This window comes from Lycium barbarum, chromosome 7 (assembly GCF_019175385.1).
Source record: "Lycium barbarum isolate Lr01 chromosome 7, ASM1917538v2, whole genome shotgun sequence".
NCBI classification, from domain to species: domain Eukaryota; kingdom Viridiplantae; phylum Streptophyta; class Magnoliopsida; order Solanales; family Solanaceae; genus Lycium; species Lycium barbarum.
Window position 1 is genome coordinate 128,772,253 of NC_083343.1, and position 144,179 is coordinate 128,916,431.

Sequence of the window (144,179 nt, forward strand, 5' to 3'; positions counted from 1 at the left end):
GAGAGAAAAGTTATTAACCAGAAACCCCAACGAGAAGAACAATAAGAAGGATAGCTAGTGTAGGAGAGAAGCACTTGTTAGCCATATTAATCTCACTACTTTGAATAATAAGTAAAAGTGAATGGGAAAGTGCACTATCTTCCTCCATGAAAGGTCATATATATACACTCACATTGATGGTAGTGTAGTTGATTCAGAATTTAAAATTTATGAGTTTGAAATATGATTGAAAATTTATCGTCGTCATTTGAGTTACCAAATTCAAAATTTAATGTTTATACATATACTAAGTTTGAGAAAAAAAAATATTCCTATTTGTTATAAACAGCTTGTAGATATTGTCCGCTTTGGAGCCTTAGCCCCTTACGGCTTTAAAATACGTCTACAAGTAAAGGCTTCAGGCCCAGCTTATAAGCATGCACACAATCCCGTGTGCGAGCGATGTGGGAACTTCAAGTTCACAACACACCCTCCATCGCGAGCATCGTGCTGATAACGTGTTATAAACAGCTTGTAGATATTGTCCGCTTTGAAGCCTCAGCCCCTCACGGATTTAAAACGCGTTTACAAGTAAAGACTTCAGGCCCAGCTTATAAGCACGCACACAATCCTGTGTGCGAACGACGTGGGAACTTCAAGTTCACAACACTATTAGATTTGTCTAAACTCATAATTTGATTGTGCATCCGCCCCACACAACATATAATTAATGCTTGTACGTTGGAGTAATTTGAAATTAATACTCCCTCCAACACAAATATTTTTGTGGCATAGTTCAAATTTTAAGTCACATTTTTTAATTTTGATCGTAAATTCAGACATAAATTTTTTTATTTTTAAATATAAAATATATATTTAAAAATTATGTAAAAAATACTATAAGTCACAATAATTAATAACTTAAAATATTTAGAAAATATATGAAAAAATTGTGATGAAAGAATGAATTATTTGGCGCATATAATTGGAAATAAAGGAGTATAAAACAGGAAAAGGTGCGTAGCAGGAGATGTGTCAACGTCAAATGCTAGAGAGGGATATCTGCATCACATGGGTGATGTGACAACACATATTTTCCGTAGACATGTAACTTTTTCTATCCTTTTAAAATGTTCACTATTTTAGTCTTTAGATAGTTTATTTAGGTTTATTAATTTTTTAGTTTCATTTTATTAAATTTATTTACGCGAAAATGGAAAACCTACAAAAATACTCACAAATTTAGGGCCCGTTTATTTATAGATATAATTTTTTTTTAATTTTGGAGTTAGAGTTGTATTTGGCCATAATTTTTAAAATTGTAGTTTTTGGTGAAATGTAATTGTAAAAATGTGAAAAAAAAATTGAATAATAAGTTTTTTGAGTTTTTGGTATTCTGTAATACAACTCAAGTTGTATTCGGAATTCTCATGGCGAAACGCTGATTCCGGAAAAAAGTGAAAAAAATCCGAAATAAAGTGAATATTTCTTATGGCCAAACGGAGGCTTAGAGTACATGTCTTGTTTTCATTTTTCAAATTTATTGAAAAAAAATGTTTCCTCTTAGTTTAGTTTTAATTTGGCTTAATGCCTAGATAGTTGTTTAAATTTGACATGTTATGTAAGGTAGACACTCACACTTAACTAGTGACCAGATAGACAATTAAACCTGATAAAAGTGTGTCTTTTAAACACAAGAATCACATGTGGCAAATCACGTGCTTCACAAACAGCTTTCCACGCGTGAGTATGCTTTTCTTATTTTTTTTTCTTTTTTGTTTTATCTAAAAATAAGCCTTAAAAATTCAAGAATCTCAAAAAATGGATACTCTGACATGAACTCGTCTCCTGAAAACGAAGCCAGACAAAATGAAGATAAAATTGCCGTCTATCTTCTTCACGTCGCCGGTGAGCATATAACCGAAAGAAATGGTCATTCCAGTCTAAATTAGTAGAATAGTGCCATTACCATTGAATTCCTTTGATTCTGCCCTCTCCTATGCACAAAAAATCATCAAACCCACTCATCCCGTCCAGAGGCGGATCAGGAATTTTAAGACTCCGGGGCACTAACACCAACAAAATTTTTATATATATATACATAATCTCCCACCATTACATACATGTAGGTCCGCCTCTTTATTCCCGTCTCCATCATCACTAAAATCTTATCCGCTTTGTTGCAATTGGGCTTGCATCGGAAAAGTTACTCTGCCGGGAATGACTTATTTAAAGCAAAAATACAAATTCAAAAAAATAAAATTAATCAAGAATAGAGCTAAAAATTAAGACATGAAAAAGACACGATAATTATGAAGTGAAGGAGGCCTCTGGTTTGAGAAATGGATTAACGGTCTAGGGGATGGGAATATGGAGGGGATTGGAATATGGCGTAGGTGGGTGGGGTGGGGTGGGGTTGTATTTCTTTTTTCATATTGTACTTTAGTTTATGTTTTAGTTATACTAATAGAAAAAATTAATTACACGTTTTATTTTGTAATTGATCTATCAAACACATTAGACGCACTTGATCTTATATATAAAGGTGTTTAAAAGACACACTTTTGTCAAGTTTAAGTGTCTATCTGGTCACTAGCTAATTTTAAATGTCTATTTTACAAAACATGTCATATAAGCCACATACTGAGTTTGAGAAAAAAAAATTAGATTTGTCTAAACTCATAATTTGATTGTGCATCCGCCCCACACAACATATAATTAATGCTTGTACGTTGGAGTAATTTGAAATTAATACTCCCTCCAACACAAATATTTTTGTGGCATAGTTCGAATTTTGAGTCACATTTTTTAATTTTGATCGTGAATTCAAACATAAATTTTTTAATTTTTAAATATAAAATACATATTTGAAAACTATGTAAAAAATACTATAAGTCACAATAATTAATAACTTAAAATATTTTAAAAATATATGACAAAATTGTGATGAAAGAATGAATTATTTGGCGCATATAATTGGGAATAAGGGAGTATAAAACAGGAAAAGGTGCGTAGTAGGAGATGTGTCAACGTCAAATGTTAAAGAGGGATATTTGCATCACATGGGTGATGTAACAAAACATATTTTCCGTAGACATGTGACTTTTTCTACCCTTTTAAAATGTTCACTATTTTAGTCTTTAGATAGTTTATTTAGGTTTATTAATTTTTTAGTTTCATTTTATTAAATTTATTTACGCAAAAATGGAAAAACTACAAAAATACTCTCAAATTTAGAGTACAGGTCTTGTTTTCATTTTTCAAATTTACAAAAAAAAAAAAATGTTTCCTCTTAGTTTAGTTTTAATTTTTAGTATATACATGAATATAAACATAATATACATAATCAGTGTATATGTTTTGTATATTTTGGTTAGCGCTCATAATTAATTTCAGCCGAAGGACCAAAAATGAAAAAGTCCTTTTTTCAACTTGAATCGGAGAACCTAAGTACTCTCTTTCAGATTCAGGAAATAATTCTCCGAAAGTCATTTTTAATTATCTTAAAAAAAAATGACCAATAAAAAGTCGACACCTAGCTTAGATGCTCTTCTATCAAAATGGACAATTAAAAGGAAAAAAACTATATTTAGCATAGCAGCCAAATAATATGAAATAGAGGGAGGTAATTTAGTAATATACACCCTAATATAAATTTTTTTAAGGAGTGTGTCAAATCAATACAAGCGTGAAATGAAGGGAGTGATTCACCATAACACTTTTTTCCCCCTTGATAATAAGACAAAGGTCAATTTTACAGCAATTATAATAAATAGATGGTTCAAATATCCAGAAAGAATCTTTATTAAATGCCATATTTCTATTACTCACCTAATTATTACAGAGTACACAACAAGCTTTTCAAACTGGCAAATTGAAGCTTTAGCTTTCCTATGCTAAGTTTGTTATTACGAACATGTATGCTAATAGATCCTCAACATGAGATATACATCTTTCAAATTAAATTAATTTTATGGTATTAATTTCTTCTATCTTTCAGATCAAATTATAATTGTTATCATCTCTAGAATTAAATAATTATCGTGTTCATTCTATTTTCAGCCCAAATTAGATTTTTGTATTGATCCTTAAGATTTCAATAAAGCATGACATAGAGCCTGTTTGGATGGGCCTAAAAAAAGCAGCTTATAAGCTGAAAATAACTTATAAGCTGCTTTAAATAAGTTAAGTCAAACGAGTTCAATTATTTTTTTGGACTTATTTTAAGCACAAAATGACTTATAAGCTGACCAGCCAATCACTCAAAAAAACTGAAAACAGCTTATAAGCTGTTTTCAGCAACTTATAAGCCAATCCAAACGGGCTCATAATCAATTTAGTCAACAACATTTCAACATCACGAGATTATACAGTCAAACCTCTTTATACCATCTTTGGTGGGTTCGAAATTTTTCAGCTGTTATACACCTATAACAGCATTGACATTTAAATAATATTTCGCTAGCATAGGCAAAAAAGATGTATAAAATCTAATTTTCATTTTTAATTGCCAAATTCTAAGCTTAATCACACATGGTATAATGAAGGAAAATCGTTTAATGATGAAAATATATATATTCTTATGCTATTTTTTTTTTGTTATAAATAGTGTATTAAATGATCAAATATTTGATCAAATTCTCTACACTTATTATTGATAATCATAAATATTCTATTTATATAAAGATGGTTAATTATTATATTACCAAAAAAAGAAGATAACTGTTATATGGGAGGTAATTTTACAAAGAGCGTACTGTTATAAAGTTGGTTGTTGCTGTTATAGGTGAAATGTTGTTAAAGAGAAGTAAAATATAACATAAAAAATGAGTTCCGAAAAAATTTGATTGTTATAGAGAGGTGATGTTATATGCGGGTGCCGTTATAGAGAGGCCTTGTATATAGGACAATGTCACATAAAATAAACCATTACAATTTATTCGGTTATACAACTCTTTTAGACATGCTCACAAGATTAAGAAATGATCAGCGTTATATGTGTCACAATGAGAGTATGAGACCCAGTCATTTACAGTAATTACAATAATCAATAAGTACGTAGGTGGTTCAACAACCTAAAATCTATATATAATATAAAGCTAGATATAGATAAGGTGATGTGACATCTCTCTATGATCACTATCCCTATTTATCTTTTATTTCCTTTTTTGACTTTTTATCCCTTTTATTTTAATTTATAAAAATTAATATTACCAACTGCAGAATATGCATGCCAATAAAAAAGTACGTACTTAATGCAAACATGGCTGTTACGGTTGCAACTCCTATACTCCCAAAAGAAAAATGTTTGGGAGAAGGCAGAGCATCAAGGGCTTGGAAGACAAAGAGGCATTTTCTATGGTTCCTTAATGCAATTAAATACCGACATTCAACATATGGTTCCTTTTCTAGACATTGAAGATAAATCACATTGTGCTTTGTCCAATAGTCTCTCATACGGGAAGCATACAATGGTTTACTTAGAGGACAAAACTGAATTTTGTAGCCATGGCTGGAAGTAAAACAAGAAAATTGAGGTTGTAAGTTTTCAATTTTTGTGGTTTTGCCACGTACGTTGTCCCTGTTTCTTGAGTTTAAACTAATTTAGAATGATTTAAATGTACTGAAATATTTCAGATTTGATATTTGCTAATCTTACTAGAGTTTTCTGTGACATTTCATTTGTGAAGGTACGATCATTTCTTTCTTTCTTTCCATGTATTAATACTATTTTGGTGTATGTGCTTAATGTAACATAGTAGCAACGGGTAAGAAGTTCTCATTCTTATTATTGAGTACTAACAATGTCAACTTTATAAACTACCTCAATTTTTGTACTCAAAATTTATCTTCGGTAGCAATATATGAAGCCGTGGAAGGACCAATAATTCAATTATTGAATCTCCGCTTTGGTGTGAAAAAATTGTAAAATTTCACCTTAAGTTTTATTTTATTGTTGTTTTTACTATCTCAATTAACCATTCAAATACTATTCTTGGTATTACTTCTATAACAGTCCTGAACTAACACTAATTTTTCTGTTTATTTTTTTTGTGGGTGTAGAGGCTATCAGAAAATGTAAATTGGGGTCAAATTAATCAAGCCTGTCAAAGCGCTTCTATGAAAGGTAATGTGATACATCTGATCGACCATGAAACACAATTATTATTATTATTTTGGATTTTCCCTATCTTTTTCTTATATATATGTGTGTGTATGTGTGTGTGTGAGATATGAAAAAGAAAATCAAGAGTCACGCATATGACTCTCTTGATAGTGTTAAATGTGTTGTGTCAAAAAAGTTTGATTTTTTTTTTTTATCTCTCTTAATTATGCTGAAATTCTAACAAGTTGGGGACCTTTTCATATTCTAAAAACTTCTCATTCTAATGTCAACCTTTTCGATATCTATTTTGTTGTTTCAAAAACGTGTAGATTATTGTCACTGGGAGAGAAAGAGAGGAACAATGCCACACGTTGTTAACGGATACTTTTGCATGCTCACATTGGGATATTTTTAACATAAAAATAATTTACTCGATAATTTGTAGAAAATTAAGTGAATTAAAATCAGTTTATTTCATTCCTTTTTACCCCTTAAATATTAATTATACGTTACTAATGACTCCAAAAGTCACTTCGTATGAATTTAATATTTGATGAATGCGATATTCATCTGAAATGTGAAATGTAATTTTTATTCTCTGTATATATCAATCAAACTAGAGAATAAATACAAGGAATTGCAGCTATCTTTTTTGCAGTTCTTGCATAGTTCATTTGATTACCCTCTTTCACGTGCCTCTCCTTTTTTTTTTTTTTTTTTAATATTTTTTCACTTATTTTAATTATTTTTATTACAAAGGGGTAGAGGAAGGGGAAAAGGGAAAGGGAATTACAATGTGCGGATTCGAATCCTCACCAACAAGGTGAGAGTTCAGGTAGCTAACCAACTGAACTACTAGATCCCTATGTGCCTCTCCTTCTCACTTAGTAGCTAACTTCCTTTTGTCGTTCGTTTTTTTAAAAATAATTTTTCATTTTTTTTCTTGATCGCTAATTATTTTATTTCTTCTTTAATGATTCTGATATGATAGTTTAAAATTTAAGTTGATGAACGGAAGAAAATGAGAAAGTAAAAAGTGATGAAAATAGAGAACTAAGTTATTGGATCAAAGAGTAAAAATACACCTTAGTTTGTATGGATTAATTTAGAATAATAATTCGCTCACAAATGTAACTTTCTCTTTCCTTTTCTCCTTTTCTCCTTTTATAGCCTTTATTACTCATAGAATCTCGTTTTAAGCTCTTATGACTCTCATCAAGGTCATCCCCTTCTGATCATGTCGTATATATGTTTATTCATGTCGTATGTTTATGGTAGAAACTTTCAAAAGTAATTGACATTTTTTTAATTGCGCAAAATTTAAATAAATTGGTAGTGAAGTATGAAAGCTAGAAAATTGTTTTCTTTTATTTTGGCTTCTTTTAAATTTTAAACAAAAATAAAATTATGAAAGTACTCAAATTTGACTCCATAACAAAACTAAAAACTAAAAAACTAACTACTTATATGCATATAAAATCTAATTACTCCGATATGCAGTGATCATTCTTCTTAAAATTATTTTCTTTCTTTACATTCTTAAGGGAAAAAGGTTTTGGCTTCACCTATATTAATAATACAAAAAAATAAAATAAGATAAGAACATATAACGAAGTGTTAATCTAATGCATTTGAAGTTGAAGAACAAAAAATATTTCAAATATTCAAATTTAAAAATAGTTGTAATACTTTAGTATTGTAAAAAAAAAAATTGTCACCTAATGAGGTTTCTTTGCGCGGACGAGTTTACTAGTGAATCTTTATAAACTAATATCAACTTGATAAATTTTCCACTTAAACCACTTGCCAATTTCTACAACTCATTTAATATTACAGAGTACACAACAAGCTTTTGAAAGTGGCAAAATGAGGCTTTAGCTTCCTATATGCTATAAGTTATCTTAATAAATTGCTATAAGTATACCGGAAATACAAAGAAATACCCAAAGATGAGTTCATAGATTAAGAGATCAATCCTTAATCTTCCTCAAGATGTTATGTCAAACATACTATCAAGATTACCAGTTAAATATCTCTTACAATTCAAGTGTGTGTCCAAAACTTGGCTATCTTTAATTTCAGATGAAGAATTTATCAAACTTCATCTTTCTCAAGCTATTTTTGACCCAAAGATTTTAACTATGTCACCCTTTAAGTCCTTGGACTATGAATCTCCATCATCACTTGAAGATCATGTCGATGATGGCCATGACGACGCCATTGTAGATTTGTGGTATCCATCCATGGAGGAAGAACTCGAATCCAATACTGTTGAAATTATTGGTTCTTGTAATGGATTGATTTGTTTGTTACCATATGACACTAATAAAATTTCTCTGTGGAATCCCTCTACTAGAGTCTCCAGGGACTTGCCAAGTCTACCTTATGATTTTCCTGATGATTGTCCCATTTTCAATGGATTTGGTTATGATTCGGTTAACGACGAGTACAAGGTAGTCAGAGGTACATCAGATGGAATAGTCGAGGTTTTTTCTACATGTGGCGAAAGATGGAGAAAGATTCAAGGTCTTAAGTGCATTTTTATTTTAGAAGAAGAAGGGGTTTTCTTTAATGGATCTCCTCATTGGTTGGGCTATAGTTGTTCACCCCGAATTTGGGAAAGCAATTGAATTTGTACGCGGGTATAGGATATGCGCTTGGACCTTGATGTATATTTAATAGTGTAAAATATGCGTGTGAATATGTAGTGAGAGAACGACTAACAATGATAATCTCTTTAATATTTGATGGAATAAACGCTATATAAATGGTAACAAAAGGCCTTGGCCGAATCAGATATTGAGAGAGAGATTGTATGTATGAACTCTTTTATTATGAATGTTCTTGGTAAGTCATGGAGCCAACCCCCTTAAAGGAGGAGGATATACCCTATTTATAGTAGTGAGCCCATGGGCCTCATACAATATGAACTAATAAAATAGCAATAAAAAGGACAGCCCCTGCACGGATTTGGTGGGATTGGACTGACGGCGCCGTCTGACACACGCATAGTTGGTAGCCGACCATGATGCGTTTCAGCAACGGTCATAACGGACCAACGGACACATGGACAAACGGTTGTCCGGATCAACGATGACGAACCCTCGGGAAGAGTCCCCGAACCATCGGTGGCACAGAGACCGGGCCAAATGGCGTTTCTGCTCAGTTTCGATTGAAGCTCTTGTCCGGAAAGGTATGATGCCCCTCGTGCGAACCCCCGGCAGTTTTCTTCCTTCGATCCATAGTCTCCCCGGATTAACTCATATCCGGTTTTTACCGTATACAGATAGCCCCCACACTTCCCGGACCGACGATCCATCGGAGTAACGGGAAGTGAATGAATCATACAATCGTCAGCCCGGATGGCCTATCCTTATCTCCTTATTTGGCGGGAATAGTTGCGTCACGTCTTCCCCTTTGCCGGCCACGCATCCTGCTCCGGATGGTCCGCTCCTGTCAACCGCCTTTTGCACGTCGTTTCGGGTCGCTTCACATTAATGATGGGACACGTGGCGACCCCCGATTGGCCTTCCTCGATAACCGTTCCCCTCCTTATGCCTATATAAAGCCCCTCATTTCCTCATTTTTTTCACTTTTACGATCTGCTCTTTCGTTTCTTCTCTCCTCTGCGTTCTATTTTCATCCTTTCTACAGCAAATCTGTTACCAAACCTTCGCTTGTTTTTATGTGAAAGGGAGATTAACTTTGTCACCATTCTTGCCCACTGCTTTTTGCTCCAGTTGCTCTTCAGATCACCATTTCCTTCGTTTCCTTTGCATTATTTTCCGAAATCCTTTCCCCTTCATTCTTACAACATGTCTGAAACCACTTCTCCCGAAATTCCCTCGGTTTCATCCCCTAGGGCCGAGGCTGTGTCTCCGGCTAAACAAAGGAGTAACCCCGATACTACGGCCTCGGATATTATACCGGCTAAATTTAACTTCAATAAAGACCTCGAGGCGGAAAAGCCCTCTGCCATCTCAGACCGGGGGTACGACGTGAGGCGATATCCTTCCTCCATAACCGAGGATAAGCTCGACGTAGTCCGAGCAGATTGTGGATGGAACACACGCCCAGTGAGGGTGTTTGCACCCGGGCCGGACGAATCCATTACCGACCACCGGGAAGGGTTCTTGTACGTGTACACTTATCCCTTTACCCTTAAACTCGATCCCCCAATTGATCCAGTCATACTAGACATGTGCCGGACCTATGGCGTGACTTTGGCACAGGTCGGCCCAATCGTTTGGAGGGTCGTTGCTTGCCTCCGGTTGCTGGCCAACAGAGCTGAGAAGGAGTTCTCACTGGGCCATCTAATACGCCTGTACTCTCCGAGAATATTCCGGGGCGGTGTCATAAAACTAACCAAGCGCAGCCGGAATCCGTTCTTCTCGAAGATGGACGAAGACCGGGACAGGGGATGGCTAGAACGCTATGTCTGGGTAAAGACCGAAGACATAATCCCGGCCGCCCATCTACCTTTTCCAGAGAAATAGAACGACAAGCGTAAGTTCGATCCTTTGAGCAATCGTTCTTACTCGTTCAGCCGCTTTCAGTATTGTTTTCTCACTGCCCTTTTTTTTTTGTAGCAAACGGATTTGCTCCCCCGGTAATTCGCAATCTGAGTGAATGGGTCACGACACTCCTCGGCCAGCTTCCCTATGAGGACCGAACGTGGGCCCATTTGTCACGTGGTCGATGGATCGCTCAAAATCATGGTAATGTTTGACTTCCCTTCATTTCTGCTGCATCCTTAGCCATTCGTGGTCGTCAGCTTTCTCAATCCTGCCTATGTCTTTGTTGTTCAGGTTTGCCGAAGGGCTCGGTGGCATCCAGATCGGAGTCGGGGGCCGCTTCCCCTGCACCGGCATCCGCGTTCGACACAGCGGGTTCTTCCCGTGTTCTTGCCGAAGCTGCCAAAAGGAAGCGGCCCTCCGAAAAGAGGGAACCGCCCAAGTGGAAGAAAGCAAGAAGTGTTGCCCGGCCCCCGAGAGAGGAAGCGGAGCCCGACATCATAGTTCGGAGGGTCGACCCGGCTCCGTCAACGGCTACAGTACCCGAGGGGACTGCCCACGTTCCGCCTTTGACTTCTGTCAACGAAGGTCTCTTGATTTCCGTTCTTCCTTCAGTTGCAGAAGAAATCCTTTCCCCGGCTCCTCTCCGGTCGGTTGACTTCGTCGATATTTCAGGTGAATCTTCTCCGGAAGATGCTCCCCTGCAGAGGAGAAAGGGACCGGGGGAAACGGCTGTCACTGCAGCTGATCAAAGGACCGCGCCAGTTCCGGAGACCGGAGCCCCCATTCACGCTCATCCGTCTCCCGACCATGAACCTGTTTCTACTGCGGAGCCCCCGGTCTTTTCCAGAAACATTGAGTCCACGCCAAGTTCATCTACCCTGGCTTCGAGGGCTGAGGATTTTGAAGATATGTTTTCAACCACTCCTCCTGCTACCGGTGAAACTGCGGGTTTCGTCCATCTTCCAATTCCTCGGGTCACGAGGTCGGCTAACCGACAATCAGAATCTGGTTCTAGATATAACCTGGTGACCATCTTCCCAGCCCCGAGCGTAGAACCAAGAAGAACCAGATCGGCCGTAATCACCGTCCCCGAGGATTGCGGCTTTCTATCGCGCCTGGTGGGAGTGGCAAGCTATTTATGGCCTCTTGTCTCCGACTCGGACAAACGTAAAATGACCGAGGTCACCTGGCAGTGCCTTATGAACGAAGGCATGCATGCGGGCAACCGGGTAAGACCCTCAGCCACCCTTGTATATCAGTAGGCTTTATGCTCACTTTATTTGATTGTTCATGTTTGTTTTTCTTGCAGAGTGTGGTACTGGTCAATAAGGCCTTCATCCGTGCCCAACACGAGATGGACGATCTTCGGGGCCAACTAGATGCCCAAGGCCGAGAAACGGAGGAATATAAGCATCTTCTCCAAGAGAAAGAGGAAGAGTTGGGTCGGGCGGCTGTTCTCGCCAACCTTCATCCCGAGCTCGATGCGGCCAAGGACGAAAATCGTCGTTTGAAGAGTGAATTGGCCGCCATGACCGATTATAATCGAAGCCTCGAGACTGAGAAGATTGGCCTTAGCCGAGACAAAGCCCAATTTTCATCGAGGCTGGACGAGCTGGAGACCACCGTATCCCAACTCCGGGGGGAACTGGATTTGGTGAAGGCCGATGCAATGGGCCTAGCCGAGAGGAACCGGCTACTGGAATCCGACACCGCTCTGTACGAAGAACGTATGAGAGTTTTCGAAGGGAAAACCGAGGAGCGGTCTCGGATATGTGAGGGCTTAAAAGCCGAGCTGGAGGAGGCGGTGAGTGCCAACGATGTTCTTAAGGCCGAGCTAGAAGCTGTTGTTCACATGAGTAATATTGCTGTGGCAAACCGGGCCGAGCTGGAGACCAAGTTAGCTAAAGTCGAGGCTGATTTGGAGGAAGCCTGGAAAGGCGTGGAGGCGGCCGAGGCTCAAATCGCCATCGTTGCCGAGTACGAGAAGTGGAAGTCTCGGCGGCTCACCCTCGAAGAAGTCGAGCGCGGATTCTCCGATCTTCCGGCCTTGATAAACCAGGCCAAAGAGATGGAGGAGGAGGCAAACCACGCCCTCGGGTCCGACTCAGATGATTCCAAAAGAACCGAGTCCGATCATTCTGCCTCCAGTCATCTAACATAGGATTTTTACTTGGCTTTTGCTTTTTGCCTTTGCTGGCCTTTTGACCTTTGATGTAAAAGTATTCTTTGTAAAAGTACCTTTTGTATGTATGGAAGTTGCACTTTTCTTGTTTCTTCATTTGAGCGCTTGTTTTTATTTTGCTTTGAATTACTGGTCCGTTTTTGGACAAGATGACCTGTAGTCATTGGTTAATTCTGCCCGTAGGACTTACTAGATGTTTTGTGACTTCGGATCTTTCCGTGCCCGTGATAGGCGCTTCTTTAGGACCGGCATTTTTTGTGGCCAGCTCGAATTTCGACCACAGTGCCCGGTATAGGGCGTATAAATTGAACAATGCCGAAATACGACCTTTGCAATGGCTTTTGTATTGTAAGTGTTTGTACATATGATAATTTTTATTTCTTGTATCTTTGCCGTAGGAAACACTAAATGGGACATGATTCATTATGATCGTTTGGTCCTTACATCGAAGGAGATGACCGGTGGCCAGCCTTTGTTTTTGCCGTGGCAAATGCTGAATGGGACACGATTCATTATGATCGTTTGGTCCTTACATCGAAGGCGATGACCGGTGGCCAGCCTTTGTTTTTGCCATGGCAAATGCTGAATGGGACATGATTCATTATGATCGTTTGGTCCTTACATCGAAGGCGATGACCGGTGGCCAGCCTTTGTTTTTGTCGTGGCAAATGCCGAGCTTCTTCGTTTCTCTCTATCTTAGCATGCTTCGATGTGGGCACCGTGTCCCCTAACACTTATCCGAGCTTCGAGGTCGGGTGAGTGTTATCAAGCCCCCCACTCGGAAGGCGTGACCTCGGGTGTCCGGGTGCTAGTCCTTTATCTTTGTTGCGTAGCACGTTGTACTTGTTGCCTCATTAAAAACCTCGTCGGAAAACCCATTTTGGGATAAAACCGCACTAAGGAAAAGAGTGCAACACGTGCTTTCAGTCCTAAATTCTAATTTTATGCTGTCCTTGATTTCCTGCAAAAGAAATATACGGTTAACAAAAAGTATGTGGGAAGATCATACCTTAGCAGTAGTATCTTTTTAGATGGGCTACGTTCCAGTTGTTGCGTAGGCATTGCCCATCCATGGACTCCAGCTGGTATGATCCTTTGCCCGTTACACCGGTTACCTTGTACGGTCCTTCCCAGTTCGGTCCTAGCTTTCCCTCGTTGGGGTTCTTTGTATGTAGGGTGACTTTTCGAAGCACCAAGTCCCCCACTTGGAAATGCCGAAAATTGGCTCTTCGGTTGTAATATCTTTCCATCCTCTGTTTTTGGGCCGCTATGCGGATCGACGCTCCTTCGCGTAGCTCATCCGCGAGGTCGGGCTTCACGGCCATAGCCTCCCCGTTCGATTCTTCGGTGGCATATCTGAAACGGAGGGTCGGTTCGCCAACCTCCACGGGGATGAGGGCTTCGGCTCCGTAGACCAATGAGAACGGGGTTTCCCCCATGCTCGATTTGGATGTGGTTCTGTAAGCCCAGAGCACCTCCGGGAGTATTTCCCTCCAATTATGCTTTGATGCCTCAAGCCTTTTCCTCAGATTTTGGATTATCGTTTTGTTCGTTGATTCTGCTTGCCCGTTTGCACACGGGTGATACGGGGTTGACACGATTTTCTTGATCTTCAACCCTTCGAGGAAACTGTTGACCTTGTTACCCACGAACTGGGGGCCATTATCACAGGTTATCTCAGACGGGATGCCGAAACGGTAGACGATGTGGTCCCATATGAAGTCGATGACTTCCTTTTCTCTTATCTTTTCGAAGGCCTGCGCTTCAACCCACTTAGAAAAATAGTCAGTCATAAACAAAATGAAACGGGCCTTACCTGGTGCCCGAGGTAACGGACCAACAATGTCCATTCCCCACTTCATGAAAGGCCAAGGCGAGATGACCGAATGTAGCAACTCCCCGGGCCGGTGAATCATCGGAGCATGCTTCTGACACCCGTCACATTTTTGGACGAAATTTTTCGTGTCCTCGTCCATCCGGTTCCAGTAATAACCGGCCCTGACGATTTTTCGAACCAAAGCTTCTGCACCGGAGTGGTTGCCGCAGGTTCCCTCGTGCACCTCTCTTATCACATATTCCGTTTCACCGGGGCCCAAACACTTAGCTAAAGGACCTAGGAAGGAGCATCGATACAGTTGATCGTCCACCAAGCAAAAGCGGGCAGCCTTGGTCCGTAGCGATCGTGACTCCTTCGGGTCCTTTGGGAGCTTCCCATCACGCAAGTAGTCGATGTACTTATTGCGCCAATCCCAGGTCAAGCCCATTGTGTATATTTCGGCGTGCCCGGTTTCTATGGCCGTGTTTGATAAGTGCACCGTTGCCCCGAGGTTGATTTCCTCCTCCTCGACCGAGGATCCCAAGTTTGCTAATGCATCAGCCTCGCTATTCTGCTCCCTCGGTATGTGCTGCATGGTCCACTCTTTAAATTGATGAAGTACCACCTATGTTTTTTCAAGGTACCGCTGCATCCGCTCGTCCTTTACCTCGAATACGCCGTTTACCTGGTTCACGACCAGAAGCGAGTCGCACTTTGCCTCGATTGTTTCGGTTCCCATGCTTCGAGCCAATTCCAAACATGCAATCATAGCCTCATACTCGGCTTCATTGTTAGTCAACCTAGCAGTTCTAATGAACTGTCGGATTGCCTCCCCGGCCGAGGTCCTAAGGACGATCCCTAGGCCGGAACCTCTAAGATTCGAGGCCCCGTCCATATGTAGAGACCAAATGCCCCCGGTCTTTCCCGAGGTCAGCAAAAGTTCCTTCTCGACCTCGGGGACCATGGCCGGGGTAAAGTCTGCCACAAAATCGGCCACGATTTGGGATTTGATGGCCGTCCGAGGCTTGTACTCGATATCGTAATCGCTAACTTCTATAGCCCATTTTGTTAACCTACCGGATAACTCAGGCTTATGCATGATGTTTTTTAAAGGGTAAGTGGTTACCACACATATGGGGTGGGATTGAAAATAAGGTTTGAGTTTTCTAGAAGCGCTTACCAATGCTAATGCCAGTTTTTCCAAATGGGGATAACGGGTCTCTACATCCCCCAAAGTTCTACTTACATAATAGATAGGGAATTGCGTACCTGATTCTTCTCGGACCAAAACGCCGCTTACCGCCATTTCGGAGACTGCTAAATAGAGGAAGAGTGGCTCATCGGACCTCGGTGTGTGCAGCAACGGGGGGCTGGATAAATACTTCTTCAATTCCCTTAGGGCTTCTTGGCACTCCGGTGTCCAAACGAAGTTGTTCTTCTTTCGGAGCAAAGAGAAGAAACGGTGACTCCTGTCCGAGGACCTCGAAATGAAGCGACTCAGTGCCGCTATCCGCCCGGTGAGCTTCTATACCCCTTTTATGTTGTTCACGACCTCGATGTCCTCGATGGCCTTGATCTTGTCCGGGTTGATTTCAATTCCTCGGTTTGACACCATGAATCCCAGAAATTTACCAGACCTGACGCCGAAGGCACACTTCTCCGGGTTGAGCTTCATGTTGTATCTGCGGAGTACATCGAAGGTTTCCTGCAAATGCTTTAAATGGTCCTCTGTTTCCAGGGACTTAACAACCATATCGTCAACATAAACTTCCATCGTTTTCCCTATTTGTTCTTCGAACATCCCATTAACTAGGCGTTGGTAAGTTGGACCCTCGTTTTTTAATTCGAAAGGCATGACGTTATAACAATAAGTCCCGTAACGGGTAATGAAGGATGTTTTCTCTTGGTCCTCCGGGTGCATCCGGATCTGGTTGTACCCGGAGTAAGCATCGAGAAAACTCAACATTTCATGCCCGACCGTCGCATCGATCATTCTGTCGATGTGAGGCAATGGAAATGAATCCTTCGGGCATGCCTTGTTTAAATCCTTATAATCGACACACATTCGAAATTTGTTACCTTTTTTGGGAACCACCACCACGTTAGCAAGCCAATCCGGGTATTTCACCTCCCGGATGGAACCTATATTCAAAACCTTCGTTACCTCGTCTTTTACGAAGGCGTGCTTTGACTCTGACATGGGCCTTCTTTTTTGCTTGACCGGGAGAAACTTCCCATCCAAGATGAGTTTGTGTGATGCTATTTCCGGTGATATACCTGTCATATCTATATGCGACCATGCAAAGCAATCGGCGTTAGCTCGAAGAAATTCAATTAATTTACGCCTGATCCCCGGGGTGAGCCCCGTGCCCAGGTATACCTTTCTGTCCGGTAAAAACTCGAACAAGATGATCTGCTCCAGCTCCTCCACGGTTGACTTGGTCGCGTCCGAGTCATTCGGTGTGACGAAGGATCTGGGCATCCCGAAGTCCTCCTCCTCGTGCACTGGATCCGATCCAGTATACTTTAGTTGCTATTGGGGGGCTTCCCCTCCGGTTGTACCCTTCTCTTCCCGAGCCGGCTTCTCGGGCCAGGGAGTTGCCTCATCTACTGCGAACATTTCCTTTGCTGCGGGCTGCTCGCCCCAGATGGTTTTCTCCCCCTCCGGAGTGGGGAATTTCAGCAGCTGATGCAGTGTTGAAGGAACTGCCTTCATACCATGTATCCAGGGTCTGCCCTATAATGCATTATATTTCATGTCCCCTTCGATCACATAGAACATCGTTTGCTGAATGGTGTCATCCACGTTTACAGGCAACGAGATCTCTCCATTCAAGGTTTCACTTGCCATATTGAACCCGCTTAGTACTCGGGCCACTGGTACGATCTGATTGAGCAGTCCCAACTGTTCAACCACTCTCCACCGGATGATGTTGGCCGAGCTACCTGGGTCAATCAAAATACGTTTGACCTTAGTTTTAAGGACAAGTATAGAAATTACCAACACATCATTGTGGGGTTGGGTGATGCCCTCCGCGTCTTCGTCATTAAAGAAGATAGATCCCTCGGTCGAATGACCCCGAATGCGCTTTTCACGAACAATAGAAATTTTCGTCCGCTTCATTACCGGCCCTCGAGGGGCGTCAATGCCCCCCACTATCATGTTGATTGTATGCTGGGGTTCGACAGGTTCGGGCCTTTGGTAAGATTCTCTTTCCTTATAATGATTTTTGGCCCGCTCGCTCAGCAGGTCTCGGAGGTGACCATTTTTCAATAACCGGGCTACCTCCTCTCTCAATTGGCGGCAATCTTCGGTCCTATGACCGTGGGTTCCGTGATATTCACACACTACGCTCGGATCCCGCTGACCCGGGTCCGACCTCCATGGTTTAGGCCATCTTACATCGGGGACACGTCCAATAGCCGAGACAAGTCTCAAAGTACTAACTTTGAAGTTGTACTCCGAAATTTTTGGCGGAACTCTATTACTGGCGGAACCTTCGGCGTCACTCCTAAATGAGAGTCCCCGACTGTTCGACGGGCGTTCAACCCGCTTGCTGGCCCGTCCAGAGGAATGGCTTGGACTCTCGATTAATTTTTCCGACCTGAAACTTTGTCTCTCCGAATGGGGATATGGCAGAAACCTCTCTTTCGATGATTCGGACTTCGTTTCGTATCCCTTCCTCGGTGCCTCGAAACCTCTATTTACTTTGACCCTTACCGGTGGGAGCTCGACTTGATCATCCTCCACCCGAATTTTCGACTCATACCGATTGTGGACGTCGGCCCATGTTACGGCCTCGTATTCTAGCAAACTTTCTTTCAACTTGGCTGAGGCGACTGAACTTAGCATGTTGAGCCCTTTTGTGAAAGCTTGTGCGGCCCATTCTTCTGGCACCGGGGGGAGTTCCATCCGTTCCCTCTGGAACCGGGTGACGAACTCCCGTAGCAGCTCATCGTCCCTTTGAGTTATCCGGAAGATATCGGCCTTAGGGGCCTGCACCTTTATCGCACCGGCATGTGCCTTTACGAACGCATCGGCGAGCATTTCGAAAGAAGTGATAGAATGCTAGGGTAGATGGTCATATCACGTCAACGCTCCCTTCGACAGAGTTTCCCCAAATTTCTTCAACAACACCGACTCGATCTCATCTTCTTCCATATCATTGCCTTTTATGGCACAAGTATATGAGGTCACGTGCTCGTGTGGGTCTGTGGTGCCGTCATACTTCTGTATGTCGGGCATTTTGAACCTTTTCGGGATCAGTTTCGGGGCCGCACTTGGTGGAAAAGGCCTTTGGATGTACCTCTTCGAATTCGGCCCCTTCAGTAGAGGTGGAGCCCCCGGTATCTGGTCCACCCGAGAATTGTACGTCTCGACCCTCTTCTCGGTCGAATCCACCCGTTTCGCCAAGGTCTCGAGCATTTTTAGGACCTCAGTTGAGGAGCTGGCCCCGGAGCCGTCGCTCTCGATCATTCGTTCTCCGTTTCTTCCGGTTTCAACCGTACCCTTTGACTTTACTGGCCCTGCTTCACCCTTTCCGCTCTGCAGTTGAGCAATCGCTTGCCCTTACTCGGCGATTGCCGCCCTTTGTTCCTGTAGCATTTCAAAGATTAAACGCAAGTTACTGCCGTCGTTTGGTGCGTCCGATTCTCTCCGGACCCGATCCCGGGATAACGTAACGGAATGGTGAGTGTTTAGAGGATCGGTGGCCGGTGGAACGACATTCTCTTGATCTACGGTATTTTGCCAGTTGAGTCCTTCCCTTGAATCAACGGGGTTCGGATCAGCGGGGTTCGGCAATGCCCGCAGTCCGCTCCCTTCGTTTTCCGCCACGATCTCGGTATTATTGACATGACCGGATTGTTTGACGTCAGCCATTTGGACCGTTTTCACAGAGATGGGGAGGGAGTTTTTGGTTTCGATGAATATGGTAGAAGTCAAGGCCAAAGCCATTATTATCCTAGCCCCACGGTGGGCGCCAAACTGTTCACCCCGAATTTTTGAAAGCAATTGAATTTGTACGCGGGTATAGGATATGCGCTTGGACCTTGATGTATATTTAATAGTGTAAAATATGCGTGTGAATATGTAGTGAGAGAACGACTAACAATGATAATCTCTTTAATATTTGATGGAATAAACGCTATATAAATGGTAACAAAAGGCCTTGGCCGAATCAGATATTGAGAGAGAGATTGTATGTATGAACTCTTTTATTATGAATGTTCTTGGTAAGTCATGGAGCCAACCCCCTTAAAGGAGGAGGATATACCCTATTTATAGTAGTGAGCCCGTGGGCCTCATACAATATGAACTAATAAAATAGCAATAAAAAGGACAGCCCCTGCACGGATTTGGTGTGATTGGACTGACGGTGCCGTCTGACACACGCATAGTTGGTAGCCGACCATGATGTGACACCACTGATGCGCTTCAGCAACGGTCATAACGGACCAATGGACACACGGACAAACGGTTGTCCGGATCAATGATGACGAACCCTCGGGAAGAGTCCCCGAACCATCGGTGGCATAGAGACTGGGCCAAATGGCGTTTCTGCTCAGTTTCGATTGAAGCTCTTGTCCGGAAAGGTATGATGCCCCTCGTGCGAACCCCCGGCAGTTTTCTTCCTTCGATCCATAGTCTCCCCGGATTAACTCATATCCGGTTTTTACCGTATACAATAGTGACATTAATGGGACAAAGAAGAAAAAATTGATTGTAACACTTGACTTAGGACAAGAGACATTTGGAGTAATGACACAACCTATGTTGGAAGATGATGAGAATGTCAATTTTCATAATCTTGGTGTTTTACAAGGATGTTTATCATTGATTAACAAAGGTAATGGACTTTATTGTGAAATTTGGGTGATGAAGGAGTATGGTGTTACCTCATCATGGACTAAATTATTTGCCTTGAACATTAATGATTTTGAATATATTGGATATGTTGATGCAATTTGTTTCACAAAAAATGGAGCTCATAGTTGACAATGAGGGGTGGAAATTGGTGAGGTACAATATTGAAAAGAATCGCAATGATGAGTGGTTGTGTATTTACAGAGTCTTGTTTCACCATATGATAAGCATAGGGTTATCTAGATGAGAATTTGACATGTACTTCATACTAATTTATCATGTTTAATATATAAACTAAGGTGAGAAAGTGTATTAATTAACTAGTATTATTTAGTGTTGATTGTATTTGGAAGGTATATGTCATGTGCTTATTGATTTGGTATAAATATCGGATGCAAATAAATTTTTAATTTTTAACCCTTTTTTCTAAAATATTCATGTCTTTAATTTGTTATTTTTAACTACTCGTGAGACAATTTAAATTAGATAGAGAGAAAAACAAAACCACAAGTTATTTTTCAATATACAGCTGTATATCTTCCAATTTTACGTCATTCAATTTTCAATTCACTAGTATCGCCGCGGTATACCAAACTAGTTATTTCCTTCCAACACTAGTGTCATTTTCTAGTAATATATTTATGCCTATTAAATCATAAGAAAAAAAAAGCAAAATAAAATTCTTATAATATTCCAAAAGAAGGAAAAAGAAAGGTCACATTTACTCATATATTCGAAATTGAGCAAATTTGACCTCCGTTAAATTTTTGGCACACATAGTTATTGTTTGAAAAATAACTATGTATTGCTACTTATTGCGCATTTATTTTGTATTTTTCTATTTGCTGCCATATTTTTTGTATGTGCTTCAAATTCCTTCTCTTTTATTTCTCTTTCCCAATTTTTTTTTTTCTTTTGAGCCGAGCGTCTTTCGGAAACAATCTCTCTACCCCACAAAGATAGAGGTAAGGTCTGCGTACATCCTACCCTCCCCGGACCTCACTAATTGTGAGATTACATTGGATATATATATATATATACCATCCACCCAGACTTTCACCTCCCGTGGTGGTGAAGGGTTTTGGCATGGACCACTACCTCGTTATATATCACAACAAAAAACAAGAAAAAGGAGGGGACATAAAAACAAAACCTCCAAAAACCAGAACGAAACAACACACACACACACAAAAAAAAAAAAAAAAAACCGGGTACGTGAAGGGAACCCATGGAAGCCAAAGATTCTATCTTTGTTCCCAGACCTCAATCTACAATCCTGTACTCCCCAAATTGCAAAAAGAAGAGTCAGCCCAAGAGAGAGCAATTAGCAAAGATGCCTATTTAAGTCTAATATTTCTACAAGAACTTACAATTAGATCAAATGTTGTACAGAGGAGTGGTTATGAGCGAAGAAAGTCTTATTGACTTTGCATCTTAAAGCAGGTACCTGTAGCCTGTCCAATCGGTAAGGTCCGATAGCTTTTCTGGGAAGATCACTGGAATGGTAAATAATCGTATCTTGAACTATGTGGCTCCATTTGGATAGAGCATCCACTGTTTGATTTGCTTTTCGGTAGCAATGTTGGAAAATGCATTGTTGGAGGTGGCTCAAATCTTTGATCTCCCTGATGATGTCTTCTAAATGCCATGTAGGTTTATTATTGCCGTGGATCACATCATTCATTAACTTTGAGTCACTTTCAAGCACGATTATGTGATAGCCATTTTCATAGCACCATTTTAAGCCAAAAAGTGCCGCAGTTGCCTCGGCCAGGTTCTTAGAGCAGTTTCCCAGCACTTGAACGCAGTGGCGGAGCCAGAATTTTTGCCGAGGAGATTCAAAATATAAAAAAGTAAATATACGAGAAAGCCTAAGGGAGTTTAACATCTACTATATATACATAAAAAATAATTTTAACCTTGTAAAAACAGTATTTTTTTCCGCCGAGGGAGTTCGGATGAACATCCTCGGCTCTATGTGGCTCCGCCACTGCTTGAACGAAGGCCACTGGATATGTTGTTTGAAAAATTATTTTCGGGACTTACATTACCGACCACACATGGAGTGCTCACACGAGACAAAAAAACTCAACGAACGAATATTTCACCTATAATGATATTATTTCCACGAAACATGCAATGTATAATCTCTAATTAAGTACTAATATGTGTGATGAACCAAATTTTCCAAACCTTACATTACATTAATTAATAATACAAATTAATGCAAATGTACTTCAAGGCAATTTTTCCCCCCTTTAATATCTTTTTTCCCCTAGATCTACCAATTACAAATTCAATCATGTGCCTCCACTTTCACCTTCGTCTTCAACCATTCAACAATATGCTCTCCTTTCATTTCCATGCATGCAAAATATTTTCCCATTTCTCTGTAGAAAATATTTTCCTCTAGAAATGCCATTTTCCCTTTGATTGAATATTTATTTTCTCCATCCTCTCTTTTCGATTGCAAAAAATCCATTGAAATTAAATAAAAAGTATCGATCGATGGGACAACAAACGTTGATTTATAGCTTCGTCGCCCGGGGAACGATAATTCTGGCTGAGTACAGCGAATTTACGGGAAATTTTAACAGCATTGCCTCTCAATGCCTGCAGAAGCTGCCTGCATCTAATAACAAATTCTCATATAATTGTGATGATCACACCTTCAATTTCCTCTCCGATAATGGATTCAGTCAGTTTCTTCTTATTCCTATATTCATGATATATATTTTTTTAAATTTCCCTATATGTTATGATCAATTGAATCTATCTATTTGATAAAATTGATTTTTTAGCGTTAATTTTTTTTATCGAATCAAATGTGCATCGCTTGCTTTATTAGAGTTTCTTTTTGAACCTGATGAAAGCATCGAATGGTATTTGTTTTCTAATATAAAAGAATGTATAACATTTCTAGAAGATATTGGTAAGTTGAGGGTTTGTATTATAAGATTGTGAGTTATGATTTGTACCTAAGGGTGTGGGTGTGGGCTATAAGGTGAGAGGAGAACTGTGAGACATCAGGTTCATATTCTAGCATAGGCAAAAAATATTAATCGGTGATTTTTTTCCTATTTGCCTAAAGCCTTGATGAGCAGAGTTATCCCATACTATATTGATGGGAGGTATCAGCACAAATGCACTAAAATTCATTTCTTGAATTCTCATTGTTTCATTGAGAAATTGCTGATCCAACAATGGGTTCGCTCACTCGGAAGAAATCAATGCTTTATCTCAAACTCTCTGTATGTATATATGCCGGAAGCAAGTATCAAAAGAATCAGATATACATTTCAAAACACACTCCCTCAAATCAGAAAGCACAACATTTAAATTCTGAATCCACCACGGATTTGCTACTAAGTTCACATGTTGAAGGGGTACTACTTAATTATTGAACCTCATATATATTTTTATGCTACAGCCTACTGTGTGGTGGCTACTGAATCTGCAGGCAGGGAAATTCCCCTAGCCTTCTTGGATAGAGTGAAGGATGATTTTAGCAAAAGATATGCTGGAGGCAAAGCTGCAACAGCTAGTGCTAAAAGCCTCAATAGGGAATTTGGGTACCTTAATTTTCATTTTTATTACATGTACATTATACTTTTATATAGTCATTAAAAAAATAATTGGTCTCACTTGCTATCATAGGTCAAAATTAAAAGAGCACATGAAATACTGTTGTGATCATCCTGAAGAAATCAGTAAGCTTTCTAAGGTCAAGGCTCAAGTTTCTGAAGTCAAGGGAGTGATGATGGAAAACATTGAGAAGGTGATTTTTTACTTGGGTCATAGTTTTTTCAAACTTCAGCTAACAGGTGTCATATTTGGGAGTGATAGACAGTGATGGAGCCAGGACTTTCACTATGGGAATTCAAAATATAAACCATTAAACACATGAAAAAGTCAAGGAGATTCAACATCTATTATATGTATCAAAATATAATTTTAACCTTGTATATACAATCTAATTTTTCGATGACCCCTTAGTTCTTCCTTGCTCTATCACCGGAGATACCCCACTACAAGAAGTGTCGATGTTATCTGACATTGCTTTGGTAAAAAAAAAAAAAAAGCACTATGTTATAGATATATAATAGATCGACACTGCTTAAAAAGAATGTGACGTGCACATCAATTTGGGACAATAAGTAAAGACTAAGAGCCTCTACTACCTTAGTGCTAAACTACCATATAATCTGAGTTGTTATAATAGGCCGATACTGCTTATGCAAGATCCTGCATATGCTATTGACATAATGTTCATGTTTTAGTGATATATTACTTTACTCTACGTTGAATGTAGTTTGAATTTGCTTTAATTTTTTCTTAATATCAGGTTCTTGACCGCGGTGAGAAGATTGAGCTTCTAGTCGATAAAACAGAGAATCTTCGATCACAGGTTAGCTTAAAATGCAGCATGAGCATGGTTTAATTAACTTTAACTGCATGATTAATGTGTCCACTTGACTTTGGGGTTTCATTTCTTCAATTTTAAGAGCAAAAATTAGTCATGGTAGTTTGTAATCACCAACCAGGATTGTGGTGAGTAGTAAGTACCCCTTAGCCCTTAATCAAAGGTCTCGGGTTTGAATCGTGGATGTGAAATCGCCTTTATGAGGGAGTGCTTTACCCCTAATATAGATACCGGACTCTGCAAAAAGAAATAGCTTGTAATCTCATCTTTGTGATTTTCAGGCTCAGGACTTCAGACAACAGGGAACGAAGATAAGGAGGAAGATGTGGTATGAAAATATGAAGATAAAACTCGTTGTTTTTGCTATCATCGTGGTCCTGCTTCTCATTATCATTTTATCTGTGTGCCCTGGCTTCAAATGCACTTCTTGATAGGTTCAACCTTAAGGTTCTTAGCGCTGAACTCATTTTATTTGTAAAATTATGAGTTCAGAATTTAACATTCGTTGAAACCTTAGCGGTTTTTCAGACATATGTCTATGTTTCGTGTCAAAAATGCTGCATTCAGTTAAACCAAATGGTCATAGGTACCATCCGTTTATTGGAGTTTAGCTCATGAAGAGCTGGATTGGCTTGTATTTTGATGTGATGTATAGGAAAATTAGAGTTAGTTTATTCCCCGTCTCTTTCTTTAGGTATTGTTTCTAAATGTTTTGTCCTATTTGACTGTTTCTGTTACTGATGCTTTCCAATTTGATACGGTAAATATTTGTTTAACTTGTGATAAGTGCCAGTGCATCCTAAAGTCAATAAGGTGTTGGAATTTCAAAACAAAGAAGATAGGTACTTACTAATGATTTATGCTTGAATCAATGTTGTGAATCAAAAGATAAACTACTAAGTTTTTCCATTGGCAACAATAGTGACGGAGCCAGGAATCCTAATGAGGAGATTCAAATAAATGCAAAAATGCTATACCTAGAAGCTTCCCTTATGTTATATATATACCAAAAAAATGTAATTTTACCCTATTTACACCGGGTAATTTCCGGGTGAGGGGAATCCGATTGAACCTCCTTCCTTACCTTTAGTTCTGCCACCCCCGAGCTGGTAAAGGGAAGAGTGTAAGTCCAGGTATAAGTTTATTGTTTCCCTACAAATGACCTTCTGATTTATAAACATTCATTCTAGCATAGAAGAGGCATAAGTTTCTGAACATTGCAGGGAGTAAAAAGCGTTCAATGAAAGAGGTGCAATATTTCATCTATAATCATAATAAGCAAACGAGGTTTGTACATGCATCAACTCACTCTAGTTTCATATATGAAATAGTGAACCAACTAGGTATAGATACCTCTAGTTTGACCATTAGGTCAAGGGCCATATGTAGATGAATTTGAATCGATCTATAAAACAGCACTAGTGGAAGGTAAGATGACTCCTCTCTTCTTTATTCTGGTCGAAATTCCATTCCTTGAATGATGGGGATGCCGTTTCCATAGAGACGCCAAATCTCCGTCAATCGCGTTTCAACAACTCCATCCTCTCCGGTCTCATTGAAAAAGTTTCCGATTGCTATTTCCCTCCATCCATCAACTCTTCTCCGGGTATGGGGTCGCTTCTCCTGAGGTCCTTCTTTGGTTGAAACACGCACAACACTAGCTCGTTTCTCTGCTTCATTTTCACTCTCATAATCAACAAATCTAACATATACACTAGCAGTTTCAAGGCTGTAAAACCCGTCTTCCAATTTGAACACTAGAAAAGCAACATATTTGGTTCTTTTCGACAGTATTTGAGTTTCAATCTTGCCTCGGATATCAAGCCACTGACCCCACTTTAGTTTAGCCACTTCTGAGAATCTGCAAAAAGTTCATCTTGCTCAAATAATTATGTTTCTGAATATATACATGTGAAATGAATGGAGAAAATATTAAAAACTGGAGCCGGGGTGAGATAGCCAATCCCAATATTGTAGGGTATCACCCCATGAAATAGCAAGTTCCCTTGCTGCCACCATAAAGCTTTTCTTCCCATTCTTGCCAGTGAAAAGCTCTTTTTAACATATCAAACCACAAATACACAACACATCAGGAATTAAAAAAACATTAAAGAACGAAAAAAGAATCCTAGACCATATCTACAAGACTACAACAACATGAAAGGTAGGCTTGGAGCCAGACCACCCAACGCCCCTTATGAACGGATCAGGATGGTCACTAGTCCATTTTTACCCGGTAAGGTTGGGCTGGTCCCGGGCTGGACCCGCTCACTTGACATGACTAACTACAAGCGCGGGCCCATTCCGACGCATATATGCAATATTTTTTTTGCATTTATATAACTCAAGGAAAAAGAATGAATAGAAGTTCTTACATAAACAATATCACATAGTAATCACAAAGTTCATCAATTAACAATCCAGCAAAATCTGAGACCCATTTCAATCAGATTTTACAAAGACCAACATAAATTACTTTAATTGCTCAGGCAAAACATAATCTTTTCATGAAACACAGACCAAGCAAGCAAAAACTAATATAAAATGAAGAGGCAGATATTTTACCAGTTTGCCTCCATCAAGAAGAATGGGAGAGTTAGAAAGACTGAAGTAAAGTTCTTTCTTGGAAGCAGAAATCATGAAAGAGTCTGATCTAGAGATGATATCTTTATAATCAGACGGCAAAAATTTCTCCCAAACTATGTCGGATTCTGCAGCAGACATAAATGTTTGCGAGACAGCTGAAGACCTAGCAACATCTTTCGGCAACGTTAAAGAGAGAATTTCCGATATGCAACCTTCTGGCAGAGACAGAAAATACTCCATAGGAAAAATCAATTGATAAAAATTGCTGAATTTGGACTGTATATATAGAAGATGAATGCATGCAAGCTTCGAAAACTTCTCCCTATATTTGTTTTACATGATTGCTAAATTTAACTAAGTTTTAAGTTTTATGTCACTGTCAGGTTATATCTATGCAAACTAAGATAACTGAATCAAGTTTATCTCTCCATTCCACTTTGTTTGACACTACTTCCTGATTAGTCTGTTCCCAAAAAGAAGGTGCATCCCTATATTTTCTTAATTTGAAGCTTTTACGACCACATAACATGTTTAAGATCACAAGTTTCAAAAGTTTTACAGCACACAAATGTTACTATATATTTGAGACCATAAGTTTCAAAAGTAATCCTTTTTTATTAAGCTTTTTGTCAAATCAAACTATGACAAAGTGAAACAGAGGTAGTATATCCATGATGTACTTCTAGGAAATAACCAACAGTCATTTAAGATCATTAAACTAAAAGGAACTTGATCTCCTTTCTTCCTTGCTAAAAGGAACAGTGTAAGTCAAGGCATAACTTTATGGTTTCCTTATAATGACTTTCTGATTTAATGTCACTCTAGTAGTACTTAGGCCCTTCAGAACATTTTAGGGAGTACAAAGAGTTGAATAAAACAGTGCAGGAATTGATGCTATAAAACAGGTATCATATTTCATTTACAATTTAAATAAGCAAATGAGGTTTGAGTATAGATCAACAACAACAACATACCCAGTATAACCCCACCATGTGGGGTTTGGGGAGGGTAAAGCGTAACCCCACAAGGTAGGGAGGCTATTTCCGATAGACCCTCAGCTCAAGAAGAGAATCAACTCACTCTTGAATCATACATTAAAATAGTGAATATACTATATAGATAACTCGAGTTCGACCATTTGTTGAAAAGGGCCATATTCAGAAGCAATCCAAAAAAGAAGGAATCTTGGCAAGGCATGGTAAAAGGATTCTTCTCTTCTTCATTCTGGTCGAAACTCCATCCCTTGAACAATGAGGCCACCTTTCGCAAAGAGACGTCTAATCTCCATCAATCTCGCTTCAACGTCTCCATCCTCTCCAGCATCATTGAAGAAATTTCCCATTTCTATTTCCATCCATCCATCAACTCTTCTCTTGGATCGCTTCTCACTAGGTCCTTCTCGTCTTGAAAGACTAACAACACTAGCTCGTCGCTCAGCTTCATTGTCACTCTCGCAATCAACAAATCTTACAAATGCATTAGCAGTTTCAAGGCCATAAAATCCATCAGCCAGTTTGAACACTAGATAAACAACATATCTTGTTCTTTTTGATAGTAATCGAGTTTCAATCTTGCCTCGCATATCAAGCCAACAAACGAACCGAAGATTAGCCACTTCTGAGAATCTGCATAAAATTATCATGATCGATATTTATACGTATTTGATTAAGTAACTTCTGTCTAATTTATACAGGAAATGGACAGAGAAAATATAATACCTGGAGTCTGGGTGAGATGACCATGCCCAATAATGTGGTGTATCACCCCATGATATAGCAAGTTCCCTTGCTGCCACCATAAAACATTTCTTCCCAGTCTTCTTATCCAATGAAAAACTCTATTTAGCAGATACATAACACATCAGTAATACAAAACAAAAAGAAAGAAAAGGTCCTAGACTATATCTAAAACTACATGAAGGGAGGCCGGGACCCAAACAATCCAACGCTCCTTCCGGATGGGTCAGGTCGGTCACCAGCCTATTTTTACCCTCGGGCTGGGACGGTCACAGGCCGACCCTGCTCCCTTGACATGACTAACTACAAGCGCTAGCTAGCCCATTTCCACCCATAAATCATCGCTATGACAAATAACTACATCTCCACCTAAAATATAAGTAAAACTATACACTTCAAGACCATTTCCAAAAATCTAATTTAGGTTGTGAATACTATATGTCATATGTACAGCAAGAATTTTGGGGTCCTTGTAAAGCTGTAAAAATCTATCAAAGATTTCAATAAAAGTACTAATATAAACACCAGCATATTACATATTAATCACAAAATGCATGAATTAACAATCCGGGAAAATCTACTACCAAAATAATACTCTTAATCGGGTTTTAAAAGACCAAAACAAATTACTCGCTCCGTCCCAATTTAAGTTTCTTACTTTCATTTTTGATATGTTTCAAAAATAGTGCTTCTTTCTATATATTATAAGTTAGACAATTCAAACATCATACCTGACATGTTTTAAACTACAAGATTCAAAGAACATTTTAGTACATTAAGCACATCTTTCCATTAGGACCACAAGATTCAAAAGTTTCTTTTTATTCCTTAAACTTTATGATCAGTCAAACTAAGACAATTGAGATGGAGCGAGTAGCATATTACATAGTAATCACAAAGTTCATAAATTAACAATCCATAGTACAACACAAATAATAGTACAACACGAAAATAAGATAAAGACATAATTACCAGTTTGCTTCCATGTGTGAGAATTGGTGAATCACAAAGACTAAAGTAAAGTTCTTTCTTTGAAGTATAACTCAATAAAGAGTTTGATTTAGAAATAATATGTTTATAATCAGATGGCAAGAATTTGTCCCAAACAACGTCGGATTGAGCAGCATACTTGAATCCTAAGGAGCTAACAGATAACCTAACAGTATCTTTCGGTGAAGTTAAGGACAGTATTTCTGATAAAACACCTTCTGGCAGCAACCCAAAATAATCCATAGGAAAAATAATAATTCAATTGATTAAAGTTGTTGAAATTTGACGGTATATATAGAAACAGAAAATGAATATAAGCTTTGAAAACTTCTTTGCACAGTGATTATATTCGAATAAAAATGGAATGGCTAAAGTCAACTAAAGTCTTAATAAAACCGATTAAACTAAACCTTTTTTTATTTTTATTTTGAGATAATGATAACAAAAACATACAATAAAACCGATAAAACTAAACCCTTCTTATTTTTATTTTTGAGATAATGATAATAAAAACATACATAAATTATCACATTTTTAGAGTTTTCTGCCTGAATAATAAGGTGATTGCATTTTCTATCTCAATAAGCACTAATTATTTTTGTCAAAACACATCTTGAAGCTGACGAGACCAAGTTATATGACAACTTAATTTGTCCATAAAATTGCGTCCACATGATAGCTATTTCTTAATTTCGAGGCGTGTTTTGATAAATAGTTGATAATAATTCAGATAGAAAATGAAAACACTTAATAATTCAAATAGAAAACTCCCAAAAAAATAATACTTCATTCGATATCAAGTACTCAATTAAGAAATCTATGATCCAAGGTCGAAGGGGCATATTTACAGCCCCACAAATTAAATTGGTACTCCGTCCGTCCCAAAAAAATTATTCTTTTTTTACTTGACACAAAGTTTAAGAAATAAAAGAAGACTTTTGAAATGTGTGGTCCAAAACGAGTCGTAGATATTTGTGTGACTGTAAATCATCTCATAAAGTTAAATTATTTCTAAATATAAAAAGAGGACAATCTTTTTGAGACAGACTAAAAAGGAAAGGAGAACAATTTTTTTAGGAGAGAGAGAATAGTAATTACTAAACTGTATAAATATTATCTTAGAATCCAAATAACCTAATAATGACATGTTTGTTTATAAGGTAATTATTAAACTGTAGAAATATTATCTGAGAATTCAGATTCTCCCAAACGACGTCGGATTCAGCAGCAGACTTGAATCCTTGGGAGATAGCAGATAACCTAGTAGTATCTTTTGGTGAAGTTAAGGACATAATTTCCGGTAAGATGCCTTCTGACAACAACCCAAAATAGTTCATCCGAAAAAATAATTCAATTGATTAAAGTTGTTGAAATTTGGAAGGTGTATATATATATAGAAAAAGAAAATGAATATAAGCTTTGAAAACTTCTTTTCACTTTGTATTGTTCGTCCACTAAAATGGTTACTTACTATATTCAACAATAATGGGACGGCTAATCCTCTGTTCGGCCAAGTCGTTAAAATTTATTTATTTTGAGATTTTTTTTTTTAATTGTTAAAAGAGCATTTTAAAAAGGGATATTTTACGGCTTTTAAGAATATTTACGCCACGCAGCCTAATACAGGGGTGGAGCCAGCTAGAGCCCGGGGGTTCATGAACCTCTTTCAGCGGAAAATTACGTTGTTTATGCATTGTTAATTTTTTTTATGTATATATAGTGAATATTAAACCCCCTTTGATTTTTTTGTGTATTTACTTCTTTATATTGTGAACCCCTTAATTAAAATTTTGGCTCAACCACTGATCTAATATATAATATTAACAACATTATACACCGTTGGAAAGCATTATACATAATGTATCAACATTGTATAAAATTATAATAGTGTATAAAAGGTGTTTATACACAAATATGTTGAAAATTGATTGTTTATACACAAAGTATGGACTATGTGTAAATATTTCAAAAATAGACATAGAGCATAATTTTCTCGTTTAAAAAAATATTTTTGGAGAGTCAAAATGTATATTTGGCTAATTAATTTAGAAAGTATTTTTGTCAATGCTAAAGCATTGATTTGTGTTTGGTGGGGTTTTCAAAATGGTTTGTGAGAAAAATTACTTTTCAGCTTCTCAAAAATAGTTTATGCTACTACTATACTTATTCTTTTCCTAAAAACTTCGCCAAATACTTCAATTTTTTTAATTTAGTTTTAAATAAAATATGCAATTTAAGTTTTCTAAAAATTTGGTCAAACATGTTATAAGTCAACTAAAGTCTTAAGGAAAAACCGTAAAGGAGAATTTCATGGGTGTGTTTGGACACTACTAATTACTCCATTACCTTGGCAATGACAAATTCCTAATAATTAGGCAATATAGTAAATTTAAAGATATATTTATTTCTCATCATGTAATTACATAATAATTTTCAATATCATGTTTGTTTGTATAAGTAATAATTACTTTCTCCATTCTCTTTTACTAGTCTAATATTCTAAAAATAAAAAATTTCCTTTACTTATTGATTTTAACAAATCAAAAGAGATTTTTTTGGGAAAAGGGTCAAATATACCCTCTACTTTAGCTTAATAGTTAAATATACCGCCTGTTAGTCAAAGTAGATATATATACCCTTTTCGTTAGTTAAATTAGATAAATACACCCCTTCCGTTAAGAAAGTACACAAATATACCCCTTAGTTGACAAAATTCCCAATTCCACCATTAATTATCCGATTTAACTTAAACAAACCATGCCCCACCCGCAAATTAAATTCTTTCTACCCAAATATACTCACCACCACTACAACCGACACAACACAACCACCACCATCACAACCAGTAAATTCTTCATAACCATCCTTAACCATGTCCTCGGACATCACTGAACAAAACAAAAAAGATTATTCGATCTCAGTAAATACATTAAATCCTTAATACAGTATTGAATATCATATGCAAAATACCAGAGAAAGCATGATTGTCATCAGTCAAACATGATTATTATAATATTTCACACTTCATAAAATACTTAGGTATCCAACAAAGAGCTTTGGCTTGGAGCAAACTGAGATAAATTTCTTCAAGTATCATTATATCACATATTTAGGTCGCTAGCAACATTAAAATCAATAAAAATGAAAGCTTTAGGCTAAAAAAGGCTAGAAAATCCCAGCCACAAGCCTCCTTTCTAAGCAACGGTCCTCCAATTTAAAATTAAAAACTAAAAATCAACAATCTCTTGAAATTTTAGGCACAAGCCAATTGGGGTTGTGGTTAAGGATGGTTATGAAGAATGTGGTGGTGGTGGTGGTTGTGTTGGGTTGGTTATAGTGGTGGTGGGTATATTTGGGTGAAAAGAATTTAATTTTCGGGTCGGGACGGGGCGGGTATGAGTTTTTTTAAGTTAAATCGGGTAATTAATGATGGAATTGGGAATGTTGTCGAATGAGGGGTATATTTGTGTACTTTCTTAACGGAAGGAGTATATTTATCTATTTTGACTAATAAAATGGGTATATTTATCTACTTTGACTAATGGAGGATATATTTAACAATTAAACTAAAGTAGAGGGGTATATTTAACCCTTTTTCCTTCTTCTTTTTTTCCAATTGTATCCTTATTATGTATTTTAAAAAAAATTCAGAGTACTAATTATCAAATTTAGATTTGTAAAACATAATAAATACCAACAACTTAATAAAACAAATATTAAATATATAATTTTTAAAACAAACATTGAACTAGTAAAATGGAACGAAGGGAGTACATTATAAGACAATTTTTTAATGTTTACAATAAGAAGTATTATATAATTAAATAAGAGAACTAGATGTCTTCATTGCTCTCTTTCTCGCGTTTGGACATAAGAATTGTAAAATTTGAAAAAACAAATAGTACGTATTTATTTTTAAATTGAAAATTATATTTGAAAATTAGAGTTGTGTTTAGATATAAATATAAATTAGAGTTGTTTTTAAATTTTTGTAAGTGATTTGGCCCTAAAATTATGAAAACAGTTTTTTGGAGTTTTTCAAATTCTGAAAATTATAACAATTTTAGGTCCAAATAATTTTCCAAAATAAAAGTTTGGAAAGAAGTGAAAACTATCTATAGTCAAACGGGCACGTAGTAATGCTAGAGCATAAAAGGGGGGAAAAGCTCTTGCATTGTCAGCTGCTTTTCAGTATTTTCTGCCCAAGTTGTTGATTACTACCTAACCTCACATGGGACTAAAGGTGGCAACCGGTTCCAACCGGAACCGGTTATGGAACCGGTTAAGGAATCGGCCGGTTCTGGTTAAAAAACCGGAACCGGTTAACCGGTTCCGGTTTACCGGTTTTAAACCTCAAACCGGAACCGGTCCGGTTCGGAGTGGTTAAAATCTATTTTTTTTTGTTTTTTGTATTATATATATATATATATATATATATTATAGTATTTATTTGTATATTGTAGCTATATTTTCATATGTTATACAACTTTATAATTAAAGTTTAAATATTTACTGACTAACAGCCTAACAGCAAGTCAGCAATACAGAATAGTGTTTTTCGTATACATATATATGTATAACTTACATATACTTATATATATGTATAACTTAATATATATATATATATACTAAATATATGTATAACTTAATATATATACTTATGTATAACTTATTATATATACTATATATATGTATAACTTAATATATATACTAAATATACATATCTACTATATATACTATATATACTTAATATATACGTACTATATACTAAATATATGTATAACTTAATATATATACTATATATATGTATATATATGTATAACTTAATATATATACTAAATATATGTATAACTTAATATATATGTATATATATGTACTATATACTATATATACTTATATATATGTATAACTTAATATATATACTATATATATGTATATATATGTATAACTTAATATATATACTAAATACTATATATACATATCTACTATATATAATATATATACTTAATATATATATACATATCTACTATATATAATATATATACTTAATATATATATACATATCTACTATATCTACTATATCTACTATATATAATATATATACTTAATATATATATACATATCTACTATATATAATATATATACTTAATATATATATACATATCTACTATATATACTATATATACTTAATATATATGTACTATATACTATATATACTTATATATATATATATGTATATATATGTACTATATACTATATATACTTATATATATGTATAACTTAATATATATATATTATATATACATATCTACTATATATACTTAATATATATACTATATATACTTATATATATGTACTATATACTATATATACTTAATATATATACATATATGTACTATATACTATATATACTTAATATATATACATATATGTACTATATACTATATATACTTACTTATATACTTTAGTTTTTTTTTTTTTTAATTTTTTACCGGTTTAACCGGTCCGGTTCCGGTTTTACCGGTTTAACCGGTTCCGATTTTCAAAATATTGGAACCGGACCGGTAAACCATTAAACGGTTAACTGGAACCGGTTAACCGGTTCTACCGGTTTCGGTTCCGGTTCCGATTTAACCGGTCCGGTTACTGGTTAAAACCGGTAAGGCCAAACCGGTTGCCACCTCTACACGGGACGACCCATGTGGAGTGATTCTCCCCAAAAAAGAACTCGACATGCGATATTTCAAAAACATAAACATGCCATTTAGTAAATTAGACTAGATAAACAATTTTAGAGCATCATATAAACACAACAACAATGGCAGCAGGAGCTGGCACAAATGGTTGTTCATCTGGCAAATCTATTGATGATGGAGGGTTATTTATTAAATAAAGGGATGGGTATTAATTAAAACAGAGTGCAGAAAATTGATACTACAAATAGGTGACATATTTCATTTATATAATTATAACAATCAAAGGGTAGGAATAAGGTCTGCGTATACTTTATTCTTCCCAGACCCACTTAATGAGATTTTACTGGTATGTTGTTGTTGTATAATCATAACAATCAAATGACGTTTGTGTATGCATCAACTCACTCTGCTACTAGATCTTGCAAAATCATAGTATCAAATATTTAACGATACTTTCTATACCTCGCTAAAGAATCGATCCTTAATTCTAGACGAAACTCCACTCCTTGAACAATGAGGCCACTTTTTTCGACCAAGATGCAAATTTTCCATTAATCGCGCATCAACAACTCCGTCTTCTCCTGTATCGTTGTAAAAGTTTCCCATTTTTATTTCCATCCATTCATCATCTCTTCTCCTGGGTCGCATCGCTATAGATCCTAGTCCTCATAAACTCACATCACTAGCTCGTTGCTCCGCTTCATTGTAACTCTCAAAATCAACAAATCTAACAACCGCCTTAGCACGTCCAAGGCCATGAGAAGACTCTTCCAATTTGAACACTAGATAAGCAACATATTTGGTTCTTTTCGATAGTATTCGAGTTTCAATTTTGCCTCGAATATCAAGCCAAAAAACCCGCTTGAGTTTAGCCACTTTTGAGAATCTACACCCAAAAAAAAAAAAAGAAAAAACCTTTGCTTAATAATTATGTTTAATGAATTAATTTCTTTCAAAAATTTATAGTACATGTAAAGTAATCGCAAAAATATAAAACTTGGAGTCTGGGTGGGATAACCATTCCCAATACTTTGGTGTATCACCCCATGCAATACCAAGTTCCCTTGCTGCTACCATAAAACATTTCTTCCCAGTCTTCTCATCCAGCGAAAAGCTATATTTCACGGATCAAATCACATACACAAAACATCACCGAAAAAAAAAACCAAAAAAGGTTGTCTAGAACTACATGAAAGGGAAGCCTATTTTTACTATCTTTGATTGAGCTCATAAGGGGGCAATTCGGCTCACTTGACATGACTAGCTACAACACGCTGCACATTCCACCATACACAGTACACATCAATAGCCATAAGTTTAAGGCCCTTATTCTTTGTACAATTAGTCTTTTGTAACCCCTCCCTAGGACCCTAGGAGCTTCCTCTTTTTGCTCTCTTGATAGCACGAACTCAAAACCTTAAAGTTGGAGGTGAAGGGTGCTTACCATCTGAGTAACTCCTCTTGCCTTGCACAATTAGTTGAAATCTCATGTATTCATGAAAATAACTACCTGAAAGGTGGCCTGAACCCAAACTGCCCAATAATCCTTATGAATGGGGCAGGCCAGTCATTGGCCTATTCTTATCAAGCCGGGTTAGGCTGGTCTCGATAGAGGCAGATTCAGTATTTAAATTCTATGGTTCTAATCTTTAAGGTTTTTAGAATTGAACATATTATATTTTTAAAGTTAAAGAATTCATATCTTTTATTTGTTGCAATTTTAGTGAATTGTTACGCATAAAATTTATGCTTCGCTTCGAAAGTATTGAGTTTAGATGAACCCCAATATCGTAACATTTTTCCGCCCTTGAGTCACAAGCTGACCGTGCCCACTTGACATGACTTCCCCAATTCCACCATACACAATACACAATCATAGACATCGACCCTTTTTCATTGACAACTGGTGGAATGTACTTGTATTCACGAAAGTAACACATTTACAACTAGAATCGAAACTTTAAAAGGAAAAGTTGATGCACTTTTGATCCTAACTCCTTTGGATGAAGATCGTGTTCGTGGTCCTTGTGATATCTAGTTAAACACATCTAACTTTTAGTTGGATAAATGCACACTTCAAACTCTTTTTTTTTTTTTTTTTTTTTTTTTTATAACGGGGAATTTTTTAGGCAACTGACATACAAGTTGGAAACTAGGTAGTAATAAACACAAAAAGGAGAAAAAAGAAGAACCAAACATAGATAGAGAATCAGAAATCATTCCAATTTGCCTCCATCAAGAAGTATTGGAGAGTTAGATAGACTGAGGTAAAGTTATTTCTTGGAAGGAGAAACCAGTAAAGAGTCTGATCTAGAAAGAATTTGCTGATAATCAGAGGGCAAAAATGGTTGGGAATAAAATAGACCCGCAAAAATAATATTCACGGTATTAGTGATAAACGTGAAACACTAAGTTATGGTTAAATCAACAAGAATAAAATGCAGCAATAATGACACCAAGATTTTACGTGGAAACTCTTCTGAATAAGGGAAAAACCACGGCCAAGAGGAGCAGCTGATATCATAGTAAGGAATTTTACACTGTGTAATCACGAGTATAAATACTCCAAAGACCACTACACACTAAAAAAGAAAACACTCTTTTGATTTTCCACCTCACTATAATATCACTCACTCTATTTTTCTTCACAGACTATTTTTTTACAGTCTATGGAATACCTCATTTTGCTCTCACTCAGATGTATTGTCTGAGATTTTGGGGTGTTACAAATGAACCATAAGCTGCCTATTTATAGGAATGAATTTCCTATGATGAGGTAAGCGCTTACATCACGACTATAATGAGGTAAGCGCTTACATCACGAAAATGTGAATAAAAGAATTGACTTGTTGGCCAATTCCACAATTGCTACTAATGTGATTTTATCAAAGGAATAAAAATCTTCCTTTCTTCGAATATGGGATAGGGGACTGGACCCACAAAAATGTCTCCCAAAACGTTGGATTCAACAGCAGACATGAATGTTCTCGATACAGGAAGATCTGGCAACATCTTTCGGCGACGTTAACGAGAGAATTTCCGATATGCAACCTTCCGGCAGAGACAGAAAATAGTCCATGGGAAAATCAATTGATTAAAGTTGCTGAATTTTTTACTGTCTATGTAGAAGTAAAAGAAGATTACAAGCTTTTGAAACTTCTATGACGGGGATAGCTAAAGTTAACCAAAGTCTTTTTAGAAACTTTGAAGAAGTCATATATTGGGACAGATAATAAATCAAACAAAGTCTTCTCAGAAACCAATAGAATTAAACATATCCCAAGTGGAATATTTTTTAATCAGCTAATTATCACATACTCATAGCAATGGTTTACTTCTTAATATACCACATGTATTTTGGGGAAAAGGCACAAACACCCCATTGAACTATTGCCATTTGCCAGACTTCCAGTTACACACAAAAAAGTTCAGAGGGGTAAAATGCGCTGCAAAATAAAGTGTGCAACTGAAAATCCAAGGTTTTAAATTAACTCCTTGGAGGATAGAACGAAATAAATTGTTCTCTAATAGCGGTAATTCAAATTACAAAAACTTAGGCGAACTCAAAGAACTGACACTTTTATTTTGAAAACAATGTAGAGAAAAAGGGAGAGATTTTCAGAATATTGCATTTATTACAATAGACCCTTGCGGTCCGGCTCTTCTTCGGACTCCGCGCATAACGAAAGCTTAGTGCACCAAACTTTTCCCCTTTTTATTTGTGTGTGTGAGTGTGTAGAATCTGAGGCACGCGAAAATCAATGAAATGATCTAGCTAAATATCAATATAGTACAGGAATCTAATCTCCTGTTTCTTGTTGATGTTGAACAAACAACCTTATAGTAGTACATGGAACAATTACATCTGCAGCAAGCGCCACAAGAAACTGACACATTGTTTAACCAAATCCAATACTCTCTCGATACGTTTCTTGAGAAGGGCCAAAATATAAAAGTATATGAATCAATCAAAATGAGTCCAAAACATAAAAGCATAGTAAGATGAGTATTCTTCTCTTCTTCATTCTGGACGAAACTCCACTCCCTGAACAATGAGGCCACCTTTCCAACCAAGATCCCTAATCTCCATTAATCGCGCATCAACAGCTCCGTCTTCTCCGGTATCGTTAAAAAAGTTTCCCAGTTCTACTTCCATCCATCCATCATCTCTGCTCAAGGGTAGCGTCGCTCTAGGTCCTTGTCCTGATAAACGCACAACACTAGCTCGTTGCTCCGCATCACTGTCACTCTCAGAATCAACAAATCTAACAACGGCATTAGCATTTCCAAGGCCATGGAATCTATCTTCCAATTTGAATACTAGATAAGCAAAATATTTGGTCCTTTTCGACAACATCCGAGTTTCAATCTTGCCTCGGATATCAAGCCAACAGACCCAATTAAGTTTAGCCACTTCTGAGAATCTACAAATTTTTTACACTTGCTCAGTAATTACAATTCATAAAGTAATTTTTTCAAAATTTTTAGTACATGGAAAGGAACCGCGGAAATATAAAACCTGGAGTCCGAGTGAGATAACCATTCCCAATACACTGGTGTATCACCCCATGTAATGCCAAGTTCTCTTGCTGCTACCATAAAACACTTCTTCCCAGTCTTTTTATCCAGCGATAAACTCTATTTGACATATCAAATCACAAACACAATACCTCAACAATTAAAAACAAATAAAAAAAAAGGGTCCTAGACCATATAGAGAACTACACGATAGGGAAGCCTCTGGAACCACACCACTCAACACCCTGAGCGGAATCAGGATTTGAAAGCAGCGGGGCCATTATCTTTAACATAGACATGTCATTTACAGAGTTAATTGCTACAAAATTTAGCGTGTAACTCTCAAAACTCAAGAAAAAAACAAACGAAAAATAAAAATTTGTCCGAGACTACAAACATGCCCCCTTTTTTTTTTGTTGATAAAAGCTGGAGTGGGAATGGAATACAAGTCAGCGCCTTAAAGGTAAATCTGTGCACCCCAATACAACTATGGTAGCTGCCTAATCTTCGTGTATCAACTTTTCCTTTTAAACGTCAATATCTAGGTATACATTTGCTCTCTGTTAATAACTGAGCCTTTCTTTGCCCTCCCGTTACAAAAGTGCCAGACATTTGCCCTTGTATATCTTCTTTTAGAATCACAATTGCCTTTTGAGGTAACATAATCTTGAAAAGAAACAATGAAAAATCCGATTAAAAGTGTTCTATCTTGTACAGTTTAGGGGCAATTTTGGCCCTTTCAGTTCTCTCGACCTACTCTTTTTCTTTTCCTTTTCCTTTCTCTTTCTTCTTTGCTGTCTTTCTTTCAGCTAAACTGAATCTGAAAGAAGCTGTGTTTTGAAGTTTTTCAGGCTTTACGATGGAGATGAAGGTGGATAAATTTTAAGGGTCAATTGGCACACAATTTGAAACTAGGTAGTTAATGGACTTGTTCCTCTACCCTTATTCTGGTTAACTAAGATGAGTTAATATTAAGAGACCAAGAGAAATCATACCAGTCTGCCTCCATCAAGGAGAATTGGAGAGTCACAGAGGCTGAGGTAAAGTTGTTTCTTGGAAGGAGAAACCATTAAAGAGTCTGATCTAGAGATAATATCTTCATAATCAGACGGAAGAAATTTCTCCCAAACTATGTCGGATTCTGCGGCAGACAGGAATGTTCGCGATACAGCTGAGAATCTAGCAGCATCTTTTGGCGATGTTAAGGAGAGAATTTCCGATATACAACCTTCCGGCAGAAACCGGAAATAGTCCACTGGAACATGGGAAGAACTCCAAAAGAATGTCATCGGCTCTTGATTGTCCCTAGCTCAAGTTCTAAGTCAAAGCATTCAAATTTATTTATTAAAGTTGCCGAATCTTCAAACTGTCTTATATAGGGGAAAAGATGCAAGCTTTTAAAACGTGTTTAATGGGACAGGTAAGTCAACCAAAGTCTCTTTTAGAAACTTGTCGAGTAAGTTCTATGGGACAGCTAATAAATCAAACGAAGTCCTTTTCAATAAGCAAAATATCAAATCTCTAGCCTGTGTGGCCAAGTTTCTCAGAAGTAAAAGTGCTTATTTTAAGAAGTTAGTAGTAGTTTGGCCGGTAATCAAAATTATTCTGAAATTATAATTTTGGGATTAATTTATTTTATTTTTTGGGATTATTTTATACTAATTAAAAAATAATATAAAATAATTCCGGGATTAATGGATAAGAAGGGATATCCCACCTTTGGGATTATGCTTCATTTTGTACCGTGTTTGGTAGGAGGTATAAATTTATCCAAGATAAATTTATACTTCCTATCAAATACGGTACAAAAAATCAGTGCTGGGATATCTCAGCCTATATCATGCACCAAACGACCCCTTAGTATTTGATCAAGTTTTTACGAAAAAATAATTACTCCCTCCGTCCTAATTTAAGTGTTTTAATTTGATTAGGTACGAAATTTAAGAAACAAATGAAGATTTTGAATCTTGTGGTCTTAAATTAAAAATTTGTGTAATTCTTTAAATCTTGCAATCTTAAACTTACCGTGTAGAATGTTTGAATTTGAAAATTATTAAATATAGAAAGACACTTTTTTAGGACCGTTAAATTGGGATGGAGGGAGTACCTTTTACTCCCTCCGTCCATTTTTACTTGTCACGTATTAACTTGAGACGCCTATTAATGAGCCAAAAATAGAATGCCAATTTTACTCTATCACCTCTAATTATTACTAAGTCATCTAATGATTGAAATCAACAAAATATACTTTAAAAGCTGTGCAGCCACTAAGAATTCCTTGAACTTTTCAACCTAATAATTAATAATAAGAGTAAAATAGATATAAAATGATGAATTATTTCTTGATTTTCCAAACTAGACAAGTAAAAATGGACAACTATGTTTAGTATACAAGACAAGTAAAAATGGAAGGAAAGAATAATAGCAAAAGTATTTTTAGAAGCAAAAAAAAAAAGTTTTCCTCACTAGCACTTATGGAACTACACAAATTACTATTCTAATATTGATAAAAATATTTGTTAAATTGATTAGTGAAGCACGAATTGTTACTCTCTAAAGAATACTTTTATGGACAAAGCATCTGACAAAAATAAGTAAATTTCGAAATTGGCCAAACAAGCTATTTTTCTTAGCACCATACAGATGTTCCTGGTTCCTAGCAAGCATCATCATATGTCGGATTGTTTGATTTTTCTTGTTTAATACCAAATCTCAAATATATGTCGATTTGATTGGGTCTTTTAGTTTGGTTTGATTGTTCAGTAACTCATACGAGTTTTAGTTGTACGTCACAATCAGCTTACGTCTACACAAATCAATGACGGAGCCAGAATTTTATCGAACGGTGTTCAAACTTCGAAGAGGTAAATAAAATAAAAAAAAAATTGGTGATTTGGTGCAAAAAAATGAAGTCAAGCTACATAATATTTAGTTAAGTCATGAAAACACTTATTATAGTACTAAAAGTTGTATAAACTTAAACTAAACATAAAAGATGGGGAAAACAAATTCTTCTAGTGAAAGCATAATCCAAATATATTATTGAATCCTACTCGAGAAGATTTATATCTTGAAATATTCTTATAATAGCCTCATTAAAAACTATACTAAATATCTCTTTTGTACATCAGCCACTACAAAATCGCCTAAAATTTCATCATTTATTGTAGAGCATTTTAATTTGTATAAGATGAATCTTTTGGTGTTTAAAATATTTTTTCTATTCTAATTGGAAAAATAACTACAAGACACAATATAATAATCCAAACCAAAAAAAAAAAAAATGCAAAACGTAGCTAAGACACTAAGTAATTGTCACCAAAATATTTAAGAATAATGAAAAAGGTTGTCTACGCATTGTGACTAGTTTTGTGATTCCTATAACTGAAATCCTTTTAAATTTATGTGACACTTTTTGGTTCTCGAGATTCAAATTGACTAATTTTAAAGTTAAATTGAATTAAATCAACTCAATATTCTAAAATTAAAATTTAGATATTTAAAAATTATATGAATAAGTACTATAAGTTGAAATTCTTCTTATGTCAATATGATTAAAAATATCATATAAGTTGAAGCATTATTGCAATAATAACACAAGACTTAACAACAATACTTACCTTCTTTATATGAGAGAATATTTGCAAGAGTTGGTGAACCGCTCCATTAGTTGTTCTATTTTGCCTACAAAAATAGAAGTAGGCAAAAGTTAGCAGCCGCATGGATTTGAACCCGTGTGTCTTTTGATGAGCTGAACACCTTGACCGCTGCACTATCACTGCTGGATGTGTCAAGGGTGTTCAGGGTTAAGTAATTATCCGATAACAACGATATTTGACCTACACATACGATGGAATTTTCCGGCGAAGGGTGTTCATCTGACCACCCTTCCAAGGTAGTAGCTCCGCCCCTGGCACAAACTTTCTCTTTGTATTGTTATAATTTTGATGTGTCATTTTGTATTATATTTTACTGTATTGTATTTTATCGTTTGAGGATATAATATTTGTGTAGATTGTATTGTCTCTTAATTCTTATAATTTAATATTTTTGGTGTTTCATTTGACTTTATTGTCTCATATAATGACTGATAAGTTTATTCAAATTCCTCAACTGATGTATGTACTTATCAAAATTATTTATACAAATAATTGAATTTCGTAGTTTACCATCAGTTATGTCATGAAAAAAAATAGAAAATGACTTTTGTACGATAAACTTCACAATCGGATGACGTTTATGTGATAAAAACAAAATAGAAAAGTGACATTTTTGTGAGAATGTAACAAACCAAATTCTCAACACGGCTAACAACTTGTATTAATCCAAACGCAGTAGCAATACAATAGGGATTCTGGAAATAACAAAAGAAATCTGACTGAAATACAAAGGATAGAAAGAAGAGATGAGAATCAGAGATAATGAAAATGGGGATGAGGAGAAACAGACTTTTGAATTTAGACTAAACAATATTCGCATAACTGTTATTCGAACTCTTCGTCCTCCTTTTAACGAGTAGTTGCTAAATGGGCCTGAATCCCAAATCAGCCTTTGTGAAAGCCTTTTGACCCTATTACTTCATGGCCCAATAGTTGTTAGTGTGGGTTGGGGTAGATTCATAACAGAGAAACCCAAAATTGGATAACCGCCAGGTGAAATTTACTCTAAATTGGCTCATTTTATGTCGGCTGTCAGCATACTGCGAGCACACACATAGCACCATAAATAAATAGTATCAAAAAAGGCATAGTAAGGATTCTTCTCTTCTTCATTCTGGACGAAACTCCATCCTTTGAACAATAAGGCCACTTTTTCCACCAAGACACCTAATCTCCATTAATCGTGCATCAACAACTCCGTCTTCTGCTGTATCGTTGAAAAAGTTTCCCAGTTTTATTTCCATCCATCCATCATCTCTTCTCAAGGGCAGCGTCGCTCTAAGTCCTCGTCCTGATACACGCACAACAATAGCTCGTTGCTCCGCTTCATTGTCACTCTCAGAATCAACAAATCTAACAACTGCATTAGCATTTCCAAGACCATGGGATCTATCTTCCAATTTGAAGACTAGATAAGGAACATATTTGGTTCTTTTCGATAGTATTTGAGTTTCAATTTTGCCTCGGATATCAAGCCAACAGACCCACTTAAGTGTAGCCACTTCTGAGAATCTACAAAATTTTTGCAATTGATCAATTCTTATATTTAATAAAGTAATTTCTTCCAAAATTTATAGTACATGGAGAGAAAACACACAAAAATAAAACCTGGAGTCCGGGCGAGATAACCATTCCCAATACTGTGGTGTGTTATCCCAAGCAATACCGAGTTCCCGTGCTGCTACCATAAAACATTTCTTCCCTCTCTTCTTATCTAGCGAAAAGCTCTATATGACAGATCAAAGCACATACACAAAATGTTAGGAACTAAAAACAGACCAAAAGTGACAAGAAAGGTCACTTATGAATGGACCAAACTAGTAACTGGTAATTGCACGGTTTTCCCTTCAAATGGATTGGTCTTTAATTTTTGTCCTTCAAATGAACTGGTCTTTAATTTTTGCCCTTCAAAATCAAAATTATGTTTAGAGAGGCATAAGTTACGCATCATAATATTCACAAGTTATACCAGCGCCATTAAAAATCTTATGGCCCACCAGGCATAAGTTCGAGTTTGAAGGGAAAGAATTGAAGACCAGCCCATTTGAAGGGCAAACCGTGCAATTACTTCGCCTATTCTTAATGTGTTTGATTGGGCTTGTCACGGGCCAACCCCTCTCACTTGACATGATTAGCTACAACCAGTCACACATTCCACCATACATAATACACATCTGTAACATCAGGCCTTCTTCATTGTATAATTAGTTGAATTCTTTGGTGTACTTAAACCACCTAACAGCCCTTATGAATGGGGCAAGCCAGTCATTGGCCTATTCGTATCTGGTCGGGCTTGGCTTGTCACGGGCAGACCCTGCCCTCTTGGCAAGACTCCCACAATTCCACACATTACGCAGTACACAATCATAGATATTGGGCCTTTTTCATTGACGATTAGTCGAATATTCTTGTACCCGGGAAAATAATGCAGTTACAACTAGAAGAAAAACTTTAAATCAAAAGTTGATACACTTCGGATTGAAAATTAATCGACTATTCTTTTAGAATCACATTTGCCCTTTCAGCTTACAGAATCCTAAAAAAAGATCCAAAAGTTCTTACACAAAGGGGTAAAAGCGTTCTATTCCGTATAGTTTAGGGGCAATTTTGGCCCATTTCAGTTCTCTCATCCAACTCTTTTTTTTAATTTTCTTTTTCTTTTCCTTTATTTTTTTCGCGATCTTCCTTTCAGCTAATTCCATTGGAAAGAAGTTCTGTTTTCAAATAGATTATACTAAATTGAATTCTGTTTTGATAACTAAGCATTTTCAAGGGTCAACTTGTCATGCCCCCAACCATGGCCTGGGTGTAACACGACACTTGGTGTCTGTCTGCATGTGACCGAGCGAACCAACTGGCTGGTTAAGTCAATATGTGATATCAAACATACTAAATGTAGGTATAACATTGACACATGCTAATCTACTAAAAGTCTGACTGAAATATCATAAATGTAGAAATACTGCATAAGTCTGAATAAGTAGCCGACAGGGCTAACACCAAAAGTTGCTAAACATCTGACTGATTAGACTATAGTCTACGAAGCCTCTAAAAAGTATTGAACTACTAACTGTTTACCGGGACAAGGTACCCAGCATACCTCACTGACAGAACTACTATAAAGACTGAAAAGTATGATAACGCCTCGAGGAAACTAGGGCTCACCAAGCAACTGATACGAGAAGGTCCTAGCAAGGAGAATCGTCAACCTGTAAATCGTTACCTGCATCGCGAGATGTAGGCCCCGGGCAAAAGGGACGTTAACATATTTGAATTGCACTGGTATGTAAAGCAACTAAAAGAAAGAATCGTAAATACTAAAACTGAACTAATAAATGATAACTAAACTGAAATAAGGAAGTAAAGATATGAATACTCCCTATTCTGAATGACGAACCACTTGTTTATCCGAGTAAATAATCTGTGGCCTTAGGCCCAATATATATGTGCACAAACTGCGGCCTCAGGCCCAAGTATACGTATACATAACTGCGGCCTTAGGCCCAATAACACATGTGTTCATCATTAAACAATTTACATAAAAGAACTGAGAATCATGCTAAGAGATATGACACTGACATACTAGGCAACGATTCACTCAGACGTGTATTCATGAACTGATTATGAGAACTGAAGCTTTAACTATTTATAAATTCTAGACTAAGACTCATGGGTATCAAACACGAGTCTATATCGATTACGTACTGAGATCACAACGTTTCGGAATGAAAGTCATGAATGAATTATGAAACTAGAGAATAGAAGTTTTGCAATTATTCAAGGAACTAAGCTTAACTATATTTCTGAGGCAATTAGTAACGTTATAAATTAACGTGCCGTAGGGAGTATCATTAACATTCCCAAACGTAAAGAGTTAGCCTCACATATCTTAATTCCGATCTTTGAGTGTAATACAACATTCATCAACCCTTTCAACTTTAATCTATAGCAACACAAGTCAAAGGTATTCCATATTAGCAATAATATCCATGCTTTGGTCGCCTAAGCATTTTATCAAACACTTAGTAGGCATAAAGCTCCACAACCTTCATTAATGGTGTTTTCTTCACCCAATTCCCATTCTATTACTTCTAGGTGATTCTACAATCTCAATTTGATGAAAATAACATCTTTTTTCATCACCCATATGACTACAACAATCCTAAGTTAATAATCCAAAACCCTAGCATAGTTCATATGATACTCTCTATCAAACCCATTTACGATTCTCCCAAGAGCTCATCAATTCACAATTATAAGTGATTAGAGAGTAGAAGTATTACCTTTTTGAAGTTCAATCCTCTTGAATGATGTAATAATCAATGGGTTTTGAGTAGGAACTCACTTTGGATGCTTTGTGGAAGCCATAGGGTGTTTTCTCTCTAAAAAGACAGTTGAGAATGAAGTGGGAAAAGTTTTTCGGAGTTGGGTATATATAAAATTCGAAAAAGGACGTTTAAGGCATAATTTGGCCTGGTGCATCGCCTTGGGCGTCGCCCAGGGCGGGGAACTAGGCCTATATTACAGGCCCTCATGAAATACATTTTATGTGATTTTGTCTTGGCGCAGCGCCCTGGGCATCGTCCAAGGCGGCGCCCTAGGCCATTTCTGACAGCATTCGGTAAAATGGACATAACTCTTAGCACAAAGCTCCGTTTGGGATCCACAATATACCATTGGAAAGCTATTTCAAAGGGATACAACGTTAGTATTTTAAGTTTTCTCAAATTGTCAACTGATTTCCACGAAATTTGGTTGGAAGGAAGACATATTGAAAACTAAGCCAATTCTATCGAATCTTAAGCGCCTTACTATTACCCATCTAGAGATGATCATATCTCCTTGATCTGATAGGCCTATTCCTTATATGATTGAAAAGGTATTTCTACGTACTACAACTTTTATTAAGGGTACTTTTCCAAATTCCCAACTAATAAAGGGGTTATGGTTTCCCGAAGTAGGCCTTAGTTTTTCCACTAAAACTCTAATGATACGAGTCTAACCTTAGTTCTAAGATACGGGGTGTTACATAATGCTACACCCCATATCTTAGAACTAATGTTAGACTCGTATCGTTAGAGTTTTAGTGGAAAAACTAAAGGTTTGAATGTTTTCCGAAAATGGTTAATAGGCCTACTTCGGGAAACCATAACCCCTTGAGTAGTTGGGAATTTGGGAAAGTACCCTTAATTAAAGTTGTAGTACGTAGAAATACCTTTCCAACCATATAAGAAACAGGCCTATCAGAGATCGGAGTTGGGAGATATGATCACCTCAGGATGGCTAATAGTAAGGAGCTTAAGATTCGATAGAATCGGCTAAGTTTTCGATATGTCTTCCTTCCATCCAATTTCATAAAAATCCGCTGAGAATTTAAGAAAACTTAAAACATAAAAGTTATAGCCCTTTGAAATAGATTTCCAACGGTATATTGTGGAGTTCAAACGGAGCTTTGTGCTGGGAGTTATACCCATTTTACAGAATGCTATCTAAAAGTTTGCCCATAAGTATGCTGGAACCGGCATAAACTTGTGAAGCAATTACCAAAGTTATGCCGGACCCGGCATACTTATGCCAAATCTGCCCATAAGGGATAAGTATATCGGGTCCGGCATAACTTTGATAATTCCTTAAGAAGTGTATACCAGTGGGAGCATAACGAAATTTAAACTCTGCCTTATGAATTTTTTTAAAATTTTTGACTGACTGGGGGTTCAAACCTGGAACCCATGAGTTTTAGCCGAAGGGCAAAATTTAAAGATTTTAAATATGAGGGGCAAAATTTAAAGACCACCCCAAAAGAAGGGCAATTCTGCGAACCAATGCTAAGGGCAGGCCTAGAATCGTGGCCCAAAATGATCTTTTCCTTAAAATTTTCTAAGTATCACGCGATAATATACATGATATACCACTGATATAGGGCAAAACCCATGAAGGGCATACCCTCTATACGCCTCAATATACACTATATACTCAGCTGATATCAACTTCCAAATACCACAATTAAACCACACAGAAAACTTCAAATCTACCCATCAAATACCACAAGTTCAAACTCAAGTATCTAGTTACCAGTTAAGACTAAACAAACAATCAAAAACTCTCATAATGGCCAGTTATCAACAAATTCAAGAGCAAAAGTGTCACAGAGTAATTCAACCATCACAGGAGGAAAAACCATGCAGTCTCAAGCAGGCAAGTCATTCATATGCCAAGTTCTAAACTGGTGTTAATGTAAGAAGATAGCATAGAGAGGAATCACCACCTAAACTAAAACCAGCATATTGCAAATTCAAACAAAAGTGAAACAGTACCAATTTGGCCTAAATATACTTTCAGTTTTCAAGGTTTTTAAAATCACACTTGAACAGGTTTTGAAAGTCAACAGAAGTCTCAAAGTAAAGGTGCCAACTTATTGTTGTTGAAAATCCATATGGAATTAGTAATAAGTAGCACTTTTTTTTTTTTTTTTTTGATTTGTTACCAATTTTGAATGTAACCCATGTTAAATAGTTGTAATTTAGTATTAGGGTCAGGTTTTTTTTTCTTTGATAAAGTGATGGATTGTCCTTGTTCTTGAGAATTACTTGGGATTAGTAATAAGTAGTTTTTGTTGTTTTGATTTGCATTTTAGCAAATTTGAATGTAAAATAGCTCAAATTTAGGGTTAGGGTTAGTGTTTTCTTGGTTGATACAGTGATGGAAATGGAGGGACCGTTCGATAGATCAAGATTGGAACCAGGACCTAAAAAACCAAGATTAATCGAAACTCGAATGGGCGAAGCTTCGTTCCTCAACGAGGGGCTGCAAATTCGAGGATTCGAGACATGGAAACCAATGATTCGATTCGTGGGACTTACCAACAACAACAGGTGCAGCATCAGGAGCTAGTGAGTCAGTATAAGACGGTGTTAGCTGATAATAACGAATTTGACTATTACCCGCAAGGATGGCTCAGTTGTTTGAGCATGGGGCTTTCATAATGGAGGTCTCAGGTTCGAAACCCCCTGCCTATGACAGTAGGGGATTTGCCTTCTGAGTCGAGTCGAGCTCGTCGCATGGGGCTTGCCTAGTGCGAGTTACCTCTCCTGTGTGGTTTGCGAGCTATTGCACAGGAGCTGGGTTTACCCTGTGCGCACTCGAAGGGTAGCGGCTGCTGGTTTCCATGTCATAAAAAAAAAATAACGGATTTGACTATTATTGCTGGTGAGAATTTGCAAGCTGCTGAGGCGATTGCTGCTACTATATGCAACAACATTATTGCCGGTTTTAAATGCCTACTGTGTTGTCAATGTTGTTGATTTCGTTTCAATTTAGTGTTTAATTACTACTTGATTGTTGTACAGAAGAGAAGTGTGATAAAGAAGGTAAAGTTAGATTTTTGATTCATTAGATTAGTTAAGCGCTTTACAGCTGAAAATAGAGTAAGATATTTCTTGGTTAGTAAGAAAGTTGGTGGATTTGGAAGAAATTTGGCCTCTTTATGAAATTACGTATATAGTTGTTTTGCTATGGTGATGGAGATGTCATGATTATAACTTTAAATGTTAGAATTGTCCATTGAAAGTTCTCCGAAAAGCGTTGTGATATTCCGGTTTTAAATTTACTATGTCAATGTTGTTGACTTTGTTCAATATTACGTACTTGATTGTACAGAAGAGATATCTGATAAAGGAGGTAAATTTAGTTTCTTGATTCATTAGATTAGTGCAGCTGGTATAATCTGAGTGTTATAGCTGAAAATAGAGTAAAGATTTTGCAAAAAGTTTCTTGGTTAGTGAGAAAGTTGGTGGATTTGGAAGAAATTTGGTCTCTTTATAAATTTATGTAGTTGGTTTGCTATTTTAATGGAGATGTCGTGATTATAACTTTAGCTGTTAGAATTGTCCATTGAAAGTTCTCCGAAAAGCATTGTGGAACACTTCCAATGTGCAGTCACAGTTTTTCCGCAGCATTAATGAGAATGATTATGTGAGCCATTTGGGAAACACTTGTCTATTCAATTTATAGCTTTTCTTCTGGATGTATCTCAAAAGCATCATATTGCTTCAATAAAGAAATGACTCGTGCAGTTGCTATTTTTGGCTGGTTAATGTCTGGCCAATACAGACTCATTTTACATTTCTTTTTAGGTTTCGGAACAGCTAACTCCAATTTTGCTATATTTTGAATGGCTAAGGGATGGTTTATTGCTAGGCAGTTTATTAACATGCACCTAACCTATACTTGTGGTGATTGAATTTGTCGGGCACACGTCTATGGCATAATTCAGATACTCAGGATCGTCGAAGTTCACTATTATCCATTTGTTGTCAGATGAAGGATGTATCCTGTTATCTTATTTTATTCTCTGCGAAAATATTCTAGTCTTCAAGACATGTAAAGTTCAAGACGTTCTGTTACACTGAATCTTGCTTCCACAGTTTTAGGATATACTGATCTTGAGCCTTTGCTTCTGGGATAATCAGACATCGAAGGTCTGGCTACCCCTAGATTATTCTTATCAAATAACTTATCCGTATTGTGCATTTTTAACTAGTGGATGCCTGTGATTCACTTAAACAAACTGCAAGTAATTCCAAAGTGATAGAGAAAGAATCACATACACAGTATGTTATGTGAATTGTGATATTCATATCGGAAACCATTTAACTTATTTATGTCCAAATGAAAATCTGAACCAAGTTGCAAATGCTTTTGTTTAAATGGATAAAGGAAAGACCTCTCTTCACCTCTCTTTGATAGTTTTTCGTCCTTATATCTGAGTGGTTTTGTTATTTGTACAATATATAATTTTGCTATGGTAAAGTGAAGGTTGTCAACGACATACTTGTTTTAGGATATCAGTTCATGCGATACAGGTATAATTGATGTTTACAACAACAACAACAACCCAGTGGAATCCCACAACGTGGGGTCTGGGGAGGGTAGAGTGTACGCAGACCTTACTCCCACCAAGGTAGGACGGCTGTTTCCGAAAGACCCTCGGCTTAATAAAAAACATAAAAAGAGGTCAGATAAGTATAATTGATGTTTATTTTGTCAAATAATTTGCTTGTATAGAGAGAAGGTGATGAATGAGTAGTGCAGTGCAAATAATTAACTGAACTGGTTTATTCTACATTTTGAAATTGTTTACTAGCTTTGCCAAAGATGATTCCGTGTTGATACTAAGATGATTCCGTGTTGATACTTCTACGACCCAGTTTAGTATTCAGTTTGTTTGCTGAATATTTAAGTAAGTATTCCGAAACTGCATTGCATGTGCTCTCATGGTTTGCAAAGATGTCAGATTTTATGGTGCATATAGTCTTTGCTTTGCTGCTTTGAGTAATGTTTCTATCTCGATTTTCTTCCCATTTAGATTTTTTTTTTTTTTTGGCTTTGTTCCAGTGGCATACAGTTTGCATCAAATAGTGTCTATGGCTCTTGCAAACACATTCTAATCTAGCCTGGAAATCATTCGCAGGTTCCTACTGAGCAAAAGCTTCCATCACTATATCGTTTGGACAGTATTGTGAAGAACATCGGGCCGGATCATATTAAGTATTTTGCCACCAGGCTACCTGAGGTCAAATTTGGATTTATATCTAGTTTGTTGTGATCATGATTCTTTGCATCCTTTGCATTTTCTCATGTGTTTCCTTTTCCTAGAGGAAAAAAGAAACTCTGTAACATACTTTGCTCAGCTGTTGTTACCATTGGCATCCTCTGGATTCATTTGGAAGAGATCTTCTCATTTTACTTAAAAAAACTCTATTAAAATTTTTTCTCTTTTTTCCTGTCCTGTGAATGTGACATCCATCTGGGTGGATGATGATGTGGAACACTGAAATCCTATCTTACCTTGAGTATTCAATTTTAGTTGGGTTTACGTTTTTAGTTGATGGAGCTAGCTGCATCATTGCAAGCTACTTCAAACTTGATTGTTATTGGTCTTTTTTCCATGTTAGGTTTTCTGCAAAGCTTATAGACAGGTTGAACCTTCTACTCATCCTGGGATGCGGCATCTTTTTGGAACTTGGAAAGGAGTATTCCCCCCTCAACAACTCCAATTAATTGAGAGGGAGCTAGGATTTACAACTGGTGTCAATGGCTCTTCATCAAGGACATCCAGGCCTGATCCACAGGCTCAAAGACCCGGACATAGCATTCATGTAAATCCCAAATATCTGGAGGCACGGCAACGCCAACAGCAGTCAACCAGGGTAAGTGAGTAGCCATTTTGGTGCTCTCTTTTGAATCTATTTTCTTGTGCACCTTATATGGTGCTGCTACTAAGTCACATTTCCCATTTTTTCATCATCTCAAATGCAGAGTTTATCCCAGTTCTTTCTCAGCTATTAAAGTTTTTTCTAGCTGGAAAATTAAAGCATTATTGCTCTCTTAATACAAACACATATAGTACTGCCCTTTGTTTTAAGCTTAGCCGGGGTTCGGGGATACTGCACATCTGGAATGGTCTCACTATTGGAGACTTCTCAGTAATGGGTGAATCTTCAATGTAATGGTTTATGACACAACCCGCCACGTCGTCTTATTCTCAGGGGTTAGTGTTTGTGCCTTGGCCTTTTTTTTTTTTTTTGTGGTGATGTTCTTGGTCCTCCTCTTGAGCTGGCGTGAACTAATTCATCTAAAATCATTCTTCAGAGAAGGGATACTCGAATTTTTTTCTTGGGTCAATTGTGTGGAAATATTTTGTCGATGGGTGATGGTGGGACTTGAACCTAGACCTTTATTGAATTATGTGATAGAGAAGGAACACTTATCTTTAGTCATTGTCAATCACATCTTTCCTGCAAATGCTCTTATCTTTATCAATGTTCTTTGTTGTGATGAAGGCAAAAGGAGCAGTTAGTGACATCAGCAGAACTCATAATGTAAATGAGGACGTAGAGCGACCAGAGAGAACGACCAGTATTAGTTCTGGAAGATCATGGATTGATCCCTCCACTAAGGTAGTAGTATGCGATATGTTTTTAACTATTATACATATGCAGTTATGCATGCTTGAATTTTTATCACGTTAAGGAATCTAAGCCATTTAATATTTCAATCTTGCAGCGTGCTCAGAAAGAAAAGTTGAATGAGCATGCTCCTGAGAAAACTATCAGTGCAGCATATGGAGATTCGGATTACGGTTCTGATCTGTCGAGACGTTCTGCCTTTGGAGTAGGAAGAGGAGGTGAAAGACTTAAAGAACAGGGGTTTGATAAACCTTGGTATGATTCTGGGACTGGTAAAATATTGAGCCAAAGAAGCGGTTGGACATTAAGCATGGTTTCCAAAGTATATCCCAGAAATCTGCAACCTCTGATGGACATCCACAACTGATACAGTCCTTACCAAATAGAACCAGTACTTTAACGGATAGGAACTGGAAGAATTCTGAGGAAGAGGAGTACATGTGGGATGATGTAACTAGTGTAGCCAAAGGGCATCTGAGGATTCAGACAAATCTGTCAGAGAAAATGCTCAACCAATATTTATTCAAAGTATTCATACTGGATTTTCATTTCTGAAAGAATTTCCTTGCGTTTTGCCCACCGTAGTTCTAGCTCTGGACAGATGATCCACCTTAGTATTAAAAGGCTGTAATAATCTTCTTGAAGTTAATAATGTGTAACCCATTAGCTATCGTCCATTAGCTTTCATCCAATCTGTTTCTTTATGATAAGTTTAGAAAGAATAGGTCACTAATATGCTTAAACTAGTTGAAGACAATTCTTTGTTAAATTGATGATTTGCCAATGCTTTTGGCTCTTGTTGATTGAGCTAGTTCTTTATTTTCCTGTGGAAGCTACTTTTCGGTTGTTTTTGTGGATGTAAAGTGTCCCTATCCTGTTTTTAACAGACTAACCTTGTTAGTTTCCTGAATCTGCAGGACTTACAAAATCAAGTGAGGAGACCACAAAGCATAAGGGAGGTCGGGTTAAGGGCTGATAGTGAAGCCTCAGCTGATTCTCTTTCTGCTGAAGAGAGGCCAAGGTTCTTTTGGGAATCAAATGTCAGCAGTATGGTCTAGGGAATCACATGCTTTAGATGGAGCTAGGTGTTCAGCTTCTGTTCTAGGTGCTACAGTTCATCCAGAAGGCTATCAGACTTCTTTCAGTGGGCTGTCAAAAGCTTCAAATCCAATAGGTAGGGCACCTTACAAGTTACAGACAGGTTCTGTCCCTGTTGGAACGCCAAATTTTGTGCCAATGAATGAAACTCTGGAATCCAGGGGATCCATAGTGCAACAGAGAGAGACTTTCAGAGCTGCCTCTCCCTCTGCTTAGTCACCAATGCATCAGCTTCCTCCATCGCCATCACTCATTGCAAGCAACACCAATCAAATAATGAACAGTCTCGGTGAGCAGTACCAGACGCAGACCACTTCTCGTTCTGATCCAAGAATATCCCAATTCCCAAGGAGGACAAATCTAGATCCTCGTAACCAGTTTGCCCAGGAATCTCTGGCAATGCCATCTCGGAATACTGTTTCATTTAATTCACAATGACAACAGCCTCCAAGTTTGCGGAATTCGTCTGCTTTGGCCTCTTCTCGTCAGTTGAGACATAATGTTCAGCGGGAAAGCCTGGAATCTGAATATTCTGGTCAAACCAAGAATTCAACAGTTCCTCAGATTTCAGGTTTTCCTGATCCCTCTAGCACTAGCAGTTTGTTGGCTGCTGTTTTGAATAGTGGAGTTATTGGTAGTAAATCAAGTTCAGATACTACACTGGGTTCTCTTGATAAGGGTGCTCTAGCCAGTGCACAGCCTCCTCCTGCCCAATTTTCCCCATCTGGGCCCAGGATCCCGCCAGCCTTGGTCTCTAGTCTATCTTTGGACAGAAATGCTTCAAACCCTCCAAGTTATTCCCAGAAAATGTAGAACAGCCACCATTGCCACCTGGGCCACCTCCAACTCTTGTAAGGACTGCATCATTGCAGCCTCTGAACGAACCAAGTACTGCTGCTAATCCTTTATCAAGTATTTTGAGTACATGAGTGGCGAAGGGGTTAATATCTGCAGCAAAGAAGGAGTCCCCTACTTATACTCCTTCAGTTACTCCTCCTCAAACACAGGACCTTATTCTATCTGCGAGCACCATTTCAACTCCTGCTTTATCTGCTCCAACATCCTCATCCGTTCCTTCATCAGCTCCCAAGGATAAGCTTTCTCTCTCAAAACCTTCTGCTAAAACTCCTGAGGCCATACTTCAGTCCGCGAAAGAAGAGGCAAAAAGTCTGTTGGACTTGCATTTAAGCCAGATGTGATTCGGAAGTCCCATCCTGCTGTGATCAGTGAACTTCTTGATGACGTTCCACATCAGTGTGGCATATGCGGTTTTGGACTTAAACTACAAGAGAAACTTGATAGACACTTGGAGTGGCATGCATCGAGAAATCCAGACGTCGAACTGTTGAATAATTCAAGAATGTGGTATTTGAATTCTGGGGAATGGGCTGCTAGATTTGGTGGCCTCCTTTGTGGTGATAAATCCAAAGGGACAGCTGGAGGTTCTAGTGAAACATCAGAATGTACTGAGGCCATGGTTCCTGCAGATGAAAGTCAATGTGTGTGCGCTTTGGGTGGTGAGCTTTTTGAAGATTTTTACAGTGAAGAAAGTGACGAATGGATGTTCAAAGATGCCGTTTACATGAGTATTCCAAGTGAAAGTGGTAGTCAGGGTCCGATAGTCCACAGAATTGTATTTCAGAGAGTTCTTGTCAAGAGTTGGGGCTTGCCTAGGATATAAATTGGTAAGTGATATGACGTTAAACTTGATTTTAGATGTTTTAATTACTTCACTAGATACTAATGATTGAAGAAAGTTTTTCATGTGCCCATGCTGGTGCTACTGTTAAATGGGTGTCATCTGTTTTTCATAGATAAGAATCTGCCATAGCTTCTTATTGAAAAACAAATATGTGGTATGTTTCATTTAAATTATTCCCCAAAATCTGCGTTTACCTGAATTTGATTCTTCAAGTGTCTGAAAACTGGATACGAGTTACTTTGCTTCTTCTTTTTTCTTCCCATTTCCTTTTTGGCACCTCTTGTTAAAATATGGATTCAATTGTTTGACAGTGCGTTGCACCTGAGAATTAAATGGTTTTCGTGAGAGAGAGCACTTTCTAAAGTTTTTGAAGTGCTTTTTGGAGGAAGCTTAGGTTTTGAAATGAGATCTAGAGATGCATTTTCTTTTTGATCTTCCTTGGGACTTGCTTCCTTGCTCGAATATTTCAGTCTTGCCATCCTTGATGGTTTGTACATTGGTATTTATACATTCCTTTCAGTTCCTTTATTTCATTAATAGCCACTACTGACTTGCATTGTATCCTATTGTCCATGGTTTCATTTGTCAGGTGTTGGATGCTTGACGTTTGTTCTGTTAAATCGAAGATAACCAGGTTCATTTTGAATTACTTGTAATGGTTGGTTATACATCTTCTTGTTAAGCCTCTTCTATGCTTTCGTTTGAAATGAATGATGAAATGAAAATTCTAGATGCTAGAACAGTTTGCGCATCACATATTCCATAATATTGGTTCACATTTTCTGTTCTCGTACATTGTCCTCAGTGACAATTTCAGCTTCTGTTACTGATGCTAATGATCAAAAATCATCCAGCTGCATATTTGTACAAGATCCAATTCAAACTTGCCAAAGCAAGCTACTGATTGTGTGTGCATCAATTTGTTATCGTGAGGCTTTGATTATGTTTTGGCTAAAAAGCATTAGAAGTTGTTACAGATTATCTAGCCTCAGTTGCTTTGTCCCTTTTCAGTTCTCGGACACTTGGCTATTATAGCAACCATATTGTTGGTCTTATACGACGGATATTTCCAGATTTTGATAGTTCTTGGTTTATTGGGATGTAATTTTATTGTCTATACGTTTCTTGCAAGTCCTTAGTTTTTCCATCTAGTAGAAAGTACGTCGTTCTTAAAGCTGTGGACCGGCCTTTCACGTTTGTTGCTGCTCAATCTGATGAGGATCTTTACAGACACCCAACTTATGTGGGATTGTTCATTGTGAACTTTTCTGTGTTTAACACTAATCCTCATTTTACGTTCTCATACTGCATATTGAATGTTGCAAATTTGGTGAGGCTTTTTAGGGAGTGTTCTCCATGACCGGGCATAGGGATGCTAATATGCTTGCTGTAGCAGTTTTTTCTTCTTTCCCATCAGATGTTCTCTAGTCATTTTGCTATTATTTGCCGAGAATACGAGTGATCACAAGGTCTTTTGAATTGAAATGTTTGCTTTTATTCTTTAGTGTTCGAGTATTTCCAGTTGAAGATGGTAATATCGAGTGTATTTGGTACTGTAACGTAATCGCGAACAATTCAAATGCAAACTCCATTCAAGTGCAAGTTATTGGATTAGAACGTTTCCTGCTTGGAGACTTGAGAACCAAAACATTTCATTGGCAAGAAGTTGCAAACATCAGCCTGAAAATAAAAAGGATCAAACTCACGTTGCACAATTTTCCAGATGAACTTTTGTGTTTTGCTACCATTTTTATAGATTTATTAATAATTATTACGTAACTCAGTGCGTATTATCCACTTGAGCATTTCTCCAATGAGCAAAGCTCTTGGGTACTACACAAAAAATGACATTTCTAGAGTGAACATTTAATTTGTTTTTTATCCTTTCAACTGCTCAAATACTCGAAATGTTGACATCCTCCACAGGGTAAACTAGTTACGCAATACTCGAAGCGTTGACGTTAACCCTAAATAAATCATCGCTTCACAGGTTCCCTCGACTAATTATACTGTAGAAGCCAACGAATTCATCCAACATTGTTCCGATGATTGTAGTACCAAGTATTTCGTAGTGAGCTCTAATATGATTTGATTTATAAGTATCTATCTCTTATAAATATGAGTAAACCCAAACCATTTTAGAGTCAGTATTACGGCATGTTTAAGAGCACGTTTCAAAAGTTTTGTGACTACACAAATATTATGGTATAGCTAAAATAACAAATTCTTTTCTGCCAAATTGTAGGACTTTTCTATAATAGTCATTCTCTATAATAACATTTTATCATAACGATGCAGTTGTTTTCGAATCAAATTTAATCTTATGTTATATTATATAGTTTTTATACAACATATTGTTATAGCAGTCAAAAACATCTGAACAAACGCCGTCGTCATAGAAAGATGGGTATAAAAATCTGCAAATAATGTGTGGAATTGATAGGAAAAACATACTATTCAATAAGCATCATCAATCATACAGCTGTTTAAAAGACAAGACACTAATATCAGTGGCTACACACATATACTGAATCACTTTGGTTAGTACATTTGGACTTAAAAAGTAAGAAAAAGAGACAAAGTACAATAATTGAAGAAGGAGTCTGCTAAATGTCAACTGTGGGTCTACCACTTTTCTCTTAATTGGAATTTGGAATTGACTCTTTTCTCATGCTCCTGTCCCCTTGTGAAGATTTCTTGCTTTTCTTTCAAAAAGAGAAATCTAATCAACCCTAAAGCTGGCCTTGGGAATTGAGCCTTGTTGTTAAAATATTCTTGTTATAATTGTGGTGTCCCACATGATTAATTTTACGAGACATCTGCAACTCTTCATTAACGCTATACATAAAACCTTTAGTGGTCGTTTGGAGCATGGCAAAAATTATTTCGTGATTATAATTCCGGGACTAATTTATTTCATATTTTGGACTATTTTATATCATTTAGGAGATGATATAAAATAGTCCCAGAATAAGTAGATATGCTGGGATATCCCAGCTTATATCATCGGATGCATTTTATACTTTATTTAGTATAAAATATAAATTTATTCCAGAATAAATTTATACCTTCTATCAAACATGATATAAAAAATTAATGCTGGGATATCCAACTTATACCATGCACCAAACTACCCCTTAATAGTTGAGCAGAATAGTTAAAATATCAAGGTCTCTCTATATTTCAGTACACAACTTTTAAGTCGAATTTGAGATTTATTTTAGTGTTACTATTATTCTTGTTTATATAGAGTTGGAAGTTTAATTTTATCTGTTCTTTGTTCAAGGGGGTGATATGCGCTAAATGCTATTTCATCCGTTTTAATTTGTATGATGCCAGTTTGATCAGACACAAATATTAAATTGATAAAAAAATATTTAAAATTTATAGTCTTAGATATGTCATGAAATTTATGTGATTATAAAAACACATTATAAAGATAAAAAAATTAAATATAATTATTTTCAGATATAGAAGAATGATTCTTTTTGAGATGAACTGTCATATAAAATGAAATACAGAGAGTAAAATTTACTGATTGACCTAAGAAATATATTGTCAAAGTAACCTAAAAGGAAGAAAATACTCCCTCCGATCAAAAAGAGCATCTACTTGCCTTTTTTTCTTGGGTAAAAAAAAATGTTCACTTATCAAATTAAAAAAAAATTAACTTTATTTTTTTCAAATTCGCCCCGATTAAATGTTGTGTGATCAAATCCCAATATCTATTTAATTATGAGTGATTTAATCAAATTATTTATTTTTTCTTAAAAATTAATATTTTTTTAAGGGATATGCAAGTGATTAAATGAATACTTTTTTGGGGAGAATAATTGATACTAATAAAAATAGACTCCAAATTATCTGTGATGTTCATGTACTATCTTATTCTGACGCCAGAAGCTAATTATTAGTTCTCCAAAAGTTGAAACCATTATATATCTTGAATAAAATAACTAAGACGACAAATATATCCGAAATACAATTTCCAACGGTGTAATTTAAAGGTACATTTAATTTATCATTAAAAAGGGGGTTATAAGCAAAGTACTGCTCCTAGGGAGTATAATTAACTGAGAAATTTAATAAGCTCTAGGTTGTGTACTAATAAATAGCAAGACGTTCAAGAGTAATTAAACTGTTGACTATCTTTATAGCTCACAAAAGCATAGTACTGCAATCTTATGATACATACGTTGCGGGAGCAGAGCTAGCCCTTTGGTCGTGGATTCAGTCGAACTCAGTAACTTTTATTTGAACCATATATTTATATTAAATTTTTTATCAAATATGTACAAATTATTAATTTAAAACCTAATAATTTTAAAGAATTAGAACCCCAAATCCACAAGTTTCAAGTGCCGGCTCCGCCTCAGCATCCACCGGAATACTCCAGTTTAACAATTAAAGTTCTTTTAGTAGTACTAATTAATCTTCCTGAAGAACAAGAAGAAAAAAAAAACAAGCTTATTAATTCTTCTGTTTGTAGAATTACAAATTACTCCTTCAAGGCTTTGGCTTGTTTTGAGTATAAATATAATCCAAATGAGCCTCTGCAGTCATTCTTCTCTTGAAACAAACTTCATCTTTTTCTTTACATTCTTCTATTCCCATGAGCTGTTCCAAAATATATCAAAAATATAAGAATAAGAAAATTAAAAAAGAAGAAGAGCAATATAAACTAGAATTCATGTGAACTTAAAGCTTCATACACAATAGTAATAATTATGTCTCAATTCCAAGCAAGTTGGAATCGCAATATATGAAGAAATAGAACCAGAATTTATAAGAAGGAAATTGGATTGACTATACTTAAAGGAAAGAAAGAAAGAAAGAAAGAAAGAAAAGAACTTACATCATTGAAGTTTTCTACTTGTGATGAGGAAATTGGATTGACTATACCATTAGATTCAATCTTCTTATTCTCTGTGAAAAATAAATTAATTTTTAGTAATGAAACAGAACAATTTTATCTTTGGAAACTCTATAGAAATTAAAGGACAACAAAGAGGAAAAAAAGAAGTACAATCAATACCTTGAAGATTAGTTGTAGGCATAAGACGTGCTGAAGTTGTGTAGGAAATTAGTAAAACCATAAGAGAAAGAAGAAATATAATATTTTTTTGCTCCATTTTGCCTTTGTGTTAATTGGTTTTTCTTTTTATTGCGTCTCTGTGTGAGTGGAGAGAAAGGTAAAGAGAGCTGAGGGATAGAAGAATGAGGCAGTTAGGAGTTGTACTTATAGCAAGAAATTTGGAGAGAATGCCAGCAAATTAATTGTTAGTCAAGAGCCAAAATTCACAATTTTTTTTTTTAATTATTCGGTATTGGAAGTTTAAAAACCTTACAAATTAGAATTTGCGTCGGGTAGGCTCAAGTTCGGGGTGTAGGCGGGCATGCAAAAGATTCACTGAATATGTATAAATATCAAATTCAATATTTAATTACTAACAATTGAAGTCGTTATCCTAAATTTAAGAACCCATAAATTTAAATCTTAGGTTGTTTCTAGGTGGATCCTATCACAATCCTGCTATCTATAAGTGTTCAAAGCAGTAATTTACTGAAACCAATAATTTTGCCAGTAATTTACAAAATCAGCAACTTTCCAGTAATTTTCTAAAACAAGTTTCTGTTTTGTAAAAACCAAAAACGTTAAAGACAGAAATTAGATAAAACAGAAAATTTCCGAGCCCACAAATTTCTTGAGTTTTCTTAAGAAATCTAATCCCCTCACAGTTGCCAAGATTAATGGATTAATTTCTCCCAACATAAAACGGAAAACTATTCTGCAATAACGGCAATGCAAATTGTAGAACTTTGGCGAACTGAAAGAGCGGCAACAAATCACACTGGACACTTACGTTTTTTGCTTTGGAAAAATATGCAACGCAAATTTTCAGTGGTCGAACACTAAGGCAAAGCCTTAGAATTTATAGCCATACGTTTTGTTCCGAACAGGTGTAGAAGTGTTTGTTCGTTAAAGTGTTGTGTCTGTTCATTGGTTATTACCGTGGGAATAAAAATAACAATTCCGTGAATTCTATCTAATTAAAATTCCATGAAAAAATTATTAAGGGAAAATAAATAATAGAATTTTAGAAATAAATTTGGTCGAAAAAAATTATCATCAATTAGATCATTTCACCAAATCCAAATCCAAAGCCGAGCGACGCCAACGTTGCAAGGGAGTCCCTCTTCTCAACTCTTTAAGAGCTAGAAGAGGTGATTCTATATATAATCACACAAAAAATATTTTCCCCCGCCCATGAGGGACAAAGTGCCTTTGCAAAATGAAACTTATTTGAATTTCATTTTCCTCCATTTTATTTTCCCTATCATTTTCAATTCACACTATATTCATCTTTAAAGCCCATGATCTTTAAAGCCTAACTAATCTAAACCCACGACACATGTTGTTCGCTTTGACCAAACAAGTTTCTTGGATTTGTCACTCAGCCAACCGTGTGTTCTGTGCATGTGAGTTTGTGTTATGCTTTATAAACCTCTTCATTTTTCTTTCTCGTTCTGATGTGAGATTAGTCTAAGGCGTACTATATACCCCTTTTTCATAAGCTTGCCAGTGTAGAAGCGATCTGTGTTTCCTTTTCTTTGATCCGCTCTTATGTATTGACCTGATGTCATAACCTAAGACATTTTTCATTAAAAAAGAATTAATTGTTATATTTTAAATTCAAGACTTCTGATTACGAATAAAGTATTTCAAACCATCCCGCCGCACGTGGTGAGATATATGAAAGAAAGGAAAGGAAAAGAAAATAACTTAAAACCACTCATGTTACTTATTGTTATCAGTTGCCATCTGTATTACTTCAACTTGGATACGGGATACGTATTTCGTCCTGAATCTATACATGTCAATATCTACCACGTGTATGTACACCTTTTGGTATATCTCGTAGAGTTTTATGAAATAATCCCAGTCCATAATAAGTAATTTTATAACTTTTTAAATTCGATTTAAAATAAGAGACTTTGTTAAAAACATAAGGGAGTATTAATTTTCTTCTTTCAGAATGTATTGTCCTTGTCTAACAAATGATTTACTATGAACAAATTTTCAAAAGTCTTTTTATATATACTTCCTCCGGATAAAACAGATTGTCCACTTAGCCATTTGCACCCCCCTTGAGAAAATACTAATTTCTAGAAAGAAAAAGAAAAGGTAATTTGATTGAGCTGTCCCTAATTAAATATGTATTGAGATTTGATCACATAGCCTAACAAATTTGATTGAGTTGTTCCTAATTAAATAGGTATTAAGATAGAGGCAAATCTGAAAAAATAAGGTAAATTCTTTCTTAATTTAATAAGTGGACACTCTTTTGACCCCCCAAAAAAGGTAAGTGGACACTCTTTTTTATCCGGAGGTAGTACTATATTCCTGTGAGTAAATTAGGATAATGTAATTAAATAACTCTTTTACTTAATACTCCCTCCGGTACAAAATAAGTGTCCACTTTACTTTTTTCACACCTTTTAAAAAAACACTAACTCTTACAAAAAAAAAAAGTATGTATTTTGACTAAACTATGCTTAATTTATTGTCTTTGAGTAAATAAGGGCAAATCTGGAAAAGTAAGTTAATTTCTTCTTGATTTTGTAAGTGAACACTTAGTTTAAACCAAAATAAAAAAAGACTAAGTGAATATTTATTTTGAACTGGATGGGGTATTATTAAGTAATTTTGTAATTAGTGTGCCAAAATTTTAAAAATCGCTTACCGTGGACCAGAAATAATATAACCATTCAGACTTGTTTAGGACAGTTTTTAAGAAAAATAAATGTAACCTTCCTCAACCAATATTGTAGTATACGTACTCTGATATTAAAAGTTTTCTTCTATTCCAAAAGTCCATTTAAAAAGAAATGTTCCAACCAAACCTTTTTTTTTTTTTTATTGTTCCAACCAAACACATGAAGAAAATTTGCAAAATTTTATAAGGCCAAACAAACCGCACTGTCATTCTTGTTTGATAGTAATAAGAGAATCATGTGAACACTTGCAGGGGCCATAGTAACAGCAATTATGGGTTTCATTTTTACAAACAAACAAAATTTATTGGGTCTTTCTGCAACAAAAATGAAACACCACAAGTAGTAAAAGTAATTACAAAATAATGGTCAAATTTTCACTGTGGTAATTACAGAAAGAGTCAACTAGTCAAAGCTTTGGACTAAAGGCCACGGCCTGCAAACAGTTGTTTTCAACAAAACCAACTCATCCCGCTACATGCGAATTCAAGATTTTGAGTTTATAATATTTGAACTTATAACAAAATTTAAAGTTTGTCTCAAGTCGTATGTAATATTGTAGCTCCATCCTCGCACTCAATGACAGATGCAATGTGTGTTCGAACTCAGGATTATTGACATCATAAATTTAGTGTAAAAATTAGTTAAAGTTGTATTAAATAATAGGTATGAATTCATAATTTATAAAAATAATGGATTCAATATTAAAAAATTTAAAGATTAAAATTTTAAAATTTAAATTTTAGATCCGCCTCCATGATGATAGTACTTACTCTTTTGAATATGACTATATTCAGTTCCCTTATCATTTAGTATCTTTTACTTTATGTATTGATTTTTTTAATTTTCCACATTCAGATTGAGTCTTGCTGGTTCCAAGGTCATCGTAATGGTCGAATGATCATAGTTCAAAACACACAATGTCACGTGTCTTCGAATTTGCCCAGTCCTTGTTTTCACATTAACTACACAAGAATAAAATATATATAGTGTAACTTACACTCCTTTCTCTTATTACACTCCTTTCTCTTAGTTAAAACCATCATATATATATATATATAGATTTACTGAGTTTGTTTAACTCCAACTTCCCCTTTGGTTTTTATGGTTTGTCTCTTTGTTTTGGTTTTTATTACTTAACTCATCTTGAGAAGTATAGACTATATCCAAATCATATAAAAATATTTGGGAGGTATGCTTGCTGACTTTCTAACCACCAGCATGCCAGAATATTAAATATCTAAGTGATAAAATATGAACGCAAATGAGAATGCTATTAAATAAGTTCATGAACCAAGTAATACATGAAATAAAACTAGGAGTTTAGATTCTATGCATTAAAAGTATAAAGTATTTATACAATATCTCTTTATTATTATAAAATATTTACAAGTAATTTTTATGATTAGTGTCATTTAGTAACATGATAAAAAAGTAACAAACATGTTAAAAAATTCAGCGGTGGGAAAAACAGTAGGTGATCTTTTTATTTGTCAAGCCACGGTGAACAGTAGTTACCCTATAGCAGTGTCAGTCGAAGGTAGCCGATACTCCATCGATTAGTTAAAGTGCACGAAAACTGACGCTGACACCACAGTTATAAAAGAAACGGTAACAAGCATATTATGAAAAATAAATTACATTAATAGGTGTAATATAAGAATCTTTATACTAATGTATTTAACACTTAAATCAAATAGGGAATTGAGAGTTTGAGAGTACACTAGTGTCAGTACCTCTATATTAGTATAATTGAACACTTAAGTGGCTAAAATGGGTGCTATCTGTGTCATTTCCACTCTGTATGAAAGTACACTAGTAATAGTTCCGTCTGCAAAACACTATTAAGTTAAAAGTTGAACATGTTAATTAGCCTGCAGCTAATGGCATATACAATGTCATCCATTTTCATCAATATTGTAAAGACCTTTAGAAGGATATAATGATAAATTACCCCAAGATATTTGTGTGTAATGAGTGTGTGCATGTCTAAATATACAAATTAATCCTAGTAGAAACAAATAAAAATACGACTAAGTGATTTCTTTCCAATTCGAAGGAAATTGATCCTTGGGAATCCGTTCCTAAGGCTCCAATCTATCCTTAATCAGAGGTTTCATATTCGAATCTCGGGAGCAGAAAAGTTCCGATAACGACCATTTTCCCTTAATGGGCCCTATACAATGCATATTTGAATTAGTTGAGTCAATAAATTTTGGATATCAGATAGTTAAATCCAAAAAATATAAAAAGTAATTTGATCTTCGATAATGGAGAACCATACTAAACTCAAAAGTGGTTCAGTAGCTTTAGGGTGTCGTGTGGAGTCCGGTGCCAAAATGGCACCTTTTTGGACCTTGAAGACAAAAATGGTATGTCTTCTTTTTTATATACCAAAAGGGGCATTTCGTTGGTTATCCAACGACAACGAAATGCTAACCCCATTTAACATTTTCCGTCAAATGTAAAAAAAAAAAAAACAAATTGCATTTCGCCAGGTATGTAACGAAATGCAATTTTTTTTTTTTTAACATTTGACACCAAAATGTTAGCTGGTGTCAAATGTACAAAAAAAAATAAAAAAAATTGCATTTCGTTACATACCTGGCGAAATGCAATTTTTTTTTTTTTGTATTTCGCTAGGTTACTTGCGAAATGTAATTAATTTTTTTCCTTTTTTTTTTAAATCCACTTTTTCGTGTTTTTTTTTAAGTTTCCTAAAATAAAATTATGAAAATATAAATTTTTATAGGACACAAAAAAAATCAATTTTCCTGATTTGTTGTTTCAGATATTTTAATTAATTAAAAAAAATCCAATTTTTTATTTCTTTTCAAATAGCAGGTTTAAAAAATGAGATTCATTTTTCTGATTCTAAAAAAACCATTTTCCAGATTTAAAAAAAAAATTGCCAATAATAAAATCCTGTAATTTACATATTTTTTTTAGGTTTCATAATTTTATTTTAGGAAACTTTAAAAAAAAACACGAAAAAGTGGATTTTAAAAAAAAAGGAAAAAATTAATTACATTTCGCAAGTAACCTAGCGAAATACAAAAAAAAAAAAAATTGCATTTCGCCAGGTATGTAACGAAATGCATTTTTTTTTTGTACATTTGACACCGGCTAACATTTTGGTGTCAAATGTTAAAAAAAAAAAATTGCATTTCGTTACATACCTGGCGAAATGCAATTTTTTTTTTTTACATTTGACGGAAAATGTAAAAATGGGGTTAACATTTCGTTGGATAACCAACGAAATGCCCCTTTTGGTATAAAAAAAAGAAGACATACCATTTTTGTCTTCAAGGTCCAAAAATGTGTCATTTTGGCGCCGGACTCTATCGTGTGTCACATGTAAGAACCTTGAATGGCAATTTGCCAAACTTAAAAGTTGCAAGATGTAATAAAGTTCATTTTATCCTTGTGTACAGAAAACAATAGAATCATGCATCAATTCAAAATAAGTCAAAGTCGACGTGAGATATGGACACACCATCTCGACTTTCTTTCATTTTATCCTCAATTGAGCGCTACTTGCACCTTTTGACGAATAAAAGAATAACTTGTGTCTTATATTCGCCTAGTGTCATTTTGACGATGTTCTTGTGTACAACTAGACCTCTCTATAACAATGATCATCTATAACAATATTTCATTATATCGGCTAATTTTCTTTTTTGAACGGATTTTCATATTATGTTACACTATATATATATTCTCTATAATAACATTTCATCATAGCAGTAAAAAAATATCTAGACAAACGGTTGACTGTATAATCCTTGTGTAATTTAAATATTTAATTCGTTTGAATCGTTTTCATTCTGGAAATTGAATGGGCCTTCATCTCCATTAATCAATGGAGAAAACATGATCTTCCCCGCTTTCACTTTCATGCAGTACATTCAACCCTGTTTATGACAGCAAATTTTATTATACTTTTATAGGACAATGTGAAAGGACCTCTTGAAGCTCCCATATATTCCAAATTAATTTGTATTTGAATTATAATGCTTCATTGTGCTCGTGATAATGAGTGATTAACTCACAGCAGAAGCTAAGACAAGCACATAGCAAGGTTTTCCTCTTTTATTAGTACAACTTTTTAATTCTCCTTAATTTTGATTTATTATGCTTAACCTTTAATAGCAATTTAATTAACTTACTACCATATTAGCTATCTTATTGTGTAATACAAATAGAGTTTATGTTTTATATATGTACTAATTACTAATAGTGTAAAACAGTGACGAACAAGGATTTTTACTAAGGGTCAAAGTTAAAAAAATAAAGAAGTAAACACATAAAGAAATCAAGGAAATTCAACAAATAGTGCTATATATATACATAATTTTTTTTACCTATTTATCTACATAGTGTAATTTTTCAGAGAGGCATCCCTTAGCTTGGATAAAAGTGGTTCAGCCACTGGTGTAAAGAATTTTACGCTATATATAAGGTTAAGTTGACTTATAAAAACATGTAATTTTTCATATCAAGCCTGACATGATAACCTAAAAAATGTATATATGAACGTGATTATATATTTCTATCAGAGTTTTATCTTTTAGGAAATAGGGAAGTCTCAAACTGGTAAATTAATTTTTACTCCACAAGATTTGACTGCAAACATTTGTTTTGGGTTTTTTTTTTTTTTTTTTTGTTCAGTTGGGTTTGGTTGTTAGATTGTAACTATTTGCTTGGAAGTGTGTTCATTTGTCAAGGAAAAAAATTTGCAAAAAAAAATATCAACTTGACTAGCCGTGGAAATTAGGAATTACTAGTACCTACGTAACAATAGCACGATGGATTTTTTTTTTGTTGAATTTAAGTTATATATACACGGAAATTATAATCTCCGCCTGTGTGAGTTTGTTCCCATTGGCAGTTCTAAAGGAGGGTTGCGGTAGATTGGTAGTCAGCGTAAATCATAACAGAGATATCATTAGGACGTGGCCACCTAGTGAAGTGTGTTGAACTTAAATGGAATAACGCAAATATATATAGTCGACTTCAATTTATTTGAAACTGAGACTTAATTGTTATGTGTTTGTTATTGACTGAATATATATATATATATATATATATATATATATATATATATATATATATATATATATATATATATATATAATTTTTTGTATCACTACGATTTAACCACTATTTTTCTAGTTACTGTAGCAAGTTTGCAATGAAAATTTACGTTTTATTGCAAAGAGTAGTATTATAAAAAGTCTAAACACTATCAGTGCAAAGAATTTAAATTCTATGTTTTATTTAATTTAATACTACTATTTACTAGGTTATATGAATTGAGTTGGGTGTCATCAAATCAACAGTTACCTCATCAACTTTGGAAATATTTTCCAAAGTCAAAAAGTAAGACCCCTTTATTCATGCATAAATTACAAAACAATACAATACTGATAGGTCTTCCTCTTAATTTTTTATGTGGACAATGTGACTTGTAGTCCTTTCTAAAACCTTAGGTATCATATGCAATAGACATATATAATGGTAATGTGCTAAGGACAAGAAAATAACTGTTCTAAAGTTTGAAAATAAGAAATGCTTTTGAAGATTAAGAGGCAAGACAAACGGTGTCCCATTCTTTTCACACCACAAATGCCTTATCAAACGATACGTACATTAATTTAGTTCCCTCTATTTTAAGAAAACATGGAAAATATATTCTGATCCTAATGAAAAAGAAGATAAAATTCAAGTGGCGTAGTCAAGTGTACAACTATTTCAAAGGATATATTCTCATTGACCATAGCCTTTAAAACCAATGGTTTTTGAGTACTGTTCTAAAATTATCTCAACTTTGTGCCTGAAAGTTTTTTGTCCAGAAATATTTGGGAATGTGACGGCCCAATTCAACGACACGTATTATTTGCCTAACAAGACTGTATAAATTTTATTTGTTCCTTGGGCCATACGATTTTTTATCGGCTCAAAAGCATGTACACCATACGTATTTGTGCTCTGTGTCTTACGTAACATTTCAACTTAATTTTTTGATGTATATTTGCTTAAGTTATCATATATGTCCCTTCTTCGGAAGTTTGCTACCTTAGAAGCATGTTAGTCCTAATTCTCTTTGACCCATCGTAAACAATCCGTCCTCTGTTATGGGCGTCATAAACACCACTCTTTAGAAATTCAGTGTGACCACTAAGGTTTGCCCACCATCGTACTACGAGAGTCTGGCTATGATACCATTATTTGTGACTGCCCATTAATGTTATGACACGTATTGTCCGCTTTGGCCCAACAAACCATATAGAATTGTCCCTAGGACCACCAACATCGAGTTCAAAAATATGTATATCGCGTGAACTTGTGTCTTATATAATACTTTATAATAGCCTTCATTAATGTATATGTTGGATTTGTGCACCCTAATATTTCGGAAGCTTGTCAACCTAGAAACCTGTCAGGCTCTAGCCCACCCTTCTTCACGGGCATCTCAGAGAACTCATGACATATTTAGATAATACATATATTCCTAGATTTTGGAATATATATAGTAACTCATAGTTTAAGTAAATTTTTCATGTCTCCCTTATATTTACATACTTTTTCTTATAGTTTTTAGTGCTAATATAATAGAGATTTTCATACCAAAGAAAATATAGATCGACGTATATGTAAATCCATTTTTATTGTCATTTTACTTTGCATAATGCTAGCCTAAGATGAATCTTAATTGAAGAAATACGGTCAGCGAGAAAGTCACAATCTTTTATGTTGGATCACAATTTGAACATCTTAACACGTTAATTTTTTTTCCTGAATCACAATTTGAACATCCTAATACGTCATAATCTTTTATCCTGAATTACAGTTTGAATACCTTAACGAGTCAAAATTTCTCGTCCTGAATCACAATTAAGACATCTTAAATCTTTCAACTTCTAAATAATTACTCAATTCTACACCATGGAAAATTAGAGTTTAATCAATATTCCATTTACTTCAAAATGCCTATATAGAGACAATACAAGAGTGATCCTTAAAATTAGAGCCACAACAAGGAAAGACTATAGAAGAGGGCAAGGGTAACCAAGGTTGCCTGAAAAGGATGTTACATATACAAAATCTTTTATAAATAGAAATCTTTAATTAAATAGATCTTTTCAAAGAGTTATTGTCTGAATTGTTTGACCATATACAGAAGTATGTGAAACACATTAGTGACATGTGTTGTAACGTCCACATGCATGAAAATGAAAGGCAATATAGGAACTTTGGAGCTTCATTTATAATTCAAGGAAATCACTTTCATGCCATGGGAAGAAATATTTTATGAATTAATGAGTATTTACAAATACCAGGACTGATGAAATTTGAGAATTTATTAAGATTCTGGTCAGGTAATTGCTGCCAGAAAAGTTTCCCCTGTCCCATACAATCTCTCTTTGTAGGATTCATAGAGTCGAGTTTATCCTTAAGGTTCGATATATGAATTAATTAAGGGGGTGTTATATGTGACATAGAGTTTTCTAAATAATATAAAAATGAGGAAAATATTTTGAAATGGTGATTAAAAGTTCGATATACTTAAGATTCATGTAAATATATATCGGAATCCAGAGCCAAAATGACATGTTTTTGGACCTAATACCCCAAAATAGGATGCTTTTTTTTTAATACCAAAATGGGTATTTCGTTGGTTATCCAACGAAAAACCCACGATCAACACTATTTCGTCAGGAATTGTTGTATTTCGCTACACTTGTAGCGAAATGTAACAAATATATATATATTTTTTTTGCATTTCGTTCATATAAAAACGAAATAGGATTTTTTTTTTGTATTTCGTTGGTATATGAACGAAATAGGATAATTTTTTTTTTGTATTTTGTTTATAAAAAAACGAAATATGATTTTTTTTTTATTTCGTTTATATAAAAACGAAATAGGAAAATATTTTTTTTTTTGTATTTCGTTGGTATATGAACGAAATAGGATAATTTTTTTTTTGCATTTCGTTTATATTCCAATGAAATAGGAAATTATAATTTTTTTTAATTTCGTTTATATAAAAACGAAATACGATTTTTTTTTTTTTTTTTTTTTGCATTTCGTTTATATTCCAACGAAATAGGATTTTTTTTATTTCGTTCATACCCTTTTTCTGCTCTCCACTTTTACCGTAAATTATTTTACCTTATCGTCTCCATTCTCCATTTTCCCTTCTCCATTCTCCATTCTCCCTTCTCCATTCTCTGTTCTTCCTCCTCCATTCTTCCTCTTCTTCCGTTCTTCATTCTTTTCTTCTTTTTTTACTAATCCTATCACAAGGATTCCTCAAATTTTTCTCCATAATCTTCTTCAAATTGAGATAATTTATTAATTTTATAAGTTTTTACATATATTTTTTGATTTAGTCATTATAAATTAGTTCACATTTATTTTTTTGATTTATTTATATCTTATACTTAGTGTAGTAGACTATAATAAAGCAAACAAAAGTTACAAGTTTAATTAATCAATAGTTGGTAATTTCAGTTGTTGCTTCAATTAAAAAAAGCTTTAAAAAATATTAGTAGAGTTTATTGGTCAACGAACTACAATTAAAATACTAAAAAGATCGTCGAAGCTACTGATTAAAAAGGTCTAAATTTATATTATAAAATGTTCTTTTAGTTAGTCATTTTCATAGAACAACAGTTAAAAAAAAGATGAAGAAATTGTGAGGAAAGTAAGATTGTTAAATATAACATAAAGATATTTGTATCATTTGTTGGGTCATTTTCTATGTTCAAATTGTGACTAGTCGTTAGAGATTATTTTCTGTTGATAAGCATGAAGAATTTTTACTTTTCAAATTAAAAGTATAAGATCAAGAAATTGTGAGGAAGTTGGACTTGTTTTTGAAGCTAATAGACAAAAATAGCATGTCCTTTTTTTTTTCTTAATACCAAAATGGGTATTTCGTTGGATAACTAACGAAATACTGTTCCGATCCGGTAAAAAAAAAAATTAACTGTCCTTGCATCCCCTCTCCAATCATATGGTTTGTTTTAAATAGAAAAGAAGTAGTTATATGTAAGATGAATACTATTATGGCAATTAATTATGAGCTTAACCAAAAGTTTAATTACATTTCGTTGACCACATGGGAACTGCAATTATTTTTTGACAGTTGTACTCTTATTAATTTTTTTTCCTTTTCTCACGTGATAATATATCTTATAGTTTGACCTTTGTTGACTTTCCTATTGAATATATAGTAAACAATTGTGTAATGTGTTGTCAATTATTCTAACAGCAGTGGCTTGGTGTTGCAATGTTATAGATATGGATCGCCCCAAAGTCACTGTACATCCAGGTCCAGAAAACTATGATTTATTAATACTCCAGCAACAACATCGATTCCAGGCTGTGTGGGATGAAAAATTGACCGGACAGAACGCGTGTTTAACTATACGTCGTGCGAATCATGAATTCTGGAATCAAGTGAGGCAATACCCTTTACATAATCGCATCCTTAATTACTTTGAGAGGTGTGGATTTGGGGGAGTTTTAGCAGTAGGTAATGTGCAGTATGATGAAGGAATAATCACTGCACTTATTGAGAGATGGCGTCCAGAGACGCATACATTTCATATGTTGACTGGCGAATGTGTCATCACACTGCATGATGTCGAGGTGTTATATGGCATTCCTTTGGATGGTCACCCATTGGTGTAGAGAAATGTTAAAAAAATAACTAAATCAACGTGGCGGGAATTGACGTACGACCTTACTGGTTGGTTGCCCGGAGAAGAAGCAATTATAGGTAATAGCTTGTTGGTAATAACACAATTATCTAATCATTTGGAAACCTTGATTGTCAAGAATGATATTATTGATGAACACACTGATGAGACTGAGGTACAAAAGAGGGTCAGGTTGTACCTGCTTTGGTTGATTGGTGGCACTATATTCCCTGATAATACTGGTTCAAAGCTTAGTTTACACTTTTTGCTTGACATAATAGACCTTGATGCAATCGGCGGGAAAGCTTGGGGAGCAACAACATTATCATACTTGTACAATTGTCTATGCTGTGCTTCGATGGCTAATAACGGTGATATTTGTGGATTTATTGCTTTGTTACAGGTACGTGAATTTCAATATTATATTGCTCTACTTTAGTAGAAATAAGAGATCAAGCAGCATTCTTATAACCACCATTACCCAAATTTTGAAAAATGAAATTAGGAACCGAAAGTTGAGCTTTATTATAAACACTAAATGCACCACTATATATAATGCAATCTGGATTATTATTATTTGTTTATATATCTAAATGTCAGCTAACCATATTTCCTTGAGTTATGACGCTAACAATTTAAAAGTATTGCTTGATACACGTAATAGTCAACTTCTTTGCTATGTTTTAAATAATATTTTAGATTTCCTAGTGTTATAATTTGTATAATAAATCATTAAAAATTATAATATTGTTGAATGGCTTGCACGACAATATTAGCGCATTATCGGAACCCAACCATAACAACACAATTTTCATGTGTATTTTCGGGTTATTTTATTTAATTCAAAAAATATTTACATAATTAAATTTACTTATACAGGTTTGGGCTTGGGAGCGAATAATCCCGATGCAGCCATTACTTCGTCCTCCAAGAGTAAACGAACGAGATATTGTATTTGCGCAGAAGTGGACTCGTCGTGGAGTTCGTGAAAGCGAGACACGAGTTGTGCTAGTCGTTTGTAGGGATGTTTTAGACAACCTAACTGATGATCAGGTATTTTTCCTTTTAAATTTTTTTGATAAGAAATGTGAAAAATATAACAACAATAAAGTTTTTATAGATTTGTTCATTTTTTGCTAACTCGTACAGTGATAATGGGTTGATTTTGTTTTAATTTGTTATAGCTAATTTGCTACAACTTGCTACTGGTAGTGATATTTTTTATTAGCTTTTCTTCTTTTAGCATAATTAGTATTTTGTCTAGGTTTTTTTTAATGGCTAGAAGGTTACTAAACTATTTTATTTTGTTTTTATTTCCATCAAAATCCATTATGGAATTTTCAAGTTAGCCTGTTCTTGTTATGCTTTGGAACTGAATAAAAAAGAAAGTGATCCTAGCAAGGATTAGGTCATGATACGCTTTCTACTATTGAGTATTTTTTATTCTTCATTTGCACGGTTTGGAAATGATGAAATTTTGTGTATTTAGAAGGAAGGAAATTGCTTGAATGTTCTAATCTTTACTTAATTGAAAATGCATAATGGATGTTTGTTGTAATGAGAAAATGTATAATTTGTATTATAAATTATAAATGATTGTATAATATTTTTGCTATCATAGTTTGTGTGGGATCCTTATACAGAGGCCATCAATGATGGACTTCCGGAGTGGTGCCGACGTGGTCAAGACATTTAGATGGTGCAGTTGCCACTCATTTGTGGGATCTACCGAGAGTGGCACATGCCGGGTCGGGTCAACCGACAATTTGGTAGGGAGCAGTCTGTTCCGGGACCACTCCCCCCACATAAACCATTTCATTTTTCACTAGACAAGCGATTTAGGATAAGTCAGGAGATGGGGGAAAAATTTGAGCAAGCTGAATATTTGTGGGAACGTCGTCGGGAACTAATAGTTGAAGCTCCACATGCTACTGTAGCTCCCGGACCGGATTCTGAATATTTTAAATGGTACCGGAGGTACTCCCGCACTTTGATAGGAAATCCAGAACGTACCATGGATAGGGGATACCAACACCTCGCAGGGAGGCACGAAGCACTGGTACGTAACTTTTGGTGTATGTCAAGTTAAATAGACAGTTAATGATGTACTAAATCATCATATGAAGGATTTGGAACCGATTTACATACAAATACATGTGTATCATATGTATTAAATATTATAGTAATATTAATAACTATGCGTATATGATACATATTAATTTTTTTTTGCCAATCAATGGCTTTCTTACGTCACTGTTTGTTATATATTTTTTTGTAGGCGCGTGGAATTCATGGAGTTAGACATTTGGCTTATAGTGTTCAGGAAGATCCGTCAGAGTGGCCTTCAGATTCTCAGGGTATGAATGCATTGATGCAAAGATTTATTAACATGTCGACTGAGTCTCTGAATGCTGCTGCAATGGGGATGAAGGAATCCGTGTAAAAAAAAAGGGATTTGACTTGTCCATGCCAAAAAAATGGATTTGACTTGTCCATGTATTTCGCAAAGTATGCAACGAAATATAAAAGCTTGGAAAAGATAAGTGCAACAATGCTTCTGACAAGATTCTTAAAAAAAATTGAAAGTTATTGACTAGCTTCTGACTTGTCCATGTAAAAAGTCTAAGAACCCGCTGACAAGATTCTAAAAAAAAATTGAAAGCTATTGACTAGCTTCTGACAATTTTTTATCTTTGCATTTCGCAAGGTCAGCAACAAAATATAAAAGCTTAGATTTTGAAACCTATTGATTAATTTCTTTTTTAGCTTCTGACAAGATTCTAAAAAAAAATTGAAAGCTATTGACAAGCCAATTTTTTAGCTTCTGACTTGTCCATGTAAAAAGTCTAAGAACCCGCTGACAAGATTCTAAAAAAAAAATGAAAGCTATTGACAAGCCAATTTTTTAGTTTCTGACTTGTCCATATAAAAAGACAAGCCATCCTTTTCCAAAACAAAAAAACAATTGAAACCTATTGACTAGCTTATTTTTTAGCTTCTGACTTGTCCATATAAAAAGAAAAGGAATCCGTCTCCAAGTGAAAAAATAATTGAAAGCTATTGACAAGCCAATTTTTTAGCTTCTGACTTGTCCATGTAAAAAGTCTAAGAACCCGCTGACAAGATTCTAAAAAAAAATTGAAAGCTATTGACAAGCCAATTTTTTAGCTTCTGACTTGTCCATATAAGAAGACAAGCCATCCGTTTCCAAAACAAAAAAACAATTGAAACCTATTGACTAGCTTATTTTTTAGCTTCTGACTTGTCCATGTAAAAAGAAAAGGAATCCGTCTCCAAGTGAAAAAAAATTGAAAGCTATTGACTAGCTTCTTTTCTGACTTGTCCATGTAAAAAGTTTAAGAACCCGCTGACAAGATTCTAAAAAAAAAATTGAAAGCTATTGACAAGCCAATTTTTTAGCTTCTGACTTGTCCATATAAAAAGACAAGTCATCCGTTTCCAAAACAAAAAAACAATTGAAACTTATTGACTAGCTTATTTTTAGCTTCTGAGTTGTCCATGTAAAAAGAAAAGGAATCCGTCTCCAAGTGAAAAAAAATTGAAAGCTATTGACTAGCTTCGTTTTTAGCTTATGACTTGTCCATGTAAAAAGAAAAGGAATCCGTTTCCTAGTAAAAAAAAATGAAAGCTACTGACAAGATTCTTAAAAAAAAAAAAATTGGATTTGACTTGTCCATGTAAAAAGAAAAGGAATTCATTTCCAAGTTAAAAAAAATAAATTGAAAGCTATTGACAATCTTCTCACAATTTTTTAGCTTTGCATTTCACAAGGTCAGCAACAAAATATAAAAAGCTTAGATTTGACAAGTCCATGACGAAAAGCTATTCATAAACTTGGATTACTCCAATTTTTTATTTTACATTTCGGTGCATATGCAACGAAATGCAACAAAATTTACATTATAAAGAACTCTAACCAGTCATTGTTATCTTCGGGTGAGCGTTTACAAGCAAGAGCCAATTTTTTTTATTTTGCATTTCGCAAATTATTCAAAATCTTCGACTGAGCATTTACAATCCATTTACTATCCAAAAAATGTCGAAGAATAAAGAGAACACTCCTGGAAGCTCTTCCTCACCTTTTGCTTAGGCATTCCCGGAAAACAGAAATGATAGCTCAAGTTCAGAGTCACCCAACAGCGACTGGGGAACATGGGATCCATATGATTTTGAGATGGACATGTACAACTCGCACAAGCTTGACGAACGAGAGGATGATTTTCGGATGCTGAAAAAATTAGATCCATGTGAGTACTACTGCGGATTACGCCTTGAATGGGAGCATAGGTACCATGAGTCAAATATGCTCATGAATGAGCTTGAGCAACTGGGGGCACCCAAGCCACATCGATTCTCTGTGTGGATGGAACACATGGATATGGTAGAATATGAGGTAGCTGTGAAACAAATTTGAAAGGAGAATAATAGGATGTTGGTGAGACGTTGTAGGTACTATATCCTTAAGCTCGCTGAAGAACAAGCTGCAGCAACAAATCGCACGCTAACAGAACATGAAAGAGCAAGTGTTTTAGCACACGAACTTTATAAATTGGATGATGACAGGCCTAACGAACGCCCTTAGACCAACTATGTGTTATGTGTTTTAATTTTCAATTATAGTGTAATTTTATGTTCATTCAATAAGTGTTATGTAAGTTCTATCCAACAATAACTGTTAAATTAAAGACAAAATTAAACTCTACAATACGAACCGTTTATACTTTAAAGTAAGGACGACAACATATTATTGAAGATTACATAAGATAACAAAGATTACATAAGATAACAACAACATAGAACTCATGAATAAACTTAACAGTAAACAAGCAACAACAACTACTGAGTACGATTGGGGCAACGATTTTTGTTATAACCGGTTTGCCTGCAAGTTCCACACCTCCTAGCCATGCGAGCAGGAGCAATATCCATTTCATTCCTCCTTCTAGTTGTTCTCTGGGCTCCAGAAGTTCGCTCGTATGCAGTGTTTGCAATTAAACAGAAGGGACTTGCAAGCCAATATGCCTCATCACCCAAGGGAGAAAACTTTCCATTGTATGGTTGCTTGTAATACCTACAACTGTAGTACTTGCTAACATAGTCCTTAGGCTGAATTTTACGGATCCAACAGAATTTAATTGCATGGGAACATGGCATGTGGTAGTTTTTCCACTTCCCACACGAACATTTTTTTTCCATTGGCAGAGACTTTATGGACATTTCCACCCTTACCTTCGTGTGCAAATGTCAGAATCTCGAAGACCCCAGTCACAATTGTTGACACCCAATTTTGTCCCTCCTTTATTCCAATTTATTTACCGGAGCTTCTAAATTTACTGACAAGCTAAACACTTTATTAATTTTCACGATTTTACTATCAACGTTACGAGCATTGCTTTATCACAACTTTCAAAATGGTTCGTCGTCGTGTGATTTTAGGATTTGTACTCGTTAAACTAATTTTACTTTATTAAATCCTTTACTTTCTACATACTAATTATTATTCATCCTCGCATAATATATATTGTACTAGTTGTTAAATTAGAAGCCCAAACAAATAGTTAAGTAGAGGAGCAAAAAGGCCAATTCGGATTCCACTCAGCCCATAAACCTTTTTTTAAAAAACCAGCCAAATTCTAGCCCACAACGTCTATCCCAATTCCATTTTTTACCCGACCCGATCCGGCCCAACCACCTTATTTATACCCTAATCTTCTTTCTCCTCTCTTTCTCCTTAGCCTCCCTTCACCTCACTCTCTTTCTCTTCCTTCTCTCTCTCGCTCAACTCCTCTCTCCTCACGTTCCCCCCCCCCCCCCACTTCGCCTCTGCCATCCTCCCTGCCATCTCCACGCCTGTTCCCCATGCCTCTCCACTCACCCACTCTTATTCCACTTCTCTCTCTCTCTCCCACGCTCCTCTCTTTACTCTAATACAAACGAAACCCTATAAATGTGATCCGAGTTGAATCGTTTTAGGGTGGATGGGATGAGAAAGAAACCCTAATCAACAAGGATCTGGAACCACAAAATCCCCTATAAAACACAAGTTTTAATCATAAAAGATAGCCTTACTCGAAAAAAAAAAAAAGAACAACCAACAATTACTCTATCTTTTGGTTGGAAACTTTTGTTACTTTAATCGGGTTCTTCGAGTTCGAGCATAAATCCGAGACGTCGACACCCCAATTCACTGCACCAACAAAAGGTCAGTGCTATCTTTTTTTTTTTCTCTTTCTCTTGTCATTTTGTTCAGATCTTGAAATGTATTAATGGTTCTGTGTTAAGTTCAGTTTGTGGTGCTGTGAAATATGTTTATGTACTAGCATAATTTAAATGGTTGTGTCTGTTTAGTAGTTAAGTATGTGTCAATATGTTGGGTTAATTTGGTTTATTTTAACCGCGTGGATTATTCTGAGATTATCATTATATATTCTATGCGTTATAGTGTATTATGTTAAGCGTCGCCATTTCTTAGTTTAGCCTGTTGAGTTTAAATATATCTCTAAGCATTATGTAATCGGTCTGTGTTAAACATGTATTCTAGATTAGTTGGTTATTCTATAACAGAGTTAAGATATGGATGATTTCTAATCTGTTTGTGAAGGATATGCTGATTTGGTGTATCTTATTATTTGCTTGAATACTGGTCCTGATATACTCATTGCTTGCTCTGATGTTTAAGACTGTTGAAATGAGAATGTGGGAAAACTCCTAATTTTAGAACCCCATTTCCAGATCCTTCAAGTCCAAAAAACATTCTCTTTAATCGCTATTTTGCTGTTTTATTTGAATCTTTCCAGCCTTTTTTTTAAGTCAAGTGATTGTAATATGTTCATTTGTCGCTTTCCCTTTACCCTACTGTTCAAGTAAATAAAAGGATAGTTTGTGTGATCTCTTAAAGTCATTAGCTGTTTCTCTTTTTTGAAATTTGAGATTGGTTAGTTTAGAATAGAGTATGATCCTTTCTTTCTACTCACATGTGCTCAATGATGAATTGTGCTTAAGCCTGCTAATCTGTTTATAATTCGTGCAATTAGTCTTAAGTTTCGATCCCGTTCGAAATAAAAGGATTGGTTTTTCTTTTAACTCATTTGTATGAATATGGAAAGATGGCTGTCTGGTCCTGTTTTGGCCCTAGTTGAATCTGGTTTACTTAATCATTCACAAGACCATGCTAGTGTATAAATGTTGAACTTGTATATGGTGTTCTCCTTTTCGAAGCTAGATTTCCCCTGTACCTGTACATGTTTCTTCCTCAGAAAATACTTGCATGTCGTCTTAAATGCATTGTATGAACCTGCAAAGGGACTGTTTCCTCTTAAATTATCAAGACCAAATCACTTGGCTTACATATCCATTCGCTAAGAGAATCTGAAAGATTGTTCCCTTTCTGTCCGTATACATTTCAGTGGACTATACCAAATGCTCATATCATGTATTTGAAAACCCTGAAATCTTTCCTTAGCATTTGACATATTGCATATCATCTGGAAGAGGAAAGTGTGTCCTATCTGTTATAAAGTGGTCTGGTAATACTGGAAATTAGTTCTATAAGCATGTTTGTTGGTCCTCTCTCTAACTTTCTCTCTCCTCTCTCTCCTCTTCCCTTCACCATTCAGATCTAAGATTTAGATCAGATTAGATCTGATATCTGATATTTCAGATCCTTTTCCGGCCACTATCACATTCAGGTAATACCGGCGACCAGGTAACGCCGGCGACTTTTCCGGCTACATTTACTTTGCTTTCGCTTTTTCCTTTTTCTTCTGCTCTTCTTCTTCTCTTCTATTTTTTTCCCTTTTTATCTGCCGGATAGCCGTTGCTCAGTCGCCGGCGAATTTTTCCGGCAGCTTTTCCGGTTTTTTTCGCTGTGAACAGTACCCCGACGTGAACAGTACTCCGCGTGAACAGTAGTACCCCGACGTGAACAGTACCCCCGACGGCGATCAGGTTCATTTCGACTGGAGTTGGTACCTCCGGTTCTCATATCTATGCTTTGTTCATACATTTGTAGCTACATTTGCTGACTTTAGACCTTTGACTAATTTATTAGTTCAAACGCGTTTTCGTGGCTTTGGATATTGATGGTAGACTAGGGTCATGTTCTCGTTCAGGGACGGGGACGAGGTTTAGGAAGAGTAAGTGGGTTAAAGGAGCATCTAGACTGAGAGTAGGTTCTTGGAACATTGGGACGTTAACGGGAACGTCCATAGAGCTAGTTAAGACCCTTAAGAGGAGGAAGATTAATATAGCTTGTGTCCAAGAGACCAAATGGGTAGGACCTAAAGCTAAGGAGGTAGATGGGTATAAGCTTTGGTTCTCTGGTAGATCGAAGTATAGGAATGGGGTAGGCATTTTAGTAGATAGTGATTTAAGGGATCAGGTGGTGGAGGTTAGGAGAGTCAACGATAGGATGATGTCGATTAAGGTGATCGTTGAAGGGACCACTTTGAACATTATTAGTGCTTATGCGCCGCAAGCGGGCTTACGCGAAGAGGAGAAGAGGCGCTTTTGGGAGGATTTGGACGAGTTAGTGGGAGGCATACCGCCTACTGAGAAACTTTTCGTGGGAGGGGATTTCAATGGGCACATCGGGTCTATTTCGGGAGGTTATGATGATGTGCATGGAGGCTTTGGCTTCGGGAACAGAAATGGAGGAGGAGTTTCACTTTTGGATTTCGCAAGAGCTTTTGGGTTGGTGATAGCCAATTCGAGTTTTCCAAAGAAGGAAGAGCACTTGGTAACCTTCCGTAGTTCGGCGGCTAAGACTCAGATAGATTTTTTACTTCTTAGGAAGGATGATAAAGGTTTGTGCAAAGATTGTAAGGTCATTCCGAGGGACAACCTTACAACCCGACATTAGCTCTTGGTGATGGATTTAGGGATCAAGATGACGAGGAAGAAGAGGGTCGGGGATGATCGACCTAGGATCAGATGGGGGAGTTTGACCACGGTTAGTGCCCTGGAGATGGAAGAGAAATTGAAGGATATGGGGGCCTGGGATAGTAGTGGGGATGCGACCAGTATGTGGGATAGGATGGCTAGTTGTATTAGGGTTGTAGCAAGGGAAGTGTTGGGAGTCTCGACAGGTAGTCGTGGTCGGCATCGAGGGGACTGGTGGTGGAATGGAGAAGTGCAAGGGAAGGTGGAAGCAAAGAAGATGGCGTATGCGAAGCTGATAGAAAGCAAGGATGAGGTGGAGATGTGGACGAATAGGGAACTTTATAAGATAGCGAGGAAGGAGGTGAAGTCGGCGGTTTCGACGGCAAAAACGGCAGCTTTTGAACGCCTCTATGCTGAACTAGAAGAGAAAGGTGGGGATAGAAAATTGTTCAGGCTAGCCAGGGTGCGGGAGAGAAGGGCGCGCGATGTGGATCAAGTGAAGTGCATTAAAGATGAGCATGGAAAAGTATTGGTAGAGGAGACTCTCATTAAACAGAGATGGCAGTCATATTTTCACAAACTCTTGAATGAAGAAGGGGAGAGAGACATCGTGTTGGGAGATTTGGAGCATACAGGGAGGCGTCACAATTTTGGGTATTGCAGGAGTATTAAGGTCGAGGAGGTTAAGGGTGCTGTCCGTAGGATGCGCAGGGGAAGAGCGACCGGACCTGACGAGATCCCTGGGGAATTTTGGAAGAGCGCGAGCTCGGCAGGTTTGGAGTGGCTGACTAGGTTGTTTAATGTCATCTTTAAGACGGCAACGATGCCCGAAGAATGGAGGTCGAGCGTAATGATCCCTCTATACAAAAACAAGGGGGATGTCCAGAGTTGCGAAAACTATAGAGGTTTCAAGCTACTAAGCCATACTATGAAAGTGTGGGAAAGAGTGGTGGAGATGAGGGTGAGGAGAGGCATGTCTATTTCAGAGAACCAGTTCGGATTTATGCCGGGACGCTCAACTACAGAAGCCATTCATCTTGTGAAGAGACTGGTGGAGCAGTATAGGGAGAGGAAGAAGGACTTGCATATGGTATTCATCGACCTAGAAAAGGCTTACGATAAAGTTCCAAGAGAAATCCTATGGAGATGTTTGGAGGCTAAAGGTGTACCTGTAGCATACATTAGGGTGATCAAGGACATGTATGAGGAAGCCAAAACTAGAGTAAGGACAGTAGGAGGGGACTCAGAGCACTTTCTAGTTGTGATGGGGTTGCATCAAGGATCAACTCTTAGTCCATTTTTATTTGCCTTGGTGATGGATAGATTGACGTGACAAATTCAAGGTGAGGTGCCATGGTGTATGCTTTTCGCGGACGACATAGTCCTGATCGATGAGACTCGTAGCGGAGTTAACGCTAAGCTGGAGGATTGGAGACATACCTTGGAGTCTAAAGGATTTAAGCTGAGTAGGACCAAGACAAAGTACTTAGAGTGTAAGTTCAGTGAGACACCCCAGGAGGTTGGCGTGGAAGTTAGGCTTGGTGCTCAGGCCATCCAAAAGAAAAGTTGTTTCAAGTACCTTGAGTCTATCATGCAAGGCAGCGGGGAGATTGACGATGATGTCACACATCGTATTGGGGTAGGGTGGATGAAATGGAGGCTAGCTTCAGGAGTGCTATGTGACAAGAAGGTGCCACCACAACTGAAGGGCAAGTTCTACAGAGTGGTGGTTAGACCGACTATGTTGTATGGGGCGGAGTGTTGGCCAGTTAAGATCTCTCACGTTCAAAAGATGAAAGTTGTCGAGATGAGAATGTTGAGATGGATGTGTGGGCACACTAGGAGCGACAGGATTAGAAATGAGGCTATTCGGGATAAGGTGGGAGTGGCCTCGGTGGAAGACAAGATGCGGGAAATGCGACTGAGATAGTTTGGGCATGTGAAGAGGAGAGACATAGATGCCCCAGTGCGGAGGTGTGAGAGGTTAGCCATGGATGGTTTCAGAAGAGGTAGGGGTAGGCCAAAGAAATATTGGGGAGAGGTGATTAGACAGGACATGACGCAGTTACAGCTTACCGAGGACATGACCTTAGATAGGAAGGTGTGGAGGACCCACATTAGGGTAGAAGGCTAGTATATAAGTCTCGTTATCTTTCCTTATTAGTAGGCGCATTAGCGCATTATAATTTCTTGTGCTTTGATTTATGTTATTATTTTCTACTTTCTGTACTTTGATTACTCTATTTTATCTGTGCCGCTTTCGGGATTTGCATTTCCATATCGCTTTGAATTCCTTGATTATCCTGTTTTACTGTGTCGCTTGCATTATTTCATTGCAATATCGTTTTAAATCTTTTAACCTTATCTGACCCCCTTTTTATGCTTCTATTGAGCCGAGGGTCTGTCGGAAACAGCCATCCTACCTTGGTAGGAGTAAGGTCTGCGTACATTATACCCTCCCCAGACCCCAAGATGTGGGATTTCACTGGGCTGTTGTTGTTGTTGTTGTAAGCATGTTTGTTGGATAGTGGGTCATCTCTGCATATTTGAATTGCCATGCTTGTTTGTGTTTGTCCCTTCTTTTTTTTTTCCTCTCTGAACATTCCATGTTAGAACCACAATAGCATGAGACAACGCATTCTTCTTAGCTCGACTTGTATGCATTTCTCTGTCAAGGTGGTTTCAAGTATATTGCATGTCCTAGCAGGAACGCATGTGTATTAAAGTTCAAAGCAAAGTATAGTATAGCAGCCTCTAAGTTTAAGCTTCGATTTCTGTTTCGGCTGCTATGTATGGAGTGTATATCTAGGTACACCAGATGTATACAATCCTTATATACTCTCTATATATGAAGGCTTGTATATCAGGTATAATCTTGGTATATCAGTTCTTTAGACCTGGATATTTCTTCCTGTGCATTATGTAATACTTGGTTTGGGCATGTCTTCTATTTTTTATTATTGTGTTTTGTCTCTGTACGTTGATATACTTGTGCATATTTGAGCCTCCCTCTTGTACCATTTTCCTTTTTGATTTAAGCCTTCAGCTGTTTTCCTTCACTGCTTTGTTTGATATTGGACCTTGCTGCCCATTCTCTCTATTTTCATGTGTCATTAGTTCGGGTGCAAGCTCTCGTTTTGGGCTGGATGTTTCGTTTGCATATGGATATTAGTCTTTAAATTTTCCATGTCTAATGACCATGCTCCTTCTGTACACGGTTCGTGACTGTTTCTTCAGTTCCGTGATCAACTTGCAATCAATTTGCGATCTCATGCCTAGTTTATAGCTCTTTCAAATGCCTCCATATGTCATATTACCTTAATTTTAACTCAGTCCTTGATCTCTTTATGCCCTTCTTTGATAATTCTTCATACTGCCTATTTCCAGTCTCACCATGACTAATCTGTTTTTCCTAATGCTATCATGACTGGTCTGTTGCTTTTAATGTGATTGACTCCCTTTGCGCGCTGTTAGCATATACATCTTGTCCTTATTTTGTATTCTATCTGAAGAATGTTTTGTATATCTTCACTTTACTAATCCTTTTCTTGTTCACTTTATGCATGACATCTCGCATACGAGTTCGAGGACTCGTCATCTCCCGCATTCGGTGGTGGGATAAAAGTCCAACAGAATTTCCTTCGAGTCAGCCCCCTCATCAGCCCATTCGCAGCAGGTTGTTAAAAATTCTACTGGGCCGAAACCCAACAGTAGCAGACAGCAACAACCCTAAAATGGGCTGAGCCTATTTAAATCATTCACACTCTTCTATTTTATTTTTGTGCCTTTAATTTGCATTGTGCATTTAGTACTTTAATTGGTTTGTTTGCCTCTATTTGCTTGTGTGATATTTGTTGAACAAAAAGAATAGCGATTGGTTTTATTTAGTCATGCTAAATTCCATCTATAATTAGTAATTAAGGGGGTAATTTTAGCACTATAACAGCACACGTCTCCAACAACAGTAGCTAGAACATTTAAAATCATGTTAAACAATTGGAATTGGAATCATTAAAAGTCAAGGATAAAGCTTGCGTGAATACATTTTCAATCAACTAAGTTTTCAAAAAATATTTCAGACGAGCTTACACTCGGATCTCATTAGGATCTAAAGTTGCTAAAATTTGATGAAATATTACCAAACTACACCAAAGTCAATTACTTCTCTTTGAGGTATATAACTATTTTCCCACAAGTCCTACTTTAAACAGCATTGTTATATTTCTATTTGTAACTTCAACAACATTTACAAACTATCTTCCAAATATTTAAAATATTATATTTGTATTCTTCTAGCCTAATTAATTATAAGTCCGGTCGGTTAACCATTGTTAATGGGTCTTAAAGGATGCCTAATACCTTCCCTTTAGACTAATTGAATCCTTACCTAGAATCTTAAGTTTCGCACACCTTAAACATAGTTAAATTTAAACATAACTTTAATAAACTTTAGGTGTCCTAATTCACCATAAATAATTAGGTGGCGGCTCCTTAAAATAAACAAAACATAGGAATCACCAATATATCGTACTTCTAATTTAACCCGGTTAAAAAGGGGTATGACAGCTTGGCGACTCTGCTGGGGATGTAATCTAGGTTCTAACCATAACGGACTTAGATTTAATTAGGCTTTGTGTGCTAACTTAGTTACTTTATTTGCCTAAACTGTTACAAATTGTTTGCGTGATTAATTGTTTGTTTGATATAAACTGTTTAAGTGTTACATCTTTGATAAATTGTCATTCCGTTTCACTTTCCTCCACATCTGGAAATTCACACTATCACACGTACACGCGAGGTGTGTTTTGCGCACCCGCAAATTTCTTTCAAAATCCCAAATTTTAGGAGAGTTGGCGTATGCGCGGGGTGCCCGAATAACGGGGACTGCGTAGCCTTCTCACTCGAGTAGTCCACTCGGGAACCTTGCGTCTAGTAAACCCGCTCTTAGTCAACCTAGGATAGAGCTAAACCAACACCCTTTATTAAGAGCATACATTTCATGACCTAGGAGGTTTAATACCCTTGGTGTATTAAACCCATTAGATGACTTTACCCAAACGTCCAAGTGGGTTCACGACCCCAAGTGACACTAATCATACTTTATGTGCATGTTTGAAGGATAACTGTGCCTAAATATTGACTATTTGCTCTAATTAATTAAACTTTAGGAGGGAGGGAATGACTAACGTTTCTATGACAGGTATGGAGTACGTCTGTGATCAACAATTGACGAAGACCAAGGACGTCACAAAATGGAGCTGGAAGTTAGACATAGGAAATTGTATTTACTTTATTTAGATTAGGAAACAATTTATGTTGTATTCATTTTGACATGTAACGAATATTACCTTACTTTTGTACTTTATTCTTCGGGAAATAGAATTCGTTTAATTAATCAAAAGCAATGGGATGACGTATTATGGCACACTTTACCCTTCAAACAAACGTTAGGCATACCTCGGGCACAAAGAGGTCACCTGCATATTAGGACGCGTTATTGTTTGATATAATCGTTTACATTTGTTGGACAACTTGTTTGACTTTATTCGATGAATTATTTGCTACATGACTTACTTGACTTTACGTGATCATGACTTTACCTAGATATAAGACTAACATCATTTGCACTTTATGTTTCTTTTTATTCCCCGAAGAGTTGATTCGTGTTGACACTCGAGCTGGCTGACCATCCTTACCTCACAAGGTCAAAGACATCATCATTACCGCGACGTAGTTGGGCTATTCAAGGAAAAGAAATTATTATGTCTAATCTAGCCGCATCTATTTCAACTGGTTCGGAAAACATCGTGATCTCTAGTGATCCCCCTGAGACTTCTGAACATAGAACTACTATTCAACATGATGAACATATCGCCCGCCTGACTCAAGAGATCGAGGATCTACGTGGAGAACTAAATCGGGTTAGAGACTTGACCAACTTATCCGTTACACTCCAAAGTCCACCTCCTGAACCTCGGAATGTCGCACCAAACCCGCCTCGCACCAAAAAGAAGAAAAAAGATATAGCTGCAGTCATGAACATCCATGGGCATAAGCCGAGCCAAGCCATTACCTACTTTAACCATCCACAACAACCTTTCTACCCTTACCGCTACACTGAACCCTACCAAGCTCCACTAATCTTTTACCCTGTCTACAATACTCAAGCAAATTACTACCAATCCCGAGCACCTCACTATCAAAACCCACATTCATACCAATCTGTTCAAACTCCCACTTACCAAAATCGACCACATACCACACATAAATCCCGTCCAAACCATGACATCAAAAATACCCGAAATTACACTCGGTTCGCTGAACCCTTGGCTCAATTATTTGAAAGACTGAAAGCGGCTGGCGTGGTACAACCTATCGAAGGAAAAATTCCCGACCCTATTCCAAAATGGTTTGAGGGCTCCAAGCGTTGTGCATATCATTCTAGAGTTGCTGGGCACGCCACTGAGGATTGCTATGGACTCAAAAACAAAATTGAAGCCCTGATCAAGGAAGGAGCAATCCAGCTCACTGGAGCTCGGCCCAACGTAGATAACAATCCTCTACCTACTCACGAAAATGCCATCGTGAACATGACAATTATCGAGGAATATAAGGATTTGAAAAGAACCATTATACTAGTCGGAAAAATGGAAAAGGGGATGTCATCAACTTTTGCTGCTCCCGTGGGAACAGTCCAAAGACAAACACCAACAGAGATTGCTGCAACAACTACTCACAACACCAAGACACCGACCATGCGGGGTGCCGAATCAGGAGAGACTCTGAAGACTTTGACTTGTACTCCGTCCTTGGCTCGCCGAGAGTCTTGGTAGATTGAACCGTAGTGAACTTTTGAAACAACACGATTTTAAAAATTGATGTTTGCCCAAAACTTTGTTTGCTTTGCTTCATCTTTTAAAAGTTTAAAACCTATGAATGCATTTCTGAGTTGCCTCAATTGTCTATTACTGTTATTTTCTACTTTATTTATCAAAACTGCCAACTCTATGATTGTGACATAAAATGAACGAACGAATAACGTACATCTCGAGAGAGTAACAAAGAAAACTAGAGGAAAATACAGGATTCCACTTGGAAGAAATGGAAATAGCCGATAGACAATGACACAAGCATGAAAGCTATCAGTCAACAAGACATTGAAAGACAATATTAGATCAGACTACATAGTTTGCAACCTTTCCTTTAAACACGGTACGAACTACGCTGACCTGATTCCCATGGGGGTATACGTAGGCAGCCCACATAGGGTTCGGTTGCATTATAACAGAAAATCCATAATCCTTATATAAAGAAAATTACACATGGCCTGATTCCCTCAGTGGGATTCGTAGAATATCAACATACGGTTCAGTCATACTTAGATAAAAATCCAACAAATCTTTTACCATTTATATAATAGAACTACGCTGACCTGGTTCCCTTGGTGGGATGTGTAGGCAATCCACATCGGGTTCGGCCCCTTTATTAGAAAACTTCAGACCATTTTATATACTTACGAACTACGTTTTGACCTGATTCCCTTGGAGGGATACGTAGGCAACCTATATAAGGTTCGGTCACACCATAACATAGGTTTAGTACACCCTGCTGAATCAAAACTGGGGCATATTTTGAAAGTTTAGAGTTAGATATCGACAAGATTAAGGCTACCAGACAGGAAGTATTATAGACCAATTACTTTACAAGTGTCACAATCTGAAGTTGGCAGAAATATTTTACAACTTACATACATATATTTACATATATATCTTTCCTTACATACATATATTTCACAACCTATATACATATAGTTACATTTCCGTATACATATACTTACATACCTACCTTTCAAATGAAATACTTTCTTTCAATTGTTTCACTACTGTTCATCTACCGAGGCTTGAACGGGGGTCACGAGATCCAAACAAATAAGACGAATGGAGAACCAACAACGTCAAGCTTCGAGTCAACACGAATCAGCTTCCCCCTCCCAAACTAAGAATTTTTCTTTGAGTGCAGGAACCAAAAGGCCGCGAGACCAACAATCAAGTCTATCGATCACGGCTAAAAGCATCGCTTGACCATTATGGCCTCGCCTTAAAAGCGAAACGGCTTTATTTCCAACTTTATCTTTAATTTTATTTTATTTTTATCACAATAATTTTATGACTTTATATACCTGTTTTTGTAGGTTGACAAAATTGAAGGCGAATTAAATCAGGATCGCATGTCATTAGTTCGGCCTGTCACGATACCATCAACATCATAAGCGAAACGACTATTCTATCACTTTATTCCATACTTTATCAATTACTTTATCATATACTTTACCAACTTTAACCACTTTACTCTGAACTTTACAGGAATCAATGTCAAGTCTCTGAAGACAACTGGAGGCATCTCCGAAGACAACTGGAGGCATCATTTGGCTATTCAGCCTCTTCTGCACAAGCCAAACGGCTACACTCTTACTCTACCCCCTACTTTATCCATTACTTTATCACTTACTTTACCAACTTTAACGACTTTATCCTGAACTTTGCAGGGATTATCATCAAGTCTCTGAAGACAACCGGGGGCATCACTCGGCTATACGACCTCACATGCATAAGCCGAATGGCTACACTATGACCTTACTCTCTACTTTATCATTCACTTTACCAACTTTAACGCCTTTACCCTGAACTTTGCAGGAATTATCATTAAATCTTCGAAGACAACCGTAGACATCATCCACTTTACAACTTTACCCCGGACTGTACGAGAATTCTCATCAAATCTCTGAAGACAACCGGAGATATCGTATCATCGAGTCCCGATGACAACCGGAGACATCGCATGGCTGCACGGCCTCACCTGCATAAGCCAAACGGCTATACACTTACTTTACTCCTTACTTTATTTCTTTACTTCGTCATCTACTTTACCTACTTTAACGACTTTACCTTAAATTCCGCAGATATCATCGAGTCCCAGAAGACAGCCGGAGGCCTTACTACTATCATCTTCAACTGCAACTAGAGATATTATTACATCATCGGCATACGCATCACACATTCATTCAAGTCTCTGAAGACGACCAGAGACAACATTGGCCATACTGCCTCATTATAAGCCACACAGCTTCATCTTCATTCCCACAGTCATATTTACTATCATTTTACACTCTTTATAATTTTACACTTTCAACTTTATTACTAATTTTGACATGAAGTTTAGTTTTGGCAGAAAGTACAACCTGCAGAGACGCAACACAACGTGGAACTTTATCTTATGCAGTGAACTGGGGCAAACATGCTAAAGAGGAATATCAAACTCATAAGCAAATGTCACGGATCTACTCTCGAACTCGACTCCGCCTACGTCTATAAACACGTGATACATAGGTTAATTTCTCTTTCATATCCTTCGCTAAAACTTTACTAAATCTACTCCTTTCACAATCTTGTAAGCCTGTCTATATCCCAGTGTCTCCATAATTCAACACTGGGGCATTTTTGGAGAATTTACATCGTGTCTAGTAGAGTGCTACTTAAAGGTGTGTTGCGCGCCACATTTATAATTAGGAGGCTATAAGCATATGTTCAATTCTTGAACGTTCTCGTCACCTGTCCACAACCCTTGCAAAGTGATAAATCCATAAATAACACTCGCTCAACAGGTTCAACCATAATTCCTTCTGCCTTCATAATATTTCCCACCAATTTTCCTAACCCATATTTTCTCAAGTTCGTATTTGCTGGTCGGAACAAAATTGGCTACTACGTCAACTTCTTCGTCCAAAGACTCTTACATCGTCTCCGGTCGAAGAGGGGCATCTGTTGACACCCAATTTTGTCCCTCCTTTATTCCAATTTATTTACCGGAGCTTCTAAATTTACTGAAAAGCTAAACACTTTATTAATTTTCACGATTTTACTATCAACGTTACGAGCATTACTTTATCACAACTTTCAAAATGGTTCGTCGTCGTGTGATTTTAGGATTTGTACTCGTTAAACTAATTTTACTTTATTAAATCCTTTACTTTCTACATACTAATTATTATTCATCCTCGCATAATATATATTGTACTAGTTGTTAAATTAGAAGCCCAAACAAATAGTTAAGTAGATGAGGAAAAAGGCCAATTCGAATTCCACTCAGCCCACAAACCTTTTTTTAAAAAACCAGCCAAATTCTAGCCCACAACGTCTAGCCCAATTCCATTTTTTACCCGACCCGATCCGGCCCAACCACCTTATTTCTACCCTAATCTTCTTTCTCCTCTCTTTCTCCTTAGTCGCCCTTCACCTCACTCTCTTTCTCTTCCTTCTCTCTCTCGCTCAACTCCTCTCTCCTCACGTTCCCCCCCACTTCGCCTCTGCCATACTCCCTGCCATCTCCACGCCTGTTCCCCACGTCTCTCCACTCACCCACGCTTATTCCACTTCTCTCTCTCTCCCACGCTCCTCTCTTTACTCTAATACAAACGAAACCCTATAAATGTGATCCGAGTTGAACGTTTTAGGGGGGATGGGATGATCAAGAAACCCGAATCAACAAGGATCTGGAACCACAAAATCCCCTACAAAACATAAGTTTTAATCATAAAAGATAGCCTTACTCGAAAAAAAAAAAAAAGAACAGCCAACAATTACTCTATCTTTTGGTTGGAAACTTTTGTTACTTTAATCGGGTTCTTCGAGTTCGAGCATAAATCCGAGACGTCGACACCCCAATTCACTGCACCAACAAAAGGTCAGTGCTATTTTTTTTTTCTCTTTCTTTTGTCATTTTGTTCAGATCTTGAGATGTATTAATGGTTCTGTGTTAAGTTCAGTTTGTGATGCTGTGAAATATGTTTATGTACTAGCATAATTTAAATGGTTGTGTCTGTTTAGTAGTTAAGTATGTGTCAATGTGTTGGGTTAATTTGGTTTATTTTAACCGCATGGATTATTCTGAGATTATCATTATATATTCTATGCGTTATAGTCTATTATGTTAAGCGTCGCCATTTGTTAGTTTAGCCTGTTGAGTTTAAATATATCTCTAAGCATTATGTAATCGGTCTGTGTTAAACATGTATTCTAGATTAGTTGGTTATTCTATAACAGAGTTAAGATATGGATGATTTCTAATCTGTTTGTGAAGGATATGCTGATTTGGTGTATCTTATTATTTGCTTGAATACTGGTCCTGATATACTCATTGCTTGCTCTGATGTTTAAGACTGTTGAAATGAGAATGTGGGAAAACTCCTAATTTTAGAACCCCATTTCCAGATCCTTCAAGTCCAAGAAACATTCTCTTTAATCGCTATTTTGCTGTTTTATTTGAATCTTTCCAGCCTTTTTTTTTAAGTCAAGTGATTGTAATATGTTCATTTGTCGCTTTCCCTTTACCCTACCGTTCAAGTAAATAAAAGGATAGTTTGTGTGATCTCTTAAAGTCATTAGCTGTTTCTCTTTTTTGAAATTTGAGATTGGTTAGTTTAGAATAGAGTATGATCCTTTCTTTCTACTCACATGTGCTCAATGATGAATTGTGCTTAAGCCTGCTAATCTGTTTATAATTCGTGCAATTAGTCTTAAGTTTCGATCTTGTTCGAAATAAAAGGATTGGTTTTTCTTTTAACTCATTTGTATGAATATGGAAAGATGGCTGTCTGGTCCTGTTTTGGCCCTAGTTGAATCTGGTTTACTTAATCATTCACAAGACCATGCTAGTGCATAAATGTTGAACTTGTATATGGTGTTCTCCTTTTCGAAGCTAGATTTCCCCTGTACCTGTACATGTTTCTTCCTCAGAAAATACTTGGATGTCGTCTTAAATGCACTGTATGAACCTGCAAAGGGACTGTTTCCTCTTAAATTATCAAGACCAAATCACTTGGCTTACATATCCATTCACTAAGTGAATCTGAAAGATTGTTCCATTTCTGTCCGTATACATTTCAGTGGACTATACCAAATGCTCATATCATGTATTTGAAAACCCTGAAATCTTGCCTTAGCATTTGACATATTGCATATCATCTGGAAGAGGCAAGTGTGTCCTATTTGTTATAAAGTGGTCTGGTAATACTGGAAATTAGTTCTATAAGCATGTTTGTTGGATAGTGGGTCATCTCTGCATATTTGAATTGCCATGCTTGTTTGTGTCTGTCCCTTCTTTTTTTTTCCTCTCTGAACATTCCATGTTAGAACCACAATAGCATGAGACAACGCATTCTTCTTAGCTCGACTTGTATGCATTTCTCTTTCAAGGTGGTTTCAAGTATATTACATGTCCTAGCAGGAACGCATGTGTATTAAAGTTCAAAGCAAAGTATAGTATAGCAGCCTCTAAGTTTAAGCTTCGATTTCTGTTTCGGCTGCTATGTATGGAGTGCATATCTAGGTACACTAGATAGATGTATACAAGCCTTATATACTCTCTATATATGAAGGCTTGTATATCAGGTATAATCTTGGTATATCAGTTCTTTAGACTTGGATATTTCTTCCTGTGCATTATGTAATACTTGGTTTGGGCATGTCTTCTATTTTTTATTATTGTGTTTTGTCTCTGTACGTTGATATACTTGTGCATATTTGAGTCTCCCTCTTGTACCATTTTCCTTTTTGATATAAGCCTTCAGCTGTTTTCCTTCACTGCTTTGTTTGATATTGGACCTTGTTGCCCATTCTCTCTATTTTCATGTGTCATTAGTTCAGCTGCAAGCTCTCGTTTTGGGCTGGATGTTTCGTTTGCATATGGATATTAGTCTTTAAATTTTCCATGTCTAATGACCATGCTCCTTCTGTACACGGTTTGTCATACCCCATTTTAACCGGGTTAAATTAGAGGTACAACATATTGATGATTCCTATTTTGTGTTTATTTTAAAGAGTCGTCACCTAATTATTTATGGTGAATTAGGACACCTAAAGTTTATCAAAGTTATTTTCTAAAGTTAGCTCTGTTTAAGGTCTGCGAAACTTAAGATTCTAGGTAAGGGTTCAATTAGTCTAAAGGGAAGGTATTAGGCATCCTTTAAGACCCATTAACAATGGTTAACCGACCGGACTTAAATATAAACTAGGCTAGTAATAAAAATGATTTTCTTTATACAAGCAATGAAATAACAAAGGGCAGCACTTGGTCAATTTTAGAGAAAACATTTACGTCTCTTTAATTGGGACAATAAATGAAATTCATGAAAGCCATTCTTAAAAATGTTTGGGAGTGGAAATGATTGTTTTTTTTTTCTTTTAAAGTAGATAAGCGGCTAAATGTCGAAATAGTTTTGGCCCAACTTAATGAAAGGGAGATGACGTTTTTGTGTGTTAGAAAAGCTAAGGTTTAAGAAAACATTAGATTTTTTACTTAACTCATATGATGGGTTTATCTATCAAATGCTAGCTAATAAATAAGAGCCCTAGGTGACCCCTCAGAAGATAAACGTAATAGCAACTTAAACAATCCTACACAAAAGCCTAGAGTTATAAAAGGACAAACTCCAACAGTCAACAATAAACATTCATGCTTAGATAACTGAAAAGAAACAATAAGCATAACACTTTATGATAGAGAGATGAAAGGAGATTATGGCAGAATGTTCGCCAATTTCCCCGCCTTTCATTTCTGTTGGTATGTATTTGAGGGGGCGAGAGGCACGAAGGGAAATGCAGATGCACGCTCCAAGGCTTGTGGCGACGTCGAGTTCCAAAGTGAAACTCTTCGGCTCCGGTGTTCATGAAAAATGGAAGAAAATTGGATGAGAATAATGATAGGACCCATAACGAATATTAAAATCAGAGAGGGAAATTCACAACTTGCAAGCAAATATTTCGTAAGTGTCATGATGCCCACAACTGTCCAAATTTAACTCTTGCTACAGCGAGGTGTGAACTAAACGATTAGTTAACCAGCTCAGATTTTCAACTATAAACTAAACCCAACTCCCAATACCATAAACGAGGTAAAACAAGTGTTAGCGAATATGAAATCTGAGCAGGAAAACAGTAACGAAACATCCCAACAACCAACGATTCATAAAAAGGCTGAAACTCCCGCTTAAAGAAAGAATTTAGACAAACAACTGAGCTGCTAACGTAATACTCGAGCTTCAAATTTTGAATTCCCAGAGAAATGCAAGCATCATCTAACAAACACCGAAGCAATGTCATGACATCTTTAATCTTATACAAATCATTGGTTAATATCTCATACTAAGTCCAGAGGAAATACTCATGTTCGGTACCATATTAAAAGCTAAAGATCCTAACATGTTCAAAACGCATGAAACCTGATCACATGAAAGGGAAGTGGAACCAGACTCCTTAGTCTTTTAAATTGAACTGCAAGCTAATCACATGAACAAATACATCATGCTGCTGTTTAGATCTACGTTGGAAGCATGTCACGATAACTTCATGTTTTCTACTAACGCACATTTAAATGACTCCTAGTATTAATCGCTTACCCAATAGACCGTAACCAAACAGGAATAGAATTGCAGAAAACATCAAACAGAACCTTCAGGGGACTGCTCTTAACCTATTCCTACCCTTAATACTTCAATTCTTTTTAAGAAAACAATCCTTTCCAAATCGTCTTAACATATACACAAATAAAGTCTTTTTTTTTTTTTTGCGCACAGAAACTGAGAACAGTTCAGTTCGATTCTCATACCTTGTACACACATATCACGTAGATCTTATTTATCAAATACTCAACAACAAACATATTCCTCCCACAATGACATAGAGTCAAACACAGAGATATACTCCACAAATTTGAGTCACATATGAACATACTAAGACTGCCAGAAATACCCAGGTATGTTTAAAAGATATCTAGCTTGATATAAAACAACATCTAACCATCTTATTTTAGACGAATCAAACTCTATTTTTAGACAACACAGTGATGCTAAAAATACACAAATTTGACTTCTGAATATAATCCTATCAGTAGCTAATGAAGTTTTGCTCCAGATTCATTCTAGGACTACAAACAATAAAATTAATATCTTAAACATCCTTAGTCACAGGCAAGCAACACACTTTACAATAAGATATTTAACAACATTAATAAGTAAGAATTTGACAAAAACAGGATTTGAAACTATTTCTACTGTATTTTTTTTTATCATAACAGGAACTGACTCCTGTTATACCCCATTCAGTTAAGCCAAATATAGGTATATTTAGGCGGATATGTCAAGTATGCATACTAAAATGAAAAGAGGTATGTTTAACTTATTTAGAGGAGTATGAACATCAACCATGATCACAGACTTAAACAAATTAAAGGGAGTCAAATGAGTACTACAAAGTGATAGCTATATCCCGGTATCTCAGGTATGGGCAAAGGCAAATCAGGTTGACCACCAACTTAAAACATTAATGCAGAGCTAAGTTGAATGTTTCCATACAGTAAAGACACAGAGGGAATATTTCAAAGTGGGAAGGCACAGCAGCAGACTTATCAAGGAGTTGACACCAATAATGACATTGCATCCATAGTTGTAAGTTCAAGAGGAGCATGAAACTAGTTCAAATAGACTAATGTGGTAACTGAAACCAATTTGTGTAGAACTATCACATAATGAAATTAGGCCTAGAAAATAAAACAAGCAGACATGATATAATGCTACCATTAGGATACACTAAGCAAACACATACTAGGTCACAATAAAAACTGAACAGATTCAAGGTTGTACAACATCTAACCCAAACATGTTTCATTATAGATATAGCACAAACAGCTTCAATTAAGCAGGTACAGCAGAGTTATTTAAGAAAATAAATCTCTGTAAACAAGGTATGTAGGCAGATTTTAACAATATACGCATTGAGCAGAATTTGAATTCACCAACTATAAGCAAACGATTAACATAGAACTTTCTGTGTCTAGGAACCAAAAGAGTAGACCATACAAATACTAACTCATGCTACCAGAGAGGTCATGTCTTGATTTTTTCCTTTTTACTGCAAACAACCTTAAGCTTATCTGGTCATTTGAACCAATGGAAGATTTCACTTCGAGTCATGAGAATTAGAGTATGATATCCAGAAATAGCCTAGACATGATTTATTTCATGACCTTTATAAACGAACACTCGGACATAACTGATATCAGGGTCTAAAACATGTTTGTTTTTCATATAAACATACTAATCAGACAAAAATAGAACTAGGCCTAATACATGGTTACTAATAGAACTAAGCATAGAACATAAATCATAGACCAAATCAAATCAGTAAACAGCATCAACATGTCATATAACCATTTCGTCGTATCTAACCAAGGTGGACAACATTCATATCAGGGTATATTAGTGGACCAAATAGAGTAAAGAGGGATAGTTTAGAACTGTTTTAACCATATACACAGTATACCTAAAATATACATATCAGGGTGTGTATATCGGGTGTATATCTTATTCTTATCTTGTTAACCTAACTGTATATCCTATGTATATTCGGCTCTAAATGGATTCTAAGTCCTGGAAATTTAGTCTAAACATCCAAACCACAGTGACGTCTTTCAAAATTCATTCTTTGGCAATTAACACCCTATCCTAACAGCATCCAAACATCAAACAGACAACACGACAACAAGGAAACTACATAATTAACTGACCAGAGCAAAAACTAAAGACCGAAAATGAGAAACGTATCAAGATTCACCTTTTTTGTGTGCAGTGAACGGGATGTCGAGGCTTCGAATCTATACTCGAACGCGACGAACTCGAACTCGAAGAACCCGATTAAAGTAACAAAAGTTTCCAACCAAGAAAAGTGATTATTGGCTGTTCTTTTTTTCGAATAATGTTATCTTTGATGATTCAAAATTGTGTTTTGTAGGGAATCTTTGGTTCCAGATCCTTTCAAACGTTCAATAATCCCCCTTAACAATTCCTCCAAGATTATATTTATAGGGTTTCATTTGTAATTGAGGCAAAGAGAGGAGCGTATGAGAGAGGAGCGGCGTGGGGAACAAAGGGAAGTAGAGATGGCAAAGAACGTGGGGAGCAGGGAACAGGCATAGGGGAAATGGCAGGGAACGTGGGTGTGGTGGAGAGGAACGTGAGGGAGATGAGAGATGAGGTCGAGCGAGAGAGAGAAGAGAGGAAAGGGTGAGGGGCGGCTGAGGTTGAAAGAGAAAGAGATTAGGTTTGACTGAAATGTATTATTTCATCTGGGCTGGGTCGGTAATTTGGGCTGGACCAGGTATTTTAGTTGGGCAGAAATGTTTTGGGTAGGGAATAATGTGGGTTGGTTGAATTAATTAGAGTATGAGCTGATAATTTGGGGCCATTTATTTGGCTGAAATTGTTAACCCTTCATCCTCTATTTTAATTATTCTTGGGCCTCTAATTTAACAACTAGTACAATATATACTATATCAAGACAATTAATAATTAATGTGTAAAAAATAAGGATTTAAGAAAGTGTTGTTCTATAATTAATTTAACGAGTTCAAACCCAAAAAAATGAAATGATGACGAATCATTTAAAATTTGTGGTAAAGTAATGCTTGTAATGTTTAAAAATAAAAGTAGCGAAAATAATAGTAGTGAAAATAAAGTATTTAGTTCGTCAGTAAATTTAGAAGCCCGAGTAAATAAAATTGAATAAAGGAGGGACAAAATTGGGTGTCAACACGGTTCGGGACTGTTTCTTCAGTTCTGTGATCAACTTGCAATCAATTTGCGATCTCATGCCTAGTTTATAGCTCTTTCAAATGCCTCCATATGTCATATTACCTTAATTTTAACTCAGTCCTTGATCTCTCTATGCCCTTCTTTGATAATTCTTCATACTGCCTATTTCCAGTCTCACCATGACTAATCTGTTTTTCCTAATGCTATCATGACTGGTCTGTTGCTTTTAATGTGATTGACTCCCTTTGCGCGCTGTTAGCATATACATCTTGTCCTTATTTTGTATTCTATCTGAAGAATGTTTTGTATATCTTCACTTTACTAATCTTTTTCTTGTTCACTTTATGCATGACATCTCGCATACGAGTTCGAGGACTCGTCATCTCCCGCATTCGGTGGTGGGCTAAAAGCCCAACAGAATTTCCTTCGAGTCAGCCCCCTCATCAGCCCATTCGCAGCAGGTTGTTAAAATTCTACTGGGCCGAAACCCAACAGTAGCAGACAGCAACAGCCCTAAAATGGGCTGAGCCTATTTAAATCATTCACACTCTTCTATTTTATTTTTGTGCCTTTAATTTGCATTGTGCATTTTGTACTTTAATTGGTTTGTTTGCCTCTATTTTCTTGTGTGATATTTGTTGAACAAAAAGAATAGCGATTGGTTTTATTTAGTCATGCTAAATTCCATCTATAATTAGTAATTAAGGGGGTAATTTTAGCACTATAACAGCACACGTCTCCAACAACAGTAGCTAGAACATTTAAAATCATGTTAAACAATTGGAATTGGAATCATTAAAAGTCAAGGATAAAGCTTGCGTGAATACATTTTCAATCAACTAAGTTTTCAAAAAAGATTTCAGACGAGCTTACACTCGGATCTCATTAGGATCTAAAGTTGCTAGAATTTGATGAAATATTACCAAACTACACCAAAGTCAATTACTTCTCTTTGAGGTATATAACTATTTTCCCACAAGTCCTACTTTAAACAGCATTGTTATATTTCTATTGGTAACTTCAACAACATTTACAAACTATCTTCCAAATATTTAAAATATTATATTTGTATTCTTCTAGCCTAATTAATTATAAGTCCGGTCGGTTAACCATTATTAATGGGTCTTAAAGGATGCCTAATACCTTCCATTTAGACTAATTGAACCCTTACCTAGAATCTTAAGTTTCGCACACCTTAAACACAGTTAACTTTAAACATAACTTTAATAAACTTTAGGTGTCCTAATTCACCATAAATAATTAGGTGGCGACTCCTTAAAATAAACAAAACATAAGAATCACCAATATGTCGTACTTCTAATTTAACCCGGTTAAAAAGGGGTATGACAACAATGTTGTAGTTCATCATATCAGTGTGCATGGCGGCCCTATCCCAATATTCATAGAACTTCTTATCAACACCGGGCGGCCAAGTCTTCTTATTTACCATTAGCAGAGCAGCAAGGGCGCTTTTTTTAACAAAATGATCAACAAGATTTTTAAAGGTCAAGCGAACCATGGCAGTAACAGGTAATCCACGGACTTTCTTCAATAAAACGTTGTAAGACTCAGAAACATTTGTCGTCATAGCCCCCCACCTATAACCACCGTCCTTATACAATGTCCATTTTTCCTTCGAAAGCTCGCTTAACCACATATGCACTGCAAGTGACAAAGTTTTGATTTGTTGCCTCCTCATTTGGTATTTCTTCTTCTGGTGCTCTGTAGCAGCCAACCACATTAGCTTCTCAAGATCAGAGTTAAGAAACTTTTTGTTAAAGTTACTTTTTAAATGTCGAACACAAAATCTATGATGTGTGGTGGGTGGCTGTAACCATTCATGTGTCATTACACATTGCAAGATCCCTTGGTGACGCTCAGAAATTAGTTCAATGCCTTTTCTATCACAAACAACATGTCTCTATAATAAACTGAGAAACCAAGTCCATGACTCATAGCTCTCACGTGCAACTATAGCGTATGCAAGTGGAAAAATATTTCTATTTGCATCAATGCCAACAGCAATCAACAATTTCATCTCATACTTACCATAGACATGGGTGCCATATATTGAGATGACCGGCCTGCAATGTAACACCCCGTACCTTTAACGAAAGTTTTGACCACGATCCTAGACTTAGAACATCAGATAAAGAATGTGGGAATTGAAATTTTTCCGTTCAGTTGTGATATGGTGGTTTACGCCCATGAACAGTGGTCGTATTCCAATTTACGGCCATGAACAGTGCCCATAAACTGAAACCAAGAATTTCTGAACATTCTGGAATTTGACATTTTGAGGTCATATGGTTAAATACGGACCGTATTTCCCTTTACGGCCCGTATTTCACAACGTGTTTGGAATTTGGGAAAACTTCCTTGATGAAAGTTGTAGATCATTGAAATACCTTTCCAACGGTATCTTACGGGGGTCAAACGGACATCTGTGCAAAGATTTATGGCCATTTTACTGAAGAGATGCACTGCAGTCCATATGGCAGAATACGGACCGTATTGCAGTTTACGGCCCGTAAACTGAAATACGGCCAGTATTTTGCTGGACGTAAAGTGCAAAGTTCCAGAACACTATATATTCGTCCATATCAGTTCAACTCATTAGTTTTCATTCCTTCAAGCCCTAGAACGACTTCCTACCCTCTTCCATCATCAAGAACACCAAGGTAAGCCTACTCAAATTATTCCAACTCAATTCTAACACCTATCCTTGTAATCTAAACAAGAAATTATCATTCTAAAACTAGGGTTTTCAAGAAAACCCATCTCAAGGTTCAAGAATTCAAGATTTTGGAAATCTTCTTCAAAGCTCAAGTCTTTAATTCAAGTTTTAGAGCAATTAAGGTATGTAGAACTTCCATCCACATGAGGGAATCTCTACGTTCTTCCCCATGATCCGTTTCTTGATATCCATGAAGTTCAAACCCTAGGGCATTAAACCCAACATATTGGTAGCCCGTATTTATGTATTTATGTACATGAATTTTGTATCTATATTCGTTATTGTATTCATAATCTTCCATTACGGTTATTAGGAACCCTAGCTTAATCCATGAATCATGAATTCTTCCTCATGTATTCTCATTATGTTTATATGAACCTTTATGATTTTATGTAGCAAGTTACAAACATGTTTTCAAGTCAATTATATATATATAATTATGAACTATTGTTATTACTCATGAATCAAGAACATGTTTGCAAGACTATGACAAGTTATCTCATGAAACCATATTACAAGATATTTCATGAAACCACGTTTACAAGTTATTTCGTGAAATCATGATTACAAGTTATTTACAAGTTATTTCACGAAAATCATGGGCTTCTTAGCCAACTATATTATGTTCATGTTTTGGGAATTGCTTAGTTAACCGAGAAGGCTCAGATAGCCTGAAACTACGTAGCCACCGTAGGATAAGGGTTGTCAGCAAGGAGGCAACACCTTCATTATGCAGTTTTGATCCTTACATGCTTATTATTACTTAAATCTCATATCCCTGGCAAGGTTGTGAGTGTTCTGCTGGTAGGACGCAAGTACCAGACCATGTTGTCGGTTATACTATAGCATTCCCCACGATACAAAGTAGTTTTACATACAAGTATTTCTATTGATTACTGTTTTAAGACTTCACTCACGTTTCATGTTCATGTTCAAGTTACATTCAGTTTCAGTTCATATCCTATATCTATGTTGTGCCATGTTCTTCATTTCAGCAGGTTTTACATACTAGTACTATTCACCATGTACTTGTAACACCCCGTACCTTTAACGAAAGTTTTGACCACGATCCTAGACTTAGAACATCAGATAAAGAATGTGGGAATTGAAATTTTTCCGTTCAGTTGTGATATGGTGGTTTAGGCCCATGAACAGTGGTCGTATTCCACTTTACGACCATGAACAGTGCCCGTAAACTGAAACCAAGAATTTCTGAACATTCTGGAATTTGACATTTTGAGGTCATATGGTTAAATACGGACCGTATTTTACTTTACGGCCAGGATTTCAAAACTTGTTTGGAATTTGGGAAAACTTCCTTGATGAAAGTTGTAGAGCATTGAAATACCTTTCCAACGGTATCTTACGGGGGTCAAACGGACATCCGTGCAAAGAGTTATGGTCATTTTACTGAAGAGATGCAGTGCAGTCCATATGGCAGAATACGGACCGTATTGCAGTTTACGGCCCGTAAACTTAAAATACGGCCAGCACAGTGCTGGACGTAAACTGCATTTTCCAGAACATTATATGTTCGTTTATATCAGTTCAAGTCATTATTTTTCACTCCCTCAAACCCTAGAACGACCTCCTACTCTCCTCCAACATCAAGAACACCAAGGTAAGTCCATTCTAATTATTCCAACTCAATTCTAACATATATTCTTGTAATCTAAACAAGAAATCATCAATCCTAATCTAGGGTTTTCAAGAAAACCCATCTCAAGATTCAAGAATCAAGATTTAGGAAATCTTCTACAAAATCCAAGTCTTTAATTCAAGTTTTGGAGCAACTAAGGTATGTAGAACTTCCATCCACATGTGGGAATCTCTATGTTCTTCCCCATGCTTCGTTACCTTGATAATCATGAAGTCCAAATCTTAGGGCATTAAACCCAACATATTGGTAGCCCGTATTTACGTATTTATGTACATGAATTCTGTATCTATACTCATTGTTGTATTCCTAATCTTCCATTACGGTTATTAGGAACCCTAGCCGAATCCATGAATCATGAATTCTTCCTCCTGTGTTCTCATTATGTTCATATGAAACTTAATGATGTTATTTTGCAAGTTACAAGCATGTTTTCAAGTCAATTACATATATATGATTATGAACTATTGTTATTACTCATGAATCAAGAATATGTTTACAAGTTATTTCGTGAAATCATGATTACAAGACAAGTACAAGTTAATTCACGAAAGTCATGGGCTTCTTAGCCAACTATATTATGTTCATGTTTTTGGGAGTTGCACGAATTACCGAGAAGGCTCAGATAGCCTGAAACTACGTAGCCACCGTAGGACAAGGATCGCTCCGCCCGGATAAGACGATACCTTAATTTTATACTGAATGGATCCATCAGGTACGTTACCACCTTATACCCTGGCAAGGTATAGGGGCTCTGTTGGTCCGGCGAGGTACCAGACTCCACGTACCCACGTGGTGATATCACATGTCGGTTTACGAAATGCTCTCCCTACTTGTCATGTTTTTACTTATGTTATATATATACATATGTACTCATGCTCACGTTCATGTCCAGGTTTTCAGTTTCAGTTCTTATCTTGTTATTCTATGTCCCATGTTGTTTTCTTCCGGTTGCTTTACATACCAGTACATTCAATGTGCTGACGTCCCCTTTTATTGCCCGGGGGCCTGATAACGTCCAAATCCACCCTATTAATTAGAATGGTCACGGTCGTATGCAAATATATTTACCCAACTATGAGTCGGGGTCGAATCCCACAGAGAACAATATGTAGGCGAGTAGGAAAAGTAGGAATTTTCACCAACTACGCTAAAGCCAAACGATGAATAATATTTTGGTTTTGTTTGAGAGAAAATTATAACTAATGCAAAAATGTAAACTAACCTAGAAAGCAAGTAAAATGATCAATGGCCACAAGCATGGATATAAGGGAAACTACGCTCAAGTAACGATCCAATGTATTTCATGATTTACAAATAATGGTGAGTTTATATTACTTAGCCTCGGATAATGACTCTAAATTAGCTTCTTCCGAAGACTAACTAGACTGCCTAATTGAATATCCCTAAAGCAATTAGGAGCATTAAGAACACCCGAATATGGCTACAAGTGGTGTCGCCTATTCCTAGGTCGATTTCCATTAGATGAGGGTTAACGCCCCAAATTCTTGTTAATTAATCTTTCCCAATCCCGAGTTTGCCTCTTCCAAGTTTAAACCGAAATAAATGGGAAAGTCTTAGGGTTAGCTACTCCCTTAAGAATCATTCAAAATGAGATTAATTAAAGAAACAATAACTCACTTCATTAGGAATAAAATCATTCAACACATAAGCAAAACAAGAGATTCAATCCAAACTTAAACAATATATACTTCCATAAACAAGGTTCAAGTATTGAAATGAAATACTACACACATAAATATTCAATACCAAACAAGAAATTGAAGAAAGGATTAAGAATATCTCATTAAAGTGCTTCCAATCTTCTCCTCCAATGTGTTGGTGTGAAACCCTAGCCTCCAAGGACTTGTGTTGAGCCAAAGATAATCTGATATTTTGCCCTAGTTTTCTATTTATATGAACTGGGATGGAAGGCATCGTCAAAATCCGAGTTCTGGTTGAAAATTGCCGAAAATCCTTCATCGCGATCGCGCCATGTGTATGCGCGATCGCGTGGATGACGTCAGCTTCCCCTGCTCCCTTAATCGCGATCGCGTGTAGATCCTGCGCGACCGCGTGGAATTAACAACGCGCGTAGGCGCGATCGCGTTACATTCCAGCGCGATCGCGTGGAGTACAATTCCCGCGTGGGCGCGATCGCGTGGGTACTCTGCGCGATCGCGTAGAGTATTTTTCCACGGCTCTTTTCCAGAACTTCCAGTTGATTCCAGTTTTGCAACTTTTTTGCTTGTTTTCCACACTTAGGCTCTAGGGACCTCGTATTACCTGAAACATGACAAAAACTACGTAAAATGACATAGACTTGCTTAAAAACAAGTAAAACTTATAGTTAAAAAGCATCGATTGTGGTGTACAATCACGCCACATCAGTGCCTGCATTTCACGATGCAGGTACAGATTTACAGGAAAACGCTTCTGCTCATTAGGATTTGCACGTACCAGCTTATTGGTGAGCCCCATCTCATTCGGGGTTTAGACATTGTATTTCCTTATTTAATTTTACGTCTAAAGGTATGCTGGGGCCTTGTCCCAGTAAGTATGTTTTCCAGTCAGACTCATGATAGAAGTTTCATAGACTAGACAAGTCAGTTATGTCAGGCCAGACATTCGGAGTCGTATAGCCATTTTGGCTCATTCATGTTATTTCCGCACTCATGTTTAAACAAGTATTTATATTTAATATTATGACTTACTATGTTTTTATAAAGGCTTATATTTCCGCTCATGTATGCCTCATGATAGTTCAGCAAGCCATGTGGTTCGCTCGGTCACATACAGTCAGGCACCGAGTGCCGTGTTACGTCTAGGCCATGGTTCGGGGCGTGACAAAACTTGGTATCAGAGCCTAGGTTTAAGTGTCTTTAGGGAGTCTATGAAACCGTGTCCAGTGGGGTCACTTTTATATGTGTGAGGGCCCCATACATATAAACAGTTGACCACCAAGACATTCAGGATTTGTCTCATTTCTTTCTACTCTTGATCGTGCCATGAAGCTTAGAGCAATAAGTAACTTCTCTTCCTCTCGAATTACGTACGTTTCGAATGTGCAAGAGATGAACAGGTAATTCAAGGTCCAAGTAAGGATGTTTACCCATAGGGAGTACAATTGTGCAGCACTTACTGGTAACGAATGAGATTTCAAGTGCTATTGAAAGTGGAATACAATGTACGATGCCCGAGAAGGGGTGTAGTAGAATGAATGGTATGTTGAATGATAGTGATGTTCTTGAGAAAGGAGAATGGGATACCACAGGGAGAGGACATTAGAGAAATTAGAAAAGGAGCTAAGTCTGCAAGAAACGTAAATCATGAAGGATCTCAAGGAAGTGGTGGCAGATAGTTTTCTACCGGAGGTCATCAGGACCCACTCCATCTACAATTAAAGATTGAAAGGGAAAATAAACAGGAAAGTGTAACAGGTACAGTTTGATTTGGACATATGAGGTAAGTTCATCATTTTTATACTGTTGTTGAAATTGGGAGCCCTGTGTGGCTATGATATGATATGATATATATGTATATATGTTGGCCTTGTGAGGCATTGTTGGTATTTCCTGCGTGCAGGTTTTTGGGATAGTAAGAAATACAGAGGAAACTCTGCCAAAATTTTCCTAGAAATAGAAGGAGAATGAGATATAAGTTCGTAATATGTCTGGAAAAGTCATGTCAACAGTAATGATAAGATTTGACTTTACTAGTACGGCTGACTTTGAGAAATATGATTTTATTTCCTATTCAGATGAATACCTTGAGTAGGTGACAGTTCGGATACATCCGAACGTGTGTTAGAAACCAAGGGCTTACGTTAAGCGTGGAGTAGAGTGATTAGTGAAAGAAGAAATCAGTTAAACTGTAAGAGAACAAACTATAGAAGAATAGCCTTTAAGAGTTGTCAAAAGGGGTTGACCTAAGATTTACAATGTGAGCAGAGTAAAGTCATTAAGATGGAGTATGCCAGTTATGAATACAGTAGCAACCGTTCATGTAAGTAAATTTAGTTTTTCCCCATGAGAAATTGCTCAAATGGGAGTCGAAAGATTCATCAATGTTGTAGAGTACAAAGGAATTACAGAAGATAAGGAATGTTAATTGGATCCCATCAAAGGAGAATAGTTTGTAAGTATAAGATGTTAGCCTTGGTCTAAGGGGGAGATGCATAAATCTCCAGTAAGTCCAGTGAGATAAGTGAAGACCCGAAGGGTTGGTATGAGATATGAAGAACCTTAATTCAGTTAGGTTGGCATAATGAGATAGCCTCCATAGGGAATATGCCTAACCCGAAATGAGTAGAATGATCGTCAAACGAATCGTGTCAAGTTCAATTACTATCAATTAGGCGATCACAGAAAAGCTATAAGATCATGCCCAGTTATGTGTCACAAAGGTAGTGTCATTGCATTAGACTCTAATCTTTAGGGTCCTAGTCATAGACTTAGCGCACAACAGTACTATGAGTATTTTAGGAAGTATCTAAAATCAAGTATGGGAAGTATGACTCATGATTTAGACAGACAAGAGAACTATGGTGAAAGAAGTTCACCGCTTATCCAAGCTAGGAATTGGACTTTCAGGCTCCGAAGTAGGTGGAGTTGTTGCCCAGAACATGGCTTATTCCTCCTTAGTCATTGAAGTTAGAGAGAAGCAGTTTGGTGATTCCTACTTGCTGCAGATGAAAGAAGGGATTCATGAATAGAAAGCCTTAGCTTTTGTACAAGGGGGAGATAATGGTACCTTGAGATATCGAGGCAGATTATGCGTTCCAGATGTAGATGGGCTCAGAGAGCGAATCATGTCAGAAGCTCACAACTCTAGGTATTCCATTCGCCCAGGCTCCACTAAGAGGTACCCTGATCTTAAGGAGATTTATTGGTGGAATGATATGAAGAAGAATGTAGCAGAGTTCGTAGCTGAGTGTCCGAATTGTCAGCAAGTGAAAGCCGAACACTAGAGGCCTGGTGGCTTGGCTCAGAATATTGATATTCCTGTCTGGAAATGGGAAATGATCAATATGGACTTTGTATCAGGTCTACCTCGTTCAGCTAGGAGGCATGATTTAATTCGGGTGATTGTGGACAGACTTACGAAGTCAACGCACTCCTTGCCAGTTAAGACCACAGATTGAACAGAAGATTATGCCAAGTCATATGTTAATGAAAATGCCATATTGTATGGGACCCTAGTGTCCATTATTTCAGATTATGGTGCTTAGTTCACAGCGAACTTCTGAAAATCCTTTCAGAAAGGATTGGGTACCAAGGTGAACCTTAGTACAGCTTTTCATCCCCAGACAAATGGTCAGACAGATACGCTATTCAGATCTCATGTTATAATATTCATGTTAGTTCGATACTCAGATATTTATGTCCGCTTAGTACTCAGATATCAGTCCAGTACTCACGTATTCATGCCAGTTCAGTATTCAGCTAATCCAGTATTCAGCTAATCCAGTATTCAATTAGCTCAGTATTCAGTCAGCCAGTCTTCAGTCAGTACAACAGACATTCAGTTTAGTATCTCAGCAGTTTAGTAATCTTGTATTCATTCAGTTCAGTAACCATGTGTCCTTGATTTCAATGGTAATTGGGATGACCACATGTCTCTTATTGAGTTTACTTACAAAAAAAAAAAAGATTTCCATGCTAGTATTGGTATGGCACCATTTGAAAATCCTTTTTGAGCAAAGGTGTAGATCACCAATTGGTTGGTTCAAAGTTGGTGAAGCGGAGTTGTTAAGATCAGATTTGGTTTACCAGGCTATGGAGAAAGTTAAGTTAATACAGGAGCGTTTGAAAACGACTCAGAATTGCCAGAAGTTTTACACAAATGTGAGATAGAGAGATTTAGAGTTTGAAGCTAACGACTGGGTATTCCTTAAGCTCTCACCTATGAAGAGTGTCATGAGATTTGGCAAGAAAGGGAAGCTAAGTCCCAGATATATTGGACCTTACAGAATTCTACGAAAGGTTGGTCTAGTAGCTTATGAACTTGAGTTCCCACAAGATTTGGCTGTTGTACACCCAGTGTTTCATGTATCCACGTTGAGGAAATGTATAGGAGACCCATCGTTGGTTGTTCCTTCTAATACTATAACAGTTAAGGATGGCCTCACCTATGAGGAGATCCCCATAGCTATTCTTGACCGTCAAGTTCGCAAGTTGAGAACTAAGGAAGTAGCCTCAGTGAAAGTCCTGTGGAGGAGTCAGAAGGTTGAGGAAGCTACATGGGAAGCCGAGGAGGGTATGAAATCCAAGTACCCGCACTTGTTTCAGCCCGCAGAAGAGATTTATGATGAAGCACCCAGATTTTGAGGTATGTAAGCTTTCTTTTCATGCTTTTGGTCTTGTATGGCCAATTTATAGTGCTATTGTGATGTAGCCCTGTGAGGCAATGATATTATGGGCTGTTGTGATAGGTTGGTAGTGCCATATTACAGGGGAAACTCTGGCAAAATTTTTGTAGAATCCCGAATGTTTAACATTCGAGGACGAATGCTCCAAAAAGGGGGAGAATGTTACACCTTGGAAATTTTCCCGTTAGCGTACCGCGAATAGAACCACAAATGGTATGAATTATACGATATGTTGACGAGTAAGAAGTAATATTTAATGATTCTAAATGAGATTTAAAAGACATTTGAGGTAGGAGACGAAAGTTGTTAAGGAAAGCAAGGTATATGTTGTGTGTCGAGCAAGAATTACGAGTATCGAGTTAATGATGGCTTAATGACATTTTGGAGAAGAGTTATAATGTCCCTTATGTATTCATGCCTCACGTTTCACGTCCAAGTTCATGTATTCTCTATTCATGTCTCACGTTTTAGCACTCATGTTTTCATGAAACTATGTCATGTCAGTTTTCCATGTTCCATGTCATGTTTATTCAAGTCCATGTATTCAAGCCATGTCCATCCATATCCTTAACCATGACCCATCATTCGAGGACGAATGATCCCAAGGGGGAGATATTGTAACACCCCGTACCATTAACGAAAGTTTTGACCACGATCCTAGACTTAGAACATCAGATAAAGAATGTGGGAATTAAAATTTTTCCGTTCAGTTGTGATATGGTGGTTTATGCCCATGAACAGTGGTCGTATTCCACTTTACGACCATGAACAGTGCCCGTAAACTGAAACCAAGAATTTCTGAACATTCTGGAATTTGACATTTTGAGGTCATATGGTTAAATACGGACCGTATTTTACTTTACGGCCCGTATTTCAAAACGTGTTTGGAATTTGGGAAATCTTCCTTGATGAAAGTTGTAGATAATTGAAATACCTTTCCAACGGTATCTTACGGAGGTCAAACGGACATCCGTGCAAAGAGTTATGGCCATTTTACTGAAGAGATGCAGTGCAGTCCATATGGCAGAATACGGACCGTATTGCAGTTTACGGCCCGTAAACTTAAAATACGGCCAGCACAGTGCTGGACGTAAACTGCATTTTCCAGAACATTATATGTTCGTTTATATCAGTTCAAGTCATTATTTTTCACTCCCTCAAACCCTAGAACGACCTCCTACTCTCCTCCAACATCAAGAACACCAAGGTAAGTCCATTCTAATTATTCCAACTCAATTCTAACATATATTCTTGTAATCTAAACAAGAAATCATCAATCCTAATCTAGGGTTTTCAAGAAAACCCATCTCAAGATTCAAGAATCAAGATTTAGGAAATCTTCTACAAAATCCAAGTCTTTAATTCAAGTTTTGGAGCAACTAAGGTATGTAGAACTTCCATCCACATGTGGGAATCTCTATGTTCTTCCCCATGCTTCGTTACCTTGATAATCATGAAGTCCAAATCTTAGGGCATTAAACCCAACATATTGGTAGCCCGTATTTACGTATTTATGTACATGAATTCTGTATCTATACTCATTGTTGTATTCCTAATCTTCCATTACGGTTATTAGGAACCCTAGCCGAATCCATGAATCATGAATTCTTCCTCATGTGTTCTCATTATGTTCATATGAAACTTAATGATGCTATTTTGCAAGTTACAAGCATGTTTTCAAGTCAATTACATATATATGATTATGAACTATTGTTATTACTCATGAATCAAGAATATGTTTACAAGTTATTTCGTGAAATCATGATTACAAGACAAGTACAAGTTAATTCACGAAAGTCATGGGCTTCTTAGCCAACTATATTATGTTCATGTTTTTGGGAGTTGCACGAATTACCGAGAAGGCTCAGATAGCCTGAAACTACGTAGCCACCGTAGGACAAGGATCGCTCCGCCCGGATAAGACGATACCTTAATTTTATACTGAATGGATCCATCAGGTACGTTACCACCTTATACCCTGGCAAGGTATAGGGGCTCTGCTGGTCCGGCGAGGTACCAGACTCCACATACCCACGTGGTGATATCACATGTCGGTTTACGAAATGCTCTCCCTACTTGTCATGTTTTTACTTATGTTATATATATATACATATGTACTCATGCTCACGTTCATGTCCAGGTTTTCAGTTTCAGTTCTTATCTTGTTATTCTATGTCCCATGTTGTTTTCTTCCGGTTGCTTTACATACCAGTACATTCAATGTGCTGACGTCCCCTTTTATTGCCCGGGGGCCTGCATTTCACGATGCAGGTACAGATTTACAAGAAGACGCTTCTGCTCATTAGGATTTGCACGTACCAGCTTATTGGTGAGCCCCATCTCATTCGGGGTTTAGACATTGTATTTCCTTATTTAATTTTACGTCTAAAGGTATGCTGGGGGCCTTGTCCCAGTAAGTATGTTTTCCAGTCAGACTCATGATAGAAGTTTCATAGACTAGACAAGTCAGTTATGTCAGGCGAGACATTCGGAGTCATATAGCCATTTTTGGCTCATTCATGTTATTTCCGCACTCATGTTTAAACAAGTATTTATATTTAATATTATGACTTACTATGTTTTTATAAAGGCTTATATTTCCGCTCATGTATGCCTCATGATAGTTTAGCAAGCCATGTGGTTCGCTCGGTCACATGCAGTCAGGCACCGAGTGCCGTGTTACGTCTAGGCCATGGTTCGGGGCGTGACAGTACTAACGTCCCTTTTGCCCGGGGCCTGCACTTCACGGTGCAGATACCGATTTTCAGAAGCATACATCTGCGCAGTAGGATCACTTCAGATATCAGCTTATTGGTGAGCCCCACTTCTCTCGGGGTTCAACATGGAGTCTGCATTAGTATTTAGTTTATGGTAGTCCAGGGCCATGTCCTGGTAGTTAGTATTCAGACATGTTTTAGAGGTTTCATAGACATATGTTAGTTCACAGAGTCAGTTATGCTTTTATGTTTGCAAACTATTGTGTTTCCATGATATTTCATGCTATGAGATAATTTCAAGACTTTATTCCGCAAATTACATTTTCATGATTTATTTAAATTGCATCATATAGATTGTATTGTTTTGATGCCCATGTTGACAAGCAAGCCATGAGGTTCGCTCGGACACATGCAAGCAAGGCCCGAGTGCCGTGTTACGCCCAGGCCATGGTTCGGGGTGTGACATGCAACTTTTGAATCCATCGATACTTGGTTTAAAGACCCAGAAAAGATACTTGAAGATGTGTTCGCCTTGCATTGTAGTTGACTCGTGTGTCCACTCAACAATAGTGCCCGGATTGAAATGTTCTAGGGCAGCCATGTATCGAGGCAATGCCCTAAAAGAACCTTCGAAATCACCATACACCATCTCAAAAGCTTTCTTACGCCCTTTTTGCGCTTTTCTATAACTAGGAGTATAGTGATGGATGCCTTTTATAGTTTCCTGAACAAACTTAATACTGATTTGTGCAATGATCATAACATATGGTATCAACGAAGTAGCAATCATGTTGCTATTCAAATTGAAATGATCCTCTGTATAATCATCCGTGTCACAATTATGTGGCTCAATCATTTTTCCTGCTTTCCACATACCACTTCCGATCAACGAAAAACGGATCATCCAACTACAACCTTCCTCATGCCGCTTGCAAATAACCTTCCAAAATGTACCTTTGGCTTGATCTGTTTTAAATTCTTTTTTGTAGAGTCTCACTGCACCTTTCATTTTCTTCTTGCTGTGAAATAACATACCTATTTGCATGTACAAGAAACAAATATCAACTCCTAATTACACCAATTAAAATCAAAAAATTCAAAAATAATATATTATTAAAAAAATTAGTCGCACCAAACTAACATGATTTGATAACTTTAGGATTACTGGAATTCCAAAGTGCAGTCCGAACAGACCTGTTATCTCTCATGTATGCAAAATCTTCTGGTTTTACTTCTTCTGTATTATCCAAATATGGGATCACGCTTGAATGATAATTAACACCAAGATTACTGGGGGCCGCAACATCTTCATCAGAATCGTCACCGTCGGCAGACGATTGATCATCATTCGTCCCTTCATGATCTAATGGACTATCGCTATCCGACTCATTTATTATATCATTAGCTAAATCGTTATTGCTCACAATTTGTGTGAGCTGAGTCAACGTGGGGTTATCTTCAAAATCGTTATGCTTATAAATAAGAAAAATTCATAGAATTTACAAGTCAAACACAATTATACAATCCATGAATAAAGTGAATAAAATATGATTATATTTACCTATCACTGTCCAATTCACTTAGACCGGGATGTGAAGGGTGTCGTACATTACAATTCAAATTATGCAACTGCGTAGTAGCATTACTTAGTCCACCCGTCTCACGATTCTGTCCACTCCAATCAAAGTTATGATCGTGTGTTGAAGCCATACCATCATACTGTGTACCATAATTAGTTGTATCATTTGACTGACTACCAAATCCTACAATTGTTTGTTGTTGAACTACACCCCTTGAAAAACCAATATTCATACTTGGGAGATTGGTAGTACCTCCAAAATCGAACTCATTGTCGGTCGGTACTTCGACCTGGGTAGAGCGTTGAACTGTAGCATACATGTCAAGCGCCGCTATGCATATGCGGTTTTTAAAAATCTCAGGACAACGAAGAAATGACGATAAAGATTCATCGTCCGTAATTGGCATCTCACCATAAATTGGTGAACCATCGGCTGTAAATGAACTTGGACATCGTCCGGTTATAACCACCGATAGTTCAGGATCATTTACGAACATTTTACTCCTTAAGACGCGTTGCAGACGATCATATTTTAGGGAAATTGGAAACCTTTGCCCTATTTCAGGACCACGGCTGTATCTAACTGAACCTGCTTCATACACAACTTCACCACCCCAAAATAAATACACTTTAACATGAGTTTCCGTCATCTTTTTATGAAATATATGAGAGAAAAAAATAAAAGTGTAAGGATATGAAACAGATAAGAGAAAAACAATAGATGAAAGATATGAGATGGATAAAAGAAAATTGAAAGACAAAGGATATACCATAGGTAAAGATAGGACAATATTTATAAACGGAGAAAAGTAAAAAAATTCGCAAATTAAGTCACGAAATGTAAAAGATATTATTTTGACAACTATTCAATGCTCGTCTGAAACTGATTGAACCAACAGAAATGAACAAAAAAATAAAATTAAAACCATAGCGATATGGAGAGCAGAAAAGCGGTAAAAAAAAAAAGGGTTTTTCGTTATATACCTGCGAAATGGAACAAAACATTTCGTTGGTATATAAACGAAAAAAAAAAAATCTTATTTCGTTTTTATATAAATGAAATACCAAAAAAAAAAAAAAATTATCCTATTTCATTGGTACATGAATGAAATACAATATATATATATATATATATGTATATATATATTCCTATTTCGTTTTTATATAAACGAAAAAAAATATTATTTTCTTATTTCATTTTTATATAAACGAAATACAAAAAAAAATTATCCTATTTCGTTCATATACCAACGAAATACAAAAAAAAAAAATTATATTTTCCTATTTCGTTTTTATATAAACGAAATAAAAAAAAATATTTTCATATTTCGTTTTTTTATAAACGAACTACAAAAAAAAAATCCTATTTCGTTTTTATATGAACGAAATTAAAAAAAATATTTTCTTATTTCGTTTTTTAATAAACGAAATACAAAAAAAAAAATCCTATTTCGTTCATATACCAACGAAATGCAAAAAAAAAAAAAAAAAAAAAAATTGTTACATTTCGCTACAAGTGTAGCGAAGTGCAACAAATAATTCCGGACCGGAACAGTGTTGATCGTGGGTATTTCGTTGGATAACCAACGACATACCCATTTTAGTATAAAAAAAAAAGGCATCCTATTTTTGGGTATTAGCTCCAAAAACATGCCATTTTGGCTCCGGACTCATATATATCGTCACCAAAAATTCAACCACCTTTGGATCTGTAATTGTAGCAATAAAGTCAAGAATGGAAATACTTAAACAAAGAAAATACTTACTCATATAATGTTTATGCTTAACCAGTGAATACATGACACTATTTTACACAGACATAGCTTTATTGCCTAAACATATTCGATTAATATACAATTTCATATCAACTTATCTTATTATAATAAATTTATATAATTTGATATAAACTCAAAACATGTGTAAGTTTTTCTCTGTATATGATGCGTGCAACTTATAAACGACAAAAAATGTTGGTTCGGTATTATCCTTGAAAATTTCAAATGAAAGACCAACATTGATGCAATCTTATCTAACAATGAAGTCATATATATGTCACACAAGCCCAAGAATTTGTTAACTATTTCAAGAAATTTTGTAAGTTCAACATGTTCTCTATGAATTTCATTTTCATTTCAAGTTTCATCTAGTTTTATACAAGTACTTCTGATGTTGACTACATCATTACGTATAGGACTTTGATCAGAGTTCAACTAGTAGCACTAAAATCATATATTACGGTCCAGGTGGCAAACATATTAAAATATCTTGAATTATTTATACATACAATAAATACAATTATTTTTCTTTATGTTTCAGTAGGGGTGTACAAAGCAAACCGATAAACCGCACCAAACCGATAATCCGAACTAAACCGAGAAAAAAACTCGACTAGTGGTTTGGTTTGACTTGGTTTGGTTTTAAAAAGAAAAACCTGAACACTATTGGTTTGGTTTGGTTTTAGCTAAAAAAAGTCAAACCGAATCAAACCAACCCGACATTACATTTATAAAATTTCAAACATATTTTATTCATAGAAATATTTATTTATAATGTAATTTATAAATGTTTCTTTAATTTTTTTCATAGTTTTTTTGTCTTTTAACATATTATTTCAAGCTTGGAATTAGAACTTTGAATGGTTTAATAAGTTTTATAGGTCAATGATATTAGTAACTCAAATAAAACTCAACAAAAATCAAATCAATACTAATGCTAACAGAAGAAATTCATATCTAACACTGGAATAACAATAATTTTGATATCTATTCTTTAGTTTTATATTAGTTTAGAAAGTGAAAATACATAATTTTATTTTATTTTGTTCTTTAATATATAGTCATGTAATTAATACTTATTAGTCGTACTTATTTTAGCATGACTTAGTACTTTAAGATTATGATCATTTTCTACATGCCTTATAAATTAGTTGTATTTATTGTAGCATGACTTAGTACTTTTAGATTATGACAATTTTATTTTATGCAATTTCATTAATTTTTTTCGTTGAATATTTTAGTACAATATCATCTCTCATCACGTTTTGTGTTATTTTCTTAATAAATATCTTAGTTAGATAGTCGTATCTTACTAGGACTAAAGAAATATTTGAAGTATAAGTTTTATGTTTTGTATGAAGACTTTATCGGAAAAAATCCGAAGTTGAAAACCCCGACTTTTGTTGGTTTGGTTTGGTGTATAGATTTAAAAACCCGATGCAATTAATTTGATTTGGTCTTTAAAAAATTCGAACCAACCCGGTCCATGTACACCCCTATATTTCAGTAGTAATTAGCCTAACTCCTGAGAATTTAGCTTTATAGATAAGAGAAAATGATGATGACTCCAAAATGGAGATTTGGCTTTCTCATGATTAACTTCCATATGCAGTCGAGTGGTCAATAATGGCACAATTAGGAGGTATTCCAAGTTTTTTATGTATCATCATTACACAAATTGGAGAACCCCCCCCCCCCCCCCCAACACACACGCGCGCACACAAAAAAAAAAAAAAAAAAAAGAAGAAGAAGAAGAAGAAGAAAGATACTCCTTGTATACCAACTTTGATGAAGTGTCATTGTTCTTATCAATCTTTGGTGCTTCTGGATAAGCTTAAGATAGTCGTTGATTTTGTTAGTATTTCTCTCATGATTGATGTTGAAATTCAATAATTTAATTATCAAAAATTTACATAAAAATAATAGGGATTATCAACGAAGTTCATTGTTAATCTGTCACTACATAGCTTGTAATCAATATGTTTTTTTTAGAATTCGCCGCTAATTCATTATTAATAGGATTAACGACAATTTTTTTACTATATAGCGATAATATTGTCAGTCACTATTTTTTTTTTTTTTTGTAGTGCTTGTACTAAGAATTTAATGATTATAACCTACGCTTCTAGATTTGATTTTTCTATATCTTCATACTATGCTTATTTATGTTATGAAAGAAAGATATGCATACGTGACATTAAATATTGACTAGTACTGTTTGATAGTTGATGTATATAACAATAACTTAAGAAATGTATTATGTGCCTCGCTAGGTGATTACATTTAGATGAGAATTCTAATCGCTTAAAGTCCTTTTGAGTCATTATGATTGTGATTTGAATGGATGGATGAAATAGTAATAATTCAAGCCCCTCTCAACTAAATTTTACCAATAAGAATTCTGTCAGAATCGTAAGTACTCTTTCATCTTTAATCGGAAATCTTGGCTTGAAGTCCTCGTATGGATTCCCTTTTGTTAAGGAACCCTTTACCTTCAATGTGGTACTTTACGGCGTAAATCCAAATTTAATCGAGGCCCGATAAGAATATCGTACACTGGGTGGAAAAATAATTTTCGCTTTAGGTACGGTCTAGTAAACCTTGCTCAAAAGAGCAATCACCAGGTTGAGATGGCCGAGTTGGTCTAAGGCGCCAGATTAAGGTTCTGGTCCGAAAGGGCGTGGGTTCAAATCCCACTCTCAACATTTTCCTTTTTTTATTTGATTTTGCAATTTCCAATTTTCTAACGACTAGTTTGGACTCATTCTGCAAAGTGATAGGCTTACCCTTTAGGCCCATAAATTCTGCCATGTAACCCAGTTCTGCTCCCTTCATTTGGGGTGGTCTTTAAGTTTTTTTCTTCGCCTAATACTCTGAGGTTATGAATTCGAATCTCAGCTCAATAACAAAAAAAAAAAAAAAAAATCGCAAGGCCTCTTAGGTAGAATTTGCAAATCTGTCCATAAATTCTGCCTTAAGGTAGAATTTCTGCCTGAAGGCCAAAATTTAAAGACCACCATTTTGAGGGGCAAAAATTAAAGACCACCCCCCGCGAAGGACAATCCTGCAAATTGCCCAGTTCTACTTGAGTGGAGGCCCATTCACCAACTTGCTCTCAATTTCATTTTTTTTTTTTGTGTGTGGATTGTCCTCTTTTGGGGTGGTCTTTAATTTTTGCCCTTTGCGTAATACCTCGAAGTTCTGGATTCGAATCCCAGCTCAATAAAAAATGAAGGAATTTCACAAGACAAAAGTTTGGATTCGCAAGACAGAATTTTGCCTTCAAAACTCTGCCTGAAGCATGCAAAACTCTACCTTGCGATTTTTTTTAATTTTTGACTGAGCGAGTGTTTGAACCCTAAATTAAAGGGTTCTAACGAAGGGCAAAGATTAAAGACCATCAATTTAATGGACAAAAAATTAAAGACCACCTCAAAATAAGGGCATTCCTGCTAATTGCCCTCTCAATTTTAGCTATTAAGCCATTCTAGATTTCCAAACTACAAATTTCTTTCGTTTAAATATTTAGGGCCTGTTTGGCCATGAAGATTTTTCACTTTTTTTTTTTCAGAAAACCTTTTCACTTTATTTGAAAATCAACCCTTGGCCAATGAAATTCCAAATGGAATTTGAAAAATACCAAAAAACTTATTTTTACTTTTTTCACTTTCAATACATTCAAACAACCAAATATTATTTATAAAAACTATAACCAAATACAACTACATCTTCAACTCCAACTCCAAAATACCAAATAAAGTGAAAAATATTTGATTTCCATGGCGAAACGCTTACTTAGAGAATGTTTGAACTTTTTATTTATTTTAAAAGATGTTTATTTTTCAAGAAGTAATGATATCACATAAAATGGATAGGGAGTATTCTTCAGATACGGCTACTCTCTCTATCTCTCTCCTGCATTTTAAGTTAACCGTATAATGTAAAGGATATTGCTTTAAAGCCCCAAATTAACAATTGGGAAGAAATCACCTAGTGTTTTATATTTTCTGGAAAACGAACCTGAGACCTCGTGATAGTCAATCCACTTCATTGACCACTAGACCACATCTTTGGTACATGGATGGAACCACATACAACATAGAGCTTATATATTTAATTGTTTCATTAAAAGTCTTCCTCCTCTAAAAAAAAAAATGATTCAAGACTTATTTTGGTTTAGCTTGCTGCAAGTTCAGATATATAGTACGAACTACTAACATATTCTTTTACCAGAACGAATCATCCATTCTTTCTGTTAGAAGTTGACAGATACTTGCTTTTATGTTTACATAAAAGAGATAAAACTAAAAAAATGTCCATTTCAACAAAAGCAATGGCAAATGAAGCAGCACACATCTCCTAATCACTTACACAGTACAAGCAACTGAAAAACGAAAAGCTGATTGGTTGGTCAATTTTTACCAATTGACGAACAAACACTATATTACAGATATACAAGCTTCAGGCCGCTTACTAATAGCAGCGAAAAAGAGCAAAAATAAATAAACAAATAGAACCCCAAACAGACCTACAATGTTGCATGATGGTTAGTAGCATCAATATACCCGTCTCCTCAATCAAGAATGCACCAACCAACACCTGTGTTGGAAAAGTGACGTAAACGGACAATGGAGAGAATTTGATGTGGAAAAACTATCGGGAAAATCCAAATGATGCGAGGAGATATAACGCCTAAAGCCAAACAATGACATCCAAACTCCTAAGGCCTGGGCTAGAGTGGCCAACAAGTGGTCTTTCATCGTGTACAAGGTAATGAAACATCTGTGATAGATGCTGGGTCGCACAGATCTTCCTCCCTATAACTGTCTGCAGGTGATGAAAGAGCAACCGCGAATTTGAAACTGCAAATCAGAAAGTGTAATAGACACGACGCTAGAAAAGCTTCCCTCTTGTAATTGGCTGTAACTGACTATAGAACTCAGTGAAGTTGAGCTTAAACATGAGAAACTTCAAATCAATGTGCTGCTGCACGGGCAACTGTGAAATAAAACCCTCAAAGACGGTTGCATAATCCTTTCCAATCGCGTCTATATCATTTCCCATATTTCTGAGAAATTCTCCACCCCGTGGAGTTAAAGTCTTTCGGCCTTCAGCAAGCCATGCCCCTGGTTCTGAAGATTTATCGTTTGATTTTCCCCATGATTTGACTTTATCACAAGAGTTAATTGATGTTTCTGCAGTTGTTTGTAATTTATGAGGAGATACAAGCTGTTACAAACATTAAACAAGAAAAAAAAATCTAAATTTATAATACTCCTTGTTTCAATTTGTTTGCCTTAGTTTAACTCGACACGGAGTTTAAAAAAATAAAGACAAGACTTTTGAATCTTGTGGTCCTAAGCTAAGGATGTGTAATGTACCAAGATGCCCTTTGAATCTTATGATCTTAAATATGTCGTGTAGGATATTGAGTGTAAAAAGTTACTAAATATAAAAAGTGACATTGAAAAGAGTCAAATACACCCCTGTACTATCAAAAAAGGGTTAAATATACCCTTCGAGATAAGGTCTAAAATAGTTCCTTATGTTTAGCCGTCGACTCAAAACTGTCCTTGAATAGAGTATGCAAAACAGGTGCATTTTATTTCAAGCAAACTAATCCCGTCTAGTTCGTCCTGAATCCTTCAGTGAGCTGCTTATAAAAAGAGCCCCGACAACAGAGGCGGATCCAGAGAGTAATATGCCGGTACACAGGAATCCAGTAGCTTTGGCCAGATCCTATATACGTATTAAATATCTACTAGATATCTATAGATATTTAATTGTGAACGTGAGCCCAATATATTAATTTGAGGTGGTTATAGGAACTCATAAACTTCAAATCCTTGATCCGCCTCTGCCCGATAAAACAAGAGCTTCGCCACCCTCCTTGACACTCCATTGTTCACTAACCAACCAAAGCACAAACTGACCAAGCTCAATCTCTGTCAAAATAGACGGAAATAGTTTGCTTGAACTAAAAGTGCACCAGTTTTACATACTCTGTCAAAATAGACGGAAATAGTTTGCTTGAACTAAAAGTGCACCAGTTTTACATACTTAAAGAACTATTAGTGCACCCGTTTATACATAAGGGACATTTTTGAACTTGAGGCCAAACTTGAGGGACTATTTTGCATTCCTATAATGCATATTCTGTGCATCAGGATTCACCCCAAGGAAATATGACTCAAAATTTCCTTTAGCCAAATGATGTACCAGTACAAATGGAACCAACATTTCACCTAATATCAATATATTACAAGGAAACTGATCTCCCCGGTTTCTTGGTAATGCTGCACAAACAAACTTATAGTAGTATATAGATGGAACATATATGGAACAATTACATTTGCAGGAGGCACCAGAACAAATAGTTTTTCATATAGCAAATCATTTGGTGAGAAGGGCCACATTCAGAAAAATTTGATTCTATCCAAAAGCTGTGTTGCTCGGACTCTCCAAAATTGTCGCGGCGTGTGTCGAATCCTCCAGAAGTAGCGCATTTTTGGAGGATCCGACACAGGTGCGACAATATTTCTAGAGAATCCGTGTAGCATAGCCCAAAAGAGAGAGACTCATTCTCTTCTTCATTCTGGTCGAAACTCTACTCCGTGAACTAAGATGCCGCCTATCCCAAAACGACGCCTAATCTCCATTAACGGCGCTTCAACATCTCCGTCCTCTCCAACACCATTGAAAAACTTTCCCATTTCTATTTCCATCCATTCATCAGCTCTTCTTTGAGCACTAAAGAAACCAATTCTCCTGATTTTTTGTCGTTCCTCAGCCTCATGATTGACAAATCTAACAACTGAATTACCAATTTCAAGACCGTCAAATCCATCTGGCGTTAATTTGAACACCAGATACACAGCGTATGCTGTTCTCTTCGACAACATTTGACTTGCAATTGTTCCACGGATATCAAGCCAACGGAAACCCGGGAAATAAGCCACTTCTGAGAATCTGCAAAAAATTCACTTTTCTCAATATATGTGGTTCATTTAAAAGGCTAGGATCAATGATACATTTTAATTATATTGTGTCAACAGTTATGATTGATTTCCATGAACTTTCTCATCTTTTGCAAAGAGATGTTTCTGATCATTCTGCTTTTGCAACCGATACTGAAAGATTATGTTGCTTGAACTCTTAACAAATGCTGAAGGGTGTGTGTCGAATCCTTTAAAAGTAGTGCATTTTCAGAGGAACGACACCAGTGCAATAACATTTTTGGAGAGTTCGAGCAACCTAGCTGGAAGATATAGGCAACTGGAGCTTTTGAACAATGGGGTCGATTGAACTTAACATTTTTGACACGGAACACATACGTGAAAAACTATGAAAAGTTAACAGATATAGTCTAAAACCATAATTTCAAAAGTATAATGAGTTTCTACATATGCAAACCTTAACAAGGAGTATTACAGAGCAAATATTGGAGTTAATATGGCACTACATGCTCATGGTTGCAAATCCATTTTCTTGTGAAGCCAGTAATTCAGCAGAGGCAAATTCAAAACTTTGAGTTCACAGGTTCTAGATTTTAGAAAAGGCAATTTACTAGGTTCTGGATAAATGGTTTATATGCCAGTGGATTTCTTAACACAAATATTGAGTTCTGCTGAATCTGTAGCTTGAGCTCTAGGTCCACCTCCGAGTGATTGCTGAAACTTCGACAATTAGGAAGCATTGTAGATTACTTAAAATGAACTTTCTTGTTTATTTAATTAACTAATTCATCCTAAAGTACATTCATCAACACAGAAAATAGAAAAAAACCTGGATTCTGGGTAATATGAGAGTCCCCAATATCTTGATGTATGATCCCATGAAAAAACAAGTTCCTTTGGTGCCACCATAAAAAATTTCTTTCCAGTCTTCTTATCAAGTGAAAAGCTCTATTCAAGAGATGAAATCACATATACAAAGTACATCAGGGGGAAAAAAAAAAAAAAAAAAGAGAGAACATGTTCTTCAAACCATTCTATTTCAATCCAACACAGCTTTCTCACAACTTTCAAGAATTCAAATACTTGATTAGTCAAGTTTTAAGTTTTAATGCGATGAAATCTAGAATTCAACATTTTGATATTAATTCAATATTTTTCCATTATCACTAATACGATAAGTCAAGTTAATTTAAGAAATGTCATGTGCTGTCAAAGACCCTCATATAAAATGGGACAAATGGAGTAACATTGAGCCGAGGGTCTCTCGGAAACAGCCATCCTACCTTGGTAGGAGTAAGGTCTGCGTACATTCTACCCTCCCCAGACCCCAAGATATGGGATTTCACTGGGTTGTTGTTGTTGTTGTAAATGGAGTAACATTCACAACTAAAATTAAAATGAGAGAGGATAAATTGCAGTTTTGATCCTTGGACATTATGAAAATACAATGGTGGGGTCCTTATAATATATAATTATACATACTTAACGTTAAAACTAAAACAAATGTACAAGTCAAGTCCATTTCCAAAGAATCTAAATTGTTCATGTAGCACATCTCTTGGAGAGGATTAGTTTCCATTCTAGCTTAGAACATTAAAGAGAGGAAAAAGAGTTCAAAAAATGTGCTGATAGGTGTAGTTTAACTGTGATACTAAGTTACTTTTTAAAATATTTTCAGTCATTCATCAACCCTGGTCGAAAATAATGAGTTCAACTAACTATTAGTGTAGGGAAACTCTGATAATATGTTACAATTTTATCAGGTTACCAAAATGATTATAATAAGAGGCAAACATAAGTTCATAAATGACCTGATTGTATAAATATATTCACCGCTAGTGTAAAAAACTTAAACGGATAATGACACTCTTGGTCCCCCAAAATTCTGCTCTTGGCTGTAATATTTAGCAAAGTACATTTAATCTTCAAATAACTAAAATGTGTGTTTTTGGTTCCTTTAGTTAGAAAATATGTAATATTTGCAATTATATTACTCAAATATAAAGTAATAACATAAATTTTTTTTTGATTAAGCACCGGGTGTCCAGGTCTCTTTGAGCCCCGACTAATCCCAGTGGTGCACAGGCCCTCAGCAAGGAGTTTCCCGCAAGTGCACCACGGGTAATTCAGGGTTTTACCGCAGTCCGATGGCCCTCAGAAATTGTTTACACCCAGTGGGTTTCGAACTTGAGACCTTGAAAGGAAGCACCCCAAGGCTCAAGCCAATTACCACCAGGCCAACCCTTGAGGGTTAGTAATAACATAAATTTAACATAACACATATTGACTCATTTGGCATTTTAATAATAATTCATTCACTTCAAGACTGGTTCTGAACGCCAAGTAACATCATCTTCAACCAACCTCACCGTACTTTCGGTGCGACCACTAAAGAATTGCTTATACACTAAAGAGCTGCTTATATACGTTTACACCCAAAGCAGATATTGCTATTAGTCCCAGCTCATTGATAAAGTTCTTCAAATCCCTTGCTCCAGGTTTTGACTGGTTCGGAAGGACCAAGAAGCAGATGTCTATTCAATAGATTTGTCCGACCTTTCTTTCATTTAGTTTGTGTTCATCTTTGAATAGGTAGCCCGGTTAACTAGACAAGCTGGAGGGACTTCCTGAGGGCTTTCTTTTTACCGGTTTGAAAGGAAGAGTGTGCCATGGTGAAATGCAAGAAAGAATTAAATTCCCCCGCCGCCGCCCTTCTCCCACTTTTCATCAAATTTACGAAGAATCATAGTCATAGGCATCAAAAGTACACATATCAATTAAATTGAAGGCAAAATTTACTTAGTTAGATATCAAATGGAACAACATTGAAACCTGTCAATATTTGGAGGACTAAAAGTGCAAATTTCCCAAACTTAAAATAAGAAATCAAAAACAAAAATTTGACTTTTATGCTTTATTATTCAAAGAACAAAGCAATAAAACCAAAAGTTACATAAAGAAAAGAGGACATACCAGTTTGCTTCCATCAAGTAGAATTGGAGTATTGCAGAGACTTAAATACAGCTCTTTTTTTGAAGAATAAACCAAGAAAGATTCTGACATATTGATAATATGTTGATAATCACAAGGCAAAAAATTCTCCCAAACAACGTCAGATTCAACAATTGACTTAAATCCTTGTGAGACAATTGTAGATCTAGCAGCATCTTTTGGTGATGTTAAGGAAAATATTTCTGATATGCAATCTTTTGGCAGTGACAAAAAATACTCCATGAAAAAAAAAAAAAAATCAAATGATTTCACTACTTATTGCAGAGTTTAAAGTTTTTTTCTTATCAACTTTGTGTTAGGTGTTAACGATTCTTCTAATATTAATGGGATAATACCAACTAGATACTCCCTCCGTTCCAATTTACGTTATACAATTTATTTTGAATTTTGAGAGTCAGATTTTTCTATTTTAACCTAATTATATACTCTTTAGGTCTTAATTTATGTGATATAGTTCGATTTATAAGAGTCAAATTTCTTTATTTTGATCGTGAGTTTAAACATACAATTTTAAGTTTTTTAAATAATTTATATATTTAGAAATTACATGAAAAGTGTTATAAGTCACAATAATTAATAATTTAAATTTTTTAAAAAGACATACAAATAAAACGCGATAAATTCTTTTCTTGTTTGGCTCTGAAAACAAAAAATATCATATAAATTGAAACAGAGGGAGTAAATTATTTCTCGGAAACTTTGAATATTAATAATTAATATTAATATTAATTTAATAACTATATAGAAGAGTCGGTTTGCTCACTTTTTCATCGTAAGTCATGGCATTTTCGCAAATAAAATAAAAAGTGAGGGTGGACGACTCCAAGATTTTCTATCATTTATTTTTCTTTCAGTCTACGTGCCTCCAACAAGTATACATTGCCATGTGTGGGGATGATGATGGTTGGAGCAAATAGTCTCTGCCATTTCTGGAAAGTGGGTGCCCAAACGTGGCCCCACTAGATTCAAGAATCAAGACCATTCAATTTCTTTTCCTTTCTTACTAAAAAAAAATTAGCATGGCATCTGGTGTAATCTAATTAATTATTTTATTTTGCTACTTTCAATTAAAGTAAACTATAAAAAAAAAGTGTCAACTTAGCTCTTTTTTGAGTCAAAAAAATTATTCACTTATTAAATAAAGAAACAATTAATCTTATTTTTTCAAATTTATCCCTATTAAGTGTTATGTGATTAAATCATAATGCCTATTTAATTAGGGATAGTTAATCAATTTACATTTTTTTTTTTGAGTAAGTAGTTTATTAAGGGGTGTGTAAATAGCTAAATAGACTCTTTTTTTATCCGGAGATAGTGAAATATCTAATTAAAAAAAATATAATAGGTTCACTAAAATAGAAAAATAGTATTCTCCGTTTTAATTTAAGGGTTTCCATTTAATTAGATATGGAATTTTTAAAAATAAGATTTTTTTCTAAATCTTATAAATATGAAATTAAGGATTATGTAATATACCTAAACTCTCTTCTAATTTTATGATCTTAAACATGCGATGTAAATTTGAATTAAAGAACCAAATAAGAATGGCATACTAAAAATAAAAATAAGATACTTGAATTGAAACAGAAGGATTAGCTATAAATTTAAATAGAATATTTATTATGAACTAATAAAATTTTAATTTATTTTTCAAACTTATCAAATTAAAATTAGATAAACAAGTGTTACTTTGGGTCCAATTTATAATAACAATATAATCTTTTTACATTTTAAAATTAATCAAATCAATTTTTCATTTGTTATAACGGATTGCTTGCATTAGTTTTCAAATTAGTTCATAATTGTTAATACTAATATTATTTTGTCCCAAATAAGAAAGGGAAAGGAATTCTTGTTACGTAAATTGTCTATTTTTAAAATATTAATAAATTCCATGTAATATTATATTGACAAATTTAAGTTTCACAAGCTTTTTGTGCATAACCAAATAAAATACTGTGATATTCTTTTTAACTATTTGGTCCCTGCAATTATTTATTCTAATTAATTTGATACATAACTATAAATCGTAAATAAAATAAAAACTTCAGTAAAAGAATTTAAAACTAAATCTAGATAGGATAGTCTAAAAATACGCTCATGATCTAAAATTAAATGTTGTATTTTTCATTATAGTTACTTAAATAATACTTTTAATTATGCATCATTTTATCATGAACAAAGAACTGAAAAATAATCATCGTATCATGCTAACATTCTTTTTTATTATCATTAAGATAAATTACAAGCTTAGTTTTTTTTTTTCAAAAATGAGTTAGACTCGCTCCTCCGTTATAAATTCAACTACTGAGCCGAAAAAATGAAAAGTAAGCTTTTCAGCATAACGACGTATAATAATTCATCCTTATAAAATTATAATTTCAGTTTATGAGCAAGAAATTGGAAGTAATGACCTTTAGGACACTAATGCATAATGGCTTATTATTATTATTATTATTATTATTATTATTATTATTATTATTATTATTATTATTATACAATGGTAAAATGAAATTTGAACGTTAGATTCATAGTGCTTTATAGTTTTTCAAAAAGAATGTTAATTCATCGAGCATGTCCAATTGAGGTTGATGAGGGTAATGCATACAATTAAAATTTACTTATGTAATGAATATTTAAGAATACGTGCAGAAAGATTGTCAAAATTTAAGTTCGAAGTGTCTAATAGGAATAAATTATTATGCATTAAGATACCCAATTGGAACAAACAGGGATTTGAATGTCTAAATGAAACATGTTGACAAGTTTAAGAGAGTTTCGATGTATTAATCCTTAATACTAACAATTCAATGTTTGACAAAATTGGAGGATTAAGTCACATTATTATTTTCATTATTCTAAAGTTTTGGCTAGGACCTACAAAATGTTGGTTAGAATATCTACACAAATGAGTAAACTTAGATCTATATTTTTTTTCTTTCAATTTTCCTTAAATTGGAAAATTAGCAATAGAAAGTTGGATTCATTGCCACATGTGTATCAACCCATTAGTGGGAGCAGATGAAATTATTGCACAGCAAAAAAAATGGACCCCATATTATTGCTTTTCTTCAAAAGGTTAAGTAGCCAAATACATACAATTTCCTTTCTTTTCTTATATTAGCCTGAGATTTCTAGATATTTAATTGCTGTATTTGCTAGTTCGCCATGTCATTTATTTGTTATGTTTACTAAAATAAATATACTTAAAATATTTATATTTTAAAATAAGATAGAATTTAATTATTTTTTCATTTTTATTCTTACTCTAAAAAATATAAAAAGAGATTAACATCAAATGAAGATCAAATAATGAATAAGGTAAATTAGTCGAATTATAATTCTAATTAACGTTTCCTTAAAAAATCATGCAAAAGACAACATGATAAGTAAATACCAAAAATTAAAAAATAGTATTTCTTCGTTTAAATGGAAAATCAATTTCTACTTTGTTTCGTTTTAAGCATGCAAAATTAATTTAATAATTTGAATTAGAATTATCCAAATTAAAATTTGATAAAAAAATAATAAGAACTTTACACCTTTAAATTAATTGAATTAAAATTGAAAGTATCACATGATGCTTAAATATTGCTATTGTTTTATCTTAAAGAGAGGAAAATAGTTTCATTTTAAACAAGTCTTCTCTTTTAAAAAGTATGAATAAATTTTTGCCGATTTTGTATTCGTAGCAAACACGAATATAATAAAGTTTTAGATACGGAGCACAAACTACAATGTTATATTAATCGTGTTTTGAACATAGTATGTATATATATATATATATATATATTATAATTATCCAAACACAACTACATACACATAAATACTCTATAATCCAAAGCGTTGGGCCCGTGCTGCGCTGTCTAATTACTTTAACAATATAGAAGAGTGGGTTTGGGGCAAGATTGTCGTCCAAGGGGTAATTTGGTAATTTCAGTTAAAATGGAACAACATAATTGGCCAAAACAGAATGTTACTGTAGCTGTTGTATTGACTTTTGTATGTCTTGACAAAATTGCCCTGCTGCTTATGTCATATTTCATTACTCATTCATTAATCACAAGACCCACAACTGACCACATATTTCCTCTATTCATTGCCTTTCACTAACAACATATTCACTTTTTCTCTCTCTTTGCTATTTATACACGCACACAAATGTTTCAATTTAATCTTATGTAGCATATATTGTTTTATTTTTCTTTACCTTTTTTTCATAAAAGTTTAAAGCTACTAACATTTTACATTTAAAATCAACAAAAAGAACTAAAATAAACAAAATAACAAACTTAATCCACATTTATTCTTCAAATAAAATCAATTTAACTCCAGCTCAAATTATCTAAGCGATATCGGATTATCCACTAATAATTCTCCAGGTTGTAGGGTATTAGATTTCCTCTATAGGTATTTAAAAAGTAAAAAACAAAACTGATTAAACTATTACATGTAAATGTAGGTTTTATTTTTGTTTTTCGTTCTACAATGCAGATAACATTTCGAAGAGGAACAAAGATTGTGGAAAGTTGTGGTTTAAAATATGGCATAACATATACTCCCTCCGTTTTAATTTATGTGAATCCATTTGACTGGGCACAGAGTTTAAGAAAGACGAGAAGACTTTTAAACTTATGGTGTTAAATGAGTCACATATGATTTGTGTGGCTATAAATCATTTCATAAAAGTAAATTGTTTTCAATTATAGAAAGAGGTCATTTTTTTTTTGCACAGACTAATAAGAAAACATATTTGAATTTTCTTTTAAAAAGAATTTTCAAGTAAAAGAAAAAATTAGTTTGGTGATTGTGATGTCACGACTGCTTTTCTTTTCTTCCCTTAAGATTACGTTTGGGTTTAATTCTTAGATTCGATTTCAAATATAAGTTTTTGAAATAGTTTTACGTTGAAATTATATACGTCAATTTTAGATTCTTCTGTTGTAAGATAGAATTTAAATATATTCAATTATTGCAAACTTATATTTTCTGTTTGTTTTTTTCAATATTTTTATAAATTAAGTCATTTGCCTAAGCTTTCAATATTCTCCTGTTGTCAGATAAATTTAAGATACTTTTAATTGTTGCAAACTTATATTTTCGATTTGTTTTTTAATATTTTATAAATTAAGTAGAGTGTTTTGCAATCGCGCGAAGCGCGAATAAACTTACTAGTATATTTTTATATATATAGAAATGCCAGTTGGGGGTGGACGAACAAGGGACGAACAGGGGCAGTTTTGTAATTTCGATATTTCATTGGGGGCAAATTTGAAACTGAAGACCTTGTATATACCCCATACGGTTCTTCTTCTTATCTAGAATCTACCCGCATAAGGTTTTTGTTTTTCTTCTTTTTCCTGATCTTCTTCAATTTGTCCAATTCAATGGTGGCTATTTTCATTCTTTCTTCAATTTTTAGGAGAAGCCAACTTTTTCAATTTTTAATGACTTGAAGTAAGGTTTCTACTCATTAAATAACCAAGTTAGTATTTTAATTTTAACGTACTTTGTATGTGCTATTGAGTGAAATCTCTTTCTGATGAGGAGTTAAAAAATGAATGCCAATTGATAAACTGTAGAACCAAGTGACCAATGTCAATTTGAGGATTTTCTCCACACCTTAAATCCTGTTAATTTACCACCTTACAAGTTGACTTTGAAAAAAGATTGTCCAGTTATACTGCTGTGGATTTTAAATCCTTCGGAAGGATTATGTAATGGAACACGATTAATATGTCATAATTTTAACAAGCGTATTATTAGTGCTACTATAGCCACTGGTGACTTCAAAAATACACATGTATTCATTCCAAGAATACCATCAAGCTCAAGGTCAAACTTTGGATTTTGTGGGAATTTATTTACGTGAACCTATCTTTTCACACGGCCAACTTTATGTCGCTTTAGCCAAAGCTAAAAGTTCAAAAAATGTTAATACGTCCACCCACAGCGAAAGATACGGATGATCATTCTACATATAATATAGTATATGAGGAAATCATTCGAAAAACATTCTCATGAATTGCTAATTGAAGTGTACAATGTTTCCTCATTCAGTTTTTCCTGATTGAACGTAACGTCTAAGATTTAAGAGATCTTTACTTTAGGATCCCGCAATACTGGTGTTGAAATGTTTTAATCTTCTTCTTCTTTAATACATACATGTGCTTATCTCGCTGACTGAATTATTAGCATTTCTACAAGTTGGATTGCTTATCTTTATTTTGTTTGTATTGACAGTTAAATAGGGATGGATGACACAGAGATATAGTATGTGACAATAGAATTGGAATGCTAAAAGTAAGTTCTTATTTGCTTACTTTTATGTTTCCGAAAGATGGATTTATAATAGTTAACCACAAGTGTCCTCTGCTCTCCAAAAATGTCTTGAATATCTGAATGTAAAGTCACTTTCATGTATTAGTAGGAGATGTAAGATTCTGCAATGCCAAAGTAAACAATATTTTGCTTTTTTATTTTCCCTTGGAGCAGATTTAGTTTTAAATTAAATGAGCTTAGCCAAGAAGTATGAAGGATTGCCTTACCTGCTGCACTAGCTATTGAATCTCCTTTGTAAAAATTTATACCTAGTGTGATATTTTTAAATTTCCTTACTTAAATTTCTGATTTCGACACTCAATAAGACGACAATTTTTTTTTTTGAAAGTATTTAAGAAAGAAGGACAAGAAAAAAGAGAAGAAGAAGCTCACTTCACGCCTCCTAGAATTACAATATTGGTAGGCGTTACATAAAACACATGAAATAGGCCTAATTAAGAAGGACAAGTAAATGAACCAAAATTTAGTGTATATGAGTTGGTGTCTAATTCTTTTGGATATAATTTCTTGCATATAATTTCTTGCTAGATTTTTTAGTCACATGTCAGTAATTTTATAAGATTTTCACATGCATCATGTCTCTTTGATGCGCTTTGTCTTTGTCATCAATTAATTAGTGAAAAATTGAACGGTCTTATGGAAAATCAAAGAAAAATACCTGAAAGTATGCATGAAGTGGACTATGCACCTAGGTGTTTGCTGGATCTATTTTCTCTTTATTCTTTAATACAGTAAAAACAGGGTTACTGTTGGTCCGAGATGCAATTTTGAGCTCTTTGAAGCATTAAAGTTATCATCACTAACTACATGAACCTATTCCTCCTCTCCTTTTGGCCAAGATGTATTTTTGTGTTTTCCTCCCTGAATTTCGGTAGCATTGTTGACATGATTTAGTTTGTTGATTTTGGTATGAGCAGTGTTCTGCCCCTTGAAGCTTGTTACACCTCGGAAACTTTCTGTTACACCTCGGAAAAATTTTCCGTTGGTACGTAAGTGAACGAACTAGTGATAAGTATAAGTGCATGAGGTCCATAAGCAAGAAACGACGTTTGATGACCTTAGGGGAGATTTCGAAGGTATCCGATGTGAGATGAGAAAGTTGGCTAAGTTAAGATGAGATATAAGGTGAGCAATGCATGTGCATGGACGGGTGATTAAAATGAGAAGTCTAAGAGATATGAAAAGTTGCAGATTTGAAATCTGCCCAGTGGTCGTAAATTGCAAAATACGGACCGTAAATTGGTATACGGTCCGTAAACTGGCAGTCGTAAATTACCATGCAAGACTTCAACTTTCTGCCCAGTGGAGAAATGGTAAAATACGACCAGGAGGATGGACCGTAAAGTGATTTACGACCCGTAAACCATGGTCGTAAATCACCATGCATGCAGCCAAAGTTTCTGGTTCTGGAAATGGTTAAAGACGACCACGAGGGACGGCCCGTAAAGTGGAATACGGACCGTAAACCTCCATGGACGACCACTGTTCACCCAACACAGATTTTTGCAATTCATTAAATAAGGGAACCAACACTTGTTTTATTTCATTACAACATTATACCACTTCTCTCTAAAACCTCTCTCTACATTTATTATACAAGTTTTCAAGGATATTTGAGGATTAACAACATAAAACAAGGTGAATCAGGAGTAAGAACATCATCAAAGATCATCCAAGTCAAGAAATCCAAATGGAGAAAAACTAGGGTTTTGCTCAAGTGGAGTATTATTAACCAAAGCTTGTTCCTACAACTTCTAAGGTAAGATTCATGATTTTTACATGATGTTTAAGGTATTGAAGAGTTGAAATACATGGATTGTAGAAAAATATGGTCAAGTAGGTCATGAATGATGAATAGTGACATTTTGAGGAATAGTTTGAATTGAATCATGGATGTTGTTGTGTTGTGATATGAATGTATTATAAATGGTACTAAGATCATGAACTAGACACTTTAGATGAATGGACGAAGTTGGATGTTATGACCATGAATATGGGTGAATTAGAGGCAAATTAAGGAATCTAGATAATGTGGATGATGTGAATGACTAATGACCATTGTTATGATATTAATGAAGGTATAGACGCTAGCATTGGGAGGAAGCGTGCAAGTGTAGAATAGTCCGACGAAAAGGTATGTAAGGCTAACCCTTCTTTCATAAGGCATGGTTCCTTGGCCAAACTCTTAAATCCTCTATATGAGTATGTTGTATTCAAATGATTGAAATTCCGAGCTCATAAGCTCACGATCCTCGATATGTACTACGATTGTACTACGCACCCCATATGATGAGTAAGCATAAGATATAGATGTAGCGATAATGATGATGATGGTCATGATAATGATAATAGTAATGATGCTAAAGGTGCCTACAAGCTATTAGATGTATGTGTGCCTATAAAGGGCTATAATGAAACCCCGAGCCTATGGTGCCGGGTAGAGTATATGTTTATATATATGTATGTATATGATTACGTAACGCGCGCACACATCTGCAGATGGTACGGATAACCCTGAAGCCTTGGTAGGGCCAGGTATGAGTAACCTTGAGCCTTGGTTGGCCAAGTATGTATGAAACACCGATCCTATGAGGTCGGGTATGCTATGTATATGAAATGACTATGTATATAATATGAATGTGAATGTGATAAGACTATGTATAAGAATACGAATAAGGACATGTATACGAATATGAGCACAAGTATGGTACGAGTACTATTATGGAATACGGATGATGACGTAGGTGTACAAATACGTATGAAAAAATGGAAAGTCCTACTAAAGACAGGTAAGTGCTATGACGATGATATTATTTTCTCCCCCTCCTATGCTATTTCATATGTTGTTCATGATGCTTATTTATTGATGTTGCTCATGCTTTACATACTCAGTACATTTTTCGTACTGACGTCCTTTTGTTTGTGGACGCTGCGTCATGCCCGCAGGTGCACCGGGAGACAGACTTGATCCATAGCTGCCTATCCGGAGATTACATAGAGAGCTCCATTTCCTTCGGAGCCATATCTTTTGGGTACTCATTTCTTTTATGTATATAATTATGGGCATAGCGGGGTCCTGTCCCGCTAATGTGATATGTTATACTCTTAGAGGCTCGTAGACATGTGTGTGTGTGTGGGTAGATGTGTTTGGCCTTGTCGGCCTATGTTTTGTATATCATTTTGTCGGCCACGTTGGCCCATGTACATTGATGTGGCATAGATGCCTATGATGATATAAATGTGCTGTTGTCCAAATGGGACTAGTTGACGAATGAATGGAAATGCATGTATAATTATGTGGCTCACCTAGATGTAAGCATAAGAGTAAGCTAAGAGGGTGCCCGAGTGGGTTAGCACCGGGTGCTCGTCGCGGCCCCGATTCGGGTCGTGAAACTTTCCCATTGGAACGCAAGTAAATGAGCTAGTGATGCATGCAAATGGATGTGGATGATTAAAATGAGAAGTCTAAGAAATATGAGAAGTTGCAGATTTGCAACTGCCCAGTGGTCGTAAAGTGCTAGGACGGACCGTAAATTGGTATACGGTCCGTAAACTGGCAGTCGTGAATTGGCATGCAAGACTTCAACTTTCTGCCAGCTGAGGAAAAGGTATAATACGACCTGGAATACGGACCGTAAAGTGATTTACGGCCCATAAACCATGGTCGTAAATCACCATGCAGGCAGACAAAGTTTCTGGTTTTTGAAAAGGTTAAAGACGACCGCGATGGACGAACCGTAAAATGCAATACGTGGTCGTAAACTCAGTTTACGACCACTTTTCACCTCAGCACAGATTTTCCAAGTCATTAAATAAAGAGACCGACACTTGTTTTATTTCATTTCCACATTACACACCTTCTCTCTAAAACCTCTCTCTACTTTTATTACACAAGTTTTTAAGGATATTTGAGGTTCAACAACATCCAACAAGTGAATCAAGAGTAAGGAAACTATCAAAGATCATCTAAAGTCAAGAAATCCATATGGAGATAAACTAGGGTTTTGCTCAAGGTGGAGTATTATCAACTAAAGCTTGTTCCTACAACTTCTAAGGTAAGATTCATGATATTTACATGATGTTTAAGGTATTGGAGAATTAAAATACATGGATTGTAGGAAATACGGTAAAATGGGTTATGAATGATGAATAGTGACATTTTGAGGAATAGTTTAAATTGAATCATGAATGATGTTGTGTTGTGATATAAATGTGTTATAAATGGTATTAAGATCATGAACTAGACACTTTAGACGGATGGACGAAGTTGGGTGTTATGACCTTGAATATGGATGAATTAGAAGCAAGTTGAGAAATCTAGATAATGTGAATGACTAGTGGCCATTGTTATGATATCGATGAAGGTAGAAACGCTAACATTGGAAGGGAGCTTACAAGTGTAGAATAATCCGACGAAAAGGTATGTGAGGCTAACCCTTCTTTCATAAGGCATGGTTCTTTGGCCAAATTCTTAATTCCTCTATATGAGTATGACGTCTTTAAATGATTGATATTCCGAGCTCATAAGCTCACGACCCTTGATGTGTACTACGACGTTACTACGCTCCCCATATGACGAGTAAGCCTATAATGTAGACATAACGATAATGATGATAATAATAATGATGCTAAAGGTGCCTATGGGCTATGATACGAATGCGTGCCTATGAAGGGCTATAATGATACCCCGAGCTTATAATGCCGGGTAGAATATGGGTATATGAATATATATATATATATATATGTGTGTGTGTGTGTGTGTGTGTGTGTGTGAATATGTATAGAGTATGTATACGACTACGAAACGCGCGCACACCTCTGCAGATGGTACGGATAACCCTGAAGCCTTGGTAGGGCCAGGTATGAGTAACCTTGAGCCTTGGTTGGCCAAGTATGTATGAAACACCGATCCTACGAGGTCGGGTATGTTATGTAAATGCTATGTATATGAAATGACTATGTATATAATATGAATATGAATGTGATAAAACTATGTATCTGAATACGAATAAGGACATGTATATGAATACGAGCACAAGCATGGTACGAGTACTATTATGGAATACGGATGATGACGTATGTGTACTAATACGTATGAGAAATGGACAATCCCTATGTAAGGCAAGTAAGTTTCAAGATGATGATATTATTGTCTCCCCTCCTATGCTATTGTCTATGTTGTCTATTATGCTTCTATATCGATATTGATCATGCTTTACATACTCAGTACATTCTTCGTACTGACGTCCTTTTGTTTGTGGACTGCGTCATGCCCGCAGGTGCACAGGGAGACAGACTTGATCCATAGCGGCTTGTTCAGAGATTTCATAGCAGAGCTCCATTTCTTCGGAGTCATAGCTTTTGGGTACTTATTCTTTTGTGTATATAATTATGGGCATAGCGGGGTCCTGTCCCGCTCATGTGATATGTTATACTCTTAGAGGCTCGTAGTCACGTGTATATGGTTAGATATGTCCGGCCTTGTCGGCCTATATTTTGTATGTCATTTTGTTGGCCTCGTCAGCCCATGTACATTGTTGTGGCACAGATGCCTATGATGATTAAAGATGTTGTCGTCCAATGGGACTAGTATGATTGATGCTTAGAGATGTATGGTTAATTATGTGGCTCACCTAGATGCAAGCATAAGTGTAAGCTTAGGGGTGCCCGGGTGGGCTAGCACCGGGTGCTCGTCGCGGCCCCCTAGTCAGGTCGTGACAAAAGTGGTATCAGAGCAGTTCAGTCCTAGGGTGTGTCTACGAGCCGTGTCTAGTAGAGTCTTGGTTATGGGTGTGTTGCGCGCCACACTTATAAGCAAGAAGCTGCGGACATGTTAGGAATGAATGACCTTCTTTCTTCATAAGAATCGTGCGATAGAGCTGTGATGTAAGAAATTCTTGTTCCTTAATCGTGTGTTGTGTATTTCAGAAATGCCTATAAAGAAAAAGGCTACATCAGCCCAAAAGGGCAAGACGGTGGCAGAAAAGCGGGCTAAAAGAGCACCGCCACCGGTAGTAGAGGCAAGTGAGTCCCAAAGTGCGGCTCAATCCCAGTCCTCCCAGACAGTGCCTATTACTGAGGAGCGTGAGGGAGCCTTAGTCCCAACTCCAGCACCTCCACCAAATGCTTCGGGCCAAGATGTAAAAGAGGCCATTACTTTGTTGAGACAATTGGTTGCGGCCCAGGCTCAGAGGAAAAGTTCAGGGCATGGTGATAGGGCTGTTAGTGCAAGGGCCCGTGAATTTATTACTTTAAACCCTCCGGAGTTCTTTGGGTCAAAGCCGGAGGAGGATCCCCAGGACTTTATTATGGTATGTTAAGGACGCTCCGATTGATACATGCTTCAGACACTGAGTCGGTAGAGCTAGCGTCATATAGATTGAGGGACGTCTCGATCCAGTGGTATACGGTATGGATGGCTTCACGGGGAGCCAATGCACCTCCCCCGGTATGGCAAGAGTTCGTTGATGCTTTTCTCCGTCATTACATGCCTCCAGAAGTTCGGCGAGCTAGGGCCGATAAATTTTTGAACTTGAGGCAGGGTAGTATGAGTGCCCTAGAGTACAACCTCCGTTTTAACTCCTTGGCTAGGTATGTGATAAGTTGGTATTTTACCAACTTATCTCTTCTTTAATCTTATATTTTTACTATATTTGCTTGAGAAAATAGTGTATTTAATATCATTTACATCTATTTTACAGGTTTTATGTGATTTAGAAGTGATCGGAAGAAACCAAGTGAAAATTAAGTCAAAAAGAGGCCAAATGGGACAGTTTTGCAAAACTGTCCAAACTGGACAGTTTTGCAAAAACGGGCCAGATCTGCAATTCCGAAATTCAGTGGGTATTTGTCATTCTTTGAACTTGAAAGAATTAGGTTACTATAAAATGATAACTTGGGAGAAAATATCATCATCTTTGGCAGTTTTCACAAGTTTGGAGGCTAGGGTTTCATCACCAACACCTTGGAAGAGAAGATTTGAAGACACCAATGAGAAATTCTTTACCCATTTCTTCTACTCTTGCTATGTATTGAATATTTATGTGTGTAGTATTTCATTTCAATACTTGAATCTCGTTTATGGAAATATTCTTGATTAAAGTTTGGATTGAATCTCTTGTTTTGCTTATGTGTTGAATGATTTTATTCCTAATGAAGTGAGTTATTGTTTCTTTAATTAATCTCATTTTGAATGATTCTTAAGGGAGTAGCTAACCCTAAGACTTGCCCATTTATTTCGGTTTAAACTTGGAAGAGGCAAACTCGGGATTGGGAAAGATTAATTAACAAGAATTTGGGGCGTTAATCCTCATCTAATGGAAATCGACCTAGGGATAGGCGACACCACTTGTAGCCATATTCGGGTGTTCTTAATGCTCCTAATTGCTTTAGGGATATTCAATTAGGTAGTCTAGTTAGTCTTCGGAAGAAGCTAATTTAGAGTCATTATCCGAGACTAAGTAATATAAACTCACCATTATTTGTAAATCATGAAGTACATTGGATCGTTACTTGAGCGTAGTCTCCCTTGTATCCATGCTTGTAGCCATTGATCATTTTACTTGCTTTCTAGTTTAGTTTACATTTTTGCATTAGTTATAATTTTCTCTCAAACAAAACCAAAATATTATCTATCGTTTGACTTTAGCTATTATTGGTGAAAATTCCTACTTTTCCTAATCGCCTACATATTGTTCTCTGTGGGATTCGACCCCGACTCATAGTTGGGTAAATTATATTTGCATACGACCGTGCCCATTCTAATTAATAGGGTGGATTTGGACGTTATCAGTATGCTTCGGCCATGGTGGCAGATATGGGCGACAGGGTACACCGATTCGTGAAGGGCCTAGGGCCACACTTGATGGATAAATGCTTGACTGCGTCCCTTCAGGACGATATGGATATTGCACGCATTCAGTCACATGCGCAGAACTTAGAGGAAAGCTTACAGCAGCGGAGAAGTGAGCGCGAGCAGGATAGGGGTCATAGCAAGAGGGCCAGATCCTCAGGCCCGATGAGTGAGTCCAGAGGCGGACATAGGCAGCAGCTTCCCAGACATTCAGGCTATTCTATGACCAGTGCATATCCACGGTTTCCAGGCCAGAGATTTGATAGATCTACTTATTCTGGGCCGAGTCAGAGTTATTCGGGGTCCCAGTTTATAGGTGATTCAGGCCAGTCAAGGCCACCGGTACCACGATGTTCCCAGTGTGGGAAGTTGCATTGGGGTCAATGCCGGTCAGGTTCAGATGTTTGCTATTCATGCGGTCGACCAGGCCATATTGTGCGTGATTGCCCCTCAGTACATGGTAGAGGTAGGACCCATCCACCAGGGTCGGTAGCCGAATCTTCGGCATCTGTACGCCCTACGGGGCCAGGTTCACATGCGCCAGACGGCCATGGTAGAGGCAGAGGGAGAGCTCCCAGTGCTAGCAGTCCTCAACACCGTATTTATGCTTTGGCTGGACGCCAAGATCTTGAGTCTTCTCCTGACGTGGTCACAGGTACATTATTGGTATTCTCTCATGATGTATATGCTTTGATTGATCCGGGCTCCACGTTATCATATGTTACTCCATATATTGCGGGTCGATTTATAGTCGATCCGGAGTCGATCAAACCTTTTGAGGTGTCTACACCCGTGGGTGAATCGGTAATAGCTAGCTGAGTATATAGAGATTGTGTAGTTATGATTTGTGATCGTCGTACTATGGTTGATTTGCATGACCTAGAAATGGTAGATTTTAATGTCATTATGGGCATGGATTGGTTGGCTTCTTGTTATGCCAATGTTGATTACCGAATGAAGATGGTTCGTTTCCAATTTTCGGGAGAACCAGTCTTAGAATGGAAAGGGAATACAGCGTCACCAAAAGGTAGATTTATTTCCTATCTGAAGGCAAGGAAGATGATCACAAAGGGTTGTATTTATCATCTAGTGCGAGTTCAAGATGTAGAAGCTGAGTCGCCGACTCTTCAGTCAGTTCTGGTAGTGAATGAATTTCCGGATGTGTTCCCGGAAGAGCTTCCAGGCCTTCCTCCTGAGCGGGAGATTGATTTTGCTATTGATGTGTTGCCAGACACTAAGCCCATATCTATTCCTCCCTACAGGATGGCACCCGCAGAATTGAAGGAGTTGAAGGAGAAATTGAAGGACTT

The 144,179-nt window shown here is 36.2% G+C and overlaps 9 protein-coding genes, 1 long non-coding RNA gene, 1 other non-coding gene and 3 pseudogenes across 11 annotated transcripts in view; 6 read left to right on the forward strand and 8 right to left on the reverse strand.

Moving 5' to 3' along the window:
• Positions 1-177, reverse strand: part of LOC132604359 (uncharacterized) — a 1,223-nt gene extending 1,046 nt beyond the window's left edge. The window contains exon 1 of the mRNA XM_060317843.1: positions 19-177. Coding sequence (XP_060173826.1) covers positions 19-148 — 130 coding nt within the window. The 5' untranslated portion in view covers positions 149-177. The remainder of the gene's footprint in view (positions 1-18) is intronic.
• A 7,452-nt stretch (positions 178-7,629) lies between these two features.
• Positions 7,630-8,888, forward strand: LOC132602640 (F-box/kelch-repeat protein At3g23880-like). The gene has a single exon (XM_060315446.1). It carries the CDS (start codon positions 8,083-8,085, stop codon positions 8,713-8,715), a length of 633 nt encoding a protein of 210 aa, XP_060171429.1. The 5' UTR covers positions 7,630-8,082; the 3' UTR covers positions 8,716-8,888.
• Positions 8,889-22,776: 13,888 nt separating this feature from the next.
• LOC132602641 (putative vesicle-associated membrane protein 726) lies at positions 22,777-25,637 on the forward strand. The gene is made up of 5 exons (XM_060315447.1): positions 22,777-23,164; positions 23,897-24,038; positions 24,124-24,244; positions 24,812-24,874; positions 25,171-25,637. The coding sequence occupies exons 1-5, from the start codon at positions 22,975-22,977 to the stop codon at positions 25,318-25,320; spliced, it is 666 nt and encodes a 221-aa protein (XP_060171430.1). The 5' UTR covers positions 22,777-22,974; the 3' UTR covers positions 25,321-25,637.
• Positions 25,638-26,121: 484 nt separating this feature from the next.
• On the reverse strand, positions 26,122-28,190 carry LOC132604361 (putative F-box protein PP2-B2; annotated as a pseudogene).
• A 180-nt stretch (positions 28,191-28,370) lies between these two features.
• Positions 28,371-30,558, reverse strand: LOC132604360 (F-box protein PP2-B10-like). Its single transcript, XM_060317844.1, has 3 exons — positions 30,184-30,558; positions 29,194-29,312; positions 28,371-29,100 (listed from the first exon to the last, which is right to left on the reverse strand). The coding sequence occupies exons 1-3, from the start codon at positions 30,442-30,444 to the stop codon at positions 28,695-28,697; spliced, it is 786 nt and encodes a 261-aa protein (XP_060173827.1). The 5' UTR covers positions 30,445-30,558; the 3' UTR covers positions 28,371-28,694.
• Positions 30,559-36,231: 5,673 nt separating this feature from the next.
• LOC132602642 (F-box protein PP2-B10-like) lies at positions 36,232-38,976 on the reverse strand (annotated as a pseudogene).
• A 679-nt stretch (positions 38,977-39,655) lies between these two features.
• LOC132604362 (putative F-box protein PP2-B12) lies at positions 39,656-41,766 on the reverse strand. The gene is made up of 3 exons (XM_060317845.1): positions 41,411-41,766; positions 40,417-40,535; positions 39,656-40,321 (listed from the first exon to the last, which is right to left on the reverse strand). The coding sequence occupies exons 1-3, from the start codon at positions 41,702-41,704 to the stop codon at positions 39,919-39,921; spliced, it is 816 nt and encodes a 271-aa protein (XP_060173828.1). The 5' UTR covers positions 41,705-41,766; the 3' UTR covers positions 39,656-39,918.
• Positions 41,767-45,183: 3,417 nt separating this feature from the next.
• Positions 45,184-46,052, reverse strand: LOC132601942 (F-box protein At2g02240-like). Its single transcript, XM_060314989.1, has 3 exons — positions 46,044-46,052; positions 45,683-45,801; positions 45,184-45,586 (listed from the first exon to the last, which is right to left on the reverse strand). Exons 1-3 carry the CDS (start codon positions 46,050-46,052, stop codon positions 45,184-45,186), a joined length of 531 nt encoding a protein of 176 aa, XP_060170972.1.
• A 3,940-nt stretch (positions 46,053-49,992) lies between these two features.
• Positions 49,993-57,813, forward strand: LOC132604363 (polyadenylation and cleavage factor homolog 4-like; annotated as a pseudogene).
• Positions 57,814-57,830: 17 nt separating this feature from the next.
• LOC132604364 (uncharacterized) lies at positions 57,831-58,607 on the forward strand. The gene is made up of 2 exons (XR_009568706.1): positions 57,831-58,328; positions 58,431-58,607. It is a non-coding gene; the product is annotated as an uncharacterized LOC132604364 (long non-coding RNA).
• Positions 58,608-61,971: 3,364 nt separating this feature from the next.
• Positions 61,972-63,064, reverse strand: LOC132604365 (putative phytosulfokines 6). The gene is made up of 3 exons (XM_060317847.1): positions 62,877-63,064; positions 62,697-62,767; positions 61,972-62,458 (listed from the first exon to the last, which is right to left on the reverse strand). The coding sequence occupies exons 1-3, from the start codon at positions 62,971-62,973 to the stop codon at positions 62,348-62,350; spliced, it is 279 nt and encodes a 92-aa protein (XP_060173830.1). The 5' UTR covers positions 62,974-63,064; the 3' UTR covers positions 61,972-62,347.
• Positions 63,065-74,929: 11,865 nt separating this feature from the next.
• Positions 74,930-77,026, forward strand: LOC132601943 (serine/threonine-protein phosphatase 7 long form homolog). The gene is made up of 4 exons (XM_060314990.1): positions 74,930-75,280; positions 75,323-75,733; positions 76,210-76,383; positions 76,952-77,026. The coding sequence occupies exons 1-4, from the start codon at positions 74,930-74,932 to the stop codon at positions 77,024-77,026; spliced, it is 1,011 nt and encodes a 336-aa protein (XP_060170973.1).
• A 44,305-nt stretch (positions 77,027-121,331) lies between these two features.
• On the forward strand, positions 121,332-121,412 carry TRNAL-AAG (transfer RNA leucine (anticodon AAG)). The gene has a single exon. It is a non-coding gene; the product is annotated as a tRNA-Leu (tRNA).
• Positions 121,413-123,092: 1,680 nt separating this feature from the next.
• LOC132604366 (F-box protein PP2-B10-like) lies at positions 123,093-129,031 on the reverse strand. The gene is made up of 3 exons (XM_060317848.1): positions 128,637-129,031; positions 126,493-126,611; positions 123,093-125,676 (listed from the first exon to the last, which is right to left on the reverse strand). The coding sequence occupies exons 1-3, from the start codon at positions 128,895-128,897 to the stop codon at positions 125,298-125,300; spliced, it is 759 nt and encodes a 252-aa protein (XP_060173831.1). The 5' UTR covers positions 128,898-129,031; the 3' UTR covers positions 123,093-125,297.
• Positions 129,032-144,179: the final 15,148 nt, after the last annotated feature.

Excerpts from the sequence above, each read along its gene's own strand:
- LOC132602640 (XM_060315446.1), top strand. The coding sequence starts at position 8,083 with ATGTCAAACATACTATCAAGATTACCAGTTAAATATCTCTTACAATTC.
- LOC132602641 (XM_060315447.1), top strand. The coding sequence starts at position 22,975 with ATGGGACAACAAACGTTGATTTATAGCTTCGTCGCCCGGGGAACGATA. Across the intron at positions 24,039-24,123 it reads AGCCTCAATAGGGAATTTGG|GTCAAAATTAAAAGAGCACA; the intron begins GTACCTTAATTT and ends TTGCTATCATAG. Across the intron at positions 24,245-24,811 it reads TGATGGAAAACATTGAGAAG|GTTCTTGACCGCGGTGAGAA; the intron begins GTGATTTTTTAC and ends TCTTAATATCAG.
- LOC132604360 (XM_060317844.1), bottom strand. The coding sequence starts at position 30,444 with ATGGATTATTTTGGGTTGCTGCCAGAAGGTGTTTTATCAGAAATACTG. Across the intron at positions 29,313-30,183 it reads TCACACATGGAAGCAAACTG|AGTTTTTCATTGGATAAGAA; the intron begins GTAATTATGTCT and ends TCTGCTAAATAG. Across the intron at positions 29,101-29,193 it reads TCATCTCACCCAGACTCCAG|ATTCTCAGAAGTGGCTAATC; the intron begins GTATTATATTTT and ends AATTTTATGCAG.
- LOC132604362 (XM_060317845.1), bottom strand. The coding sequence starts at position 41,704 with ATGACATTCTTTTGGAGTTCTTCCCATGTTCCAGTGGACTATTTCCGG. Across the intron at positions 40,536-41,410 it reads TCCTTGATGGAGGCAGACTG|AGTTTATCGCTGGATAAAAA; the intron begins GTATGATTTCTC and ends TATGTCAAATAG. Across the intron at positions 40,322-40,416 it reads TTATCTCACTCGGACTCCAG|ATTCTCAGAAGTGGCTAAAC; the intron begins GTTTTATATTTC and ends AAAAATTTGTAG.
- LOC132601942 (XM_060314989.1), bottom strand. Across the intron at positions 45,587-45,682 it reads TTATCTCGCCCGGACTCCAG|ATTCTCAGAAGTGGCTACAC; the intron begins GTTTTATTTTTG and ends AAAATTTTGTAG.
- LOC132604365 (XM_060317847.1), bottom strand. The coding sequence starts at position 62,973 with ATGGAGCAAAAAAATATTATATTTCTTCTTTCTCTTATGGTTTTACTA. Across the intron at positions 62,768-62,876 it reads GCCTACAACTAATCTTCAAG|AGAATAAGAAGATTGAATCT; the intron begins GTATTGATTGTA and ends TATTTTTCACAG. Across the intron at positions 62,459-62,696 it reads AAGTAGAAAACTTCAATGAT|CTCATGGGAATAGAAGAATG; the intron begins GTAAGTTCTTTT and ends ATTTTGGAACAG.
- LOC132601943 (XM_060314990.1), top strand. The coding sequence starts at position 74,930 with ATGGATCGCCCCAAAGTCACTGTACATCCAGGTCCAGAAAACTATGAT. Across the intron at positions 75,281-75,322 it reads TCACACTGCATGATGTCGAG|AGAAATGTTAAAAAAATAAC; the intron begins GTGTTATATGGC and ends CCATTGGTGTAG. Across the intron at positions 76,384-76,951 it reads ACAACCTAACTGATGATCAG|TTTGTGTGGGATCCTTATAC; the intron begins GTATTTTTCCTT and ends TTGCTATCATAG.
- LOC132604366 (XM_060317848.1), bottom strand. The coding sequence starts at position 128,897 with ATGGAGTATTTTTTGTCACTGCCAAAAGATTGCATATCAGAAATATTT. Across the intron at positions 126,612-128,636 it reads TACTTGATGGAAGCAAACTG|AGCTTTTCACTTGATAAGAA; the intron begins GTATGTCCTCTT and ends TCTCTTGAATAG. Across the intron at positions 125,677-126,492 it reads TCATATTACCCAGAATCCAG|ATTCTCAGAAGTGGCTTATT; the intron begins GTTTTTTTCTAT and ends AATTTTTTGCAG.